General features: G+C 44.6%; 1 protein-coding gene across 3 annotated transcripts; it reads right to left on the reverse strand.

Moving 5' to 3' along the window:
• Positions 1-8,855: 8,855 nt before the first annotated feature.
• On the reverse strand, positions 8,856-74,315 carry LOC122924554 (voltage-gated hydrogen channel 1-like). 3 transcript variants are annotated; one of them, XM_044275775.1, is made up of 7 exons: positions 74,163-74,261; positions 47,958-48,016; positions 29,837-30,087; positions 29,533-29,637; positions 19,425-19,656; positions 14,909-15,021; positions 8,856-9,190 (listed from the first exon to the last, which is right to left on the reverse strand). In XM_044275775.1, exons 3-7 carry the CDS (start codon positions 30,011-30,013, stop codon positions 9,110-9,112), a joined length of 708 nt encoding a protein of 235 aa, XP_044131710.1. In that variant the 5' UTR covers positions 30,014-30,087; positions 47,958-48,016; positions 74,163-74,261; the 3' UTR covers positions 8,856-9,109. The 3 variants fall into 3 exon arrangements, with proteins under 3 accessions (XP_044131710.1, XP_044131708.1, XP_044131709.1); XM_044275773.1 differs by lacking the exon at positions 47,958-48,016 and having other exon boundaries at positions 74,163-74,315; XM_044275774.1 differs by lacking the exon at positions 74,163-74,261 and having other exon boundaries at positions 47,953-48,016.
• Between the last annotated feature and the right edge of the window lie 69,864 nt (positions 74,316-144,179).

A 144,179-nucleotide genomic window follows, 5' to 3' on the forward strand; every position in this document is an offset into this window, starting at 1 on the left:
AATGGCATTAAGGCTCCAAGGGCTAGCCAATTCCATTTCAATGGGTAAGACCGAATAGTCGGAAGTCCCTTGTAACCAATTCAGGCAGTGCCTCATTAAATTGTATTGTCTAATATCTGGAAATCCGATTCCCCCTCTGTTTATGGGCCTAGATAGAGTCATAAGGGATATTCTAGTAGTGGTGGACGAACATCGGCCGGGACGGTTCGCATACACGAAATAAATGTTAGCGAACCGCTAGTTCGCGGTAGGGCCCAATTCACTTTAATGGCAGGAGAACCCGAAAAACGTTCAGCTCATATTTTCAGCAACCAAAAACTTAGTAGAAGTGCACAAATAGTCTCACAACATGGACAGTGACATACTAGAGGGGGATCAATGACAAAAATTACAACAAAAAAATATGTGTCTTAAAGGGAAATTCTCTTAAATGTGCCCTGTTAGAGCCTAGAAATTTTTTATTTTAGGCCACGGGAGTACGGGCCTTAAAAATTAGGCATTCACCTGATTATGTGGCTCGAGGTACATTACGCGGTCAATAGATAAAATTTTTACTGTAGGACACTGGACTACAGACCCCAAACATTAGGCATTCACCGGACAAATAATCAAGTGATTATGTGGCCGGAGGTATATTACACGGTCAATGGATATCAATTTTACTGCAGGCTAGTACAAATACAGGTCAAATACATATGTTTAAAAGAACTAAAAATATTAAATTGGATTAAAAACATGGCTAATGAAATCCCCTCTCTTGAAAAAAAACCCTAATGAGAATAGTTGATATTCGATAACACGTGGTCATCAATGATTTGATTTGACGGTCATTGGATATCAATTTTACAGCAGGCCAGTGGACTACAGGCCACAAAAATTATGCATTCAGCATACAAAAACAAACACGTAAGTATGTTGCTGGAGGTAGATTACACGGTCATTGGATATCAATTTTACAGCAGGCCAGTAGACTACAGACACCATAAATTATGCATTCAGTGTACATAAAAGAACAAGTATGTGGCTGGAGGTAGATTACAGGGTCGTTGGATATCAATTTTACAGCAGGCCAGTGGACCACAGGCCCCAAAAATTATGCATTCAGCATACAAAAACAAACACGCAAGTATGTGGCTGGAGGTAGATTACACGGTCATTGGATATCAATTTTACAGCAGGCCAGTGGACTACAGGCCCTAAACATTATGCATTCAGCGTACATAAAAGAACAAGTATGTGGCTGGAGGTAGATTACACGGTCATTGGATATTAATTTTACAGCAGGCAAGTGAACTACAGGCCCAAAAAATTATGCATTCAGCGGACAGAAAAGAACATTTAAGTATGTGGCTGGAGGTAGATTACTCGGTCATTGGATATCAATTTTATAGCAGGCGAGTGGACTACAGGCCCCAAAAATTATGCATTCAGCGGACAGAAAAGAACAAGTAAGTATGTGGCTGGAGGTAGTTTACTCGGTCATTGGATATCAATTTTACAGCAGGCCAGTGTATTACAGGCCCCAAAAATTATGCATTCACCGTACAGAAAAGATCAAGTGATTATGTGGCTGGAGGTCTATTAGACGGTCAATGGATATCAATTTTACTGAAGGCCAGTACAAATACAGGTCAAATACATACAGTGCTGCCCATAATTATTCATATCCCTGGCAAATTTTGACTTAGTTACTTTTATTTAATCAGAAAGTATTTTTTTGACGGGAAATGACATAGGTGTCTCCCAAAAGAGAAGACGATGTACAAGACAGGTATGAATAATTATGGGCAGCACTGTATGTTTAAAAGAACTAAAAATATAAAATTGGATTAAAAACATGGCTAACGAAATCTCCCCTCTTGAAAAAACTCAGTGCGCTTATCGGTCACTATCTCCCCTGCTGAGCTGAACATCCTTTCGGACAGGACACTGGACGAAGGCAAGCCAAGAGTTCCATGGCAAATTGTGCCAGCTCTAGCCACAGGTCAAGCCTGCACACCAAGTAGTCTAGGGGTTCCTTGCTTCTCAGAGCGTCCACATCGGCCATTGACCCGATGTAGTTGGACCCCTGACTGTCTAGACGTTCCCTAAAGCTGGATCCGGAGGACGGCTGTCGATGGGTTGGCTGCAAGAATGATCTCATATCGGAAGTGACCAACACATCTTCAAACCGCCCTCTTCTTGCATGCACTGTTGGATTCGTACCCGCAACTGTTTCTCTGCGAGTGGAAATTCCTCTGCCAGCGCCCACAAAAGCAGAATGCAGCATTTCTCAAAGCAAGGCCTGTAAGTGCTGCATTCTGACAGCCCTCTGTGATGCTGGTAACATGTCTGCCATTTTGTGTTTGTAACGGGGGTCTAAGTACGTTGCCACCCAGTACTGGTCCTTGCCCTTTATGCTATTAATACGGGGGTCCCTCTTCAAACACTGGAGCGTGAAGGCCCCCATTTGCACTAAACTGGAAGCGGTGGAGTGGCCTGGCTCCTGCTCATCGTCCATGATAATGTCGTACTCTGTCTCCTCCCCCCCCAGCCACGGACAACACCAGGGATCCCAGAAAAGTTTAAAGCATGCTCTTCTTGCTCCTCCTTCGCCGCACACCATCCTCTCCTGACTCCTCTTCAGACTCCTGTTGATTTGTCTCAGAGGGAGTAGCTCCCTCTGGGACTTCATCCAGCATTGCGACTTCCTCATCTTCCTGCTCCTCCACGACTCGATCAATGACCCGACACAATGCATGCTCCATAAAGAAGGCATAAGGTACTATGTCACTGATGGCCCCCTGGGTGCGACTGACCAGTTTGGTGATCTCATCAAATGGCCGCAGAAATCTGCATGCATCATGCATGAGCAGCCACTGGCACAACAGCCGCAGCACAGCATGGCAAAGTCTCACCTGGCATGTCGAATAGGTTCTGGGGAGCTTGGGGGGTGCAGCGGAAGAGGCAGTAGCAGTGGAAAAGGAGGATACGGAGGATGGAGTAGGAGAGGCAGGTATGCATGCAATCCGTGGCGGTAACACCAAGTCCACACGGGTGCCATGGGTTGCATGCTTGACGGCCGTCAGAAGGATCACCCAGTGGGCAGTAAAAATTATGTACCTTCCCTGCCCGTGTTTGCTAGACCATGTGTCTGTGGTCAGATGAATCTTGGCACCAACACTGTGTGCCAGAGATATATTAACTTGCTGCTGAACGTGGCCATATAGCTCCGGCCAAGCCAGCGGTCAGCCGTTGGGCAAGAGGGTTATCCGGCGTCATCATCTTTTTTGGCTCGAACATTTGGGCCACGGAAGCCTGCCTTTTGCCAGATGAACGAGACGACGGCACGGTGGAAGGTGGAGTGGAGGACAAATGGGAGGAGAGAGGGGAAGAGGCAGGACGTGGAGCGCCACGAGTGTGGGTTCTGTCGGTGTTGCTCCCACTGGGCTTGGTGACGGGAGGCCAGGTGCCTTCTTAAGGCGGTCGTCCCTAGGTGAGTGTTGGGCTTACCGTGACTTATGCATTGACAGCACAGGCTGCAGATGGCAACACTATTGTCAGCATTGGACATGTTAAAAAAAAAGCCCACACTGCGCAGCCATGTATCGGCATCCTGGGAGCGCCAGATGTGACCGTGCATGGTGAATGGCTCGTTCCAGATACATTAGCAATCTGCGTTTTGCCTCCTGTGCACTGTAAGTTTTGCCTGCTTCTCCTCCCCATCTGCTGCTCTGTCTCTCCCTCTGAACTCCCCTCTTCCTCTTGTGGGCACCTACGTGATGTCCATTGACACGTCATCATCGCCACCCACATTAGAGATCTTGGAGTAGGCAGCAACAGCGGGGACCACCCTCCTTGGGCTGATCTGGGTACTGTCAGACTGCTGGGTGGCAACCGTTGACACCTCCTCTTCCTGATCCGATGCAAAGAATGGTTGCGCATTGTTAAGTTCTTGAAATGGATGGGAAAATAATTCCTTGAGCAGAGGGGATATGGTGGTGGTGGTGTCTATGGGGGTGCACAGAGAAGAGAGTGAAGAGGGTGCAGATAGAGAGGATGAGGAGGGTGCAGAAGCGAAAGACTGAGTGAGCCACTCAACCAAGTCTGGTGCGTCCTTTGACGTAATCGCACGCACCTTCTGCCACTTCCCTGTAACGAGGGGCAGGCTATGTGTGCTTCCTTCGCAGGAACCTGCGCAAGGAGAGGGGCAGGGACGTAGCCTGCATCCTCGTCTCCATGGCAGCAGGCGAAACGAGCACCGATGATGATAGGTGCTCAGCTGAGTTGGGCTGCTGTGAGTCACGTAACATTGGCCAAGTCATGCGATTCACCAGCCAGGCCTATTTAAAACAGGCAGCCTGCTTGCCACAGGTTGCCTGTGATTAAGGTCCTTATACTCTCTCTTATTCCCGGCATTGGTTTCCTGTATCCTGACCTCGGCTCTGCTCGTTTGACCTTGCCTCTGCTCATCCCCTGTTGCTTGTCGTGATCTCCTGGTACTGATTTCCAGCTTGTGTTTGGACTCGCTCTTGTTGCTTCCTTGTACTGATTTGACTTTCTGGTATTTGACTTCGGCTAGTTTGACTTGCTTTGTGTTCTGTTTGTCCTGTCTTTTGTTTTCCCCTGCACTTACTTAAGTTAGGGACTGCTGTACAGTTGCGTTCCGTTACCTAGATAGGATCGTGCAAGTAGGTAGGGGCAGAGGCATGGGTGGTGCACGCTTCCCTACCCCCATCTGTGAAAGAATCACAGGCCCACTTAAATTATGGACCCGATGAGAGTGCTCACTGATCAGGTCCATAACCTTGCGCAAATTGTACAGGAGTTAGGGGGAAGATTACAGCAACAGGAATCTGCTCCGACCCTACCTATACAGGGTCCTTCCGTACAGCACATGGAACGGTTTTTGGGGGACAGCAGATGTTTCCTTGCATTTAAGGAAAGCTGTAAATTGTACTTAGTTTACGCCCCTATTCTTCTGGATCCGAACAGCAAATAGTGGGGATTGTTATCTCTATGTTACAAGGTGACCCACAAGAATGGGCATACTCCCTGCGCACTGACTACGTGTCTTATGTTTGTTGAAGCATTTTTTCAGGCTCTGGGTATCCTCTATGTGTATGATGAACCGGATAGGGCGACCGTGGCTGAGTCCCAGTTGAAATCCTTCACCCAGGGAAACTGACCAGTAAAAGGAATATTGCACTCAAATTTCCGAAGTGGTGTTTCTCCTCGGGCTGGAATGAGCCCGCTCTGAAATGTCAGTTCAGGGCAGGACTATCCGAAAGTCTTAAACACATGCTAGTTAGCTACCCCTATCCTGACACTTTAGAACAAATTATGACTCTTGCTGTGAGACTGGACAGATGCATTAGGGAACATCAGGGGGAGCATCTGTTCTTTCCACAGGCTACGACCCAATCTGACTCCTTTCCTGTGGGGGTCAAGGTGTAAACTCTTTTGGATGAGCCCATGCAACTTGGCATGATGAGGAGAGACCAATGTCGCCAGCGCGGTACATGTTTCTATTGTGGCAACTTTGGCCATTGGGTACGACATTGCCCCAAGGTCCCTTCTTCCAGATGGTTACCCAAACTGGATTTTTCCAAGGATAAGGTACTTCCAGTGGTGGTAAATAAAAAAAAACCTGTTAGTACCAGTAATGATTTTGGTTCCAGTAAGGGTACTGGGGAGGCCTTTATTAACCTCTAGTTTTGTTAATTATAAAATGTATTCTTTCTATGGGAATATCTATGTTGGCTTTTCCTAACCCCATCCACATTGTTGCCATTGACTCTACTCTTTTGGTGGGTGGGACAGTCAATTTTTGTACTCCTGAGGTTACTATGAATGTGGGGGCTTATAAGAAAATAACAATTTTCGGTGTGATATCAAAGAGCTTACCTGTAGAAGTGGTTTTGGGCATGCCATGGCTCCAACTTCATAACCCTGTCATTAACTGGGCTACTGGTGAAGTTGAGAGTTGGGGTTCTAAATGTTTTTCCCATTTTTTACCGGTTGTCAAGGCTGGAATCGCGATTGAATCTAAAAACCTCCCTCCGCACATTAGTGACTTCATTGATGTTTTTTCCTCATCTGATGTTGGGAAGCTGCCACCCCACAGACCATATGATTGTGCCATTAATCTCGTTGCAGGATCTAAGTTTCCAAAGGGTCACATTTATAATTTATCCGGTCCTGAGCGATTCTCTATGAAGGTGTATCTCAAAGTTTATTAAAAGGTCATATCAGACCCTCTGTTTCACCTATGGGGGCAGGGTTTTTTTTTGTGAAAATAAAAATAAAAAAAAATGGATGGAGGTTTGAGACCCTGCATCGATTATAGGGAATTAAACAAAATCACTATTCAAAATATTTCCTACTATTGATTCCAGACCTGTTCAATCAGGTGCTTGGGGCCTGTTGGTTTTCTAAGCTTGATTTAAAAGGAGCCTACAATTTGATTCGTATTAGGCCTCATGCACACGACAGTATTTTTTTGCGGTCCGCAAAAAGGGGTTCCGTTGTTCCGTGTCCGTTTTTGTTTCAGTGTGTCTTCCTTTATTTTTTGAGGATCTCCAGACATGAAGGAAAGTAAAAAAAAAATCTAAGTCAAGTTTGCCATGCAAATGATAGGAAAAAAAATTGATGCGGACGCTAAACCTCTGGCCGACCTAATCAGGAAGGGGGTGGATCTTGTTAATTAATCATCTGAGGCCATAGAATGCATTCGGAGCCAATCCGTCACGCTCGTGTGAAAGAGGCCTAAGGCCTCTTTCACACGGGCGTCAGTTTTTTTTGCCCGGATAAGAGCCGGGTGCGTTGCGGGAAAATGCGCGATTTTTTCTGCGCAAGTGCAAAACATTGTCATGCGTTGCACTCGCGTGAGAAAAATCGCGCATGTTTGGTACCCAAACCCGAACTTCTTCATAGAAGTTCGGGCTTGTGATTGATGTTCTGAAGATTGTATTATTTTCCCTTATAACATGGTTATAAGGGAAAATAATAGCATTCTGAATACAGAATGCATAGTAAACCAGCGCTAGAGGGGTTAAAAAAAATAAAAAATAATTTAACTCACCTTAGTCCACTTGCTCGCGAAGCTGGCATCTCCTTCTATCCTCTGCGCTGAAGTTGAACAGGACCTGGGGTGAGCTGCTCCATTAAATATCGGTTAAGGACCTTCGATGACGTCACTCCGGTCATCACATGGACTAAGGTGAGTTAAATTATTTTTTATTTTTTTTAACCCCTCTAGCGCTGGTTTACTATGCATTCTGTATTCAGAATGCTATTATTTTCCCTTATATAACCATGTTATAAGGGAAAATAATAATGATCGGGTCTCCATCCCGAGCGTCTCCTAGCAACCGTGCGTGCAAATCGCACGGCATCCGTACTTGCTTGCGGATGCCATCCGATTTTCACACACCCCATTCACTTCTATGGGGCCTGCGTCACGTCAAAATCGGACAATATAGAGCATACTGCGATTTCAACTGAACGCACAAGTGATGCGTTAAAAACATCGCTCATGTGCACAGCCCCATAGAAATGAATGGGTCAGGATTTAGTGCGGGTGCCATACGTTCGCCGCACGGATCACACCCGCACGGAAAACTCGCCCGTGTGAAAGGGGCCTAAGTGTTTGCTATAGGCAACACTTCCATCAATCTAAACTTAATTACCAGAGTGTTTATCCCTCTTTCTTACCAGGCCAGTATTGCAGTTGTACCAATGGGCATTTCTAACTGCAAATAACTAATTTCTGAGATGTAGATTTATTTGATATTTTTCACGGGACACCTCAGACTTTTCTTTTGTGCCATTAGATGATGGATTTAAAATGATTTAAATTTTTTTTAAAATCTTTCTAACTATTACAAAAGGTTTCAAGACAAAAACATTTCTAAAACAATTACTGTACGCTTGTACCCTGAAAATGGACACTATTTATGTAATTTATCTACTGGCTGGGCCAGCCGCAAAACTTAGTCTGGAGCGCATTTTGTACAGCACCAAAACGTTTCAAGCCCCTTCAAAGTGACTTCTTTTTTTTTTTTAAGTTTGTCCCCCTAAGGTATTCATATTGTGGAAATTTCGACACTTTAAAAAGGTTTTGTTTGTTTTTTAATAAAAAAAAAATGCACGTTTGTATATTTTGCGCAAAAAATCTAAATCAATACCTAGATTTTTTAAATTAAAAAAAATTGTGTATGTTTGTATATTTTACACACAAATTCCACTATACCATTACTAAAACTAATAAATAAATATTTATTTTTCATGAATAAAAAAGTGGGAGGGTGTTTGTATGGGAGTGAATGTAGTCTGCTATGCTATTGCTAATACTAGTAACTATTGCTACAACTAAAATTCTGTATTGCTCTTTTTATGAATTTTATTTATAACTTATTTATTTTTAAGTGAATTAACCCCTTCCTGCCACAATCAAGGCAGGAAGAGGTTAATTCACCGCATGCAGGCTGACAGTTAAGTTTACAGCCAGCAGGTGACGCGCTTACATAAGAAAAAACAATCCCTGCCTGATTTTACATTTTATACTGTGATAGTTACTTTCACAGCCAGACCGCTCCAGCTAGTCATGGCACTTCTCCCTGTGACCGCAGCTGTCTAATGACAGCGTGGTCACAGTGATCGAAGATTGCAATGTAACCAGTCGATTTTATATGTCGGGTTCCAGATAGGAGCCTACCACCGTGAAGTTTAAAGTCGTGCGGCAGTAGGCATGTGGCTAACCTAATTTCATTAAATAGGCTTGCTGTAGCGAGTAGCAGTATCAGCATCATATCTGGCCTGGAAGTACAAGACCATAAGTAGCCGAGAGAATCAAGAAAAACCTCTATACCTGGTGGCTGGTCCATTATGCTTTATTTTGGTCCAATATTAAAAAGATTTTATATATATTTTCATACTTTAATAAATGTGATTTTTGTACACATTCAAAACAATGTACATGTTTTATACTGTGAGAGATTAGACATTAACAAATTATACAACATCTTTTAAGTTTCTTTGCACTGCACTCATGTTACACAAACACAACCTCTATAAAAATCTTTTGAAATAGATATTTTCAAGGAAAGTAACAATCCACGTATTAATTTCAAGCAGTGGCTGGGTTGTAAGGCTCGGGGAATATGTTGTTTTGCTGTAATAAAGTCTGGAGTCTTGAAATCTCTTGTTCCTGGAAAATATAAGAATATCTATTTAGAATGAACTCTTAGATGGGATCAAATGACAGAAAATAAGATTCCCATTCCATTACACGGCCCCCGTAACAAATCAGGTCACTACTGTACTTTCATTTGAGCAACATCACAATCATTTTTTTCTGCTAGTTAAAACCAGATAGAATATATAAAAATATGTTTCACCATTTCCTGGACACTTATGGGGGCTGCCATATTGCCCTAGCTTTTAACAGCATTTAGAGAGATGCTTCAGAACAGCGACCATGGGCCATAAACACAATGGTCAGGAGGGGACCTCACTGAATTCTATGAGAGAGTTTTCTGGGCATATTCTGTGACCTGTGCAGAGGTCATTGTAAAAGGAAGTAGTGGATAAGCTTTGACAATCACCTATTATGAATGGTGGATTTGGCGTTTCCTGTGATGATTGACTACTCAAGTGAACCAAGAAGTGGGTTCTATTTGTATGCTTAGAAGCCAGTGCAAAAACAGCAGGATTTTTTGTTAACAAAGTGACATGGAAACCAAACCAATTTTTTTACCTCTTAAGGACACAGGGCGATCATCCCACCTGCTCTCTCATTTCCAGGATGGCAGAGCTGTTAGCAAACAGACACTCTGCTTGAAACGGCTGACATCTGTGCTGTGATGTCAGCCATTTAACCCCTTCCACGCCACGGTCCGTAGGGATCGCTGTATGGAAGGAGTTAACAGGGAGGGAGCTCCCTCGCCTTTTCAGCTGCTCCCTCCCCATCACTCGCTGCTCTGTTGTGGCAGCGAGTGATGGTTACTATGGCAACCGGGCGCCTTCACAGGCTGACACAGAAGGAAGAAGTCTGATCAGACTTTGTAAAGTGAAAATACAGTACATCATTATATACAGTACACTGTATCATACAGACATCAGACCCACTGGCTCTTCAAGACCCAAGTGGGTCTGGGTAAAAACACACACATCACTGATAAAAAATAAAATAAAACAAACTACACAAATTAGGTATCGCTGCATCCATGATAACCTGCTCTATAAAAATATCACATGACCTAACCCCCCCCAAAAAAAGGGTAAAAAAGCAATTTTTTGTCACCTTACATCACAAAAAGTGTAATAGCAAGCGATCAAGAGTCATACGCACCCCAAAATAGCGCCAATCAAAACGGCATCTCATCCTGCAAAAAATCATACCCTACCCAAGATAATCGCCCAAAAAATGAAAAAAACATTGGCTCTCTGAATATGGAGACTCTAAAACATGATTTTTTGGTTCAAAAATGAAATAAAACGTGTAAAAACGTACAAAGAAAAAAAAAAAGGTATCGTTGCGTCCGTAATAACCTGCTCTATAAAAAATAGCACATGATCTAACCTGTCAGATGAATGTTGTAAATAAAAAACAAAACAAACAGTCCAGCAAAATTTGCCTTCCAAAAACCGTATGGCATTCCTTTCCTTCTGCGCCCTGCCGTGTGCCTGTAAAGCAGTTTACGACCACATATGGGGTGTTTCTGTAAACTACAGAATCGGGGCCATAAATATTGAGTTTTGTTTGGCCGTTAACCCTTGCTTTGTAACTGAAAAAAATGGAAAAATTTGCCCAAAAAAAAATTAATAAAAATAAAATCTAAATTCAGAAATGTTATCTCCATTTGCCGTTAACACTTGTGGAACACCTAAAGGGTTAACGATGTTTGTAAAATCAGTTTTGAATACCTTGAGGGGTGTAGTTTCTAGAATCAATTTTGGGTGGTTTCTATTATGTAAGCCTCACAAAGTGACTTCAGACCTGAACTGGTCCCTAAAAATTGGGTTTTTGAAAATTTCAGAAAAATTTCAAAATTTGCTTCTAAACTTCTAAGCCTTGTAACATCCTCAAAAAATAAAATATAATTCCCAAAATGATCCAAACATGAAGTAGACATATGGGGAATGTAAAGTAATAACTATTTTTGGAGGTATTACTATGTATTATATAATTAGAGAAATTGAAACTTGGAAATTAAGTGAAGGGGCAGGCTTAGCTTGACTTAAAGCAAGGAGGCCGCTGCCCCCTTGACTTCAAGCTGACTGAGGATAGCGAAAACACAGATTAAAAACAGCGTAAATATACAACAACCAATGGAGGAATCAAAAACATGATTAGGAACACACTGGGGGCTACTGTAATGTAATGATGTTGGTTTAAAATGTGTTTTGGAGGTGACAGGTTCCCTTTAATCAATAGGTCCTTTTCTGATGACCCATTAAAGTTGTGCTAGTTTTTATTGCTTCTACGGACAGACTATTACTTAGTGATGTTATACCAACAGGAACTTTGCGTGAAGTCTTCCCTGTGTACTAATGGTTTGTAAAAACGTTCACCATAAGAGGTTCTCCAGTAAATATTATTTTGAGCATGCAGGAAATTCATTTAGATAACATAGTATCCAATACTCACCTATTTAACCCATTAAGGACTTGCACCATACATGTATAGCAGATGTCTGCACTTTAAAAATGGCATCCGTTCTGGAATTGCCAGGTTTCCGCTGACACCCGAGGCTAATGTCTGCGATTGCCAATAACACTGATCAGACATTCAACCCTTCAGAAGCTATGGTCAGTTGTTACCATGGCACCTGAAGTGGTTTTCCACAGAAGCACTGTGCTTCTGGGGTGGAAAAGGCTTCCATGCTCCAAGATCGGGGAAGCCGTTTGTTAGGAAGGCTCAAGGCTACCACAGCAATACATTTCATTGGAGTCAGGGCTGTGACAGGAATATATTGAATATTCCACAGACTGTAATGGCAATTCATTGCAAATAATTCTCATCATGTGAGGCACCCTAAGGCTGCATCCACAGGGCCATACGAGGTCTATGTGACGGTCAAATTTCCAGGACAGACCATGGCTCATATGAGCTGCACTCGCTACATCATAGTGATCTATGATGCTTTCGTTTATAGCCTAACCACAGGTCTTATGTCCTGTATTCAAAGCATCATTTTAGTGCGGGACATTAGACCCGCAGATAGGCTGGAACTAACAAGATCATAGATCACTAAAGCAGTGAGTTTGCCTCACATGAGTCAGTCGGTCCAGGAAATGTGGCCTTCATATGACCACATATAACCATGTGAATGCAGCCTAAGGGCTCACACACACACAAACTTCTTTTCTTTTAGTGTCTGTTCCGTTTTTTTGTGGACTGTATGCGGAACCAGTCATTTCAATGGGTTCACAAAAAACAAAAACAGAAGAAATGCACTCTGTGTGCGTTCCATTTTAGTGTGTCCGTATTTTTGTTCCGCAAAAAAAATTAAAATAAAAATTGTCCTATTATTGTCCGCTCTACGGACAAGTATAGTACTGTTCTATTAGGGGCCAGCTGTTCCGTAACATACGGAATGCACACGGACGACATCCGTATTTTTTGCGGACTGCAAAATACATACGGTTGCGTGCATGAGCCCTAACAGTGGATTCACATGCAAGTTTTTAGTGACGTTTTCAGCACTTTTGCATTTTTATAGCTTTTTTTGTATATGTGGTTTTTGGTGCATTTCTTTCTGAAAAAAATGCCAGCTCCAGCTGTTAACTGAAATGCTGTGGGAAATATAAAATTCAGAGTAAACAAACATTTTTTGCTACTAATGTTTTTTTCAGTTTGCCAGAGACTAAAAAAGCCACCATTTAAAAAAAAATGCATATTGAAGCAATGGCCTTTTTCAGTGTGGGGGGAAATAAAAGCTAATGGCTACTATGAAGTTTTTTTTAGTAGTAAGAAAAAACAAAATGCAGATTAAATTCATTTGTGAAGGTGCCCTAAGGCCTCTTTCACATGGGGAGTCACGTTTTGGCTCCGGATGAGTCCCGGGTGCATTGCGGCAAATGTGTTCTGCACGCACGTGATAAAAAACTGAATGTGGTACCCAGACCTGAACTTCTTCACTGAAGTTCAGGTTTGGGTTAAGGTGTTGTGTAGATCAGTGTTTCCCAACCAGTGTGCCTCCAGCTGTTGCAAAACTAAAACTCCCAGCATGCCTGGACAGCCTTTGGCACATTGGAGAGGTGTTCTGTTCACGGATGAGTTCCGGTTTTACACTGTTCAGGGTAGATGGCAGACAGCGTATGTGGCGTTGTGTGTGTGAGCAAGTGGTTTGCTGACGTCAACTTTGTGGATCGAGTGGCCCATGGTGGCGTTGGGGTTATGGTATGGGCAGGCGTATGTTATGGATAACTAACATAGTTGCATTTTATTGATGGCATTTTGAATGCACAGATACCCTGACAAGATCCTGAGGCCCATTGTTGTGCCATTCATCCACAACCATCACCTCATGTTGCAGTATGATAATGTGCGGCCCCATATTGGAAGGATCTGTACACAATTCCTGGAAGCCAAAAACCTCCCAGTTCTTGCATGGCCAGCATACTCACTGGACATGTCACCCATTGAGAACGTTTGGGATGCTCTGGATCTGCGTATACAACAGTGTTCCAGTTCCTGCCAATATTCTGCAACTTCGCACAGCTATTGAAGGAGTGGACCAACATTACACAGTCCACAATCAACAACCTGATCAACTCTATGCACTGCGTTAGGCAAATTGTGGCCACACCAGATACTGATTGGTTTTCTACCCCCCCCCCCTTTCCCAGTAAAGCAAAACTGTGTACATTTCAGATTTGTGAACAATATTTGAGAGTAATGGGTCTTGTGTATGTAGAAAATGTTTCAGATCTTTGAGTTCAACTCATGCAAAATGGGAGCAAAATCAAAAGTGTTGCGTTTAGATTTTTGTTCAGTGTACATTGCAAATGGTGAATCTGAAAACAAGAATCTCATCTACTTAGCTTGTAATATATTATACTGCAGATTTGCAACATGCATATCTGCACGCAATACACAACGTGTGAATGTGGCTTTTAAAGGGATTTTCTGAGATTATTACCAATGACATGTCCTCTGGCTAGGTCATCAGTATTTGATCAGTGAGGGTCTGACACCCAGGACCCCCACCGATCAGCTGTTTGAGAAGGCACTTGCGCTCTTGGGAGCGTCGTGGCCTTCTCATAGTTTTTCCTAGGCAGAGTGATGAAACTTTTACGTGTCACTTGGCCTAGGAGCAACACTGCTCTATTCAAGTGAATGGGGCTGAGCTGCGATACCAAGCACAGCCACTATACAATGTACAGTGCTGTGCTTGGTAAGCTGCGAGAAGGCCGTGCTGCTCACAGGAACACTGGTGCCTTCTCAAATCGCTGACTGGTGGGGTGTCGGATCCCCACTGATCAGATACCGATGACCCATCATGAGAATCTTGGTATTTCGGTTTCATGTGCTTAGTCTCTTGCTTCATATGACTTGCGCATGGAGAGCTCTAAGTTTATGCTGGGATGTTGGTTTGTTGAGACAAACATCCAAAACCTACCAAGTATTGTGCATGGGTCCCACTAATTAGGATGGGGCCCATACACAATATTCCCTAGCCTCAGAACCTTGCTGCTCAGTATTCTGCGAGTCCTGGACAGAAAGAAAAAGCCAGCCATTAAATGAAATGGCCAACCATTAACAGAGTGGACAATTCTCGGTTTCAGATCATAGAGGAGGGAAATGGACAGGGATTTTCTGTACGACACAACCGCTTTAAGGATTTGCCATTTATACAATTTACAAATATTCTTAACAGTTGCTCCAACACCTTCCATTGAATGACAGTGTGAACAGTACCTGCTGGGTGCACTGCTGCTCTAGCTGCGAGACTCTGGCTAATAGGGTCTCCTGTTTCTCCTTTAACTTGTGGATCTTTTCTTCTGCTCTGCTCTTCACAGACAAAATGACACCTGTAAAACAAAGTAATCCATATAAAATGAGTAGTTCCTGGATGAAGTGTAGATGCACAGTTCCACTCCATCAAAATGTGAGAAAATTAAGAAACATGTAACACTTTGTTATCTTGAATCTTAATACGGAGGCATTGTGCTACAGCTACCACTGGAAGATCACTAGCGGCTGCTTTCTGCTGGTGCTCACCTATCATACATATAGTTTATGCCAACTGACCGGATGTAGTCTAGTAGTAAAGTGAAAAAGGCAATGGGCTATTTGGTTAAAGCTATTATCCTTTACTGTTGAGCAAAACAAAATATCCATCGGGTAGTAAAGAATCATCCTTATTTTAGAGGAATAAATCCCGTAAATCAAAACAAAAGCTTTTCAGCCAGAGAACTAGACCACTTGAATCCTCAAAGTGAGCATATATTAACCCCTTAAGGACTCGGCCCTATTTCACCTTACGTACTTAGCAATTTTTCACATTTCGTCACATATTGTACTTCTTGACACTGGTAAAAAATGAAGTAAAAAAAAATTCATTTTTATTAATTAAAAAATAAAAATATAAAAATTCCAAAAATTTGCAAATTTCCAAGTTTCAATTTCTCTACTTCTATAATACATAGTAATAGCTACAAAAATAGGTATTACTTTACATTCCCCATATATCTACTTCATGTTTGGATCATTTTGGGAATGATATTTTATTTTTTGGGGATGTTACAAGGCTTAGAAGCAAATCTTGAAATTTCAGAAATTTGCAAAAACCCAATTTTTAGGGACCAGTTCAGGTCTGAAGTCACTTTGCGAGGCTTAATTAATAGAAACCACCCAAAAATGACCCCATTCTATAAACTACACCCCTCAAGGTATTCAAAACTGATTTTAGAAACTTTGTTAACCCTTTAGGTGTTCCACAAGAATTAATGGAAAAATAGAGATACAATGTCAAAATTTCACTTTTTGGGCAAATTTTCCATTTTAATCCATTTTTCCCAGTAACAAAGCAAGGGTTAACAGCCAAACAAAACTTTATATTTATGGCCCCGATTCTGTAGTTTACAGAAACACCCCATATGTGGTCGTAAACTGCTGTACGGTCACACGGCAGGGCGCAGAAGGAAAGGAATGCCATACGGTTTTTGGAAGGCAGATTTTGCTGGACTGGTTTTTTTGACACCATGTCCCATTTGAAGCCCCCCTGATGCACCCCTAGAGTAGAAACTCCAAAAAATTGGCCCCATTTTAGAAACTACAGGATAGGGTGGCAGTATTGTTGGTACTAGTTTAGGGTACATATCATTTTTGGTTGCTCTATATTACACTTTTTGTGAGGGAAGATAAGAAATAGCCGTTTTGGCACAGTTTTTATTATATAGACCAGGTTGTCACTGATGCGGCGATACCCAATATGTATACTTTTTTTATTTATGCAAGTTTTACTCAATGATTTCTTTTTTGAAGCAAAAAAACCCAAACAAAACATGTTTTAGTGTTTCCATAGTCTGAGAGCCATCTTTTTTTTATGTTTTTGGGCGATTACCTTGGGTTGGTTATAATGTTTTTTCGGGATGAGATGACAGTTTTATTGGCACTATTTTGGGGGGCGTGTGACTTTTTGATTGCTTGCTATTACACTTTTTGTGATGCAAGGTGACCCAAAAAATTGTTTATTTAGCACAGTTTTTATTTTTTACGGTGTTCATCTGAGGTGTTAGGTCATGTGATATTTTTATAGAGCCGGTCGATACGAATGTGGCGATACCAAATATGTATACTTTTTTATTTTATTTATGCAAGTTTTACACAATAACAGCTTTTTTAAAACAAAAAAAGATGTTTTAGTATCTCCATAGTCTGAGCCATAGTTTAGTTTATTTTTTATTTTTTGGGCGATTGTCTCAAGTAGGGGCTCATTTTTTGCGGGATAAGGCGACGGTTAGATTGCCCACCAAAATAGTGCCAAACGCCTTTTAGATAGCTTGCTGTTGTACTTTTTGTGATGTAAGGCGACAAAAAAATGGTTTATTTAGCACAGTTTGTATTTTTTATGGTGTTCATCTGAGGGGTTAGGTCATGTGATATGTTTATAGAGCCGGTCGATACGGACGCGGCGATAGCCAATATGTACTTTATTTGGGGAAAATTAAATTTGTTTATTTTTACTTGAAACTTAATTTTTTGGGGGGGAAAACTTTATTTTTTAAACTTTTTTTTCACTTTATTTTTTGTCCCACTTTGTGCGCTGGCCAATCGTAGCGCACCGCTCATAGCCTGGGAGTCCCAGGCTATGAGCTGTGCGCTGCAATTGGCCAGCGCTGCAGCAAGGGACAACACTAATACATAAACTCCGCCCAGTACAAAAGAAGGAGATGCAGACACTGGAGCCTATACCGGGCAAACGGAGTGGCGCCCAGACATACTAGTAAGTGCAGGGGGACCCCTGGGCGCCGCTCTGCCCACTGATATAGTTAGTGAAAGGTCCTCTTTAAAGTAACTAAACTTTTAATAAACTTTTTGGTAAAACGTCCTATATGCCCTAATAACACTTTGTAATATACTTGAATAATTCTTTATTTTTAATAGACCTTTCCCTGTGCACTCAAAATCCACTTTTCTGTACACCGCTGACTTCTTAGCAGTGTACGGAGTATGGGCTCTACAGTTTATGAATGGGTCCACCGTGCACATTGTAGGGCAGGAGCTCACATTACTGTTCCTGAGTCACAGTTCAGTTTGTATAATATGGAGTCACCTACTCGCTTACAGATGACACAGAGGCATGGTAACATTATGTGGGAGTGACAACATGTGGGACTTTGAAATTAACATACTGTATTCCATTGGCTAATCTGGGACCAGGAACATGTGACTGCATGGATAGTGAATGGTAGTGAAGATTCTGACATTTTTTTTTATTTTATGTAAGGGGTCACCAGCTCCAGCAAGGATGCATCAGACATCTGCAAGTAGTTGTGCAAGTCATCCGGAGTGTTGTCTAGTATCTCAGTCAGTTATGGCATGTGACAAGAGTCACACTTTTGAAGCCATTGCTTTGACCACGTTAGTCTTCGACCTTTGGTTGGATAACCATAGACTTCCATGTCAGCAACATGCACTAAAAGTTCCAAAGCGAAGTCAAGATGGTCCATAACAGACATCTTAATTGCAACCTTAAAAACTACAAGGCAAACTGTTCTGTATAGAGCACACAAAAACACTTAAAATTGATTTTTTCCTCCTTCGATATGGACCACCTATGGTGCTACCTACACATAACCAAGCCTTTATGACAACCTCCTGCATTGTCCCACCTGCCATTCTACCTGAAGCCCACATTGCTAAAACTGCTACAAGAGGACATAATTTTAAATTAGAGGGGCAAAGGTTTAAAAGTAATAATCAGGAAGTATTACATTACTGATAGAGTAGTGGATGCATGGAATAGCCTTCCTGCAGAAGTGGTAGCTGCAAATACAGTGAAGGAGTTTAAGCATGCATGGGATAGGCATAAGGCCATCCTTCATATAAGATAGGGCCAGGGGCTATCCATAGTATTTAGTATATTGGGCAGACTAGATGGGCCAAATGGTTCTTATCTGCCACTTAATATACAGTGATGACTTTGTAGTGAAGTGAAAGTATGAACGAACATCGCTCTATTTAATAAGCAAATTTTTGGTTGTAAACTTTTGATTTATAATCGCTATCTGCAAGACATCTGCTGGTCTAATACAAGCCTTACAGTAAGAAAACTAATATGAGGTCTCCTATCCCTAGGTGTGAAAGGAGCTATTCATATATGGAAATGTCATTGTTCTCTTAAACGTCGTACTCACCTGATCACCACCGCTGGGTTCCGACTCCCACTCTGCAGGTCAAGTTTGATGCTGAGGCACACGACCGCTGCAGTCAATCACTGTATGCAGTGGTGTGGTGTCTCCAGTGCAGTGTTGCATGGGTAACACATCACTGCTGCCGCAATCACATGCCCTGCATTAAATTAAATGTTGACACAAAGATCCAGGACTTGCAAAGCCAATGGAGCAGTGATGAAGTCATACGCCAGCTGGGGCATTTGAGATTTTTTTTAATTTTATTTTTTATCTTGGACAACTGCTTAAGGTTATGATTACACTGACAGCAAGTCGCCAAAAAGTCACACAACACAAAAATATTAGCAATTTGTCAGCAACTTGCTGTCACGCAACTATTTTAGAACTCTGAAAATACAGCCAAGTTACATGTAGAGCGCGACTTCCTTTAAAGTCAAACTGAGGTAAAGCTGCATGCGACTTAAAATCGGACATATCTGGATTTTTACTGACAAACATTACATGATACGCGATTAGCCGTACCCTTAAGATGGCAAATACACGTCAAATATATATTGCAAAAAAGAAATAGTTACCATTGACAATTCTGGCCACTCTCCAAAGTCTGAGTAAGATTAACAGCCCGACTGCGTTGAAGATATCTTCCCGTGTTATATAGACCACGTCGATGATAAATGATATTATAACAATAACTGCATCAAACACTTCAAACTTGTGGTGGAAAAACTCTAGTCGAAAGGCATATAGTTTACCAACAATTTCCAGCAAAAAGAAGGACAATACAGAAAGGCTCAAATAATGGAATATCTGGGGATCAAGCAAAACAAGAAACACATTTGTTTATGCAGAAGCACTTTATGTGTGTATTCTATGCTGAAATAGAACATTGTAAACATACACCGTATATATCTTGCAGCTGCAGGCCCAAATCCTAAGATTGCATTACGAGACATTCTGATTTCTGTTCTACATTATGTATACACACACACACGCACTTTTGCCAATAGAAGCAAATTGTATGTAGCCATTTTTAAAATATATTTTAGAGTATAATAACCACTTCTGTTTACCCCCCTTCCTTACCAGGCCAATTTTTCAGTTTTAACAATGGGCAGATTACTGCAAATAACTTATATTTATTTCTGAGCCAAGTATTTGATATTTTTTCACGGGACACCTTCACCTTTTTGTGCCATTAGATAACAGATATAAATATTTAAAAAAATATATTTAAAAAAGGAGAATACAGGGAGTGCAGAATTATTAGGAAAGTTGTATTTTTGAGGATTCATTTTTTTATTGAACAACAACCATGTTCTCAATGAACCCAAAAACTCATTAATATCAAAGCTGAATATTTTTGGAAGTAGTTTTTAGTTTTAGCTATTTTAGGGGGATATCTGTGTGTGCAGGTGACTATTACTGTGCATAATTATTAGGCAACTTAACAAAAAACAAATATATACCCATTTCAATTATTTATTTTTACCAGTGAAACCAATATAACATCTCAACATTCACAAATATACATTTCTGACTTTTAAAAACAAAACAAAAACAAATCAGTGACCAATATAGCCACCTTTCTTTGCAAGGACACTCAAAAGCCTGCCATCCATGGATTCTGTCAGTGTTTTGATCTCTTCACCATCAACATTGCGTGCAGCAGCAACCACAGCCTCCCAGACACTGTTCAGAGAGGTGTACTGTTTTCCCTCCTTGTAAATCTCACATTTGATGATGGACCACAGGTTTTTAATGGGGTTCAGATCAGGTGAACAAGGAGGCCATGTCATTAGATTTTCTTCTTTTATACCCTTTCTTGCCAGCCACGCTGTGGAGTACTTGGACGCGTGTGATGGAGCATTGTCCTGCATGAAAATCATGTTTTTCTTGAAGGATGCAGACTTCTTCCTGTACCACTGCTTGAAGAAGGTGTCTTCCAGAAACTGGCAGTAGGACTGGGAGTTGAGCTTGACTCCATCCTCAACCCAAAAAGGCCCCACAAGCTCATCTTTGATGATACCAGCCCAAACCAGTACTCCACCTCCACCTTGCTGGCGTCTGAGTCGGACTGGAGCCCTTTACCAATCCAGCCACGGGCCCATCCATCTGGCCCATCAAGACTCACTCTCATTTCATCAGTCCATAAAACCTTAGAAAAATCAGTCTTGAGATATTTCTTGGCCCAGTCTTGACGTTTCAGCTTGTGTGTCTTGTTCAGTGGTGGTCGTCTTTCAGCCTTTCTTACCTTGGCCATGTCTCTGAGTATTGCACACCTTGTGCTTTTGGGCACTCCAGTGATGTTGCAGCTCTGAAATATGGCCAAACTGGTGGCAAGTGGCATCTTGGCAGCTGCACGCTTGACTTTTCTCAGTTCATGGGCAGTTATTTTGCGCCTTTGTTTTTCCACACGCTTCTTGCGACCCTGTTGACTATTTTGAATGAAACGCTTGATTGTTCGATGATCACGCTTCAGAAGCTTTGCAATTTTAAGAGTGCTGCATCCCTCTGCAAGATATCTCACTATTTTTGACTTTTCTGAGCCTGTCAAGTCCTTCTTTTGACCCATTTTGCCAAGGAAGTTGCCTAATAATTATGCACACCTGATATAGGGTGTTGATGTCATTAGACCACACCCCTTCTCATTACAGAGATGCACATCACCTAATATGCTTAATTGGTAGTAGGCTTTCGAGCCTATACAGCTTGGAGTAAGACAACATGCATAAAGAGGATGATGTGGTCAAAATACTCATTTGCCTAATAATTCTGCACTCCATATATATATATATATATATATATATATATATATATATATATATATATATATATATATAAAAAAGAGAGAAACTAAAAAGTCTACACACCTCTGTTAAAATGTCAGGTTTCTGTGATGTAAAAAAAAAAAAAAAATAAAAATAAAAAAGCGGAAGCAGAAATAATTTCAGAATTTTCCACCTTCAATGTTAGAAACTGTGCCACTCAATTTAAAAAAACAAACTGAAATCTTTTAGGTGGAGGGAAGAAAGCAAAAAAAAAAAAAAAAAAAAAAAAAGGAAGAAAATAATGTGGTTGCATAAGTGTGCACCCCCTCTTATAACTGGGGATGTAGGTAGCTGTGTTCAGAATTAAGCAATCACATTCAAAATCATGTTAAATAGGAGTCAGCATACACGCATACACCTGCCATCATGTAAAGTGCCTCTGATTAACCCCAAATAAAGTTCAGCTGCTCTAGTTGGTCTTTCCTGAAATTTTCTTAGTCGCATCCCACAGCAAAAGCCATGGTCCACAGAGAGCTTCCAAAGCATCAGAGGGATCTCATTGTTAAATAGTATCAGTCAGGAGAAGGGTACAAAAGAATTTCCAAGGCATTAGATAAACCATGGAACACAGTGAAGACAGTCATCATCAAGTGGAGAAAATATGGCACAACAGTGACATTACCGAGAACTGGACGTCCCTCAAAAATTGATGAAAAGACAATAAAAAAAAAAAAAAAAATAATGAGAAAGAGGCCTACAGCAACATTAAAGGAGCTGCAGGCAGAGGTTGCGCCACATTTTTTTATGGAAGAGTAAAAATACTCTTACCATTTTTGAGGAGTATTTTTAGCCGATGAGGAGTACGAAAGTTACAGTAATTTAAATAGTTAATACGAAGGCCTACATAAAATTAAGGGGTTGCCATTTATGCAGGGAAACCATTACTAGTACTCTAGAACTGTCTTCCATACATAAATAGCAAATTTAGACAATTTTGCACTGAGGGGGGTCGATACCAGTGAGGTCACTGTTGCACTGAGGGGGGTCGATACCAGTGAGGTCACTGTTGCTCTGAGGGGGGTCGATACCAGTGAGGTCACTGTTGCACTGAGGGGGGGTCGATACCAGTGAGGTCACTGTTGCACTGAGGGGGGGGTCGATACCAGTGAGGTCACTGTTGCACTGAGGGGGGTCGATACCAGTGAGGTCACTGTTGCACTGAGGGGGGGTCGATACCAGTGAGGTCACTGTTGCTCTGAGGGGGGTCGATACCAGTGAGGTCACTGTTGCTCTGAGGGGGGGGGGGGTCGATACCAGTGAGGTCACTGTTGCTCTGAGGGGGGGGGGGGGGGGGGTCGATACCAGTGAGGTCACTGTTGCTCTGAGGGGGGGTCGATACCAGTGAGGTCACTGTTGCACTGAGGGGGGGTCGATACCAGTGAGGTCACTGTTGCACTGAGGGGGGGGTCGATACCAGTGAGGTCACTGTTGCTCTGAGGGGGGGGTCGATACCAGTGAGGTCACTGTTGCTCTGAGGGGGGGGGGGGGGTCGATACCAGTGAGGTCACTGTTGCTCTGAGGGGGGGGGGGGGGGGTCGATACCAGTGAGGTCACTGTTGCTCTGAGGGGGGTCGATACCAGTGAGGTCACTGTTGCACTGAGGGGGGGTCGATACCAGTGAGGTCACTGTTGCACTGAGGGGGGGTCGATACCAGTGAGGTCACTGTTGCACTGAGGGGGGGTCGATACCAGTGAGGTCACTGTTGCACTGAGGGGGGGGTCGATACCAGTGAGGTCACTGTTGCACTGAGGGGGGTCGATACCAGTGAGGTCACTGTTGCACTGAGGGGGGGTCGATACCAGTGAGGTCACTGTTGCTCTGAGGGGGGTCGATACCAGTGAGGTCACTGTTGCTCTGAGGGGGGGGGGGGGTCGATACCAGTGAGGTCACTGTTGCTCTGAGGGGGGGGGGGGGGGGGGTCGATACCAGTGAGGTCACTGTTGCTCTGAGGGGGGGGGGGGGGGTCGCCACCAGTGAAGTCACTGTTGCTCTGAGAGGTCGGCACCACCTCACCTCTCCTGATTTGTCTGTTTCGGAAACTACTTGTACCCCCCCATGTAATAACAATCCTGGAGCATCTATTCTTATAACCTTATGTTGCACCAATCCTCTTATTTCTGCTATTAGTTATGAATGACTTGCTAGCAGTTTGCAGTGAAGGTCCAGATGGGGGTGCCACTGCACAGCCTGATATTATTAAACCAGTGCTGTCAACTGGTAACCCCCCGCTGGACCTTTATTGCAGACTACTAACAATTTGTTCATAAGTTCTAGTAGGAATAATAGAGGAATGGTACAATATAGAGAGTCACAAGAATTGACTCTTCAGAGTTGTTATTGCATGGGAAATGCAAGTTTTTACTAAAACAGACCTGTCCCCTTCAAGTACATGATCGCTGGGGGCCCCACCTTGGTTACCATGTTCTAGTGCTCTCTGGGTTAAGGATGGATAGTGTTGATCTTGGGACAATCCCTTAAATTTTTGCTGCCGTTTCTGTGCCGCTGGTCACTGGGGTTTGCCATCCATCACATGGGCCAGACATGTTACCCCCAGGCAGAACAGTACCAGCCATATTAGGCCCTGAAGGCCCATGGGGCAGCAGCCTCCTTATGTGCAGGCAGCGTGCGTCATGGAGGACAGGAGTACAGTACAGCTGTTACCCATAGCAACCGGAGACAGCCTGCTCTGCAATTAGAGGAAGCAGCCACAGTCTGTTCGGAAGTCATAACCCCATCAGCCACATTACCCCCAGAACAGTGCCAATCTGCCAGACTGTGACTTATGAACAGACTGTGGTTGCTTCCTCTAATTACAGAACAGGCCGTCGCCGGTTGCTATGGGTAACAGCTGCTATGGGCATCGGTACGCCTTAGACTTTTTCCAGGGAGTAAAATGGCCTGAACAGGCGTTTATGACGCTTGTACAGGCATTATTGCGACCTCTGGCTGCAGGAATATCTGGCAAGGACTGTGGGAAAAGGTGTTATGGTCTGACGAAACCAATGTTGAACTTTTTGGCCATAATTACAAAAAATATGTTTGGCGCAAAATTTAAGATTACACTCACCGGTAATCACTTTTCCATGAGCCCATGACAGCACCCTTGAGAGACCACCTCCATCCAAGACAGAAAACAGTAACTTGACCTCTTAAGGAGGGGCATTGCTCCTATACCACATTATATACACTCACCTAAAGAATTATTAGGAACACCTGTTCTATTTCTCATTAATGCGATTATCTAGTCAACCAATCACATGGCAGTTGCTTCAATGCATGTAGGGTTGTGGTCCTGGTCAAGACAATCTCCTGAACTCCAAACTGAATGTCAGAATGGGAAAGAAAGGTGATTTAAGCGATTTTGAGCGTGGCATGGTTGTTGGTGCCAGGCAGACCGGTCTGAGTATTTCACAATCTGCTCAGTTACTGGGATTTTCACGCACAACCATTTCTAGGGTTTACAAAGAATGGTGTGAAAAGGGAAAAACATCCAGTATGCGGCAGTCCTGTGGGCGAAAATGCCTTGTTGATGCTAGAGGTCAGAGGAGAATGGGCCGACTGATTCAAGCTGATAGAAGAGCAACGTTGACTGAAATAACCACTCGTTACAACCGAGGTATGCAGCAAAGCATTTGTGAAGCCACAACACGCACAACCTTGAGGCGGATGGGCTACAACAGCAGAAGACCCCACCGGGTACCAGTCATCTCCACTACAAATAGGAAAAAAAAGCTACAATTTGCACAAGCTCACCAAAATTGGACTGTTGAAGACTGGAAAAATGGTTTCTTGAACATGACAAGGAGTTCACTGTACTAAAATGGCCCCCACAGTCACCAGATCTCAACCCAATAGAGCATCTTTGGGATGTGGTGGAACGGGAGCTTCGTGCCCTGGATGTGCATCCCTCAAATCTCCATCAACTGCAAGATGCTATCCTATCAATATGGGCCAACATTTCTAAAGAATGCTATCAGCACCTTGTTGAATCAATGCCACGTAGAATTAAGGCAGTTCTGAAGGCAAAAGGGGGTCCAACACTGTATTAGTATGGTGTTCCTAATAATTCTTTAGGTGAGTGTGTGTATATATATATATAAATTTTTTGATAGGGCGGGAATAAATCTCGGGTGCAGTCATGGGCTCATGGAAAGTGATTACCTGTGAGGGTAATCTTAAATTTACCTTACGCCCATGACAGCATCCTTGAGAGATCTTATTGGGGGGGAGGGGGGGGGGGGTTTATACGGCCTGGAGGACCTTCCTACCAGAGGCTAGCTGATCTCTGGAGCCTAGATCTAATCTGTAATGGCGAAAAAAGGTACATGGAGACTGTCAGGTGGCTGCTCTACAAATCTGTTCATGGGCGGAGAGGGCTAATGCTTCCCTAGTAGTGGAAACTGATCTGGTGAAATTCAGCAGGAGGAGATTTTCCCGTTGAGGAATAGGCCAACGTAATGCCCCCCCCCCCCCCCCCCCCCGAATGGAACAAAAAGCCTAGAGGTTTTCCTCCATTGACTTGTGACTTTTAGGTAATGAGATACATATTTTCACATCTAAACAATGGAGTTTCTTCTTCTCATTCTTTGGACTCTGGCACAGACAGGGAAGCACAATGTCTTGGGTTCTATGGAGCATGGATACTAATTTTGGAAGAAAAGAGGGATCTAGTCTGTCATCCAAGATGTTAGTATAGGGCGGAGATGTTGAGAAGGCGGAAATTTCCCCCACATGTCTGGCTGAGGTAAATCGCTACCAGGAAGGCAGTTTTAAAAGATAGAAGTTTCATAGATAAGTCCTGTAAAGGTTCAAAAAGGAGGTTCTATCAAACTGGTCAGGACTAGGTTAAGGTCCCAGGGGGGAACCGAGGGTCTGACTACCGGTTTGATTCTACTGATTGCTTTAAGAGAATCTCCTAACCCAGGGGTGGTTTGCGTACTAGAGTTGATCTGGCCAAGGGAGGGAGAAGGCATCTATCCCTGTTGGTGAGTCTTGACTTTAAGGAAAATAATATAGTTTGCATTTCCTGTTCTCCCTGGTTGCAAATACAGTAGGTCCAGTTGAGGACAGTCCCAAAAGGTGAGAGTTATTTGGTTGAAGATTTCTTGATTTAGACACCATTCTCCCTGGTCCAAAATATTTCTGCTTAAAGCGGACCTTTCACCAGAATAAAACTTCTAAACTAACTATACAGGCATGTAGAGCGGCGCCCAGGGACCCCCCTGCACTTACTGTTATACCTGGGCGCCGCTCCGTTCTCCCGTTATTGCCTCCGGTATCTTCATAGTTAGGCTCCACCCAGGGGTACCTGCCGGCGCCTCCTTCTCCCATGCTGCAGCGCTGGCCAATCACAGCGCTCAGCTCATAGCCTGAGAGGCTATAACGGGAGAACGGAGCGGCGCCCAGGTATAACAGTAAGTGCAGGGGGGGGGGGGGGGGGTCCCTGGGCGCCGCTCTACATGCCTTTATAGTTAGTTTAGAAGTTTTATTCTGGTGAAAGGTCCTCTTTAAGTAGTCTGCTAATTTGTTTTCTGTTCCCTTTTGATGTACTGCCTTGATAAATGGAACGCAAGGTATGATTAGGGAATAAATGTCTGCAGCCAAGGACATAAGACCCTCTGATCTGGTCCCTCCTTGTCGGTTTATATAGGATACGATCGTGTCGTTGTCTGTGAAAGATTTTAGACCTTTCCCCGAAATAATGGTAGGAATCGTCTTAGGGCAAAAAAGAACTGCTCTGAGTTCTCTCACGTTTTAAGAGTCTTGACTCTCCACTGTTCTCCATACCCCCTGTCGGAAATCTCCCTGACAATAGGCACACCAGCCGAATGGACTTGTGTCTGTGGTGATGACTACTAACTCCTGCGGATTCCAAGGGAGACCTTGAGACAGATTTAAAGTGTTCAGCCACCAGTGTAAGGAGGGGCGAGTGTGAGTGGTGCATCCAGCAGGGAGAAAGCACCTTGACATTCCTTCAAGATCTGCCATTGAAGGGGTCTGGAGTGAAACTGGCTCCAATTGACTGCAGGTATCGTAGAAGTCAATCTGCCCAAAACAGCCATTCCCTGCCTGATTGTTCGTTTTTTTGCTACCATCAGGTATCGTACCTCTCCTGTTAGTCTGTCCATCACTTTGTCGACACAATGCTGACATAACATTTTTTGACCAGGAAGGGGCAAGCTCCAGCACATTCTTTCCCTCTGGTCTTTGAGGTAGCCTTTCTAGGGCCCTCCTTAATTGTCTAAAAATAGAGACAAGAAAAAAAGACCCCCTTTAAAAACTTAACGAAAGAAAAAGCTAGGAAAGATACTCTTACCCAATCAGGGGTACCGGTCTAACTTTGTGACCCTCCTGTGGGTCGGTGTGCTGACTGCTCTCATCCTCCATGGTAAAAGGCAAGGATAGAGCGTTTTCCATAGTAGATTCAAGTCTTCCTGTAGGCTGGCTGGTCTCCTTCTGACCGCACGCTTAAGGGACCATTTGAATCCCTAGGTCGGGTCCCTGCTGGTGGTCCCGTGCAGCCTTTAGTAGGAGAACTCCTCCCCCACTTCCGGAATGCACTCTGCGTGCGTTCCAAACACCAGAAGTTTTGCCTCTCTCCGCCACGTAATGCACCCAGGCAGGAAAGCCGGAGAGGAGACCCTGGACCTTCTAAACACCACCAGGAAGCTCCGGCGTGGCGGCCACACCTCCTAGTGCCGCTGGGACTGCCCAGGAACACCAGCCCGAAAGAGTTCTAGGATCCAGAAGGCAGAATCCAGACTTACCAGGCAGCTCCTAGAGGAGACTTACGCCGAACCAAGGTAACCCCCATTCAGAGTATTCCGGGGACCTGCAGCCTAATCTTTTGCTCTCCACAAAAGTGTCCCATCTATAGGACAGGATACAGGAACTGGTGGAATAGGAGCAGTGCCCCTCCTGTTTCCTGTCCTGGATGGAGGCGGTCTCTCAAGGGTGCCGTCATGGGCATAAGGGAAAACACTGCACATCACCAAAAGAACACCATACCCACAATGAAGCCTAGTGGTGGCAGTATCATGCTTTGGGGCTGTTTTTCTTCAGCTGGAACTGGGGCCCTAGTTAAGCTAGAGGGAATTATGAACAGTCAATATTGGCACAAAACCCTTCAGGCTTCTGCTAGAAAGCTGAACACGAAGAGGAACTTCATCTTTCAGCATGACAACGATCCAAAGCATACATCTAAAATCAACAAAGGAATGGCTTGACCAGAAGAAAAGTTTTGGAATGGCCCAGCCAGAGCCCAGACCTGAATCCGATTGAAAATATGTGGGGTGATCTAAAGAGGGCTGTGCACAGGAGATGCCCTCGCAATCTGACAGATTTGGTGTGTTTTTGCAAAGAAGAGTGGGCAAATCTTGCCAAGTCAAAATGTGCCATGCTGATAGACTCATACCCCAAAATAAATAAAATAATAAAATCAAAAGGTGCTTCAACAAAGTATTAGTTTAAGGGTGTGCACACTTATGCAACCATATTTTATTTTTATATTTTTTCTTCCCTCTACCTAAAATATTTCAGTTTGTTTTTCAATTGAGTGGTACAGTTTATAGGTCAAATTAAAAAAGGTGGAAAAGTTCTGAAAAGATTTATCTTTGTCTCATTTTTTTACATCACAGAAACCTGACATTTTACCAGGGGCGTGCGTATATATATATATTTTACACACAAAAAAAGTGTGGTGTACATACTCTGCTATACTATTGCTAAAATTATGCATGTAATCTGCATCGTGGTGTGCAGGTAGGTACCCTGAAACTTATGCAATCTTAATGCTGCTTAAGGCTTATACCAAAGTTTTTTTGTCAAACATTTGAAAATAAAGTTCTGTCTTACCTCTGGTACAATGTGGTCAACTTTGTCATGCAATAATTCCAAGTCCAAAAGTACCTCGATAAGAACAAATAAAGCATCCAGAATAACCAGGCACACAATGACAATCTGTAAAAACAACGGTGAAATAGCATGGTGAGATGGTTACCACTACAGTGCAAAAGGGAAAATAAAAGGAAGCAGCCAATAGCTAATGTATAGTATAAGGCTATATTAGCCATAACCTACAATATCAGAACTGCGTATCCAGAAATAGTCTACAAAATAGATTTGTAAGCAGATGGTGACAAGTCTATACAGAAAGTACCTGAAACTTGTGGCTACCAAAAAGCCATTTTAAAGCATCTCTGAAGGAGTATGAAGCGGTAAATGGATGGGGCGTCTTCTGAGGCTCTTCTTCCGGCTGCTTCTCTTCATCCACGTTCCACTGCCTTTGATTTTGTTTGTCACCCACAGAGGTAAAATGCTTCAGGTACTTGGACATGGTTGTCAGCAGCTAAATGTTCATCACTTTGAGCAGCAGGACTGATGTGATGTACGCTTACACCAATCTAAGATCTGGGAGACAAGAATGTCCACATTTACAAAACACACAGGGGAAGATTTAATGTGGCTTACTGTGCTGGTCTCAATATCCCCTGAGCCGCCGAAAAAAAAAAAATGCACCACATTGGTGACAAGGCACGCATCTCGACAAATAAAGCAGAAATCTATGACAGCTCAGATTTCCGGCTTCATTTGCACTGGAAGACTTAGCCACGCCCCCTTACCACGTTCCCTTTTGGGAAAGTAAAGCTGATCGATTGACAATTAAACAAAAAAAAAAACAAAAAAAAACACTGTATATAAAATTTGCAGTTAAAAAGGTTACACCTGCGACATTATAGATCCAATAGTTTTTATAAGACAAAAGTTAAGCAAAAGTAGCGGACACAGCCGCCGGGATGACAATAAACACACCAGATACACAGTCATATGTGACAGATAATGGAAAAAGGTGTACATCGTTTTTCCATTGTAGACGAATTCCAGGACATCCGCTTGGATGTAGCCAACCTGGTATCCTGACCTATTGGCGTTTGTGGCCACTGAGGTGTGACCTGATTAACACTCTATTAGTGGTTGAACACCTAATTGTACAATATGGAAAGCTTGACAATAATCTAGATTGTTTAAACTAATGTTGTACCACTGGTGTATGCAAAACATCCTTAATGTAATAACTAAGGATGGGGGGGGGGGGGGGAACAAACAAGCGACAACCACAACAACAAAATAGATCAGTGAACACTCGGTTTTTGCATTATATCAGTAAGATTCATAAGTATGAGACAATCAGACTGAAGACCAAATAGAACAGTAGACGTTGCCATATGTTGGGGTTGTGAGTTAAATGTGCCACTAGACCACAAATGTAATTTATTCTTAAGATATTTTGTTGACAAGATAGAAGGAGTTAACGCCCTCTCATATTGCCAAGTGGTATTGATAGTGGAAATTACCTCTTCCATTGAAGGAGCCAATGTTTCTTTCCAGTGCCCTGGTAATTACCAATTTGCCCATCACTAGAATCTTGCAAGCCAGTTTTCTACTGCTTGGAGGCAGTTTTTCTAGATTTAAGTATAATGGTCACAGAAGTAAATTACCCTTAAAATATAACATTTATTAAATGCGATAATAAGATAGATATTCCCTCAAACAAGTAATGTATATATATATATATATATATATATATATATATATATATATATATATATATATATATATATATATATATATATATATATATATATATATATACACACAAAGAAAAATCCGCCTGGATAGGTGTGATATAGTGGTCAATCCAAAATACCTATAACAATAATAAACCTATAGTAACAGACGGCTAAAAATGCATAACAGGATTGATAGAACTGTTGGCAGCCATGTGCTAGTTACTCACAGTACCCAGGTGTGATATAGTGGTGATCACAGATGAGAGGATGTTAGTAGTCAATGATTGAAGATTCCTTTTCACCTTGATGCCGGTGACAACTAAATGATGCGGAGGTGGTATAGTTTTAAGCCAGCTGAGTGAGGGTCTGGGTAGGTATAACCCTAAATATCACTAGGGGTCTCCCTACCTAACTGTGGAGCACCCGCCCCAAAAAGGGCGACCCCACTCAATCGACGGCTCACCCTAATGTGCCCTGTATGCCCCTATAAAGACCAAATAAAGGATAATGAAATGGGGAAACGCGTCGGGACGTATTTTATTATCATTTATTTGGTCTTTGTAGGGGCATACAGGGCACATTAGGGTGAGCCATCGATTGAGTGGGGTCGCCCTTTTTTGGGGTAGGTACTCCACAGTTAGGTAGGGACACCCCTACCCAGACCCTCACTCAGCTGGCTTAAAACTATCAATCCTGTTATGCATTTGTAGCAGTCTGTTACTATAGGTTATTATTGTTATAGGTATTTTGGATTGACCACTATATCTCGCCTATCCAGGTGGATTTTTCTTTATATCTGTGTGTATATACAGTACAGACCAAAAGTTTGGACACACCTTCTCATTCAAAGAGTTTTCTTTATTTTCATGACTATGAAAATTGTAGATTCACACTGAAGGCATCAAAACTATGAATTAACACATGTGGAATTATATACATAACAAAAAAGTGTGAAACAACTGAAAATATGTCACATTCTAGGTTCTTCAAAAGTAACCACCTTTTGCTTTGATTACTGCTTTGCACACTCTTGGCATTCTCTTGATGAGCTTCAAGAGGTAGTCACCTGAAATGGTCTTCCAACAGTCTTGAAGGAGTTCCCAGAGATGCTTAGCACTTGTTAGCCCTTTTGCCTTCACTCTGCGGTCCAGCTCACCCCAAACCATCTCGATTGGGTTCAGGTCCGGTGACTGTGGAGGCCAGGTCATCTGGCGCAGCACCCCATCACTCTTCCTTCATGGTCAAATAGCCCTTACACAGCCTGGAGGTGTGTTTGGGGTCATTGTCCTGTTGAAAAATAAATGATGGTCCAACTAAACACAAACCGGATGGAATAGCATGCTGCTGCAAGATGCTGTGGTAGCCATGCTGGTTCAGTATGCCTTCAATTTTGAATAAATCCCCAACAGTGTCACCAGCAAAGCACCCCCACACCATCACACCACCTCCTCCATGCTTCACGGTGGGAACCAGGCATGTAGAGTCCATCCGTTCACCTTTTCTGCGTCGCACAAAGACCAAAGATCGTTGGAACCAAAGATCTCAAATTTGGACTCATCAGACCAAAGCACAGATTTCCACTGGTCTAATGTCCATTCCTTGTGTTCTTTAGCCCAAACAAGTCTCTTCTGCTTGTTGCCTGTCCTTAGCAGTGGTTTCCTAGCAGATATTCTATCATGAAGGCCTGATTCACAGTCTCCCCTTTACAGTTGTCTGCTGCTAGAACTCTGTGTGGCATTGACCTGGTCTCTAATCTGAGCTGCTGTTAACCTGCGATTTCTGAGGCTGGTGACTTGGATGAACTTATCCTCCGCAGCAGAGGCGACTCTTGGTCTTCCTTTTCTAGGGTGGTCCGCATGTGAGCCAGTTTCTTTGTAGCGCTTGATGGTTTTTGTGACTGCACTTGGGGACACTTTCAAAGTTTTCCCAATTTTTCGGACTGACTGACCTTCATTTCTTAAAGTAATGATTGCCACTCGTTTTTCTTTACTTAGCTGCTTTTTTCTTGCCATAATACAAATTCTAACAGTCTATTCAGTAGGACTATCAGCTGTGTATCCACCTGACTTGTCCACAACGCAACTGATGGTCCCAACCCCATTTATAAGGCAAGAAATCCCACTTATTAAACCTGACAGGGAACACCTGTGAAGTGAAAACCATTTCAGGTGACTACCTCTTGAAGCTCATGAAGAGAATGCCAAGAGTGTGCAAAGCAGTAATCAAAGCAAAAGGTGGCTACTTTGAAGAACCTAGAATATGACATATTTTCAGTTGTTTCACACTTTTTTGTTATGTATATAATTCCACATGTGTTAATTCATAGTTTTGATGCCTTCAGTGTGAATCTACAATTTTTTATAGTCATGAAAATTAAGAAAACTCTTTGAATAAGAAGGTGTGTCCAAACTTTTGGTCTGTACTGTATGCATTACTTGTTTCAGGGAATATCTATCTTATTATCGTATTTAACCCCTTAAGGACTCGGCCCCATTTCACCTTAAGGACTTGGCAATTTTTTGCAAATCTGACCAGTGTCACTTTAAGTGCTGATAACTTTAAAACGCTTTGACTTATCCAGGCCATTCTGAGATTGTTTTTTCGTCACATATTGCACTTCATGACACTGGTAAAATGAAGTAAAAAAAATAATAATTTCATTTTATTTATAAAAAAAAAAAATATATACCGTATACCAAATTTACCAAAAATGTGTTAAAAATTGCAAATTTCCAAGTTTCAATTTCTCTACTTCTATAATAGATAGTAATACCTCCAAAAATAGTTATTGCTTTACATTCCCCATATATCTACTTCATGTTTGGATCATTTTGGGAATTATATTTTATTTTTTGGGGATGTTACAAGGCTAAGAAGCAAATCTTGTCATTTTTCAGAAATTAACTGGTCCCAATTTTTTAGGGACCAGTTCAGGTCTGAAGTCACTTTGTGAGGCTTACATAATAGAAACCACACAAAAATGTATTCAAAACTGATTTTACAAACGTCGTTAACCCTTTAGGTGTTCCACAAGAATTAATGGAAAATAGAGATACGATTTCAAAATTTCACTTTTTTGGCAGATTTCCCATTTTAATAAAAAATAATTCCAGTTACAAAAGCAAGGGTTAACAGCCAAACCAAACTCAATATTTATGGCCCCGATTCTGTACTTTACAGGAACACCCCATATGTGGTCGTAAACTACTGTACGGGCACACGGCAGGGCGCAGAAGGAAAGGAATGCCATATGGTTTTTGGAAGGCAGATTTTGCTGGACAGTTTTTTTTACTCCATGTCCCATTTGAAGCCCCCCTAGAGTAGAAACTCCAAAAAAGTGGCCCCATTTTAGAAACTACAGGATAGGGTGGCAGTATTGTTGGTACTAGTTTAGGGTACATATGATTTTTGGTTGCTCTATAATACACTTTTTGTGAGGCAAGATAACAAGAAATGGCTGTTTTGGCACAGGTTTTTATTTTTTGTTATTCACAACATTCATCCGACAGGTTAGATCATGTGATATTTTTATAGACCAGGTTGTCACGGATGCGGCGATACCTAATATGTATACTTTTTTATTTTTTTATTTAAGTTTTACACAATATAATTTTTTAAACAAAAAACAAATCATGTTTTAGTGTCTCCATATTCTGAGAGCCATAGTTTTTTTTTCAGTTTTTGGGCGATTATCTTAGGTAGGGTCTCATTTTCTGCGGGGTGAGATGACGGTTTGATTGGCACTATTTTGGGGTGCATATGACTTTTTGATCGCTTGCTATTATACTTTTTGTGATGTAAGGTGACAAAAAAAATGGTTTATTTAGCACAGTTTTTATTTATGTAAGTTTTACACAATAACAGCTTTAAAATAAATAAATAAATATTATGCTTTAGTGTCTCCATATTCTGAGCCATAGTTTTTTTCTGTTTTTGAATGATTATCTTAGGTAGGGTCTCATTTTTTGCGGGATGAGGTGACGGTTAGATTAGTACTATTTTGGTGGGCAAACTCCCTTTTGATCGCTTGCTGTTGTACTTTTTGTGATGTAAGGTGACAAAAAAAATGGTTTATTTATCACAGTTTTAATTTTTTACGGTGTTCATCCGGTATTAATTTATTTATTTTTTTTTAGCATTTTTAAAATGTCTGCCAATGTGCAGGCTGGAAGACCGGATCCGTTTTGCCGAAACACTTAATGCCGGATCCGGAATTCCGGCAAGTGATCAGTATTTTTGGCCGGAGAGAAAACTGCAGCATGCTGCGGTATTTTGCCTGTTTAAAAAACATAAGAGGGACTGAACTGATGCATCCTGAACGGAATGCTCTCCATTCAGAATGCATTAGGATAAAACTAATCATTTTTTTTTCCGGTATTGAGCCCCGAGGATGGAACTCTATACCGGAAAACAAAAACACTAGTGTAAAAGTACCCCTTAGGCACATTCTCCTGCAGTCCGTGGAATAAAAATAAAAAAAGCAAGTTTAAATGTCCCAATTCACAAAAAGTTATAATTAATTACTGTATTTTTCGCCCTTTAAGACGCACCTAGGTTTTTGAGGAGGAAAATAAGAAAAAAAATATTTTGAACCAAAAGGTGTGCTTTTGAACGAATGGTGGTCTGTGGATGACACTGTTATGGGGGCATCTGTGGGTGGCACTGTTATGGGGGCATCTGTAGGTGGCACATATATAGCATCTTATCTTATGTGTCATCCACAGATTCCCCCATAACAGTGTCCCTTTGTAGTGAATGGGGGCCGGCATTAGTTTCTGTAATGGGAGCGGGGCCCGGTGCCTGCTTCATTCATAAAGTGGGCGGAGAAGGCACGTGACGTAGTGAGCTACGCTACGAGCGCCCGCCCGGCCTCCTGACTGCCAAGAAGTTTTTAAGATGATTGGAATACTTTAACAATACCCACAAGTTAGATATGATTACTGTATACTACAGTGAGCGGGGCCCGGTGTAGTAGAATACAGTGAGTGCACCGGGCCCCGCTGCCATTACAGAAACAGATGCCGGCCCCCAGCTCCTCCTCCCTCTCAGCCTATTCACCGGACGGTCGTAGCATTCGCCCCCCATAAGACGCACTGCTATTTTTCCCCCACTTTTGCGAAAAATACAGTACTTCTCTACTGTAATAAAGGCCAATGCATGCAGTGCGTCAAGTTACCGCAAAACGAACACGTTAAGTGACCATGAAGAAGCATGCTTTTCATATGCTTCACTATATGGCACGCAACGCACAGTTAAGGAGCGGCAATACTTATACTTTCCATTGTGTTGTGTTCCGCTGTTACAGGGAACAAAACACCCATGGTTAACCTAGCCTCTCACTGATTAAGTAAATATGTTTTTTGCAGGACTAGACACTTGTATAAGTGAAGGAAATGGATAGTCAATAGTTCAAGACTGAAGCTGTAAACCATTTGAAAAACTGCTGTCATTCAGCTAAGGCTATAAAAACTTGTATACTCGATTGTTAGCTTAAACTTTAAACATGACTATGGGATTCTACTAGGGAAATCATGTTTTACAATAAATGCCCCTTCTTGGACCCTCCCACTGCCCTATCTTCAGCAGAAGATCAGCACACAAAAGGAGAAGGCAGCAGCTTCCTAGCCAGGAGTTCTGTGGTAATGACATTAGCATATTAAATACAAAGGAGTCGGAAGTACCAAAAACTGAGGAGTCGGACCATTTATCTACCGACTCCACAGCCCTGCCTATAACCACACTGAGGTCCTAGGAATGTGTGGTTAGTTACCAACATTATATGGGTTGTGCAGGAGCATTTCACCATCAGTGGTGATGGTCAGTTCCTAAACGTGTACAAGTGTGGCCACCGTTGCTAGATTACAGGGCGTTTGTTACCAAGGACATGAGCTGTGTAAAACGTGAAAAACCTAAATCAAGCCAGCAAAGGAGACAATATGGGCGATAATAATATATTAGTAAGTGCCTTGTATTAACTTCCTCTACATGATAAATGCTATGTGATGAAATGAGACAACCCTTTTAAGAGCAGAGTTCTTGTTCTAGTCATTTTGCAATCTGTACATAGAAATATCGATGCTCACGGAAATTACCTAGTGGAGTTAGTAATAATAGTTTGAATGGAAAGTTAGACAGACATTTACACAAAATACCCAGGACAAACCAACACGGAAGTTCCTTTGCATGTTTGCCTAACTTTCGTATCCTCCCCTCCCAATCCCTGCCCCCTGCAGTTGGCAGCAGGAACTGCTTGGCACAGGAGGCCAAGCATGACCCTCCTTGCACTTGCTAGGGCCCTAATCGCGCTGTATAGCCCTTTACTGCACTTCCATGTGGGTGCTGAATGCAGCAGGAGCGGTCAGCCACAGGTTGGTGATGCAGTCTGAGACAAACACGAAGATTAGTGAAAGGGGAGCCTCTCACGGATACACCGCCGAGTGCAGGGCACATTGGAGTGAGCTTGAATGAGACGGCACCCCCACCTGGTACCACCCACAAAGTACATTGCTGTACAGCGTTTCAATGTGGGCACTGACTGAGTAGCAGGAACTTCTCGCCGCTGCACTGGGGAGTGGGTGGTATGGTATCTTTCTCCCTCAACCCCCCCCCCCCCCCCCAGCTGCTGAGTTCGGGCCACAGGGTCCCCTACAGTATAAAACAATTAGGTGTCAAGTGCCCCTCTTATGGCCCACATATATATCATATTTTCCATACCAGACTACAAGATGCAGGTTTAGACAAGAAAATTTGAAAAAAAATTATAATATATTTTCTACTTATTAAACCTTCCCTGTTAGTTTAATGAAATGGAGAGGTCAAGGTCAGCATGTTACAAACACACATCTGCTGCATACACACCTTACAAACACAGCTATGCTACACAGCTGACCTATAGATACAGCACTGCTATCCACACCCAACACAGCCCTGCTACATATACATGCAGAAACTGAATCTTGTCCTATAAAACTATATAGGACTCTGCTCAGCTTCTCCTGTTCTATACCATGCTACCTTCAACTCAGACACCATGTTCAATATGGCAGGCACCCCTTAAAGCCTGAACACTATAGTGGATACACAAAATGAACAGAGCAGCAGCTTGACGCTAACCACACTTCTTCCAGTCCCTCTTATTGATGATTAAAAAGATAAACCTCCCATGCAGGCACATTAAAATCACTCCAAATAATTGCATTTTGGCATCTGTTACTATTGCCAGTAAGTGACTTACTTCAAATTCTTTTAATGTGTCTGCATGGGAGTTTCCCTGCTTTCAAATTACTCTATAAAAGGGTAAATGTTCTGTGGGCAGTGTAGAGAGGACCAGGAAACAGCTGTTGTCCTGTCCATTTTGTGTATCCACTATGGTGTCTGGATTTTAGAGCGATGGAATAAAGAATGGTGAGTGTTGCAGACATCTGATCAGCAGGGGTTCAACACATTCTCCACCCCTTCCCCCCGTGGGGCGGAATGGCTATAGACCCAATAGGGAAATTTCATGATGGGCCAATGCCACAGGGGCCCAACAAACCCTGATCATAGCTGCCAGCTAGGTACATAAAGATCTGATGTTCTCAGAATTAAAGAGGTTGCATCATCTGAGACAATAGAGGCATATAGCTAGGATACGCCCCCATTGCCCGATCGGTGGGACCTGCAGCCATCTCCTAAACGGAGCGCCAAAAGTGGTAAAGGGCGCACTGCACATGCGAAGTCGCCCCGCGTTCATTTCTATGGGGCCGCTGAAAATAGCCGAGAGCTGCTCGGCTATTTCAATTGGGCCCATAGAAATTAATGGGTGCGGTGGCCAGTCATGCACAATGCACTGCCATTTACTTCTATGGGGAGAGTGCTTGGTGGTGGCCGGACTGGAGTGCATCATGCCCCTATTGTCTCAGATGAGACAATCCCTTTAACGTAGAAGCTCTTATGCACCTGGCCAGCAGCTGTTGGTGCCCTCCTGAACTCAAATGTATTGTTGGCCTCGGGAAGAGGATACAGTTTCTTACTGTGTAGTGGGCGGCAGTAATTTCTGCTGCACTGTGACATTTGGTTCTGCAGGGGCGGTATTTTGATCTGCACTACAGTATTGCTGGCCCCACCTACTTCTGTTGTCCCTGCGCACTTGTGTTGCACCGTCTTCTGTCGATTTGGACCCACCTGCAGCATGGGGGCCACATTTTTTTTTTTCTATGGCAACTTTAAATTCCCAGTCCGCCCCTGTCTCCCTCATCCCGTTGATCGGCTGTTCTGAAATAGTCTGAGCTGAAACTATACAGCTATGGCCAGTGTGTAGTGAATGGAGCAGATAACTGCATTGTTGCCCCTCTTCATGTTAGGGGGAGCAGTGCTGCAGTAATCACCTCCGTCTAGTACACACTGGTGAGCTGCAGAACCGCTGACCAGTGGGATGTCGGACCCATGCCGATCAGATTCACTTGTAAAAACTTAGACAAACCCTACATGTATATGCAGATTGCTATATATATATATATATACACACACACACACACACACACACACACACACTGTTCCACATTCATAAACATTGCACCAAAGTCTGTTCTTGTTCCACTTCCTTTTTCAACACTTTCTGCAATACATTATAAAGACTGTGGTTGGTCATTTATTTCAAATAAAGAATATTGCCAATACCACAAAAACACCCATCTAAATCCATATGCAGGGAGGTCAGTCATGTGGAGACAGAGTTTGGTTTCGGGCAGCATCAGACTCGTCTCTCTTGCAGAGCTGTTGACCACTGTGGGCTTAGGCAGGTCAGTACTATAAAAGTTCTGAATGCCATGACAGTAATTGAAGAAAAAAATTGCTGCACTCCAATAATATAATACAATTAAAGTGCAATTTATTTCTACAAAGATCGAAGGGCCCCCATGTCCCATACACAGAACCACCCACAACCCATTTATGGCCCCTCCCTTTTCCCACGCTGGCCCCTCCCTAACAAAAACACATACCATGAAGAGGCACAAAATACCTCCCCAGCCCCCCCTTCGAAGTACAATATACCCAGCATTATTGTTCCCGGACAAACCCTCCCCCACCGGCGGCAGCATTGTTTTCATTTAAATGTCTCACCCAGCACGTAACTAGAACCGACTGGGCCCCACAACAAATTTTGAATGGGCCTCCCCCCCTTAAAGTAGACCCCAGACCGGACCAAATTGGGAGTCTTCATTTTTTTGTGCAGCACTATGTCTAGGCACACACTACACTGTGACCTGACGTCGCACAACATCAGCTCCTACGCACACGGCCTGAATCTGCGAGTTGCCAGAAGTTAGTGCAACACAGGTGCTCAGAGAAGATGAGGCAGTGAGTAATACCAGTGCCAGGACTAGGAGCACCATACTCGCCGTTCCCTGGGCCCTGAAAATAAATCCATTTGTCCGCCTCCTGGGCCCTTTCCTAAATTCAGGCCCCGTTGCAGCAGCTTCCCCTGCCTCCAGGGTAGCCATGCTCCTGGTCTCACCTCTGTTTGGGACTTGCAGGGCAGAAGCACAGAGGTTGGAGGGGGAGAGCCATCTGGTACAAGGTAGAATGGAGTGGGTAAAAAGGAGGGGGCGACATCACAGGTCACATGGTAAAACGTATAATAAATGCAGTGTGTACAGATATATAGTATATACAGCAGTGTACTGATATGTGAGGTACAAGGTATAATAGATGCAGGGAGTTTGGTTATATGTGGACAGTTATACAGGATGGTCACTGAGGTACATGAGTAGTTGTAGTAGTCTCCAATACCATTTATATGAGTGAGGTACAAGGTACTTCTCAGTTATAAATGTAGAATGTGGCACTTCTGATGTATGAGAATCAACGAGGCATACATCTTCTGAGCACATGGGGGGGGGGGGGGGGGGAGGCGCACATGGAGAGAAAAGGGAAGGACCTTCTTCTACCCAGTCCACTCTAGTCTCAATGAAGAGCTTTTCTTGCAGTTCTCATCTGCGCCGTCAGGGAGTGAAGGACCTGTGATGAGGGGTCATCACAGGTCCTGGGAGCTGCACCTTCCTAAGGGTACTTTCACACTAGCGGTTTTCTTTTCCGGCAGAGTTCCGTCACAGGGGCTCTATACTGATCAGACATATATCCATGCATTCTGAATGGAGAGTAATCCGTTCAGGATGCATCAGGAGTTCTTCAGTTCTGCGATTTTTACTGATCAGGCAAAAGATAAAACCGTAGCATGCTACGGTTTTATCTCTGGTGAAAAAAAAACCTGAAGACTTGCCTGAATGCCAGATCAGTCCTTCCGGATCCGGTAAAAATGTGAAAAAAGATGCAAGACGGATCAGTCTGTCCGAATGTGAGACCGATCAGCATCCGGATGAGTCTCACAAATGTTTTCAGTCCCATCCAGATTGGTGGATCCGGCAGGCAGTTCCGGCAAGCAGTTTAGTCGTCGGATCACACTGCCGAAAGTGTGAAAACAGCATAACCTGGGAACTACACCATTCTCTGTACAGTTCCTTTACTAGATGGTGCAGGACCTGCGAGAGACGTCATCACCGATCCTTTAGCTTTCTGAGCCTCTGGATCATCAATGCAGTTACTGTTTAATCTTACCAGGCAGCACCCTGACAGCAGGGACTCAGGAATTAAGAAAAATTTGTCAAATGTCATGCAATGCTGATACATTTGTCACATCTTTAAACATGTGAAGAGATGGTTCTTCATTTGTATGCCACCCACCTACAGGCAGTTACACAACAGTTTTGCAATCAGTTACAGTTCACAAATGTCTCTGAATCTTGGCCAAGCAGTAAGCTGCACCCATTTTTCACTTCATTGTTACAAACCGACGTGTACGGCACAAATAGTTGATATAGATATACATATGTCCCACAGCAGATAAGGCTTGTGTCACACTAGTTCTCGTCATCAATGGCAGGCTGTTCTAGCAGGGAGTAGCCTGCCGGACATGTCTGGATGCTACCCAACAACCATCAACCCCATTCACTATAATAGGCAACCCATCAAACATGCTGAGGAGCAGCCGGATGAAAGCCACTGCACACAGCGGTATTTGTCAGGCCACTTACAGTAAATGGGGGTTGGACAGCGATCTGGAATGTTCCCTGCCAGATCTCAAAATGCTAGCATGAAACTAGTCATCAGGGTGGCTCCCCACTGACTTCTCCTGCCTGGCTAGACTGACAGGATCCACCCTACAGTGTATTAATATAGACCTGTCAATTAACCCAAGCCAGACAAGGGGAAATCCAGATTTGCACATTTTACTACAAAGGAAATACCATTACCAACATTGATTCACCATAGTCAGATTTTTGGGAAAAGTTTAAAAATATCCCTGTTGCTAATCGCTCATCTCAGCAGGAAGCCATTGCGAGAAAAAGCTACAAGACCTGCTACAATATCTACCTATTAACCAGCTTAATTTAGCACATTTTCAGAGAGTAGCTGAGAGATTCTTACAGGCCTTCTCCTTCAAAAGGCAACTTACTTCCTTTGAAACTGTTCTATCTACTGGTTTCTTAGCACCAAGGAAAGTGCGAAAACTCTACTCCTTACTCATCACTCCACAAACCTTTTCGAGACCTACTTTCATCTCCTCATAGGAAAGGGAGCCGAACATAACTCTCAAAGATGAAGTACAGGCAATCCTGCACACATCACATGGTTTTTCACAGTGTGTAAAACTGCAAGAAAATAGTTGCATAAAAATGGCTTCACAGGCAAGGATATTGTGGCTACTAAAATTGCACCTCAATCAACAATTTATAGGATCGTCAAGAACTTCAAGGAAAGAGGTTCAATTCTTGTTAAGAAGGCTTCAGGGCGTCCAAGAAAGTCCAGCAAGCGCCAGGATCGTCTCCTAAAGAGGATTCAGCTGCGGGATCGGAGTGCCACCACTGCAGAGCTTGCTCAGGAATGGCAGCAGGCAGGTGTGAGCGCATCTGCATGTACAGTGAGGCGAAGACTTTTGGAAGATGGCCTGGTGTCAAGAAGGGCAGCAAAGAAGCCACTTCTCTCCCAAAAAAAACATCAGGGACAGATAGATCTTCTGCAGAAAATATGCTGAATGGACTGCTGAGGACTGGGGCAAAGTCATATTCTCCGATGAAGACTCTTTCTGATTGTTTGGGGCATCAGGAAAAAGGCTTGTCCGGTGAAAAAAAAAAGGTGAGCGCTACCATCAGTCCTGTGTCATGCCAACAGTAAAGCATCCTGAGACCATTAATGTGTGGGGTTGCTTCTCATCCAAGGGAGTGGGCTCACTCACAATTTGCCCAAAAACACAGCCATGAATAAAGAATGGTACCAAAACACCCTCCAACAGCAACTTCTTCCAACAACAGTTTGGTGAAGAACAACGCATTTTCCAGCACGATTGAGCACTGTGCCATAAGGCAAAAGTGATAACTAAGTGGCTCGGGGACCAAAACGTTGACATTTTGGGTCCATGGCCTGGAAACTCCCCAGATCTTAATCCCATTGAGAACTTGTGGTCAATCCTCAAGAGGCGGGTGGACAAACAAAAACTCACTAATTCTGACAAACTCCAAGAAGTCATTATGAAGGAATGGGTTGCTATCAGTCAGGAATTGGCCCAGAAGTTGATTGAGAGCATGCCCAGTCAAATTGCAGAGGTCCTGAAAAAGAAGGGCCAACACTGCAAATACTGACTCTTTGCATAAATGGCATGTAATTGTCGATAAAAGCCTTTGAAAACGTATGAAGTGCGTGTAATTATATTCCACTACATCACAGAAACAACTGAAACAAAGATCTAAAAGCCGTTTAGCAGCAAACTTTGTGAAAACTAATATTTGTATCATTCTCAAAACTTTTGGCCACGACTGTACAATCAATGTAATTTTGTATTGACAAAATTGTACTTTTGTTACAACAATGTTCTAGATCAGTGATGGCCAACCTTGGCACTCCAGCTGTGGTGAAACTACGACTCCCAGCATTCTCCATTTATTTCTACAGAGTTCTGAGAGCAGCCAAGCAAGGCGGGCATCTTGGGAGTTTTACCACAGCTGGAGTGCCAAGGTTAGCCATCACTGTTCTAGATGGTTATTGTACTTTGCTTTATTCATGAAAAATAAAGAATTTACAAAAAATAAATTGCTGAATTGGGAATTGCTGAAGGACCAATCTATAGATACTAAAGGGGTGGGACACATCCCCATTTTCACACAGGCAACACCCCTGACTTGAGCATCGGAGCAGTTCATGCTCCGATGCTCTCTTTTGCCCTGCGCTAAGTCATGCAGGGCAAAGGCATTTTCTGCCAGTGAGGAAATGGGCTCTCCATAGGGCTGTCAGGCGGAGACTTCTGTAAAACGGCTAGGGCAGAGCTAAAGCCCACCCATCAGAGCTGGTGACATCACCGAATACACTGCTGGGCAGAAACCTTGTGATCCAGAGCAGGGCAAGGGAGAGCATCGGAGCATGAAATGCCCTTATGCTAACATCAGGGGGGCTGCCTGGGTGAAATTATGACTATGTCCGGGTTCAGCTCTGATTGAAAGTTAGTGAGGGAAAAAAAAAAAAAAAAAAAAAATATAATAATAATAATAAATCGGCAGATGTACTCTCATACTACGAGAAGGGAATCATTTAACATGATTATTACTAAATTATTGTTCAGTTAATAGGGTTAGGGTTTTTGAGCGCCAACTTTCTACACGTGGAGAACAATACCTGCGTGAAGTAGTGCAAGTGCTCATTCACACGACCGAATTGCGGATCCGCAAAACAAGGATGTCGGCTGTGTGTGTTCTTCAATTTGCGGAACACAAGGCACAAGATAGAAATTCCTATTCTTGTCTGCAAAATGGACAAGAATAGGACATTTTTTTGCAGGGCCCCAGAACGGAGTGCTGTCCACATCTTTTGCAGCCCTATTGAAGTGAATGGGTCCGCATTCGATACGTGGACCCAAACAACGGTTGTGTGCATGAGCCCTAATCCAGATACCTCTGTTATAGGAGCTTCCATGGGCCTACTAGCATACAGTATATACCTTTAGAATGCCTCATTGTTCCCTCACTGCCCCTATCTGGACCATTGTTTATACTCCTGCAGCATTAAAAGTCATCGATAGGGACACTATACTGTAATGACAGCGGGCCATCACAAACTATCCTATTGTAGGGATGCATGTCCAGCACACAACAACACAAACAGTTGAAGTTGGGGGTGGGGGTATTGGAGGTGGGTTTGGCCAATGAAGACCTATAATATAATCAATATACTGAGAATTTTATCAATGGGACAACCAGCGCTGGTGTTCCGGTGGTCCTCCCGGTCATTATTTACAAGTGACCAGCATGTGGTCACTGCTGGGTTTATTACCAGCACCATGGTGCAGTGCTGAGCAGTGATGCTGTCCAACTACAGCACGTGACCACTACAGCCCCTGACTGGCAGAAGTTGGATATATAGTCCAGGATAGAAGAAATCATTACAGGTAGTGCAAGTAAAATGTAGATAGGGGAACCATAATGCCAGTGTACATTTCAAATGGATATTAGGTGACCTTCAAATGGGGTAATGTTAGCTCCTGAGTCACCGTACTGTGTGGACTAGGAATGGAGTGCAGTACTACAATAAAGTGGAGATGTTTACATATAACATACCTACAATTTCACTTAACCACAGGTCAAACCTTTAGCAAAAGGTTAAAATATTTCCATATATCAAGGCAGTGTATGAGAGGGATGAAGAATGTCTATAAATACACATAGCCTCATAAAACTACCGAAAGTAAAATTAGCTGTATACAAAACATTTTTATTGATTATAATTTAGAATCAATAAAAATGTGTTTTGTATACAGCCAATTTTACTTTTCGGTAGATTATATATATTGTGGGGATTTGCTCTGGTAGACAGATTAGCGGATGCAGTATAGAAGCAAGGAACCAGGCTGTAAATCAAACTTCAGTGTTTTATTCACACTTAGCAAAAATAACAGTCTTGGTGCTTGTTCACACACAGCAAAAACAAAACAATGTTCACCTGGAATCCTAGGTGTCGGTTTACACCTGGCTGAATGCTCAGCCACAGAATAGTTTACTGGCAGGCTTCCATAGAAACATAGAAACATAGAATGTGTCGGCAGATAAGAACCATTTGGCCCATCTAGTCTGCCCAATATATCTGAATCCTATGAATAGCCCCGGCCCTATCTTATATGAAGGATGGCGTTATGCCTATCCCATGCATGCTTAAACTCATTCACTGTATTTGCAGCTACCACTTCTGCAGGAAGGCTATTCCATGCATCCACTACCCTCTCAGTAAAGTAATACTTCCTTATATTACTTTTAAACCTTTGCCCCTCTAATTTAAAACTGTGTCCTCTTGTGGTAGTTTTTCTTCTTTTAAATATGCTCTCCTCCTTTACCGAGTTGATTCCCTTTATGTATTTAAAAGTTTCTATCATATCCCCTCGGTCTCTTCTTTCTTCCAAGCTATACATATTAAGGTCTTTTAACCTTTCCTGGTAAGTTTTATCCTGCAATCCATGGACCAGTTTAGTAGCTCTTCTCTGAACTCTCTCTAGAGTATCTATATCCTTCTGGAGATATGGCCTCCAGTACTGCGCACAATACTCCAAGTGAGGTCTCACCAGTGTTCTGTACAGCGGCATAAGCACTTCACTCTTTCTACTGCTTATACCTCTCCCTATACATGCGGCCTGCACGTCTGATTGCAGTCTTCAGCCTAGAGGACTCCACACTAGGGGTGGGCGATATGGCCTAAAATCTATATTGCGATATAATTTTAAGCATGTGCAATATGCGATATATTGTTTTCTATATTTGGGGGAGGGGTTAAACTTTTTTTTTTTTTTACTTTTTATTTAATAACTATTAGCCCCCTTAAGGGCTAGAACCCTTGTCATATTCACTCTAAAAAATCTCTTTTAGGGTGAATAGGACTTTACACTCTCCCTGCTGCCCTGCACACAGCAGCAGGGAGCTGACCCCCCCATCATTAGTGGCAGTGGGCAGTGCCCCCCCCCCATCATTGGTGGCAGCAGCAGTTCCGATCGAAGTCCCAGCAGTGTAATGCTGGGGCTCCGATCAGTTACCATGGCAGCCAGGAGTCACGCTACTGAAGTCCTGGCTGACATGATATGTCAGTGAGCAGCATTATACTCACATGCGCCGTGGCCGCCGAGAGCTCCTTCTTCTGTCTGTGTGGCGCATTGCTAATGCCTATAGCATTAGCAATGCGCCGCACAGACCTATGAGAAGGAGCGCCCGGCGGCCACGGCGCACGCGAGTATAATGCTGCTCACTAACATATCATGGCAGCCAGGACTTCAGTAGCGTGACTCCTGGCTGCCATGGTAACCGATCGGAGCCCCAGCATTACACTGCTGGGACTCCGATCGGCACTGCTGCTCCGTGATATTGCGGTCTGGCGATATGCACAAAATCCATATCGCCTATACCGCCCACCCCTACTCCACACCACCTGATAGTGCTGACTGCTTTTATAAACCTGCCAAGGCCCGGCCTGGAACATGGGGAGAAGCCGCCCACCCAGCACTTTGGCTACTCCCAGTAAGAGCTGGCCCGGATCAGCATTACAGCCATACTAAACAGCTAAAGTGTCAGACTGCAATCTGCAATAATGACACTTCAGGAAGAAAAAAAAACAAACAAAAAAACAACAACAACGCGCTTACCTCACCGGCTAGGAACAGGAACCTCAGTGACACGTACCGACCATCAATGGCCCCTTGTTCCTTCCTACAATAAATAATAATTACAATTAGGAAGGCGCAAAGGGTCCATCGTTGACGGAAGGTATGTGTCACCAAGGTTCCTGGCATAGGTGAAGGACCAGTATTTAGGTGTCAGCGTTATCTAATGCTGATTGACACTTTTCTATTTTAGTATGGCTATATAGCTGATCCGGGAAGGCTCTTACTGGTAGTAGTCAAACTGATGGGTGGGCAACTACTACCCACATTCCAGGCCGGGTCTTGACTGGCACCTCTCTCCAATCGCTGGTGTGGGAACTGAGCTCTGTGCTGGGCTTAAAAGCGGAGTGTGTGTTGGGTGAGCAGGCCATCTAAGGGCTGTTTCACACGAGCGAGTCCATTGCGGGAATCACTCTCCGTGTGCGAGTGTGATCCTCCGCTCTGGACTTGCAGGAGCGAACGGCATTATCATAATTTATAGTGCTATGTGCCTCTGCATGGCCTTTTTTCCCCACAGAATCATAGTGACATAAAGCTGTCAGTATGATTCTGTAAAAATAAGGTCAAGCAGAGACACATAGCATTATAAATCATGATAATGCCGTGTGCTCCTGCAAGTCCAGAGCGAGATAACAACCCAAGTCCCTCAACAAAATGGAAGCTGTCGTGAAAGCCAACCTGCAACAGCGGGACGCCAATAAGCAACAGCAGGAAACAAACGTAAGGGCTGACTGTCCCCATCGGGGCGAACCCATGGAGACCAACTATGGATATCGCAACTCGTTGTACGCCAGGAAGCTGTGTGCATCAGGTATCCCAGAGATTATAGACAGTAACTACCTGTGCCAGGTAGAAGTGGGAGAAACTGGCAGTGGCTTTGTTGGACTCAGGGAGTCTGGTTTTCCTGGTAAGAACTACCCTGGTGTGGCCTGACAAGTATACTGGTCGAAAATAAATAAATAAATAAATAAATAAAATAAATAGGGGTCTTGTGCATACATGGAGATTTAAAGGACTATCCCACCGCCCTGGTGTCTCTATCCACGGGAGGTGGCAAGTGGACCAACGAGGTGGCCGTTGCCACCACTTTACCTTATGAACTAATAATAGGGAGAGACTTCCCGGGCTTCCCGACACTGTGGCAGTCAGAGTTGTTGATGCCCCTGAGTCAGGTGCAACTTCAGCAGAGTGGCCTGGCTCGGGCAGGAGGCCAGAACCCTGGGACCCTGGGACCCAGAGACCGAAGGGCCAGCTGTAGGGGTGACCGGGGGGAGACAACCCTGCTGAGTGTGCTGGTAGGAGATGTTGAGGACTTGCCGCCGGGTCCTGAATTGGCAAAAATTTCGGAACCGCACAACACCGGGACCCAACCTTATCCCGGGTCTGGGAGAATGGTAATAATTGATGGTGAACCACAAAAACCTGGGGCCAAGTCGATGTTTCCCCGTTTTCTTGTTCACCAGGAAATGCTGTATTTGGTAAACCAACTATGGGGTGAGCATATTGAACAGCTGGTGGTGCCCAAGGTGTATCGCAAGCTCATATTGGAGCTTGCCCACAAAAATGTTCATGGGTGTCACTTGGGGTGGCATAAAATGAAGGACCGGATACTACAGCGGTTTTACTAGCCCAGTGTGATCAGAGAGGTAGAAGTTTTGTAAGTCTTGCCCAACCTGCCAGATAAATAACCCCCAGCTACATTTTCAGAGCCCCCTGGTGCCTCTCCCGATTATCGAGGTCCCATGCGAGCGAATTGCTATGGATCTCATAGGCTCAGTACCAAAGTCCACTAGAGGGCACCAACACATCTTGGTCGTCCTCGACTACGCCACTCGGTTCCCGGAGGCGGTGCCATTGCGACATACATCAGCCAAACTCATAGCTAAGGAGTTACTAGAGATGTTTTCCCGAGTGGGACTACCTAAAGAGTTTCTGACTGACCAAGGGACCCCTTTAATGTTCAAGGTCATGAGGGAAATCTAAGTTGCTCCACATAAAACAGCTATGGACATCCGTGTATCATCCGCAAAGTATGGCCTGGTAGAGAGATTAATCAAACATAAAAAAAAAAAAACATGTAAAAAGAGTGGTGTCTAAGGATGGGAGGGACGGGGGACCTTCTTCTGCCCCATCTCATGTTCGCAGTGCGAGAGGTGCGCCAGGCCTATATAGGGTTGGGCGATATACCGGTGTTGGTGGTATTAGGAAACAGCGATATCGTGACACAGTGAGATGCTGCTGGGCCGATTTACAGCCAGGTGAGGTCAAATACCGTTCCCGGCTTTGGCAGCACCTGGCTGTCCTTAAATAGGCAGCTGGGCTCAAAAGCGAGGTCTCCGTTTGTGTCTGGATGAAGGCTTGCCTCCTGTTTGGCGTGAAAACAGGTTGGTGCTGCTATGGTCAAGGACTCTGAGGCAGAATTGTTGCATGGTGTAAATTAACACCAACACCGCAAGGTGAATTTTTGCTTGATTATGACTGCTTGTTTTCTCACTTGCCTAAAGTGTAAAAAAAAAAAAAAAAAAAAAAAAAAAGGGAACCGTTTAATCCAAAGAACTTGTATACTGCGTTCGCTAATCCTGTGTACCAGAGAAAACCCTCACAATAAGTTAGGATATTTGGCTTCTGGATGAAATTTCAGGATGAACCTAAAATGCACTCCAACTAGAGATGAGCGAATTTCCACTTATGAAATTCGTTCACACTTAGCCACGGACCATAACACAATTCTATGACTGAATGCCTTTAGAGGCATTCAGTTATTCATTCCGTCATAATAGAAGTCTATGGGCTGCAAAACGGATCCGTCCCGTTTCAGTCATGCAGGGCAAACGGGACAGATCCATTTAGCAAAATATGAAATTCGCTCATCTCTAACTCTAACCTTTAGGTTAGGTCTACACAACGACATTGGTGCAACAAAATGTCGCGCGACAATTTTTATAATGGCAGTCTATGGTGTCGCACTGCAACATGCTGCGACTGTCGCAGAAAATCTATTCAAGATGGATTTTTCTGCGACTGTCGCGTCGCAGTCGCATGTTGCAGTGCGACACCATAGACTGCCATTATAAATATTGTCGCGCGACATTGGTGCAACAAAATGTCGCGCGACAACTGTTGCGCCCTATCTGTCACGCGACAAATGTCGTCATGTAGACCTAGCCTTACAACTGAACTTAATGTGACCTTCTCTAAACTTTTGAATGCACAGGCCAACTGTTCAATGTTTTACAACTTTTTGCACAACTTGCTGTTCTCTAACAAGGAGCTTAACAACAAAATTCACAACAGGCGTTTGATCCATGAATCGCCCAATAATTTTTCTGGTTCAATTAGAATTGGTATTTAAACCGTCCTCATCATGCCGATCATAGTCTCTTAGGCTACTTTCACACTTGCGTTCGGGGTTCTGCTTGTGAGTTCCGTTTGAAGGCTCTCACAAGCGGCCCCGAACAGATCCGTACTGCCCTAATGCATTCTGAGTGGATGCGGATCCGCTCAGAATGCATCAGTCTGGCACCGCTTGGCCTCCGTTCCACTCAGCAGGCGGACACCCGAACGCAGATTGCAGCATTTGTGTCCGCCTGGCCGTGCGAAGCTAAACAGATCCATCCAGACTTACAATGCAAGTCAATGAGGACGGATCCGTTTGCCGTTGACACAATATGGTGAAATTTCAAACGGATCCGTCCCCCATTGACTTTCAATGTAAAGTCAGGAGTCCCTATTAATATACCATCAGATCGGAGTTTTCTCCAATCCGATGGTATATTTTAACTTGAAGCGTCCCCATCACCATGGGAACGCCTCTATGTTAGAATATACCATCGGATTTGAGTTAGATCTTGAAACTCAGATCCGACAGTATATTCTAACACAGAGGCGTTCCCATGGTGATGAGGACGCTTCAAGTTAGAATATACTGAGAACTGTGTACATGACTGCCCCCTGCTGCCTGGCAGCACCCGATCTCTTACAGGGGGCTGTGATCCGCACAATTAACCCCTCAGGTGCCACACCTGAGGGGTTAATTGTACGAATCATAGCCCCCTGTAAGAGATCAGGTGCTGCCAGGCAGGAAGGGGCAGACCCCCTCCCTCCCCTGTATTAAATGGGACCAGTGCGGCCCCCCTCCCTCTATATTCATTGGTGGCCAGTGCAGCCCCCCTCCCCTGTATTAAATGTGACCAGTGCTGGCCCCCTCCCTCTATATTCATTGGTGGCCAGTGCGGATTCCCAGTATTAAATGTGACCAGTGTGGCCTCCCCTCTCCCCCCCCCCCCCTAATTAAAAATCACCCCCCGCACTGGTCACAATTATTACTGGGAATCCGCACTGGCCACCAATGAATATCGAGGGAGGGGGGCCGCACTGGTCACATTTAATACTGGGGAGGGGGGGCCGCACTGGTCACTAATGAATATCGAGGGAGGGGGGGGCCGCACTGGTCACATTTAATACAGGGGAGGGAGGGGGTCTGCCCCCTCCTGCCTGGCAGGACCTGATCTCTTACAGGGGGCTATGAGTCCCCATCACCATGGGAACGCCTCTGTGTTAGAATATACTGTCAGATCTGAGTTTTCACGAAGTGAAAAATCAGATCTGTAAAAACCAGTTATGCAGACGGATCCGTTCCAAACGCAAGTGTGAAAGTAGCCTTAATTGCATGTGCTACCAATATTGCTTCCTAAAATGTAACATTTATTTCCCATCATAAAATAGTTTACTCTAACTTAAATGTAATTAAAAAAACTCTTAGCGGTGCCAACAAACTGACTGCTATTTGCCCTATAACCAATGCTGGCACTGTTTATCCACAGTGCATTGAATAGCAAAGAGACTGAAGCGTAGTGTGTCCGTATCTCTTTTGACCAGAACCCTTCTGGACTATGCTATTAGTACAGTGCAGCCAGATCAGAGGTATGCTTGCTGATTAAAAACATTTCACAAGCTGCCCCCCCACCAACATGTTTCGCCAACTCATTGGCATCTTCAGGGGTTTCGGGCAGTCTGCTAGTGAAGGAAGGGGCGGGATCCAAGCTTTAAAAAAAAAAACTTCCCTATTGTGATGTCACTGCCCTAGTAGATAATTAGTGACTACTTTGCTTCAAAGTTAATTCTCCTTTCCTATCAGAGGCCGATCAGAATGCCCACTGTGTGTCTTAACCACTCCTTTCTCACTGTGCGCCAATCATCACTTTGTGTCCATTGCTCAAGCGCTAAAACTTGAATACAGATCGGTTCTTCTATCTTTACTGCGCATGTCATAGAACTTATGTTCACTCCGAGTTTGAACTAGCTATTGCGCTTAAACTTTGAAAGTGAGCACACCGTTATCTAACATTGCGCAGGTCATGGGACTTCACTCATGTTGATCTAGGGCCAAATTTCTGCGCATGCGTCCAGACTTATCCTCCTTTACTGGAGAGATTGTTTCACTGCGCACACTCCAGAACTTAGTCTGAAGTCGGTGAGTTGCTCATGTCTTCTACGCATGCCCTTGTACTTATACTTAACTTTCTACTCAAATCTGTCCTTTGTGTCTTCTGCCCACGCGCTCAGACTTCGACACAGATTGTCCCTAGGACCATCTTTAAATGACGATTGCCAAAGTGTCTCAACATGTGTAAATGGGTCAGCTTTATAAAAGTATAAAAACCATCTGGTGACCCAGGCATTGCTGTCTTTTTGGCCTGGCTCATCCACTTGAGAGGGGAGTGGTCAGTCACCAGGCATAAATTTCTCCCCAACAAATAGTAGCGGAGAGACTCGAGTGCCCACTTGATAGCCAGGCACTCTCCCTCCACTATACGGTACCTGGTTTCGGCTGGGGTGAGCTTGCGGCTTAGGAAGACAACACAGCACCAAGGCCTACTTTGGAGGCATCCGTTTGTACCACAAACTCACTCTTGAAGTCAGGCGTGACCCACACAGGGTCGACTTCAAAGTGGCAAAAGCCTGATCATCCCAGCGAACCATCACCGATTTTCGTTCCTTCAAGAGTCTCAAGGGCGCAGCTAGAGTAGCAAAGTGGGGAAAAAACCTCATGTAATAGCCCACCAATCCCAGGAATGACTATTTGCCTAGTGGTGACAGGTCGGGGCCAATTCCGTATCACCTCTATTTTGTTCACTTAGGGTTTGATAACTCCGTGCCCAATGACATACCCCAGGTACTTAGTCTCTTCTAACTATTGCACTTTGTTGGGGTTAGCGGTTAGGCCAGCTTTCCGAAGGGAGCCCACTACAGCCTGCACTTTGGGTAGATGACTTTCCTAGTCGGTACTGTGGATGAAAATATCGTCCAGGTAAGCTGAAGTGTACCGACGATGTGGACAAAGCACAATGTCCATTAGTCACTGAAAGGTGTTGGGGGCGCCATGCAGACCAAAGGGTAAGACCTTGTATTGATACAGCCCCTCAGGCGTGATAAAAGCAGTTTTCTCTTTGGCAGCCTCCATTAAGTGCACCTGCCAGTACCCTTTTGTGAGGTCCAAAACAGAAAAATACCGGACATGTCCTAACCTCTCGATGAGCTAATCCCGCTGGGGAATGGGGTACGCATCGAATTTGGAAACCTCATTAAGTTTTCAAAAGTAGTTACAAAACTGCAACGTCCCGTACAGCTTGGTTATCAATACTATAGGACTGGCCCACTCAGTTTGACTCCTCAATGACATCTAACTGCACCTCCTCCGATATGGCTTTAATCAGACTTTTGCCTGAGGCTCAGTGACAATGTCATGCTGGATTATGGAAGTGCATTCAGGGAGATCCGAGAACACATCCGTGTTCCGACTAACAAACTCCCTGGCCTCCTGAGTCTGTTTAGAGGAGAGGCTGTCAGCAATTTTTACTGTGGCAGCCACCTCTCTTGCATCAGACAGAGGGACCGGTACCTCTTCTAGAAAACCCGGCCGGTGGGGGGGGGGGGGGGGGGGGGAAATGGTGTCTTCTCTACAGGTTTCCCTATCTTTCCACGGTTTGAGTAAATTGACATGGTAAACCTGCTCCGGCTTTTGCCGCCCTGGATGGTGTACCTTATAGTTTACATCTCCAATTTTCTCGAGTACCTCATAGGGCCCCTGCCGCCTAGCCAGGAACTTCTTGTCCACGGTTGGCACCAGAACCAAAACCAGATTACCCGGGTTAAAGATCCGGACCCGAGCCTGCCAATTATATAGACTCAACTCTGGCTCGCTGAGCTGCCTCCATATGCTCCCTAACAGGAGGCAACACTGTCTCCATCCGTCCTTGCATCTGGGTGACGTACTCAATAACACTTTTATGTGGAGTGGGTTGTTCCCACGCCTCTTTAGCCACGTCCAAGAGACCGCGAGGGTGTCTGCCATAAAGTAGTTCAAAGGGCGAGAACCCAGTAGAGGCCAGGGGTACCTCTCACTGCAAACATGAGATAGGGCAGAAGGTGGTCCCAGCCCTTTCCATCTTTAGACACTATCTTTTTAAACATATTTTTTAAATGTTTAGTTAAACCATTCTACCAGACCGTCCGTTTGTGGATGGTAAACGGATGTCCATAGTTTTATGTGCAGCAACTTAGAGTTCCCTCATGACCTTGAACATTAAAGGGGTCCCTTGCTCAGTCAGAACCTCTTTAGGTAGTCCAACTCGAGAAAACATCTCCATTAACTCCTTAGCTAGGAGTTTGGACAAGGTATGTTGAAGTGGCACCGCCTCAGGGTACTGAGTGGCGGTGGCGTAGTCTAGAATGACTAAGATGTGTTGATGCCCTCTGGCGGACTTCGGTACTGGGCTTATGAGGTCCATAGTCATTCGTCAAACAGTACTTCGATAATCAGGAGAGGTACTAGGGGACTACGGAAATGTGGCTGGGGGCTAGTTATCTGGCAGGTCGGGCAAGACTTGCAAAACTCTTCCACTTCTTTGAATATGCTGGGCCAGTAAAACCACTGTAGAATACGATCCTGGCTTTTCTGCAGCCCCAGGTGACCCCCGAGAACATGTTGGTGGGCTAGATCTAACAAGCTTGCAATAAGTCTTGGGGACCACCAACTGTTATATAGGCTCACCCCGTAGTTGGTTTACCCAATACAAAATATCCTGATGAACTATAAAAACGGGGAAACACTGACTCTTCTCCAGGTTGTTGTGGTTCACCATCTACTATTAACACATTTCCCTAGGCGCGGGATAGGGTTGGGTCCAGACGTTGGGCTGTACCAAAATTATCCCCAGAGACATTAAGGTCTGCCAATTCAGGACCCAGCAGCAAGTCCTCCATGTCTCCCGCCATGATACTTATCGGGGCGTTCACCCCCCTACCGCTAGCCCTTCGTTCTCAGGTTCCCAGGGTTCTGGTCTCCCCCCTGAGCCAGGCCACTCTGCTAGGCTACCCCTGTCTCATGGGCATCAGTCACTCTCATAGCAGGCCACAGTGCAGGGAAGTCTCTCCCCATTATAAGTTCATAGTGTAAATGTGGGGAAACTGCTACTTCGCGAGTCCATCTGCCAGCCCCTGTGGTTAGAGACACCAGGGCAGTGGGATAGTCTTTTAAGTCTCCATGGATGCACATGACCGACTTTCCGGACAGTATATTCCGCTGACTGTACCAGGAGAGCCCTTACTAGGGACACCAGACTCATCGAGTCCAGCAGAGCCTCCGCTGGAGTGTTTCCTCTACCTCCACCTGGCACAGGTGGTTTAGAGTTTTTTGGGGTACCTGCTGCACACAGCCTCCTGGCATATAGCGACTGACGGTAGCCATAGTTAGTATCCATGGGTTCCACCTGATGGGGACAGTCAGCTCTTACATGGCCCGGCTCCTGACACCGCCAGCAGACTATCAGAGGCAGGTCTGTAGAGAGTACACTGCGGGTGGGTTTGGTTGGTACAAGTCGTCAGGTCTAGGATGGAGATTTACAGGGTTTACATTTGACTGCCCCCTCCCAAAAGAACACCCTGTACCAGTCTTAGTAGCCTCGTAGCGCTCCACCAGGTCCACCATTTCCAGGGCGTTGCCAGGAGATACCTGGCGGATCCAGTGCTGGTGAAAGGGTGGCAGAGTTTAACCCCCTAACCCTATGCAATTTTAATTTTAGCGTTTTGTTATATTTTTTGTTGCGTTTTTTTTCTATTTTTTTTTTTTTATGGCACCATATCTTGGATTGATAGGTGAAAAAATATTGTGGGTCTTGTTTTTGCAGCATTCACTGTGTTCTATGAATTACATGACAACCTTATTTTAAAGGTCAGTGCGATTATGGCAATACCAAACTTATATCGTAGTGTTAGCCATGTTATACTACTTTTATCGCCATATTCTGAACCCCACAACTTTTTTTTATATGATCATCTACAGAGCTGTATGATTGTTTCTCCTTTGCAGGGTTAACATTTTGTGGTACATACAACTCTTTATTCAATTTTTTGTGCAGGTATCATAGCTATCAGACATTGGTGGCATATCCTAGTGATATGCCACCAATGTTTGAGATGAGACAACCCCTTTAATTCCTGCTGCAGGCATGGCTTAACAGGCAGTTTGCTATGGCAGCTCTGGGAGCCTTCACTAGTCCTCAGGCTGCCATAGAAACCAATCAGAATCCCACAATTATACTGTAAGGGGTCTGCTCGGAGGAAAAAAAAATAAAAAAAATTGTCTATTCCCTATGCTTACCCGTTCAGAAGCCTTGTTCACCACATGGACCATGGCATCTGAGGGATTAAATGATCAGGACCCGAATTCACATACCAGCCATTGCGTCCAAGTGTCACCTGTGTTACATAGCAGGCACCTGCCACATACTTCATTCTGCCCTCTATAGTGGCAGCTACAGGTAGCCAGAAGGTTGTTTAAAATCTATGACCATCAAAACTTCTGCCCACCGTTCTCTACTACCGCCAGACACTGCCCATACCAATTCCTAAAGCCCATTTTAAAAACTACAAGGTATATTTTCTAAATATCTCTGGGGATGTAAGAGATCTAGACTTCCTTTTAAAAACACAACCTTACATCCCAAGAACGGCAGGCTAGGTATACCAGAACGATATACCTACCACAAAGTGGTAATTTGTCTTAGATGTTTAGAATGATTAGAATGATTAAGAACGTATTTAGGTCGATTAGACCCAATTGCTAAAGAGGACATGTCAAACCTCCCATTACACTCCTTAATCTTCCTAGACCAATTCCCAAAAGGAAATAAACTGCAAACACATAGCGCAATCACTGTATACACATTAGACATGTGGAGAGACTAACTGGACAGCTCATTTATTACCCAACTACCTCACTCTGATACAAGTCCAAGATGTCCTCAGCCACTTCTCTACCCATTTCTGGGAAACCTTATCTGAACGTGCAAAAACTATTTCCACCCCTGTGTTATCCTTGTGTCCAGATAAGGACACCCCTATCTACGGTGACTTGAAAAAGCACCCTATGTTAACTAACCTCTCCACTTTTTATGTAGCCCACTTTATTCAATTTATGAAATCCCACCTGAAAAATCTCTGGTTCAAATGAACAGTCTTTCTTTGAAAAACTAGCTCTCCAAACCAAGGAATCAAAAGGAAAGATCTCCAAATTATACAGCCTTAGGCCTCTTTCACACTACAGTATGTTGAATTCAGTGTTTTGCGTTCCGTTTTTCACGGATCCGTTGTGGTTCCGTTTCCGTTCCGTTTTTCCGTATGGCAAATACAGTATACAGTAATTTCATATAAAAAATTGGGCTGGGCATAACATTTTCAATAGATGGCTCCGCAAAAAACGGAACGGAAACGGAAGACATACGGATGCATTTCCGTATGTGTTCCGTTTTTTTTGCGGACCCATTGACTTGAATGGAGCCACGGACTGTGATTTGCGGCCAAATTTAGGACATGTTATATCTTTTCAACAGAACGGAAAAACGGAAACGGAATGCATACGGAACACATTCCGTTTTTTTGCGGAACCATTGAAATGAATGGTTCCGTATACGGAACGCAAAAAACGGACCGTATACGGAACGCAAAATACTGTAGTGTGAAAGAGGCCTTATAATGACCCCATCACGCCCGGACAAGTACTCCTTTATCTCACAATGAGAATGTGAACTGAACATCGAATTCTCACTAAAATAACTACATAGCGCTCTAATAGTCCCTCACAAGGTGTCCAGATGTGTCAAACTGCAGGAAAACAGTTATAAAGTATTAACCCAATGGTATTATACGCCACAGCGCCTTAATCGTATGTTTCCTGAATGTAGTCCAGTCTGTTGGAGATGTTGCTCCGAAATAGGAACGCAAAGTCATATATGGTGGAAATGCTCTAAAATAACATCCTACTGGCCAAAAGTTTGCAAAATCATATCTGATGTTTGTAGGATCAACATCCCACTCTCACCGAAAGTGTGTCTATGGGGGTGTTCGGAAGTGTCAGATGCCCTATAGATACACAAATTAAAAGGTAGCTATATCAATATATACGCTTTCATGTTCCTTCTTTAGGTCCCTTTCACACGAGCGAGTTTTCCGCGTGACGTGAACGCATAGCACCCTCAGTGAATCCTGACCCATTCATTTTAATGGGTCTGTGTACATGAGCGTTGTTTTTCACGCATCAGTTCTGCGTTGCATGAAAATCGCAGCATGTTCTATATTCTGCGTTTTTCACGCAGCCCCATAGAAGTGAATGGGGCTGCGTGAAAAATGCATTGCATCCGCAAGCAAGTGCGGGTGCGATGCGTTTTTCACTGATGGTTGCTAAGAGATGTTGTTTGTAAACCTTCAGTTTTTTTATCACGCGCGTGAAAAACGCATCTAAACGCATTGCACCCGCGCGGAAAAAAACTGAACAACTAAACGCAATCGCAGACAAAACTGCCTGAACTTGCTTGCAAAATAGTGCGAGTTTCACTGAACGCACTCTGAATGCATCTGGCCCCAATCCGCAACGCTCGTGTGAAACCAGCCTTATAGGTACCAGCAAGAAACAAAGAAATCTCTGCCCCCCCCTGTTATACATAGGTCTTCCTAACCCCCCCTCCCACCCGCTCGTTCTTTCTGGACACATCTTCCACTTCTCTGAAGTAATTCCTCGTTTGGACATAGTACATTTTATATAAACATCACCGATTGTCATTCTTCCTATGTTCTGTAACATTATCAATTGTGGTCCTATGTTGAGAACATGGTATGTTAAGTTTTTAATCATTGTAGCATAATAATAATAATAATAATCATCATCATCAACAACTTCCGTATTTTGCGGAACGGAACAGCTGGCCCCTAATAGAACAGTACTATCCTTGTCCGTAATGCGGACAATAGGGCATGCTCTATTCTTTTGCGGAACAGAAATACGGAAACAAAATGCACATGGAGTACCTCCGCAAAAGGCGTGTATTAGGGGGTGAAGAGGGTCTATAAATATGCCTAGCATAATAAAACTACCAAAAGTAAAATTGGCTGAATAAATTTTGCTAAAATAAACTCTTTATTAGATACTAAAGTAAAAAAATGTGTGGAACTTCACCAACTTCTTATCAAGGGCATCAAGGGCAGGAGGGCAAAATAATTGATCAACAGTACCTCGGCATTGCAAGTCTTCAAGCAGGATGTTCTCAGATGGAAGTGGCCACTGAGCTTAGAGCAGGCATTCTCAAACTGCGGCCCTCCAGCTGTTGTAAAACTACAACTCCCACAATGCCCTGCTGTAGGCTAATACCTGTAGGCTGCTGGGGCATGCTGGGAGTTGTAGTTTTGCAACAGCTGGAGGGCCGCAGTTTGAGGATGCCTGGCTTAGAGTGTCATCAGCAGGTTGCAACAGAGAGACTGGAAGAGTCACAGAAAGGCATAGAAGTGGATGTCCTTTGGCCACATCCCACTGATGACTGCTTCATTGTGAACAATGCCCTGCGGAACCAGATGAATGTAACACAACTCCAGGCACATTTAAAAGGGTTCTCCGGGAATTAAGAAAAATGAAAATACTTAAATATTACTTCATTATAAATATATTACCAAATACCTTTCATTAGTTATAAAGGCTCGTTTTGTCTGGGGCGCAATCATTAGGAAAAATAAAATGGCCGCCATCCTACTAGTCCACACAAAACCTGTCCTAATTACACGGGAAGACAAGTTAAAGTGTAACTGTAATTTTCTATTTTAATTTACTAGTTAGAGCTAGGCATGTATACCCGAGTTAGGCCTCATGCACACGACCGTTGTGTGCATCCGTGGCCATTGTGCCGTTTTCCGTTTTTTTTCGCTGACTTTCAATGGGTCCGTGAAAAAAAAAAAAAAAAAAATAAGGAAAATGCACCGTTTGGCAGCCGCATCCGTGATCCGTGTTTCCTGGCCGTGAAAAAAATATGACCTGTCCTATTTTTTTCACGGCCAACGGTTCACGGACCCATTCAAGTAAATGGGTCCGTGAAAAATCACGGATGCACACAAGATTGTCATCCGTGTCCGTGGTCCGTGATAATTTCAATGGCAAACTTGACTTAGATTTTTTTTTTCATTTTTCATGTCCGTGGATTCTCCAAAAATCAAGGAAGACCCACGGACGAAAAAACGGTCACGGATCACGGACCTACGGACCCAGTTTTTGCTGACCTTAAAAAAAAAACGGTTGTGTGGATGAGGCCTTAGTCTGTCAATGATTGTCAAAAGAGCTGTAATTATCTTATAATAATAGCTTTCATTAAGGTCATCAGTCCCTTACCACTGCTCCCTTAAGACAGTTGCTGAGGAGCCATCATGAGAAGGTCCTCATATTGTAAATGTTTAAACAGCTGTAACTAAGGAAAAAACTCAAAGAAACAGTGGTATGTGAAGAAACTAAAGATTAATTTATGCATAATGCTGCTGCAGCAGTAACATATGCTAAAATTGATTTTGATGAAAACATGACAATTACACTTTAAAGAGCTGTGACATCTTCCTCTCTTACTTGTCAGGGATTATGATCCTGAATACAGTTTAATACGATCTTCAGATGAATCTCTGTAGGAATGGAGTTCATTAGGAGACATGAAGTACAGAGAGGATACTGGGGGAGTAGTTAATGAGCAGCAGCACTTGTATGCAGTCTCCATTACCACAGCCCCACATTACCACAGTCTGTCCGGTCCATCCTCTCTGCACTTCAGGTGTCCTCATGAACTCTATTCCTACAGAGATTCAGCTGAAGACCTTATCAGCTGTATTCAGGATCATAATTCCTGATAAGCAGAGCAGAGAGGAGGATGAGGCAGCTCTTTACCTCAGTGTTGTGAAGTGAATTTCTCCTCCTGTGTGATTAGGACAAGTTTTGTGTGTGCCAATAGGACGGTGGCCATTTTGTTTCTCCTAATGATTGCTCCCTAGACAAAATGAACCATTATAACTAGGGGTGCACCGAAATTTCGGCGGCCGAAAATGCACCTAATCTGTTTCTGCTGATATTTTTACATATCGGCCGGAAATAGCGGGGAGGGACTGGGAGGAGGAGCTGGGGGCCGGTGCGCTCACTGTTCTCCGGCCCCCAGCTCCAGTAGTTATATAATGTGTGCAATTAATAAGCATTCTATTCATGAGGCCCCCTCTGCAGTATTACATTCAATACAGCCACATCCTACTCACAGGGCTGTGCTGGCCGGCCGGGCAGACGAGCGGCAGCGTCACGACTGACGTCACATGCCTGCGCCGCCTCCTTCATTCAGAAAGTAGGCCAGGGCACATGACGTCAGTTGTGACGCTGCCGCTCGTCTGCCCGGCCGGCCAGCATTAAGATGACAGCCCTGTGAGTAGGATGTGGCTGTACTGAATGTAATACTGCAGAGGGGGCCTCATGAATAGATTTCTTATTAATTGTACAACATTTTATAACTACTGGAGCTGGGGGCCGGAGAACAGTGAACGCACCGGCCCCCAGCTCCTCCTCCCAGTCCCTCCCCGCTATTTTCTATTAATTGTACAATGGGGGGGGGGGGGAGGGGGGCTGTGGATGGCACTGTTATGGGGTGGGTGGGGTCTGTGGATGGCACTGTTATGGGGTGGGGGGGGGGGTCTGTGGATGGCACTGTTATGGGGTGGGGGGGGGGTCTTTTAAAAGTATTTGGGCAAAAAGGCAGTTTCGGTTTCGGTCAAGGGGTATCCTGAATTTTCGGTTTCGGACCAGAATTTTCATTTCGGTGCACCCCTAATTATAACTAATAAAATGTATTTCGGAATATATTTATACTAAAGTAATATTTAAGTATTTTCATTTTCTTTGTTCCCAGAGAACCCCTTTAAGGGAGATGAGAGGCACCCAAGTGTCACATCAGACCATTCGAAACCATTTACATCAGCATGTTCTGCGTGCTAGATGACCTGCAAGGGTACCTGACCACAGGCGTCATCGTCTTGCATGAGCCAGGGAGCAGCTACTCTGGACGAGTGGGCCCCAGTGCTGTTCACTGATGAAAGTCGATTCATGCCAAGCAGAAATTATGGCCACCAACAACGTTGGAGACATCAAGGAGAGCACTATGCGTCAGCCACTGTTGTCACCAGACAAGCCTTTGGTGGTGGTGGCGTTAGTGTGGGAAGGAGTGTCTAGTCAATACAGAACTGTCCTACACTTTGTGACTGGTACAGTGACAAGCCCATACTACTTGAATAACATCATTAATCCAGTCATTGTGCCTCTGCATGAACAACACAGGCCTAATTTCATCTTTATGAATCACAATGCGCCAGCTCATCGAGGTTGCATCATTAGGGAACAGCCGATGGAGACTGGTACCTCAAATGAAGTGACCTGCACCTACTCCAGACCTGAATCCCATTGAAAAAAAACCTATGGATCAGCCGAGTCGCTGTGTAGAGGCTCTGTACTCCAGAACTTCAATGACCTGAAGGCTGCCGTTCAAGAAGAGTGGGATGCTATGCCTCAGCAGACAATAAGTCGACTTGTGAACAGCATGACATGTTGTCAAGCTGTAATTGATGCTCAAGGCCACATGACAAGTTATTGAGAAACTGACATTTTTGTGGGGGCATACCCACCACTGGTGTTGGCTTTTGTTTCAATAAATTGTTTGAGATTAAGAAAATCACCATTGCATGTTTCTACTTAAAATGCCCTACTTTCAGGATAGAATATCACTGTAGTGAACTAAATTCCACCCAAATATCCCTAACTTTGTGAGTAGTGTATTTTCTGATCACCCGTGCACAAACTCAGACTATTGTACAGTATATTAAACCTTTGCAGTATGGCCTCCTGCACATTTTTTTTCCCCGTTTACGGGGGGGGGGGGGGGACCACACACATACGGAATGTGCTCCGTATTTCTTCCGTATCCGTTCCGTTTTTGCGAAACCATCTATTGAAAATGTTATGCCCACCCCAATTACTTCTATGTAATTACTGTATATGCCATACGGAAACAAAATACGGAACAACAGATTGCAAAACACTGAAAAAGCCATACGGTCGTGTGCAGGAGGCCTGACTCATATTGACCCTGTGCTGCCCGTCATTTGGCTCGATTATCTGATTGAATGCACCCTACTTGCCCTTACCTCTTCAAGTCCCCGACTACAGTTTTGGCTGGTCCCTTAGGCCCCTTTCACACGGGCGAGAATTCGGTGTGGGTGCAATGCATGAGGTGAACGCATTGCACCGGCACACATTCACTTCAATGGGGCTGTGCAGATGAGCGGTGATTTTAACACATGGCTGCTAGGAGATGATGTTAGTAAATTGATAAAAGTCAAATTTACTGTATTATTTTCCCCTTATAAAAAGGGAAAATAATGGCATTCTTAATACAGAATGCTTAGTACAATGTTGCTTGAGTGGTTAAAAAATAAAACAAATTAACTCGCCTCATCCACTTGATCGCGCAGCCGGCATAGTCTTTTCAGGAGCTGCAAAAGGACTTTCGATGACGTAATTGCGCTCACCACGTGGTGAGCGCATTGACATCATTTAAAGTCCTTTTGCAGGTCCTGAAAGAAGACTATCCCGGCTGCGCGATCAAGTGGATGAGGCGAGTCAATTTGTTTTATTTTTTAACCACTCAAGCAACATTGTACTAAGCATTCTGTATTAAGAATGCCATTATTTTCCCTTTATAATCATTTTATAGGGGAAAATAATAACAGCTACACAACACACAACCCAAACCCGAGCTTCAGTGAGGAAGTCTGGGTACCACATTCAGTTTTTTATCACGCGTGTGCAAAAATGCATTGCGCCCGTGCGATAAAAACTGAACAATGCAACCACAGTCAAAACTGACTGAAATTGTGTGCGCACCCAGGACGCATTTGGAGCAAATCCAGGATGCCTGTCTGAAAGAGGCCTTAGTGTTATGCACCCTGTGGATCAGTCACTTGAACTGGAGGATTTCACACAGGGAGCTCTACTTGGCTGTTTTTTTTCATTCATGTAGGTTAGAGAAGTTTTTTTTTTGTTTTTTTATTGTGTCACTTGTTTTACCCAATAGTTGTCCTCTACTAAACAGACTGTTTCATCACACTGTTTTTGCCATGTTATTTCATTAGAACTGTTGCCCAAAGCAAATCAGGAAGTAAAAGCTCTCTTTCCACATTTACATGATTATACAAGACATTATTGCACATACCTCTCATATGTCCTCATTAGAATGGCTTATTAATCTTCCATAAAAATAAAAAAAAAAAAAAAAAACACACAACACATTAGCTGAGCTATGCCAGCTATAAACTGTGATAATCTGCACTATAAATGATAGCAAACCAGTTGGGCCACAGAAGGACACACCCCTCCCTCAAAAGTGGAGTGGCAGAAAATTGAAAAAGAGTCATTTTGGGCACAATGCCATTTGCACAATAAGGTGTGACTTTTGACCACCAGAAAACTGGTGCAATAGCTTTGATAATCTCTCCCATAGTGTACAATGTAACATTTGAGTACATAACTGTGCCCATTGTGCGCCATGGACAGAGTGCAGGAGAAGACTGATCTGGCAGCGAGCTAATAAGGCTACTTTCACACTTGCCGGATCACTCTGCCGCAAGCAGCTCCGTCGCCGGAACTGCCTGCCGAATCAGGCAATCTGCATGCAAATGGACAGCATTTGTAGACAGATCCATCTCACAAATGCATTGCAAGAACGGATCCGTCTCTCCATTTTTCATACGGAAAAACTGATCCGTTTCAAATTTTTACCGGTCTGCACATTGCAGTATTTTTAATGCCGAATCCGGCACTAATACATTTCAATGTAAATTAATGCCAGATCTGGCATCTGATCTGGAATTTTGGACTGAGATAATACTGCAGCATGCTGCGGTATTTCTTCCGTCCAAGACGCCATTCAGTGACTAAACTGATGACATCCTGAACGGATTTCTCTCCATTCAGAATGCATGGGGATAAAACTGATCAGTTATTTTCCAGTATTGAGCCCATGTGACGGAACTCTGTGCCGGAAAAGAAATCCGCTAGTGTGAAAGTACCCTAAGGCCCCTTTTACACAAGTGAGTTTTCCACGCGGGTGAAATACATTATGTGAACGCATAGCACCCGCACTGAATCCTGACCCATTCATTTCACTGGGTCTGTGTACATGAGCGTTTTTGTTTTAGATTTGAGGACATGGGTTGCTAGATGGCCGCTAGCACATCCGCAATTCCCAGTCCCCATAGCTCTGTGTGCCTTTATTGTGAAAAAAAAAAAAAAAAAACGATTTGATAGATATGCAAATTAGCCTGAGATGAGTCCTGTCCCTGACTCATCTCACATACAGGACTCATCTCAGGGTAATTTGCATATCTATCAAATCGTTTTTTGTTTGTTTGTTTTTTCCACAATAAAAGCACATAGAGCTATGGGGACTGGGTATTGCGGATGTGCTAGCAGCCCTCTACTCTATACCCAAAAGCCCGGTGACAGGTTCCCTTTAAAATGTAGTATAATACAACCATACTGATGATAGGTTCTGTTAAGTTTATGGTAAAAATAAAAGTAGACGAGTTCTGTACAGATGGCGTTTGGTTTCTCAGAACTTCTCAGGGAACCCCACGGACACAGACAGCACAAATGCCATACAAGGATACTAGAGATTGCCATGTAAGCATTCTGACTATTATATCCTGTAAAGTACATGTACACTTCCCACCACTGTATCTACACTAACACTTGTTATATCACAGTAGCGTGAGGCCAACTGGACACGTTGCAGAAGGCGCACGTTTTTTTCCCCCCCATGCGGATTCCAGCGCAGAAAAACCGCAGCGTAGTACAGTACCAGAAGAGTGTATGGGATTACACAAATCTCATGTACACTTTGCGGATTGTTTCCATGTGGAAATTGACCTTCATTGAGAATTTCCAAATCCGCAGAATGTCAATTATGTTAGCGGTTTTACCTGCGGATTTCACCCTTTTCAATGGAAGGGCGAGATCTGCTGCAAAACCGAAATTAGAAATTGTGGATTTTGGTGCGGATATGCTGCAGAAACGCACAGAAAATTGTGCAGATCCTATATGTGCTTACCCGCACCCGTGTGCAGGTAGCCTAATAAGGCCAGTTTCACACTTGGGTTCCTGGATCACCAAATAGATTGGTAGAAATACTTGACTACTACACAAACACTGGGGGCAATTTATGAAGCCAGAATTCTGGTATTAAAGGGGTTATCCAGGAAAAGATATGTACGATTTATCTTCAGGATAGGTCATTAGTATCAGATCCTCGGTGCCGGACCCTCGCCGATCAACTGTTAGAAGAGGCCTTGAGCGCCGCATCCTTTTCCTAGGCCAGTGACATCAATGTACATCAGTCACGTAGCCTAGATGCATGCAGCTGAGCCCCGTTCAAGTCATTGGGGCAGAGCTGCAATACCAAGCACTGCCACTATACTATGTACAGCACTGTCCTTGGAAAGCTGCCGGGAGCCTGCATCTCTCATCATAGCAGCAGCTCCCTGACACAGCTGATCGGCGGGGGTGCTGGGAATTAGACCCCAGCTAATGTGATAATGATGACCTATCCTGAGGATAAGTCATAAATATCTTTTCCAGGATTACTCCATTAGACCTCATGCACACAACCGTTCCGCAAACCGCGGATCCACAAAAAACGGAAGACCCCCATGTGCCTTCTGTAATTATTTAATGAAACAAGCCTAGAAATACTACCTCGGGCTTTTTCTTTTTTTTTCATTTTACCGTAATTATTTAATGAAACAAATTAACATGGGTAACCGTGCCCAATTTCTTACCCCCTTTGGGCAAATAAGCCCAAGAAGTTGCTAACCCTCTATTTTGTAACTTTAAGGCATCATGCACACGACGGAACGGGCGGCCCATTGTAGAAATGCCTATTCTTGTCTGCAAAACGGACAAGAATAGGACAGGTTATATTTTTTTTTGCGGGGCTACGGAACGGAGCAACAGATATGGACAGCACACGGAGTGCTGTCCGCATCTTTTGCGGCCCCATTGAAGTGAATGGGTCTGCATCCGAGCCACAAAAACTGCGGCTCAGATGCGGACCAAAACAACGGTCGTGTGCATGAGGCCTTAAAGTTACAAAATAGAGGGTTAGCAACTTCTTGGGCTTATTTGCCCAAAGGGGGTAAGAAATTGGGCACGGTTACCCATGTTAATTTGTTTCATTAAATAATTATGGTAAAATGAAAAAAAAAGAAAAAGCCCGAGGTAGTATTTCTAGGCTAGGTGTTAGATCAGGGTGCCTTCACACAGCAGATTTTGTTGAAAGTTCAATACCACACATAATGGGGGTCGTTTTGGCAGGAAGCACGTGAATTTCAGTAAGCCTCATCAGATGAGTGAAACAGACTTCTGTGCGGACTGAATCTTACGCTGGGTTCTGAAAGGAGCGCTCTGTATGTGCGATTGTACCGGCGTTTGCAATCGCGCATACAGAGACAAGCGAACGCCGATTGTCGAGCGTTCCCGAAAGTCTATGTACGAGAACGCGCGACAAGACGCCCCAAAGAAGCTCATGTACTTCTTGGGGCGTCGGGCGTTTTACAGCGCGATCGTACGCGCTGTAAAACGCCCAGGTGAGAACCATTGCCATAGGGAATCATTGGTTTCTCCTTGTTGAGCGCTTTACAGCGCGTAGGAACGCGCTGTAAAACGCTCAGGTGTGAACCCAGCCTTACAGATCGTAGACCCATTCAAGTGAATGGATCTGCATCCACAAATTTGCAGCCACACAGCTAAGTAGTGCATTGCGGTCTGCAGCACGGTCACAGGGCACACACATTTGTGTGCATGAACTCTTAGGCCCCCTTCACACGGGCGAGAATTCCACGCGGGTGCAATGCGTGAGGTGACCATATTGCACCCGCACTGAATCCGGACCCATTCACTTCAATGGGGCTGTGCAGATGAGCAGTGATTTTCATGCATCACTTGTGCGTTGCGCTGAAAATCGCAGCATGTTCTATATTCTGCGTTTTTCACGCAACGAAGGCCCCATAGAAATGAATGAAGATAGAAGAAGATTTCTATCTTCATTTAGCAGGACCTTCGCTGACGTCACCGTGCTCACCATGTGGTGAGCGCAATGATGTCACCGAAGGTCCTTTTCCAGCCAGGTCCTGCAAGAAGAAGAAAGACGAGCAGCCCGGCTGCGCGATCAAGTGGATGAGGTGAGTTACAATTTTTTCTTCATTTTTAACCCCACAATGGACCTTTTACTTAGCATTCTGAATTATGCAATTTTTTCCCATTATAACCATGTTATAAATCTACAGAACACCTAACCCAAACCCGAACTTCAGTGAAGAAATCCGGGTTCAGGTCTGGGTACCACAGTCAGTTTTTTTATCACACGTGTGCAAAACGCACCCGTGCGATAAAAACTAAACATCAGAACACAATCGCAGTCAAAACTGACTGCAATTGCATACCTACTCGCACGATTTTACCTGATCACAGACGCAACGCATCCGGATATGCTCGTCTGCAAGGGGCCTTAGGCTACCTACACAAGTTGTGGATTAGGTGCGTTGTTTCCATGCAGATTCTTATGCAGAAAAAATAAAATAAAAAACGTAGTGTAAACCCTCCTGCGCACAACCACAAATCGTCCATGTTCAGGTGCATCCTGCAATCTTCACGGGACCCGCTGTAATAAAGCCTATTCTTGACCGCAAAACAGACAAGGTTCTATAGTTTGTGCTGGGCAGCACACTGAGGACATCCTCGTGTTTTTTTTTTCAGCAGACCCAGAGCAAATCAGACATGGACCAAAAATACGGTCGTGTGCATGTATTCTTAAGCCCCCTTCATACGGGCGTCATAGGTGAGAGCCGGATGCGTACAGGGTGCATTGAGGGAAACCCGTACGAGTAGGCACGCTATTGCAGTCAGTTTTGTCTGAGAGTGCGTTCCAATGTTCCGTCTTTTTCCGCGCGAGTGCAATGCGTTTGCGGGCGCGTGAGAAAAAAACAAATGTGGTACCCAGACTTCTTCACTTAGGTTAAGGTTCGATGTTCTGTAGATTTTATTATTTTCCATTATAACATGATTATAATGGAAAATAATAGCATTCTTTAACCCCTTAGGGACCCATGATGTACCGGTACGGCATGGTTCCCGAGTCCTTAAGGAAGGCATTGCGCTGCCTTCCAGTGACGAGCCTGTGAGATCCAGCCCCCTGGATCTCACAGGCCGGAAGCTGTATGAGTAATACACACAGTATTACTCATACAGCCAATGCATTCCAATACAGAAGTATTGGAATGCATTGTAAAGGATTAGACCCCCAAAAGTTCAAGTCCCAAAGTGGGACAAAAAAATAAAGTTTCCCCAAATAAAATAAAAAAATATAATAATACATATTAGGTATCGCCACGTCCGTATCGACCGGCTCTATAAAAATATCACATGACCTAACCCCTCAGGTGAATACCATAAAAATCTTTAAATAAAAACTGTGCTAAATAAACCATTTTTGTCACCTTACATCACAAAAAGTGCAATAGCAAGCGATCCATATATCACACGCACCCCAAAATAGTGCCAATAAAACAGTCATCTCATCCCGCAAAAAATCATACCCTACCCAAGGTAATCGCCTAAAAACTCAAAAGAATATGGCTCTCAGACTATGGAGACACTAAAACATGATTTTTTGGCTTCAAAAATGAAATCATTGTGCAAAACTTACATAAATAAATTAAGTATACATATTAGGTATTGCCGCATCCGTGACAACCTGATCTATATCACACGATCTAACCTGTCAGATGAATGTTGTAAATAACAAAAAATAAAAACGGTGCCAAGACAGCTATTTCTTGTTATCTTGCTTCACAAAAAGTGTAATATAGAGCAACCAAAAATCATATGTACCCTAAACTAGTACCAACAATACAGCCACCCTATCCCGTAGTTTCTAAAATGGGGCCACTTTTTTGGAGTTTCTACTCTAGGGGTGCATCAGGGGGGCTTCCAGCGGAAAGGAGCCCAGCACCGCGCCGCGTTCTCTGAATCTCCTCCTTGCTGGCGTCACAGAGCTGGAGCGCCGAAATCTCGCGATGCACGAGCTAGCGCATGCGTAGTTTGTTCCCTGTGCTGATGCCAGCACAGGGAATGAACATGCCGACACTGCGCATGCGCTAGCTTGCGAATCGCGAGATTTCGGCGCTCCAGCTCTGTGACGTCAGCCAGCAAGGAGGAGATTCGGAGGACGCGGGGCGGTGCTGGGCTCCTTTCCGCTGGACTCATCTCCGGATACAGGACACATATCAGGTTAATTTGCATATCGATCAAAACGGTTTTCAGCACAATAAAAGCACAGAGAGCTAAGGGGACTGGGTATTGCAGATGTGCTAGCGGCCATCTAGCAGCCCATGTCCCCAGCTCTATGCAAAAAATCCTGGTGACAGGTTTCCTTTAACTTGTGTAACATCTGCGAGCCAAGCTGAATTTGCCTCCACTTGTCAGATGGCAGATGTTACACAGCTTAAGGCAGGGGTGCACAACCCGCATGCGGCTCCTAGAGCCAGGGTAGCAGAGATACATTTAAAAATAAATACAATAAAAAACGCCCATTAATGTGAAACTATACATTTTATATAATAAAAGGATCCAACACAAAATAGGGAAATGATTATAATAATTTGCATATTTAAAGAGTGAGCTATAGTTTGAATAAAAATATATATTTTTTAATTTTTGAACAGTTTCCACCTAATAAAACAAAATAAATATGTTAAAAATCCCTGTGTCATGTAATAAAAAGCTGCAGAACTTATTGAACCACGTGCGCTAAATCACAAAAAAGTGACTGGTCATTAAGGGGTTAACCAATAAGTGCTTTCCCCGCTAGTGAGGCCTCGTAGACACGACCTTACCATGTTTTGCGGTCCGCAAAACACAGACACCAGACGTGTGCTCCGCAGCAACGGATGCTGACAGCACACGGAGCGCTGTCCGCATCTTTTGTGGCCCCATTGAATTGAATGGGTCCGCATCCGAGCCAGAAAAAATGCGGATCGGATGGTACCAAGCCACGGTAGTGGGCATGAGCCCTCAGTATATCTGGGGTGCAGAAGGCGGTAAGAACCAGCGAGCGAACCAGTGGATTTTTTTTAGCCTTTTGATTTGATTGGTTGAGGTTTCTCTGCTTCTATGAAATCCACAAATACTCTCCTAAGGGCCGCTTCACACGAGCGGATGCCGTGCGTGGCATCCGCTCCGTGAAAGAGTGCCAAGACCCGCTGCAGACTGCAGAGGCACGGAGCGGTAACATGACTGTTAATGCTCCGTGCCTCTCTGTGATCTCTTTACTACGAAATCACAGTTGTCACTGTGATTTCGTAGTAAAGAGATCACAGAGAGGCACGGAGCATTAACAGTCATGTTACCGCTCCGTGCCTCTGCAGTCTGCAGCGGGTCTTGGCACTCTTTCACGGAGCGGATGCCACGCACGGCATCCGCTCGTGTGAAGCGGCCCTAAAGCTACCACTAAATTACAAATCTGCACTGACCCTTCTGCCGTGGATGTTAGCCGTATGACCTCATCATCGGTACGGATCCATTAGCGCGGTCACGTCTCCATTATAGACAGAAGCCATGACGTTAGTGATGGGTTTTTATCAGAGAATTAATAATAATATTTATTATTATTATTATTATTATTAACTTCAGCAAAGGACCTTCGCTGACGTCATCGCACTCACCACGTGGATGACGTCAAAGGTCCTTTTGCAGGTCCTGAAATAAGACGATACCAGCTGCGCGAACAAGTGGATGAGGGGAGTTATGTTTTTATTATTCTTTAACCCTCAATTGACATTATACTTAGCATTCTGTATTAAGGAATGCTATTATTTTCCATTATAACCATGTTATAATGGAAAACAATAAAGTCTACAGAACACCAATCCCATACTTCAGTAAATAAGTCCGGGTTCGGGTCTGGGTACCACAATCATTTTTTTCCTCACACGCTCCCAAAAACGCATTGCGCGAAAAAAAAAAAAATAATAATAAAATCAGAACGCAATCGCAGACAAAACTGACTGGAATTGCGTGCCTACTCGCGCGGGTTTCCCGCAATGCACCCTGAACGCATCCGGCCCCTCACCCGCGACGCCCGTGTGAAGGGGGCCTAAGGCTTTTGGAACATTTTTATTTTGGTCCATTGTATTTTTCAAACTGCAGCATGTCCTGGGTCATTGCTTTTAAGTGTTTTTTCTATAGCATGGGTCAGCAAGCTTCAGCACTCCAGCTGTAGGGAAACTACAACTCCCAGCATGTTTCATTCACTTCTATGGGAGCACCTAGCCAACAGCCAAGCAAGTCTGTATGTTGGGAGTTGTAGTTTTACAATAGCTGGTGTGTGGCAGGTTGCTCTGTAGAAAAAAAAAAAATATAAAGAATAAAAAAAAATATATGTGTTACCAGAAAAACACTATATATGAATTTCAGAGTTTTTTTCTTTTCAAGCCCCTAAAAAACACCACGAAAAATCCATACAAAGGCCGTATAATCTGTCTGAGAGGGAAGACAGTCCAGGAAGATGCTGTGCACTGAGCAGGCTGACATGGATGTCACATATAGTTCACACAGTGCGGTTTTCTATCCTGAGACCCTCAGTGATGGCTGTTACCAGGGGAGCAGGAGGTACGCTGTCTGGTAAGGACCGTTCACCACAGACTCGCACCCACAAGATACATACCCCGGCATAACGTGTCCTACTCACCTGTACAAGAGGCGGAGGTAAGTGCCCGCTGCCCGCACTGTCACTTCTCGCTCACTAACTTCACACTTCATTTAAATTGCCGTGGAATGATCCCTTTCTTGCACGTTTCCTTCCGCCGCTGTAATGTGGTCAGGAGACCTATCACAGTGAAAAAGTAGTTCCCGCCCTGACTCCTGAGTCGGCGAAGTTCATTTCCTCAGACATCGCAGCACGTGATGCTTCCTGCTCCGGGGGCTGTTGGCCCTGGGTTCACCGTAGTGGTGCCAGGGGAAAGGCTGCTTCTTTCCAATTAGGGAATTTCGTTGGAAAAAATACACTTTTTGTAAGGGTTTAGGCTTTTGGCAACATCTCTGAAATATGACTATACACTAAAGCCATGTTCATTGAAGAACAATGGGAAAAACTCAGTGTGAACGGGACCTGCTTTATATGCTTTTTCTGTAGTGTGGAGTTTTGTCTGACATTTTTTGAAAAAAAAATAAAAATTGGGGAATCTTTTTTTTATACAGTCATGCATTTTTTCTGTATAGAGAAGCCTATGGGAAAAAAAAAAACCTTAAAGGCTCATGCACAAGACCGTATGTATTTTGTGGTCTGCAAAATACAGATCCGCAAAAAATAGAGATGACATCCGTGGCGCATTCCATATTTTGCAGAATGGAACAGCTGGCCGCTAATAGAGCAGTGCTATCCTTGTCCTTAAGGCCTCTTGCGCACGACTGTATGTATTTTGTGCAAAAAATGGATCCGCAAATAATACGGATGACATCCGTGTGCATTCCGTATTTTGTGGAACGGAACAGCCGGCTCCTAATAGAACAGTACTATCCTTGTCCATAATGCGGGCGATAATAGGACATATTCTATTTTTTTTTTTTGCGGAAATGGTCATACAGAAACGGAGTGCACACAGAGTAACCAGTTTTTTTGTAGACCCATTCAAATGAATACGTTAGTGTGCATGAGCCCTAAAAAAAATTGGGGGTCATTTACAAAGACCGGAGTCTTTGATTCACCCCCTCCACTACTGGAGGATGTGTAAACAGGGGCGTAGCTATAGGGTGCAGAGGTAGCAGTCGCTACCGGGCCCAGGAGCCTGAGGGGCCCATAGACTCTTGTGCCTCACAAGAAGACACCAGTATTATAGAAAGTGCATGCAGGTCAAGTTACACCTCTGGCTGGAGGGAAGGGGTTAGGTCAAGAATTCGGCATGGGGGGGTGCCGTTTCAATTTTTGCCTCAAGTAGCACGAAGGCTATGGGCTTCCCTGGCCCTGCAAACAAATCACTGAGGAAAGGGGGGCCCCAAGCTGAACTCTTGCACCAGGGCCCATGAGCCTTTAGCTACGCCCCTGTGTGTAAAAGTTATGACGAGGGGTAAGCTTCGTCATAAATTAGATGCATCCAATGTAGTACATGCACCTGAGTAAAAAAAAATACTTCACCCCCGAGTGGGTTTTCACTGTTTACACCTATTTCCAGGCGTAAATGTTAGCAAATTTATGGGGACTAATGTTCCGTTCCCCGCCATTCCCAAGAGGCAAGGATGTTTAAAAAGTCGCAAAAAAGAGTCTAGCACCTTTTTTTTACGCCAAAACTGGCATAGAGATCTTAGTAAATGACCCCCAGTGTGTTGCCTTAACGCTAACTAGCTAAAGAAGATGTTTTTCAGAAAAAAACATATACAAGGGTATTTATGAAGTCTTCTACGTCAGTTCTCTATCTTGGCAACTTTTTGTAATTTTACGATGCTCTTGACACTTTTGAAAAGTGGATGAGAAAGTGGTCGTGATTAGCTAGGGGGGTAGGTTTTAAACCAGATTTAAAGGGGTTATCCAACACTAACCCTTTTTTAACTGACCTCTTCAGAGTGGCTGGACCCACGGTGGGGTTAATACTTACCTGGTCCCCCGATGCTGGATTCTGGCTGCATCGTCAGGTCCTGGATCTCTGGGAATCAACATCTTGCTGACCGGCGTCATGTTACCGCTGCAGCCAACCACAGGCCGCAGTGGTGACCTGTGATCCATTCGGTACATCATAGGGACACGTGCCACACGGATGACGGGTCACCGCTGTGGCCAGTGATTGGCTGCAGTGGTCATGTGACACCCGTCAACAGGATGTTGATTCGTAGAGACCTGGGAGCCGACGATGCAGCCGTGGAGCGATGCAGCCAGAATCCAGTGAAAGTATGAACCCCACTGCGGGTCCAGACACTCTGAAGCGGTCAGTTAGAAATGTTCAGTGTTGGATAACCCCTTTAAGACCCGGCATTTTCAAAAAGTTGTAACAGATGTGACAATTTCACTCCGTGTCAGCACACATCAGTGAAAAACAGAAATGTGGACAAGGCCTCGGTCAGTGTTTGGTCAGTGATTTCCATCAGTGACTGTGAGCCAAAACCAGGAGTGGAGCCTACACAGACATAAGGTATAAGGGAATAATCTGCACCTGTTCTGTGTTTAGAGCCGCACCTGGTTTTGGCTCAAAATCGCTGATGGAAATCACTGACCAAACACTGACGTGTGAATGTTAGAGCTTATTCACACACCCTTGTGTGTTCTGCAATTTGTGGAATGGAACAGGCGGCCCATTAAAAAAAATGCCTATTCTTGTCCGCAAAACGGACAAGAATAGGACATGTTCCATATTTTTTGTGGGGCCATGGAACGGAGCAATGTATGCGGACGGCACACAGTGTGCTGTCCATGGGCCAGATTTATCATTACTCTGACAGCTCACTCCACTTTCACATATGGCTAAAGTCAGATTTATGATCGGCCCTTTAAGGCCTCATGCACACGACCGTTGTTTCATTCCGTGTCCGTTGTTCCGTTTTTCGTGATTTTCTGCGGACCCATTGACTTTCAATGGGTCCGTTGAAAACTCGGCTAATGCACCGTTTGTCATCCGCGTCCGTGATCCGTGGTTCCAGTCCGATTTTTTTCACGGAAACACGGTTCGCCGACCTATTCAAGTCAATGGGTCAGTGAAAAAACGCGGAAGCACACAAGATTGTCATCCGCGTGTCCACGTCCTTTTTTTTTTCCTATCATTTGCATGGCAAACTTGACTTAGACTTTTTTTTTACTTTTCTTTATGTCTGGTGATCCTCCAAAAATAAAGGAAGACACACGGAAACAAAAACAGATAACGGAACCCCTTTTTGCGGACCGCTAAAAAATACTGTCGTGTGCATGAGGCCTCAGACTGTAATAAATGTGGTTTGACGGTAGCAGTTTATCCGTCAGTAAGCGGCTTTACAACAGTTGCACGTCTTTGCGAAAAAGTCACATGTTCTTTTAAAAAGTCGCATAAGATAAGCATGGTCCTCACTGGAGTGATTTTACGCATTTTTTTGCGACTTTTTAAATTGTCGCAATAGTAAATCTGTCTAGAGATTCATTTACATAAGAAAAAACGCCCACTTTCAGAAAACTGGAGAGCATAATGCAAAGCCAATAAAAGTCGCACATTTTTGCGAAGTTTAAGCGATTGCGCAAAGATTTGCGACTTTTTCACTCCATTATTCTGACTTGAGCTAATGATAAATGTGGCCCCATATCTTTTTCAGCCCCATTGAAATGAATGGGTCCGCACCCGTTCCGCAAAATTGCGGAACGGATGCAGACCCATTCATATGGTCGTGTGAATAAGCCCTAAGACATTACAAAGCGGTCTCCTAGAGGGGTGACGGAATAACATCTCCAGATATATTTAACAGTTCAAGACCAGACTATTTTCCCCCTTTTTTTTTTTTAGTACATGCAGCTTCAAAACCCATAACTTTTATCATTTGGTTATGTAAGATTAGGAGATGTCATCTCGCTATTTTTTTACTGATTCTCTGCTATGTTCTCCCACTGTGCACCCTGTTCTGTTTTGGCGCCATGTATGCTAATGAATAGCATCAGTACAGGGAGGAGGACACTGCCCTGTTTCTCAATGGGCATCTCCTTCTCCCTGGCTGTAGCGCTGTCCAATCACAGTGGAGAGCGTCACAGCCAGCGAGAAGATGAGCTGTTTTTTTCTCTCTGGCTGTGACACTAATGTAACGCCCCAGAGGTGCATTACCACCTTTTACATCGTCCCACTATCTTCTATGGTTGATTTTATGTCATCATGTGTATTTATTGCCAGGGCCTGCAAAATGTTTATTCCCATTTCCCTGTAACGTTATGTTCAATTGTAATGTGCCTGATTCACCAGCAGATGGCGTCATCAAGGGAAGAGCTATTTTGCCTGGAATGGAACCTTCTTTCCATTCTAGCCCTTTCTAGAGAGGGAGGAGTTTAGTTAGTGAAGGTCAGTATAGCCTACCCCTTCATGGGGAGAGGTCGAGTCTAGCTTACCCCCTGTATGGGGAAAGCTGTGTGCCAGCTAGCAGAGCACCCCTATTCTCTGCTGGACATGGAGGCTAAAGCTACAAATCTTACAACAAGGAGTAAAGTTCCCTGGATAAAGACAAAGACAGACCACAAAAAGTAAAGCACAGCAGAAAGGAAAAGATTCCTGTTTAAACCTGTTAGCACAATAGAGCTAAAGAGTTTCAGAGCTTAGTGTGTTTTCCTGCCAGAATTTATGCCAAAGCCTGTCAAGATAAAGTTGGAAGATTGTTCTCTGATGCAAGTTTATTCAAGTAAAGCGATGCAGAGAGCACACTATGTGCTCTCCTCATCCGCAATTCCTGGAGAGCTCCCCCCGATCTTCCAGTCCGCAAAAAGAAATAAAAAAATAGAACATGTCCTATTCTTGTCCGCAATTGCGGACCAGAATAGGCATTTCTATGAGGGTGCCGGCCGGATGTATTGCGGATCTGCAATACACTACGGACGTGTGAATGGACCCTAAAGGGACATTATAGGCTACCTTTACACCATTCTGGCATTCCTACACCTGAGTACCATCATCTCTATCTACTTTGAAATTCAACTGGCGTCACGATAAAACTCTTATAACACCACTAAAAAGACCCCAGTACCGTAGTTGGTAGTGCTGCATGTGGCGTCACGAACAGGATCCGAATGGGTTAACTCTGTGTGCCTATGAACTGTAGAGCCTATTGGATTTCCAAAGCCACCATTTTTACATGCGATGGCGCAGTTTCTTCTTGCTCCGCCAGAGCGGGAAAATCCAGGACCGCCCCTCTTTAAAGCGATAATCTCTAGCCCCGCCTACAGGCAGCGATACTACAGTGTGCAAAGAGGAAGTGGAAGCTCCTCCCTTCAAGCCCCTCCTTCTTCCCCCGTGATTTCAGAGAGAGACAAGATGGCGAACGAGCAGCCAAGCAGGAAGGCGCTCCTGAAACCCAACTGGGGAGCCATGGTCTGTGGCGATGACCTCCTGGAACTGAAAGAAGCAGTGGAGGAGATAGAATTGTCGCAGCTTGTCCAAGGATCTGGGACAGAGAAGCCCGCATTGCCCGCTCCGGCTGGTGCGGTGGAGGCGGCCAAAGATCACACTCCACCGCCCAGAAGAAGCTAGCCACCCAGGAAAACCGAGGACAGTGATGTCCACAACCCAATGGTGCCGCTGAGAGTGACAGCCCACACCACCAATGCCTGGGATTACAGGAAGGCCGTTGAGGACTGGGTCCTCCGAATACTGGGTCGTCCACTTGCCCACGACCTGATGCTGGAGCGGAGGACTGCCATCGTTGTGTGGTTCAAGGTAGAAAGAGGTACGAGGTTCCTGCAAGATGATCGAACGGGGACAGAACTTTTTGTAAACAGGTGGTGGCCCTATCTCCCATAGGTCGGGCATAGCTTATACAAGGGGGAGCAGATGGAGTACACCCCCATGCGGTCCACTAAAGGCCTCTTCGCCATGGGAGTGAGCTTGTTGTCTAAGCCGCTGGTTCCTGTGCCCACTTCGGAGCACTGGCAGGAGGATCCAGCTGCCCGGGGACGTATTGGCCGCCTACAGGATACGGAAGGTACCGAGTGAAGCCGGAACCAGAGCCGGAGCCCCTCATACCTGGACTGCCCGAAACCTCCAACCATTGAACAGCAGATGGGAAGTGTGGCCCAGACAGCCCTAGTCTATAGCCCGACTATAGTGACGTACCAGCTGCCTTGGAAAACCCAGCCACAATCCGTGAAGAGAAGCCAGCCGGAGATGTCCCTCAGGCCCTACAAAGAGGAGACCTATCTACCGACCCCCTACAGCCAGAAGTTCTGGATTCCCTCGGCATAGCAGGAGCATCCGCTCCAATCAAACACAAGGTCACGGCGGCTATGAAGAGCACCACTACCAGGACCTTACATAGAAGCGACAGTAGGTGTCGCCAAAACACCACTGTTGAAGCAAGGATGAAATACCAGAGGCAGGGCAGGCCTCTCATCCAGCTTAACTGCAGCTCCAGCAGCAAAGAGGATTTGAAATCCCTCCTCTAAAGAGCTGCTCTTTCTAAATATGTCCGGTTAAAGGGATTCTGTCACCTGGATTTTGCCTATAGAGCTACGTACATGCTCTGCTAGATCGCCGTTAGCATGTCTGCAATTTACATTCCCCATAGCTCCGTGTGCTTTTTTTGTGTCAAAAAAACGATTTTATATATATATGTAAATGAGGCAAGTAAGGCTACTTTCACACCTGCGTTAGGTGTGGCTCTGTCTGGAATCTGCACAGACGGATCCGCACCTATAATGCAAACGCTTGTATCCATTCAGAACGGATCCGTTTGCATTACCATGATAATGCAAACGGATCCATTTTGACTTACACTGAAAGTCAATGGGGGACGGATCCGTTTTCAATTGCACCATATTGTGTCAGTGAAAACGGATCCGTCCCCATTGACTGACATTGTAAGTCAGGATGGATCCGTTTGGTTCCGCATCGCTAGGCGGACATCAAAACGCTGCAAGCAGCGTTTTGGTGTCCGCCTCCAGAGCGGAATGGAGGCTGAACGGACGCAAACTGATGCATTCTTAATCATTAAGAATGCATGAGGGCTAAACTGATCCATTTTGGACCACTTGTGAGAGCCCTGAAACGGATCTCACAAGCGGACCCAGAAACGCCAGTGTGAAAGTAGCCTAAGTTGCCCAAGGGGCTGTTACTAACGTTTTTGGTGCCCAGCCATGCCCACTGTGAAGGAGTCCAGCACCGGCGCTCGCATCCTCCAAATCTCCTTCTTGCTCCCCGACATCACAAAGTTAGAGCGCCGTAATCTCGCACATGCGTGAGTATGCCGCATGTCAGTGCCGGCATAGTGTTTCTTCCCTGTGCTGGCATCAGCCTCAGGGAATAAACTGCTGATGCGCTAGCTGTCTGCAAAAAATACGGATGACGTCCTTGTGCATTCCGTTTTTTTTGCGGAACGGAACAGCTGCCCCCTGATAGAACAGTACTATCTTTGTCCGTTATGCAGACAATAATAGGACATGTTCTATATTTGAACGGAAAAACAGAAACACAGAAACGGAAGGCATACGGAGTACCTTCCAGTTTTTTTGCGGATCCATTGAAATTAATGGTCCCGTATACGGCCCATATACGGAACACAAAAAACAGAACGGAAACGGGATGTGGGTTACGAAAATGTGGGTTACAAATGACATTGTTGCCTTATGTGGATTACAAATGACTTTACTACCTCATTTGGATTACCAATAATGACATTACTGTTCCCTTGGATCACAAAGGACTTTTATTGCACTTAAAGTTCCAGTTTGGTGCACTTTATCTCTAAGCACTGAAGAAAGAGACTCTAATGTGACTTTATTATTGCACTACCTGATTGCATTAAAAATGGGCCCTATGTATTTGCATTAAAGGGGTTGTCCAAGTTATATTTATTGATGACATATCCCAGGGGTGTAGCTAAAGGCTCATGGGCCCTGGTGCAAGAGTTCAGCTTGGGCACCCATTCCCTTAGGCCTCTTTCACACGGGCGTTGCGGGAAAATGTGCGGGTGCGTTGCGGGAACACGCGCAATGTTTCTGCGCGAGTGCAAAACATTGTAATGCGTTTTGCACTGACGTAAGAAAAATCGCGCATGTTTGGTACCCAAACCCGAACTTCTTCACAGAAGTTCGGGTTTGGGATCGGTGTTCTGTAGATTGTATTATTTTCCCTTATAACATGGTTATAAGGGAAAATAATAGCATTCTGAATACAGAATGCATAGTAAAATAGCGCTGGAGGGGTTAAAAAATAAAAATTTAACTCGCCTTAGTCCACTTGATCGCGAAGCCGGCATCTCCTTCTGTCTTCACCTTAGCTGTGTGGAGGAACAGGACCTGTGGTGACATCACTCCGGTCATCACATGATCCATCACATGATCTTTTACCATGGTGATGGATCATGTGATGACCGGAGTGACGTCACCACAGGTCCTGTTCCTCCACACAGCACAGAAGAGATGCCAGGCTGCGTGATCAAGTGGATTAAGGTGAGTTAAATTTTTATTTTATTTTTTAACCCCTCCAGAGCTATTGTACTATGCATTCTGTATTCAAAATGCTATTATTTTCCCTTCTAACCATGTTATAAGGGAAAATAATAATGATCGGGTCTCTATCCCGATCGTCTCCTAGCAACCGTGCGTGAAAATCGCACCGCATCCGCACTTGCTTGCGGATGCTTGCGATTTTCATGCAACCCTATTCATTTCTATGGGGCCTGCGTTACGTGAAAAACGCACAAAATAGAGCATGCTGCGATTTTAACGCAACGCATAAGTGATGCGTGAAAATCACCGCTCATGTGAACAGCCCCATAGAAATGAATGGGTCGGGATTTAGTGCTGGTGCAATGCGTTCAACTCACGCATCGCATCCACGCGGAATACTCGCCCGTGTGAAAGGGGCCTTAGTGTTTTGTGACCAAGGGCAGGGAAGCATATAGCCTTCATATTGCCTGAGGCAAAAATTGAAACAGCATCCCCCCTCCCCTCCATTTTGACTTAACCCCTTCCCTCCAGCCAGAGGTGTAACTTGACCAGCATGTACTGTCTATAATACCGGTGTCTTCTAATGAAGCACAAGGGTCTTTGGGCCCCCTCAGGCTCCTGCACCCCCTATAGCTACGCCCCTGACCTATCCTCAGGATAGGTCATCAATATCAGATCAGCTGGGGTCTGACACCCCCGCCGATCAGCGATCAGCTGTTTGAAGAGAAGGCGTGCGCCATGTCAGCGCTGCCTCCTCTTCACTGTTTACCTTCTAGCCGTTGCATCTGCAGCAGTGAGCAGGTGTAATTACACCCAAGCCGCCCCATTTATTTCAATGGTACGGATTGCTTCCCTACACTTGTAGCGATCCGTACCATTGAAATGAATGGGACGGCTTGGGTGTAATTACACCTGCTCACCACTGCAGATGCAACGGCTAGAAGGTAAACAGTGAAGAGGAGGCAGCGCTGGCATGGCGCGCGCCTTCTCTTCAAACAGCTGATCAGAGGGGGTGCCGGGTGTCGGACCCCAGCCGATCTGATATTAATGACCTGTCCTGAGGATAGGTCATCAATAAATATAACTTGGACAACCCCTTTAAATATTTGCACTAATCTTTTCTGTTTTAGCAACATTCAAGCACTGTTGCCCATTGTGTGTATTCTTTTGCAGGTGCCACAATGTGATTATATGCATTTTGTACAGACTTTGGTGTAATTATACAGTTAACCAGATAGTAAGCACTTGCTTAGCTTTTATGGACTGCCTTTGAGGATGTCAGTGTACGTCACAAGCAGATCTAACATCACTGTTGCTCATTATGGACTGCCTCTGAGAAGGTAAAATACTAATGGTTGTTATGTACCTTGTGTTAGTTTAGCCTATTGATACACCAAGTGGTAAAAGTCACAAGCAGGTCTAAGATCGTGAAGGGAATACGCTGCCTATTATATGTGTCTATGGAGAGAGAACCGGCTCTTCCTCCTTGTTTAGTGTGTCCTAGGGCAAGGGGTCCTGCATTAGGCCTCCTGCTCACGAACGTTGCCGTATTGCGGACCGCATTTGCGAATCCGCAATACACGGGTGCCGTTCTGTGGGCATTCCGCATCACGGATGCGGACCCATTCACTTCAATGGGTTCGCAAATCCAGAGATTGGAGCGGGACGGAAGCACGCAACGGAACCCTACGGAAGCACTATGGAGTGCTTCCGTCGGGTTTCGTCCCGTACATCCGTTCTGCAAAAAGATAGGACATGTTCTATCTTTTTGCGGACGGCCGGATCGCGGACCCATTAAAGTGAATGGGTCCGCAATCCGCTGCGGCTGCCCAACGGACGGTGTCCGTGCATTGCGGCCTGCATTTTGCGGGCTGCAGCACGACCATGGGGCGCACATGTTCGTGTGCAGGAAGCCTTAGGGAAAATGTGTTTAGGTACTAGTTTAGTCATCAAGGTAACCGTACGAGAAGCTATTTATAGACCTTGGTGTTTGGAAGGGATTACAGGATGAAGCCACCCTTCTGTTTGCGGGCGTCTCAAAGAATATGGAGGGATTACAGTACATGACACCCCGACGCTCCCTAGATGACTATGGCCAGGTTATCATGGAGTGTTGAGCGCCTAGTGCAGTATAAGTTAAGTGGTACTTAAAGGATAACTCTCACATTTAGACCCTAATTTCAATTTTCATATATGTAGTTACTAATAACATGATATTCCAGAATCAGTTACTATTAGACTGACTTACCCCATATTTAATAAGATTCAGCCCTTAGCAACCAGTCTGCATAAAACTGCAATTTCACTATTCAGTTAAGATGGCCGCCACTGCCCTCACCCTGAGGCTAATCCTGCCTGCCCTCACTACCCACAATGCATTGAGCTCCTCACATGCACTAGCCAGTAACAATAGCCCCCCAAAAGTGTCAGTAACCAGAGCTCTCCCCCCTAAAGGGTTAATCTCCTGAAGCACAAAGGGGTCCTCTTACCACATGTTGCTTTCATTTATACACTCAGCAGATGGCAGATCTCCCTTCCCTGTTGTGCGCTGCTTCAACCCTGCATTATCCAGCTCTGCTGAGTGAGGGAGCGTCTGCCAAGCGCAGGGACAGGGAGAAGTGCACACAGCCCAGGCACCGTTATCAGCTGCTGGGGAGGACCTGGCTTTAATCATTTACTTACAGTCCCTGGCTGTCAGTAATCTGACCTTGCATGCAGCCTGCTTCTGCGTCCTCCGTCCTTCAACAGAGAGACGGACCATGCCTAGCAACCCTATTTTAAGCACAGGTAAAAGTAGGCAGTACAGGGAACAAAAATGGGGAATTAAGGGGTAATTGAATACACAGTGAAAAGTTGAAATAGGGCCACCAAGGAGATATTAATCAGTACAATCCAATACTCAAAAAAAAAGTATACTACAGTTATCCTTTAATAGGCGTCCGGACGCCAGTGCTCTCAGGTCTCAGTGACGCCTATTGGCGTCATCTTGTGAGACCTGAGATTTCCTGTGAACGCGCGCTCACAGGAGCGCTCGTTCACGGGATTGCGCAGTTCACAAGTTTAACTACAGCCTGCCAGCGCTGATCATTGGCTGGCAGGCTGTAGATTTTTAAAATAACCAATCAAATAGGTATATCAGACGCTATTTTGTAAATAGCGTCTGATATACCTGCTACCTGCTCCTCTGGTGGTCCCTTTTGCTTGGATCGACCACCAGAGGACACAGGCAGCTCTGTAAGTAGCACCAAACACCACACACACATTACACCCCCCCCGTCACTTATTAACCCCTTATTAACCCCTGATCACCCCATATAGACTCCCTGATCACCCCCCTGTCATTGATCACCCCCCTGTAAGGGTCCCTCATCACCGCCAGGTAGTTAGCGCCCAGCCCACCGCACCTCAGTCACTGATTAGTCGCTGATTAGCATCATCGCTGTCGCTAATCAGCACTAGTACTATATAGTATCAGTATCACTATAAGTGATCAAGACTGATCGCAATCAGATCTATATCAGTACATTAGGGTCACCTTAGGCTCTACAAAAAACACAGTGTTCGCCCGATCAGGCCTGATCTTGTGCCCACACTTGCTTTCAGTCCGCCCCACCGCAGTGACAGAATATATTTTTTTTTCTGATCACTGGAAAAACACAGTAAAATCGCTGCAGCGCTATAAAGATCACTTTTGAGCTTTCTGGATCTTTATTAGCGATCGCAGCTTTACTTCGCAAGCACTCCTTTTTACTAGGTAGGTTTGCTCTTTTTCCTGGGTAGTCTCAGAGGCATACCCCCTAAATTTAGTTAGCCTAAAATGTCAAAAAAGGGGTATTCCGCTGAAGAGGCCTACTGTCACAACCAGACAGCTGAGAAGCTCTGACAGAGGCCTTTCAGAACCTCCTCCTTGAGTTTCTGTGTTGTGGTATTCAGCTCCTCCTCTCGTTAGCCTCTCTCAGCTGTCATGTGTTGGACTAATTGCTTCCCTTTAAATTCTTCCCCAGAAGGCTTTTCTGGGCGGCTTATACTACTTCCTAGAGTGTGTGTGCTCGCTGACTCTGTCCTCCTGTTTGCTTCAAAGCTAAGTATTGTACCTTTATCTGTTATTTTCTGTTTGCTGGATCCCAGGTGACCCTGACTCCCTCCGTATCTTGTGTAGGGAGCTGGTGGTCGTGTCCCCTCACTATTGTAGGGTGCTCAGGGCTTTATAGTCAAGGTTCGTGGATATGCAAACCTCCACCATTCGGATCTTTGCATAGGCTGAGCAGCCAGGGAAAGTGCCAGGTCTTCTGCAGGGGTCTCCCTTGGTTCCTTAGTTTTGGGATCCAGCGAGTCGTTTATACATGTTGCTTTGCCTTGTTTCCTGTACACCGTCCGTGACACCTACAGGATTCTGGCCCTGATGGATGAAAGCGATGGCCTCACCCGCTGAATCCAGTGGTTCAGAATATGAACCTGTAGACAGCAGTGGCACTCTAACCGCTAGTGAAGATGACGAGGTTGAGGTCCCTGGTATGGTCAGGCGTACCCGACCCCATGTCAGTGTTCTGCATACCCCGCGTGATGAGCCTGAGTGGTGCTAGCGCTGATCTTTTTTATGGTGCGGCATACACCAGCAGCGCAGCACATCCTGGACCTTGTACCAGCACTGCCGTATTCCCTGGTGAAGTGGCGAGCACCAGAAGAGCAGTTCAAGCTGGTACGGTGGCACGTGCAGTAACTCCCCCGTCGCAGCCACCACGTTCACAGGCCCGTAGAGCCCTTAGTCTCCCAGAGGTGCTGGCAAACCCAAATTGGCAATCCCCTGCTTCCGCCGCACCCGTATTGCCCCCCTTTCACCGCCCAGTCTGGAGTTCGCGTGGAGACAGCTCATTTAGGATCAGCCCTTGAGTTTTTTTAGCTGTTCTTCACCGCGGATCTCTATGACTTTGTTGTGGCAGAAACCAACCGCTACGCCACACAGTATATAACCGCCAATCCGGAAAGCTTCTATGCACAGCCTTTCCGGTGGAAATCAGTCACAGTTTCCGAATTTAAAATATTTTTGGGCCTTATCCTCAGCATGGGTCTAACTAAAAAAAAATTATTGCGGTCCTATTGGTCTAAAGATCCAATACATTACATGCCCATGTTCTCTGCTGCAATGTCCAGGGCACGTTTTGAGGTCATCATGCGCTTTATGCATTTCACTGACAATAAAACCTGTCATCCAAGAGGCCACCCTGCTTATGACCGGCTCCACAAAATTCGTCCCTTCCTAGACCATTTGTCATCCAGGTTTGCAGATGTGTATACCCCCAATCAGAACATCTGCATAGACGAGTCCCTTGTACATTTTACCGGGCGCCTTGGCATCAAACAGTACATCCCCAGCAAGCTCGCCCGGTATGGGGTCAAACTGTATAAGATCTGTGAAAGGGCCACAGGCTATACATATAGTTTTAGGGTCTATGAGGGAAAAGACTCAAAACTGGAGCCCGTCGGATGCCCTGACTACCTGGGGAGCAGTGGCAAGATCGTCTGGGACTTGGTGTCACCCTTACTCCACAAGGGGTACCACTTATACATGGACAATTTTTACACAAGCGTGGCCCTCTTTCTGCACTTACATTTAGTCGGAATTCAATGCTGTGGCACCGTGCGACCTAGTCGCCGGGGCTTCCCCCAACGGCTCGTTAATACCCGACTTGCACGGGGGAGAGGGCTGCCTTGTGTGACCAAGAACTGCTTGCGGTGAAGTGGAGGGACAAGAGGGACGTTTACCTTCTGTCCACCATTCACGCAGACACGACTGTACAAATTGAAAGGGCAACTGGAGTCATTGAGAAACCCCTCTTTGTCCACGACTATAACCTTCAAATGGGAGGGGTGGACTTCAATGACTAGATGTTGGCTCCCTATTTAGTGTCCCGCCGCACCAGACGCTGGTATAAGAAGGTGTCTGTTTATTTAATTCAATTGGCTCTGTATAATAGCTTTGTTCTCCACAGTAAGGCTGGGAGAACGGGATCCTTCCTAAAATTCCAGGAAGAGATCATTTCGGAACGCCTGTATCCAGGAGGGTCCGTGCCCCAAGTCCCTGATGTAGTTAGCTGGCTACATGACAGACACTTCCCGAGTGTCTATCCTGGTACCCCAACTCAGCGTTCCCCAAGAAAAAGATGTTGTGTCTGTAGCAGGGCTGGAATAAGGCGTGACACCACCATTTTTTGCATAGGGGAGTGTTTCTGCAAGTACCACACACAGGTACACTATTAGTGTAGGGATCGCGTGGCACAGGACAGGCACACAGGGGTCTTAGGGCCCTTTCACACAGAGCTGCTATAAACCTCTCCTTTCACCTGGGACAAAGTGCATAATGTACTTCGCCACATCCCTGGGCGATCTGCGCTTTGCACATTGTCCCATGGGGAAGGAGAGGTTTCTCCTCTAAAGGTAAAAAATAAAAATAAAAAATAATAAAAATCACAGCTAAGCAAAAGAGTTAATGTTCTGTTTCAAATGTTATATAAAGTTTATAAATGTTGATGTTAATAAATTTATTGCGTTGCGGCCTGTTTTTTTTTTTTTTTTTACCTTCTAGGTGGACCGAGCGATCAATCAGCTGCAGCACTGATGTGCATTCTGACAGAAGCATTGCGCTGCTGTCAGATTACACAAAGTCGGTGTATGCGGTGCTGCAAGACGAGATTTCTCCTCTGCATTAAAAAAGATACATTTGCCGAGGCTTATGAGCTGAGGGGCGGTGTTCATATGCTTTGGCAAACACTTTGTAAAAAAAAATAAAAAATTCTGGCAATGATTTATTCATCCACATCGATTGATGTGAATGGAGAAATCGGGTTTGCCAGGGCATACGAGCTGAAGTGGGTTTGGATGTTGGGCGGAGCGTCCTGGCAGACGCCATTGATCGATGTGAATGAAGAAATCTGTGCCGTCGTTCATTTTTTCTTTCAGCCCAGAGGCTGAACGGAAAAAAAAAATCTCATTACCTGTATGCTCAATATAAGGAGAATAGCAGAAACTCCTAATGCTGGCCATACATGTAATGATTGTGGAGACCCTCAAATGCCAGGGCAGTACAAACACCCCACAAATGACCCCATTTTGGAAAGAAGACACCCCAAGGTATTCGCTGAAGGGCATATTGAGTCCATGAAAGATTGAACTTTTTGTCACAAGTTAGCGGAAAGGGAGACTGTGAGAAAAAAAATATATAAAAAATTCTGCTCACTTGTGCCAAAAAAATAATCTTATGAACTCGCCATGCCCCTCACGGAATACCTTGGGGTGTCTTCTTTCCAAAATGGGGTCACATGTGGGGTATTTATACTGCCCTGGCATTTTAGGGGCCCTAAAGCGTGAGAAGAAGTCTGGAATTCAAATGTCTAAAAATGCCCTCCTAAAAGGTACTCATTGGAATTTGGGCCCGTTTGCGCACCTAGGCTGCAATAAAAGTGTCACACATGTGGTATCGCCGTACTCAGGAGAAGTAGGGCAATGTGTTTTGGGGTGTCTTTTCACACATACCCATCCTGTGTGTGAGAAATATCTCTGTAAATGACAACTTTTTCCATTTTTTTTTATACAAAGTTGTCAATTTACAGAGATATTTCTCTCACCCAGCATGGGTATATGTAAAATTACACCCCAAAACACATTGCCCTACTTCTCCTGAGTACAGCGATACCACATGAGTGACACTTTTTTGCAGCCAAGATGCGCAAATGGGCCCAAATTCCAATGAGTACTTTTAGGATTTCACAGGGCATTTTTGCGCATTTGGATTGCAAACTACTTCTCACGCTTTAGGGCCCCTAAAATGCCAGGGCAGTATAAATACCCCACAAGTGACCCTATTTTGGAAAGAAGACACCCCAAGGTATTCCGTGAGGGGCATGGCGAGTTCATGTAAAATTTTATTTTTGTCACAAGTTAGTGGAATATGAGACTTTGTAAGGAAAAAAATAAAAAATAATCAATTTCTGCTAACTTGTGCCCAAAAAAAATATCTTCTATGAACTCGCCATGCCCCTCACGGAATACCTTGGGGTGTCTTCTTTCCAAAATGGAGTCACTTGTGGGGTATTTATACTGCCCTGGCATTTTAGGGGCCCTAAAGCATGAGAAGTAGTTTGGAATCCAAATGTCTAAAAATGCCCTGTGAAATCCTAAGGTACTCATTGAAATTTGGGCCCCTTTGTGCACCTAGGCTGCAAAAAAGTGTCACAGATGTGGTATCGCCGTACTCAGAAGAAGTAGGGCAATGTGTTTTGGGGTGTATTTTTATATATACCCATACTGTGTGTGAGAAATATCTCTGTAAATGACAACTTAAAAAAAAAAATTATACAAAGTTGTCAATTTACAGAGATATTTCTCTTACCCAGCATGGGTTTATGTAAAAATACACCCCAAAACACATTGCCCTACTTCTTCTGAGTACGGCGATACCACATGTGTGACACTTTTTTGCAGCCTAGGTGCGTAAAGGGTCCGAAAGTCCAACGAGTACCTTTAGGCTTTACAGGGTTGCTCATAATTTAGCCCCGCCCAAAATGCCAGAACAGTAAACACACCCCACAAATTACCCCATTTCGGAAAGTAGACATCCCAAGGTATTCACTGAGGGGCACAGTGAGTCCGTGGGAGATTTATTTATTTTTTGCCAGAAGTTAGCAGAAATGGAAACTTTAGTATTTTTTTTTTTCCTCAGAAAGTGTCATTTTCCGCTAACTTGTGAAAAAAAATTAAATCATACATGAACTCACCATGCCCCTCCGCGAATACTTTGGGGTGTCTTCTTTCTCATCAAATACCACCAAACGAAAACTGTATTTGTGAGAAGAAAAGGAGGTGAAATTCATTTGGGTGCCAAGTTGCATGACCGAGCAATAACGGTTTTAAAGTTGTGAAGTGCCGATTTGTAAAAAAGGGCCTGGTCACTGGGGGGTATAAACCTGTGGTCCTTAAGTGGTTAATGAAGTGAAGTACATTTATTTAGTGGTAGCCGTCTTATATGTTAGTATGTCAGTGTATTTTTATGCAGCACTTGGTATTTTTCCAGGTACCCTGAGAGCAAATATAGGTATTTATGTATACCCTAAGCACAAGCCGAGGGCAGCTTAATTCTTAAGTTCCCCAGAGGTGCATTACCACCTTTTACACCTTCCCACTATCTTCTATGGTTGATTTTATGTCATCATGTGTATTTATTGCCAGGGCCTGCAAAATGTGTTTTCCCATTTCCCTGTAACGTTACGTTCAAATGTAAGGTGCCTGGTTCACCAGCAGATGGTGGCATCAATGGCAGAGCTATTTTGCCTGGAATGGAACCTTCTTTCCATTCTAGTCCTCTCTAGAGAGGGAGGAGTTTAGTTAGTGAAGGTCAGTCTAGCCTACCCCTTCTTGGGGAGAGGTCGAGTCTAGCTTACACCCTGTATGGGGAAAGCTGTGTGCCAGCCAGCAGAGCACCCCTATTCTCTGCTGGACATGGATGCCAAAGCTGCAAATCTCACAACCAGGAGTAAAGTTCCCTGGATAAAGACAAAGACAGACCGCAGAAAGTAAAGTACAGCAGAAAGAGAAGATTCCTATTTATACCTGTTAGCACAGCAGAGGTAAAGAGTTTCAGATGTAGCAGAGCCGAGTGTGTTTGCCTGCCAGAATGCCAAAGCCTGCTGGTGACAAAGATAAAGTTGGAAGATTGTTCTCCGGTGCAAGTTTATTCAAGTAAAGATGTTTTTCAACTTTAATACAAGTCTGCACTCAAGTCATTCCTTTATCCCCTTCATCAACCATCCTTTGCACTGCTTCGGACGACTGCGCCTGGGGTTCCAGGATATCCAGGTAGGAGCACCGTGACACATGCACAGCCACACCTAAAGGAACCTTATACGCTACCTTTACACCACTCTGGCATTCCTACTCATGTGTACCACCATCTACATCTACTTAAGGGGACTCTGTCCCTCGTTGCTGAAATGCAACTGGCGTCATGAGGAAACTCTTATAACACCAAAAAAAGGACCCCAGTACCGTCGTCTGTAGCGCTGCACTTTCCGCTGAGATTGGACAGCTCACAGCCAGGGAGAAGGGGACTGCCTCTGAAAAACGCGGGCGTCTCCTCCTCCCTGTACGGATGGTATTGAAATCATTAGTATACAGGGTTCCAAAACAGAACAGGGGTCATAGCGGAGAAACGTAGCAGCGTATCAGTAAAAAAAATAGGGCGATGACAATGTTGATTTTAGAATGTATAAACTAATCAAAGGTCTTCTTTAACCCTTTTAAGGCCCTGGGATTTTCCGTTTCTGCATTTTTTTTTTCTCCCTGCCCATAGCCATAGCTTTTTTATTTTTTCATTCACATAAAGCCTTGTTTGTTGCAGGACAAGTTACACGTTCTAATGTCACCATTTAATATTGCATATCATGTAGTGGGAAGCTGGAAAAAGATTCCAAATTTGGTGAAATTGGGAAAAAATTCAAAATGTTTTTATGATGTTCCCTATGAGGTAAAACTGACCTCTTTCCTTCATTCTCTAGAGGAGTACTATTACAGGGACACCATTATTTATTTATTTTTACTTATATTAAGCCCCCTTAGGGGACATGAACATTGTCTCGTACACCGGAATGAGCCTATGGCCACTTTCACACGACTGTATGGAAATCCATGAGTATTCTGCCTCCGGAGTACGCATGGATTCCAGATGATATATCATCCAGACTGTCCTCAGTATTTCATGCAGTTTTACATGCCTATTCCTTCCTTCCTCCATTTTTTATGCACTCCCATAGACTATAATGGGTGTATTTGGAAGCAAATACGCACAAAACTAGGACATGCTGCCAATTTCAAATACTGATGAAAATTATACGCCCGTATAAATAGCCCTATTTATTAACATTAGGAGTCGATACAGTACATTAAAACTGAGCCATATATACAGCTTGCAAATATGCTGGTGTGAAAGCGACCTATGGGACATCCAGTATGTTCCTATGGGTTCCTGCCTCATAGCTAAATATTTATCAAACAAAATATGATATTTGATCAATTCGGCACAAATTAGGGCAACAAGACTCAAACAAAAATTACTTTAAAACTCCCCCTTTGTGTGAAATTTGTAGAAAAGCCTTAATATTTAAATGCAGATTTAGGGCTCGTTTCGACGACCATATGAATGGGTCCACATCCATTCCGCAATTTTGTGGAACGAGTGAGGCCCCTTTCATTTTAATGGGGCCACATTGTCCGCATAAGTAGTTCCGTTTCGCTGCCCCCGCAAAAAGATGTCCTATTCTTGTCCACAATAGCGGATATCGTATTTGTGGACCGCAAAACACTTATGACTGTCTGAATGAGCCTTAAATGTCACATATTTTGCTGTGAATTTCTCCCTATGCTTTGCCAAAGTTTGAAATCTGTTGGGAAAATCAGCATACCGAATTGACATGCTGCAGATAAAATCCGCTCCACATACCAATTTACTTTGCTGATACTATAATACGCTGTGGCTTTTCCACCTAGAAATCCAAGTGGAAAATCTACAGCATACCTGCTATGTGTGAACATAGCCTTATATAGGTCTAATTTCCTAGCAAGGCTACCTGCACACTTAGCGGATTCCGAGTGGTTTTTCTGCCTGGATTTTTATTCAGAAAACCTGCAGCATAGTACCATACCAGCAAAGTGCATAAGATTAGACAAATCTCATGTACACTTTGCTTTTTTTCTTAGGTGTGGAAATCTACCTGCTGTTCGGATTTTGAAATCTGTAGCATGTTAATTTTCACAGCGTTTTTCTTGTGCAGATTTCACCCTTTTCAATGGAAGGTTGAGATCTTCAGAAAATCCACATCAAATCTGCATGCAAAACCACATAAAAATCATACAAAAAACACACCAAAGACATGACAGATAGTGTGGATTAATGTGCTTTTTTTGTGCAGTTTTGTTGCCACTGAGCAAAGTTGGGGATAGTTCTGAAGTTATCATAGAACCCATGTACGGTGAACCGCCTCCGAGGTGTCTCTGCCCTCCGCCACCACGATCTCCATACACTCCAACAAGTCCCACTCCTGAATTGATGACCAATCAGTACTTAGTTCTGTGGTTAAAGCCAAGGTCTTATCTAAAATTGTGCAGTCTTTGATCGCCACTGCAGATTTTGTGGACTGTAAAACATGTGGATTTCGCTGCAACAGGTATTATTCCATTCGTCTTCCATTAAAGGGGTTATCTCACTTCCTTTCTTCAGCACGGCAGGCCCAGACTTCTGGTGTTCTAAGGGGGTTGTGCCTGCTAACGTGAGTGGCAGCACAGGCAAGCAGCGCTGGGAAGCTGTAATGCGCAGGCATGGAAGACTATCCGCGCTCGCTCCCGTTATCACGGCCACCAGAAATAGCAATATGGCCTCTTGTAGGTTAAATCAAGTCCACTATAATTATGATATTTTTATATAATGTTATATACCTAAGGTACCGCTTTAAACACAGAACAGGTGCAGATCTTTCCCTTATATCTTATCTCTGTGGAGGCTCCACTGCTGGTTTTGGCTCAAAATCACTGATGGAAATCACTGACCGAACACTGACATGTGAATGAGGCTTTATGGTGGATACTGTCGATATCTTTTAGACGACACACACAAACATAAAATTAAATAGATTAAATATACCCCTGCAAAGCCGGGTCTTTCTGCTAGTACATCATAAATGTCACTTCATATGATGAGACAACCTCTTTAAGTCTACTGCGACGGATTGTGCAATATGACACTGATGCACCTTGATCTTTGAGTTCACCTCTAATCTCTTTGGAAGTTGTTCTGGGCTCTTTGGTTACCATTCTTATTATCTAAACTCTCTCTCTCTCTCTCTATATATATATATATATATATATATATATATATATGTATATATAAATTCGCCACACAATAGATAATTACATTTTTATTAATCCAAAATGACAACATAGAAACATAGAATGTGTCGGCAGATAAAACCATTTGGCCCATCTAGTCTGCCCAATATATCTGAATACTATGAATAGTCCCTGGCCCTATCTTATATGAAGGATAGCCTTATGCCTATCCCATGCATGCTTAAACTCCTTCACTGTATTTGCCGCTACCACTTCTGCAGGAAGGCTATTCCATGCATCCACTACTCTCTCAGTAAAGTAATACTTCCTTATATTACTTTTAAACCTTTGCCCCTCTAATTTAAAACTGTGTCCTCTTGTGGTAGTTTTTCTTCTTTTAAATATGCTCTCCTCCTTTACCGAGTTGATTCCCTTTATGTATTTAAAAGTTTCTATCATATCCCCTCGGTCTCTTCTTTCTTCCAAGCTATACATATTAAGGTCTTTTAACCTTTCCTGGTAAGTTTTATCCTGCAATCCATGGATCAGTTTAGTAGCTCTTCTCTGAACTCTCTCTAGAGTATCTATATCCTTCTGGAGATATGGCCTCCAGTACTGCGCACAATACTCCAAGTGAGGTCTCACCAGTGATCTGTACAGCGGCATAAGCACTTCACTCTTTCTACTGCTTATACCTCTCCCTATACATCCAAGCATTCTGCTGGCATTTCGTGCTGCTTTATTACATTGTCTTCCCACCTTTAAGTCTTCTGAAATAATTACTCCTAAATCCCTTTCCTCAGATACTGAGGTCAGGACTGTGTCAAATATTCTATATTCTGCCCTTGGGTTTTTACGCCCCAGGTGCATTATCTTGCACTTATCCACATTAAATTTCAGTTGCCAGAGTTCTGACCATTCTTCTAGTTTTCCTAAATCCTTTTCCATTTGGCGTTTCCCTCCAGGAACATCAACCCTGTTACATATCTTTGTGTCATCAGCAAAAAGACAAACCTTACCATCGAGGCCTTTTGCAATATCACTTATGAAGATATTAAACAAAATTGGTCCCAGTACAGATCCCTGTGGAATCCCACTGGTAACATGACCTTGTTTTGAATGTTCTCCATTGACTACAACCCTCTGTTGTCTGTCACTCAGCCACTGCCTAATCCACTCAACAATATGGGAGTCCATGCTCAATGACTGCAGTTTATTGATAAGTCTTCTATGTGGGACAGTGTCAAAAGCCTTACTAAAATCTAGATATGCGATGTCTACTGCACCTCCACCGTCTATTATTTTAGTCACCCAGTCAAAAAAATCTATAAGATTTGTTTGACATGATCTCCCTGAAGTAAACCCATGCTCTTTTTCATCTTGCAATCCATGGGATTTTAGATGTTCCACAATCCTATCCTTTAATAGGGTTTCCATTAATTTGCCTACTATTGATGTCAGACTCACTGGTCTATAGTTGCTCGATTCCTCCTTACTACCTTTCTTGTGAATGGGCACGGCATTTGCCAATTTCCAATCTTCCGGGACGACTCCTGTTACTAATGATTGGTTAAATAAATCTGTTAACGGTTTTGCCAGCTCACCACTAAGCTCTTTTAATAATTTTGGGTGTATCTCATCAGGCCCCTGTGACTTATTTGTCTTCACTTTAGACAGCAAACTTAGAACATCTTCCTCTGTAAAGACACATGCATCAAACGATTTAATAGTCATCCTTTCTAGTGGAGGTCCTTCTCCTTTTTTTTTCTTTTGTAAAAACTGAACAGAAGTATTCATTAAGGCAGTCCGCTAGCCCTTTATTCTCTTCTACATACCTTCCGTCCTTTATTTTTAATTTAGTTATTCCTTGTTTTAATTTCCTTTTTTCATTTATATATCTGAAGAATGTCTTATCCCCTTTTTTCATAGACTGAGCTAGTTTTTCTTCTGCCTGAGCTTTAGAAGTTCTTATAACTTGCTTGGCCTCTTTCTGCCTAATCTTGTAGATTTCCTTATCTTCATTGCTCTGGGTTTTTTTATAATTACAAAATGCTAGCTTTTTATTTTTAATGATTTGGGCCACTTCTGCTGAGTACCACAGTGGTCTCTTCCTTTTTTTGCTTTTACTGACAAGTCTAATGCAATTTTCTGTTGCCTTCAATAATGCACCTTTTAAGTAGTCCCATTTCTCCTGGACTCCATGTAATCCGTTCCAGTCTGATAAGGACTCATTTATGACTAATTTCATTTTTGAAAAGTCTGTTTTTCTAAAATCTAAAACTTTTGTTTTTGTGTGGTGGGACTCTTTCACAGTTCTTATATTAAACCACACTGACTGGTGATCACTAGATCCCAAGGTTTCGCCAACAATGACATCATATACCGAATCCCCATTTGTGAATATCAAATCCAAAATGGCCTCCCTCCGGGTTGGCTCCTCAACCATTTGTTGTAGGGATAACCCCAGTAGGGAATTTAGAATATCTGTACTCCTGGTAGAACTTGCTATTTTGGTTATCATTTTGCTATAATGATAACTTCTCCTTTCATTGTCATTTTAGCTATTTCTTCAACTAGTAGATCATCTAGTTCTTTAACTTGATCAGGTGGTCTATATATCACACCTACACGAGTTACTGCATGATTAGCAAACTGCAACGTAACCCAAACTGACTCTATGCTGGCCTCACCAACTTGTATTAGGTTAGATTTAATGCTATCTTTCACATACAGGGCCACTCCTCCTTTCTTGCCTTCTCTGTCTCTTCTGTATAAAGAGTACCCTGGTATGGTTATGTCCCAGTCATTTCTTTCATTAAACCATGTCTCCGTAACAGCCACTAAATCTACATTCTCAGATGCCATTATTGACCCAAGTTCATAGATTTTTTTTTTTTTTAAACAAACTTTTATTGTTGTCATGTCATTACAGTACAACAGTGAAGTGCAAATAAGGCATATAAAAGAGCAATCGGTTGACAATTCCACTCTTCCATACATGAGATGATAACATGACAAACCCAGGTTTTCTATTTTCTCCCCCCCTCCCCTCCTGTACCCCCCCTCCCCTCCTGTACCCCCCCCCCCTCCCCCACTCTGGATGACCCGGCTACTTCTGAGGAACATTCAAACTTTCACATTTCCTAATCGGTCTCTCAGGTCCTCTTGTAGATACCACTCTGTATATTTAAAAGGCCCCATTACTGAGGAGTATTCAGCATGCGGAATGTAATGTAGGATAAACTTTTTCCAAGTTTTATATAATTTCTTTCCTAAGATCTCCTTTTTTTCAATGGCGTTCTGCCATTCCAACCGAAATATACGTCTTATCTGGGTTATCAGTAGATCCAAACTAGGGACCTCTGCAGTCAACCACTTCGTCAGCAGGCACCTTTTCGCTTCTAGCACTACTCTATGAGCTAACAACGTCAGTTTCTTTTCCGCACTGTTCCCATTGACTTCAGAAGTCTCTATTTCGTCTGCTTGGAGCACCACCAGTGAGGGCGTTAAACCTGATTGGCTATACCCAATGCGCTCCAATAGTTGTGCTACTTGGGACCAAAAAATATCTAGCTTGGGGCACTTCCAAAGTCCATGGAACAGATCAGATTTTGGGACCCCACACTTGGGACAGGCCGTGAGTCTGTCAGGTTTAGCTGCTGACACCGGAAATTCGAAACCATATATGGCATGGTGCAAGATTTTAAATTGGGTTTCCCTCATTTTTTCATTCGAGACTGCCCTGTCCACAGCTTGAAGTCCTGAGAGAGCCACCTGTCCAACATCCGTTATGCCCAGCTGATTGCCCCATTTTTTGAATAAAGACCCTCGTATGGATTCCTCCCAAGAATCTCTAAGAGCGTTATAAAGCATGGAAATGGAAGCCTTGCTTTTATTGCTTATTAGGGCGTCAAATTTGTTTTTTTGCCATTCCTTAGAAAGGTCTTTTAACAATCCTCTCACATAGCTTCTAACCTGCATATAAGGGAACGAATTTGACCCTCTGAGAGTCCATCTTTCCTCCACTTCCTTTAACGTCGCCCATCTGGCCTCCTTCTCATGAAAGAGATCCCCCATCTTATTCACCCCCTTATTAGCCCATGTTTGAAAAGACTTGTCCGTGTTCCCTGATACAAAAGCCGGGTTGCCCCTAATAGGTAGATGTTTAGAGAACTGGAATGATAGGCCAAACAATTTCCTAATGCATTTCCATGCAATAATGGTGTCCCTCAAAATCAAAGACTTTCTCGCCACATCTGGAAGTCGAGATACCTTTGTATGCACTAAAGCCATCAAATTCCAAGGGGTCGCAAGCTGGCGTTCTACATGTAAGTTAGAGTAATATGCTGTTGCGTTGGCCCAATCTATAATGTGCCTGCTGAGACATGTCAAATTATAGCCCCGCAGGTCAGGGAAGTTAAGACCCCCATGACATCTCCTGAGCTTTAGTTTTTTTAAAGAAATCCTCGCCCGTCCCCCTCCCCAAAGAAATTTGATAAACCTACTTTCTATGTCAGCTACATCTGCATGACGCAGAAGGACTGGAATCGTCTGGAGAGGGTACATCAACTTCGCCACTCCCATCATTTTAACCAGATGACTTCTCCCTACTAACGAGAGAGGCAAGTTTTGCCATCTATCCAGATCAGATTTGATTTTGGAGAATAATGGGGGAAAGTTCAATTGATATATTGAATGCGGGGACTTCCCGATCCTGATCCCTAGATACGTAATTTGTTTCGCTACTTTTATGATGCCCAAACCCGAGAATCCCATATAGGCCTCAACATCCCCTTGCGCTAAGGGTAGCAGTTCGCATTTGGACATATTAATCGCATACCCCGAATACCTACCAAAATCTTTTAGTAATTCCATTACCTTTTCTAAATGATTTTTCGGGTTTGCCATAAAAAGTATGACGTCGTCCGCAAATAATGCTGCTCTCACCTGGGCCCCTCCTACTTTAATTCCTTCAAACACTCTTGAGCTACACAGTTCCCTTGCAAGGGGCTCTAATGCTATATTGAATAAGAGGGGTGATAGGGGACAACCCTGTCGAGTGCCTTTTTGCAGCATAAATGGTGCCGACAAGAACCCCTGGGTATATATCCTGGCTCTAGGGTGATGATACATTTGAGAGAGAAACTCTCTGAAAGCTCCGGAAAACCCCATTTTATCTAGAACTGCACCCAGCCATGCCCACCGTACATTGTCAAACGCTTTTTCAGCATCTAAGGTGAGCATGGCTGGGTGCTCCCCCTGCACTGGCATATTATGAACCCTGTCCAGAACCGTCAAGACCGTCCTTATATTTTTTACCGCCGATCTCCCCTGGACGAAACCCACCTGCTCTGGGCCTATCAGACTAGGTAACAGGTTGGCTAAGCGGTCCGCTACAATTTTGGCCATTAGCTTTGCGTCTACATTGATCAATGATATCGGTCTGTACGACCCGGGCAATAAGGGATCCTTTCCTGGTTTAGACAATAGTTTGACGTACGACATATTATCCCTATCTAAGGGCATGCGACCCTGAAAGACTCCATTAAAGACATCTAATAGGACTGGTGAAATCTGAGATATTAATGCTTTAAAGTACTCCCCGGTAAACCCGTCTGGGCCTGGTGCTTTCGAATTCCCCAGTTGTTTGATGGCTCCCTGTACCTCTTGTTCCGAAATTTCTGCGTTCAACATTTGGAGTTGTTCAACCGTCAGCTTAGGTAAGTCAACCTTGTCCAAAAGAGTTTCCGTCAGGTCACATTGTCCCTCATCCCTATATAGGGCCTCATAGTATTTTCCTACAATCTTATTAATTTCCGCGGGGTCGTGTACAACCACAGCCTCCGAGTTTTTCAAGCATGCAATATATTGAGGAGGTCTCATTCCCTTAGCTAAATTCGCCAAGAGTTTCCCTGATTTATTTCCATGCCTGAAAAACTTAGCTTCCATCTCTGAACGTCTCAAGGACTCTAGATCACCCACGCATTTCTCAAACGTTCCCCTTTCTGTAACCCATCTCCTTTTGTTGTCTTCAGAGGGGTCAGTCGTGAAGGTAAGGTAAGCCTCCCTTACTTTTTGACTCGCTAAATTAAATGACTGACGGGCCTTTTTTTTTATCCCATTAACATACCCCATGATTTTCCCTCGCATGACCACCTTTGACGCGTTCCAAAACAAGCCAGGATCCGTGACATGCACCTCATTGTCCGACTTGTATTCTTCCCACCAAATTCCCAGTTTCTCTACAAACTCTTCTCTCGCACACAAGTTGGAGGGGAAACGCCAAATATAATCTGGCCCTCTTGGGTAGGAGTCTAGTAGCGACAGGGATACTGTTGCGTGGTCAGAAATAACAATGTCCCCAATCTCGGCGCCCTCCACCTTGTGCATTAAAGAATGAGATAGAAATATGTAATCGATACGGGACCAAGAAGACTGTGAATTTGAATAAAAAGTGTAACTTCTATCATCGGGATATAGCTTGCGCCAAGGGTCATCTAGTCCCGCTCCGCTTAGTAAAGGCTGTAATACTCTGTCCTGTGGTCCGTCCGTCCCTACTCTATCACCCGCCCTTCTCCTGTCCTCCAGCCCTCTAACTACCGAGTTAAAGTCACCACCTACGATTTTGTTCGGACATAAGTCCCCTAGGAGTGTCACCTCTAAATCTCGGAAAAAGGCTCTGTTATTCGAGTTTGGGCCATATATGTTATATATACTATATTGGGAATCCTGGACCTGTAACAACACTTGTGCCCATCTACCCCTGGGATCTGCTGATTGTTGAACAACTGAGCCATTCAAGTTCTTACTGATCAGAATTAACACACCTGCCTTTCTATCCTGTGACTGAGATCCTATCACTGTCCCTACCCACAGTTTCTTCATTCTATCAAAATCTTCTTCCCTCAGGTGGGTCTCCTGCAAAAGAACAACGTCTGGTTTCATCTTTTTAAGGTGCCTGAGGACCATCCATCTTTTTTGCGGCGCTCTCAGACCCTTAATGTTCCAGGAAATAATTTTCATATTGAATTGTCGTCAGAATACTATCCGTAGCCTAATCCCCTCAGGACCTCCAGAGTATTAAAATACAAAATATCAGTAGCAGTAGTATCCCCAACTATCCCTTTAAGTGTAATCCCGCCCTTCCCCTTTCCCAACGTGTTGCCTCTTCAGTTAGAGCAGCAACTAACTGAATCAACTTAGGTTAATAGAACTTCCTTTTTTCTGGGTTGCGGCCTCGTCTCGCCCCACTGATCGCCCTTATTAGGCCCCAATTCCTCCGCAAGTAACAAGAAACATATAGAAAGTATTATCTCCCTGCAAGAACCAGTAACATAGAACTTCCCCCCGAACTGGAAACATTAATCATTGCCTACAGCAGATCCCGTAGTATGTCAGGGTAGCCATAACTGCCATGAATATAGTCTCGCTACTTTCACGCTGTAGCACACCCCTTCACATAACAAAAGGATATTAGAGTCCTCTCAAGGCACCTCCTGGTTACCACGCAGTCACTGCCCCAAGTTCATCGGACCCCTCTTCCGGGTGACCGCTGCCGACCACGACTTCGACCCCTAACTTCACCCTCTTGGCTGGATTCCATTCTGCGCCGCTCCCCTTCTGACCGTCCACGACGCGGCGAGTCTCCTCTCCTTCTCTGTTCCGCTTCCCTCTCACTGTGACGCCTCTGCAGAGAGTCCATCATTTCCTCCGCCGCTGACGGTTCATGGAATATAATAGTGGATCCATCCGCATGCGTAACCCGAAGTTTTGCCGGGTACATGAGTTGAAACTTTATTTGCCTTTTATAGAGCATTGAACACACTTGGCTGAATTCTCTCCTCTTTTCAGCCACAGCCGTCGAATAATCTGCAAATATAAGAACCGCGTGACCCCTGATTTTAAGTGGGCTCTTCCTGGTCCTGAATGCTCTCAATATGGCCTCTTTGTCACAGTAGTCCAGGAATTTCATAATCACCTGACGAGGTCTCAGCGGTGCAGTATTCGGGCGTTGAGATCCGTCCGGGCGTTGTTCTGGCTGGGGCCAAATCCTATGTGCCCTTTCCACTTTATGGCAGCCCTCCAGTCCCAGTGCCCTAGGAAGATCAATTTCACAGAGGCCCTTCAAAGCTTGTGGTTTAATGATTTCAGGCAGTCCCAAAAGACGCAAGTTATTACGTCTGGACCGGTTCTCTAGATCTTCTACCCGGTCCAATAGCACCACATTCTGTTTGGTTAGATCATTTATAGCATGAGCAGACTTTGCATTATCTGCTTCTAGGGCCAAGGTTCTCTGCTCCAACTCCTCCAGCTTGGTATCATGTTGTGCTATAGCTTCATGTAACTGCTGAAGAGACACTGATAAAGTCTTTGCAAGCGTGTCCCTAATATCTGGGGCAAGGTGAGTGGCCACCTCTATTGCCAGGGCTTTATAATCCAGTGCCTTGTAATCCACAGGGAAGGGTGCTGCTGTATTAGTAGCCAGCAGAGGCGACTCACCCCCTTCCTGCGTCTCCGGCACCTCCACTGGTGAAGAAGGGCGCGCATCCGCCATGTTGTGCTGCGCACCTCCCGCGCTGACTACAGTCAGTGTCTTCTGCCCGCAGCTTCTCAGGAGGTACCGCTCCATGTACCGATCCCCGCTTCACACAGGAGTTCTGGGCGCCGATCAAATGGCCTCCCCCGTCAGCATGGAGGGAAGGAGGCGATACTGTAGGCGAGCGATGGCCGGAGCTTCCTCACTCCGCTGCTCGCATCCCAGCGCCGGAACCGGAAGCCCCATAGATTTTTTTACCTAAACTGCGAGCATTTGTAGAGAGGACTCGGAGCTTTTCATTTCTTACCCTCTGTGCTTCTGACCTGTTCTGGCATTGTTTCGGGGGGCAATTGGACTCTTTTATTTTCACTCTTTTGCCCCCCCTTCCTAGTTTAAATACTCTTTCGCAAATTCTTGGAGTTGTTCACTAAGTACATTTGTTCCTTTGAGAGAAAGATGCAAACCATCTTTTTTGTACAGTTCCTTTCTATTCCAAGTAGAGCTATTATGAGAAACAAAGCCAAATCCTTGCTCTTGACACCATTTACCAAGCCATATGTTGAACTCCTTTATGTGCCTCTGCCTATCATTCTGAACATTATGCACAGGCAGAACTTCAGAAAATGAAATGGTGGATGCAAAATCCTGTACGTCATTACCAAGTGTGATAAAAGATTTTTTCACCTCTGACACTTCATTGCAAGCCAGGTCATTTGTCCCTAGATGGACAAGAACATCCACGTCCCCTTCCTGCTTTGCTTGCTTAACAATATTAATAATACGTCTTCTATCTCTTCTAGCAGTAGCCCCAGGGAGACATCTCACAAAACCATTTTCTTTAAGCTCCACACTTCTTATGATTGAATCACCCAGCAACAGCTGCTTCCTTTGAGACTTCACTTTATCTTTTTTGTCCTTGGCTGCAGTCTTGCATACATTAGACATAGGAGTCGATGGTTTCTCATCCTCTGTGCTTGAGTCCATATCCATGTTGTCCTTACATTCTGAGAGTGCTGCAAATGAATTTTGGAGAATCACCGACTGTGGGACATGTCTTCTATCCACCACTCTAAGTCTTCCAGAACCTACAGTAACCCATCTGCCATTTCTGGGGGTCCTCTGTGGCAGTGGCATTGCAGCAGTCCTAGCTGGAGTTTGTTTAACAGATAATTTAAATATCTCAGATTTCAAAAATGCAATTTCCTGCTGCAGTAAGGAGAACTGTCTACAGATCTGACAGCATCCGACTCTCCAAAGAGTGGAACATGAAATAAATGCACAACAATTCCTGCACTGAACCAAGTCTGCCATTTTAAAGAGTAGAAAAAAAAAAAAAGAAATAAAAATGTGTCAATTTAAATCAAACAAATCTTACCTTTTTTTTGTATTGTTTCCACCTTCCAGCCTACCTCCTGCAATATCTCTTCACTGTACTTAATGTAGTACTTGAAGGTAGAACTTGCAGCTAATGAATTAGGCCAGCTAATGAGTCTGTCTCTATATATACACACACTCCTTCACAAGCTCCTCCCCCAGCAACAAATGTAACACCTCAATGAGCTAGGCTCATTAGCAAACGCACAATAGCAAACACCTGAATAAATTCCTTACCTCTTCTCAAGCAATGGTTAGCAAAAGAACACACAGATGAGCCAGTTGCAAACTCCAAGCCAATCTCTTGCAGTATCTCTTCAGTCTCCTGCAATATCTCTTCACTGTACTTAATGTAGTACTTGAAGGTAGAACTTGCAGCTAATGAATTAGGCCAGCTAATGAGTCTGTCTCTATATACAGACGTGGACAAAATTGTTGGTACCCTTTGGTCAATGAAAGAAAAAGTCACAATGGTCACAGAAATAACTTTAATCTGACAAAAGTAATAATAAATTAAAATTCTATAAATGTTAACCAATGAAAGTCAGACATTGTTTTTCAACCATGCTTCAACAGAATTATGTAAAAAAATAAACTCATGAAACAGGCATGGACAAAAATGATGGTACCCCTAACTTAATATTTTGTTGCGCAACCTTTTGAGGCAATCACTGCAATCAAACGCTTCCTGTAACTGTCAATGAGACATCTGCACCTCTCAGCAGGTATTTTGGCCCACTCCTCATGAGCAAACTGCTCCAGTTGTGTCCGGTTTGAAGGGTGCCTTTTCCAGACTGCATGTTTCAGCTCCTTCCAAAGATGCTCAATAGGATTGAGGTCAGGGCTCATAGAAGGCCACTTTAGAATAGTCCAATTTTTTCCTCTTAGCCATTCTTGGGTGTTTTTAGCGGTGTGTTTTGGGTCATTGTCCTGTTGCAAGACCCATGACCTGCGACTGAGACCAAGCTTTCTGACACTGGCTAGTACATTTCTCTCTAGAATTCCTTGATAGTCTTGAGATTTCATTGTACCCTGCACAGATTCAAGACACCCTGTGCCAGACGCAGCAAAGCAGCCCCAGAACATAACAGAGCCTCCTCCATGTTTCACAGTAGGGACAGTGTTCTTTTCTTGATATGCTTCATTTTTTCGTCTGTGAACATACAGCTGATGTGCCTTGGCAAAAACTTCGATTTTTGTCTCATCTGTCCACAGGACATTCTCCCAGAAGCTTTGTGGCTTGTCAACATGTAGTTTGGCATATTCCAGTCTTGCTTTTTTATGATTCGTTTTCAACAATGGTGTCCTCCTTGGTCGTCTCCCATGTAGTCCACTTTGGCTCAAACAACGACGGATGGTGCGATCTGACACTGATGTTCCTTGAGCATGAAGTTCACCTTGAATCTCTTTAGAAGTCTTTCTAGGCTCTTTTGTTACCATTCGGATTATCCGTCTCTTAGATTTGTCATCAATTTTCCTCCTGCGGCCACGTCCAGGGAGGTTGGCTACAGTCCCATGGATCTTAAACTTATGAATAATATGTGCAACTGTACTCACAGGAACATCTAGTTGCTTGGAGATGGTCTTATAGCCTTTACCTTTAACATGCTTGTCTATAATTTTCTTTCTGATCTCTTGAGACAGCTCTTTCCTTTGCTTCCTCTGGTCCATGTCGAGTGTGGTACACACCATATCACCAAACAACACAGTGATTACCTGGAGCCATATATATAGGCCCAATGGCTGATTACAAGGTTGTAGACACCTGTGATGCTAATTAGTGGACACACCTTGAATTAACATGTCCCTTTGGTCACATTATGTTCTGTGTTTTCTAGGGGTACCATCATTTTTGTCCATGCCTGTTTCATGAGTTTATTTTTTTACATAATTCTGTTGAAGCATGGTTGAAAAACAATGTCTGACTTTCATTGGTTAACATTTATAGAATTTTAATTTATTATTACTTTTGTCAGATTAAAGTTATTTCTGTGACCATTGTGACTTTTTCTTTCATTGACCAAAGGGTACCAACAATTTTGTCCACGTCTGTATACACACACTCCTTCACAAGCTCCTCCCCCAGCAACAAATGTAACACCTCAATGAGCTAGGCTCATTAGCAAACGCACAATAGCAAACACCTGAATAAATTCCTTACCTCTTCTCAAGCAATGGTTAGCAAAAGAACACACAGATGAGCCAGTTGCAAACTCCAAGCCAATCTCTTGCAGTATGTTGTACATGCACTCGTGGCCAAAAGTTTTCAGAATGACACAAATATTAGTTTTCACAAAGTTTGCTGCTAAACTGCTTTTAGATCTTTGTTTCAGTTGTTTCTGTGATGTAGTGAAATATAATCACACGCACTTCATAAGTTTCAAAGGCTTTTATCGACAATTGCATGACATTTATGCAAAGAGTCAGTATTTGCAGTGTTGGCCCTTCTTTTTCAGGACCTCTGCAATTTGACTGGGCATGCTCTCAATCAACTTCTGGGCCAATTCCTGACTGATAGCAACCCATTCTTTCATAATCACTTCTTGGAGTTTGTCAGAATTAGTGGGTTTTTGTTTGTCCACCCACCTCTTGAGGATTGACCACAAGTTCTCAATGGGATTAAGATCTGGGGAGTTTCCAGGCCATGGACCCAAAATTTCAACGTTTTGGTCCCCAAGCCACTTAGTTATCACTTTTGCCTTATGGCACGGTGCTCCATCGTGCTGAAAAATGCATTGTTCTTCACCAAACTGTTGTTGGATTGTTGGAAGAAGTTGCTGTTGGAGGGTGTTTTGGTACCATTCTTTATTCATGGCTGTGTTTTTTTGCCCACTCCCTTGGATGAGAAGCAACCCCACACATGAATGGTCTCATGATGCTTTACTCTTGGCATGACACAGGACTGATGATAGCGCTCACCTTTTCTTCTCCGGACAAGCCTTTTTCCTGATGCCCCAAACAATCGGAAAGAGGCTTCATCGGAGAATATGACTATGCCCCAGTCTTTAGCAGTCCATTCACCATATTTGCTGCAGAAGATCAATCTGTCCCTGATGTTTTTTTTGCAGAGAAGTGGATTCTTTGCTGCCCTTCTTGACACCAGGGCATCTTCCAAAAGTCTTCGCCTCACTGTGCGTGCAGATGCGCTCACACCTGCCTGCTGCCATTCCTGAGCAAGCTCTGCACTGGTGGCACTCAGATCCCGCAGCTGAATCCTCTTTAGGAGACGATCCTGGCGCTTGCTGGACTTTCCTGGACGCCCTGAAGCCTTCTTAACAAGAATTGAACCTCTTTCCTTGGAGTTCTTGATGATCCTATAAATTGTTGATTGAGGTGCAATCTTAGTAGCCACAATATCCTTGCCTGTGAAGCCATTTTTATGCAACGCAATGATGGCTGCACACGTTTCTTTGCAGGTCACCATGGTTAACAATGGAAGGACAATGATTTCAAGCATCACGCTCCTTTTAACAGGTCAGGTCTGCCATTTTAACCCAATCAGCCTTGTGCTCGTCAACATTCTCACCTGAGTTAACGAGACGATTACTGAAATGATCTCAGCAGGTCCTTTAATGACAGTGTAAGATCCTCACCTGCTTTGCACTCCAGGGGAACCAAGAGGGGTCCTCGTGGAGTTGCGGGACAGGTTATGCGTGTCTCTGATGCACCAGCGCTGACCCCTTTGCGAGCCAGTGCGGAGATGCGTTCGCGTGAACATCGGAGGGGAGGACCGTCGGAGTCCCGGGGACAGAGTGGCCAGGCGAGTGACAAGACACCGCGGCCAGGGTTGTCTCCGGTGTCTCCTGCGACTTCCGTTTCCGCATCTGGGTCCACGCGCTCGCATACTCGCGCTGAGTCATTCATGCGTCCGTGCGTACGCACGAGGGCAGGGTCGCAAAGGGATACACGGTCGCGAGTACGCGCTTCTTATGCACTTCGTCGACCAGTGGCGCATATTATACTGACTCACAAGAGCAAAGTGGATTAGGGAGCCAGCCATGGGTTAATCAACTTGTGATTGCCTTAGGCCTTGTACTCAGGTGCAGGGCAATTTGTTCACCTATGGTAGTGGACACTTGGCACCCTGGGATTGGTCAGCAGGCATTTAAAAGGAGGTCTCTCAGGGTGATCAGTGCCCACTGTTATTTTCCCTCAACCAGGTATAGGTCACAACTCCTAGTGACTGAAGACTGCCAGGAACTTTGTCCTTACAGCGGACCCAAGATCTGGAGTGACTCGACTGCCAAGTGCACAGCATCATTCAGCACTGGTTGGGACTATTCCTGGAATCTCCTTGCCTGGTTTTTTGTTATTATTCCTTGTTACCAGCAAGTGTCCTGGACGTTTATGTTTCTGGTGAATAAACACCTTTTTGCTTTCATCACTGGTCTGTTTGTTGGTGCCTTGCATTACAGAACAGTGGGCCCAAACTAACAGTTGCCATGGACAAGATCCAGCAGCAGCTGAATGAATTAACGGGAGCCGTTAACCTGCTGTTCCAACGACGCCCAAATATACCAGCAGCCGCTGCAGCGCAAATCCAAGAGCAACTGACAACTGTGATGGAGGAGGTTCAGCAGCTTATCCAGGGAGCCTCAGCACTACCCGTCACTATCGCAAGGCATCAAACAGAACCTAAGATCCCTCTGCCTGACCCCTTCACAGGTGAGCGACAGGAGTTCTTAAACTTCAGGGACTCCTGTCTCCTTTATTTCCAGTTACGACCGATGGCTTCTGGCACTCTCAGGCAGAGAATTGGGATTGTAATGTCACTGCTACGTGGAGACCCCCAACGTTGGGCATTTAACTTGCCTCAAGACCATACAGCTTTTTCGTCAGTGGATGCCTTCTTCGAGGCTATGGCTGTGATTTATGATGACCCGGATCGTACTCGCACCGCAGAGACCAATCTTGAGCATATTCAACAAGGCCGCCGCCCAGCTGAAGAATACGCTGCAGAATTCAGGCAATGGGCAGCTTTCACCACCTGGGGCGACGCAGCCCTACGCCATCGCTTCCGTTTGGGACTTTCGGATGCGGTCCGGGATCTTCTTTTGGCCTTGCCTACCCCCTTCTCGTTGGAAATGGCTATCTCTCAGGCAATCGATGCCGACAGGCGAATCCGTGAGAGGCGAGTGGAACGGTCGTCTCGGTTTTCATCCTCTCGACCACATCCAGGGCCTCTAAAATCAGCCGAAGAGCCAATGGAGGTTGGATCCACCCATCTCACACAGGCAGAACGAGCTCGTCGCCAACAGAAAGGCCTGTGCCTATTTTGCGGGAAGTCTGGACACCTCGTTAAAACCTGTCCCCTCCTGCCGGCGGGAAACGAATAAACCTAGGGGGCATAGAGGAGAACCCCCTAGGTGCTATTATCCCTCCTGCAAGCCGGGTGATGGTATCCATATCCTTACGGTGGCAAGACAAGGTCCATGAGTTGTCAGCACTAATCGATTCTGGGGCCGCTGGGAATTTTGTGGACTCAACCTTGGTTCGTCGACTAGGCATCCCGTTGATCCAGCCGAAAACCACCATGTCAGTGACCGCGATTGATGGTTCCCCTCTTCAAGATGGTCGTGCAGTGTGGATGACTCCGGGAATACAGGTAACGGTGGGGGCTGATCATCGGGAGACCTTAAGCCTTTTTGTCCTTGACATGCCATCCACTTCCCCTGCTGGAGCTGGATTCTTCTTTGTGGAGAAGAAGGATGGGGGCTTGAGACCTTGCATCGATTATCGTGCCCTTAATCGGATTACGGTGAAGAATCGGTATCCACTGCCTCTGATTGATGATCTGTTTTCTCAGGTGGCAGGGGCCCGAGTCTTCACCAAACTCGATTTAAGGGGTGCTTATAATTTAGTTCGCATTAGAGAGGGTGACGAATGGAAGACCGCATTTAATACCAGAGACGGGCATTACGAGTATCTCGTGATGCCTTTCGGTCTCTGTAATGCTCCCGCGGTCTTCCAGGAGTTCATCAACGATGTTCTCAGAGATTTCTTGGATAGATGTGTTGTTGTCTATCTAGATGACATACTAATCTACTCCTCGGATCTGGTCTCTCATCGGAGACACGTGTGTCAGGTTTTCCGGAAGCTGAGGGAGAACCGCCTCTATGCCAAACTTGAGAAGTGTCTGTTTGAGGTGAAGGAGTTGCCTTTCCTGGGGTACATTATCTCAGAAAAGGGATTGGCTATGGACCCATCCAAACTTTCTGCTGTCTTGGATTGGCCTCAACCTAAGGATCTTAAGGGGTTGCAGCGTTTCTTAGGCTTTGCCAACTTCTACCGCAAGTTTATTAAGAATTTTTCTGCGATAGTAGTACCTCTCACCAACCTCACTAAGAAGGGAGCTAATCCTTCTAAGTGGACGAGAGAGGCAGTCAGAGCCTTTGAGACGCTGAAACAGGCCTTTTGCACGGCACCAATTCTTACTCATCCAGACACCTCCAGACCTTTTGTTCTCGAGGTCGATGCCTCAGAGGTCGGTGTAGGGGCAGTTCTCTCACAGTATTCCGGGGACCCCGAGAGGTTACATCCCTGTGCCTTCTTCTCTCGGAAGCTCTCTCCAGCCGAGTGTAATTATGATATCGGCAATAGAGAGCTTCTGGGAGTAAGATTGGCTTTTGAAGAGTGGAGACATTGGCTAGAGGGTGCAGAACATCCCATCACGGTTTACACTGACCACAAAAATTTGGAGTATCTAGAGAGTGCCAAAAGACTCAACTCCCGACAAGCCAGGTGGGCATTGTTTTTCACCCGCTTCAATTTCCGCCTCACTTATAAACCAGGTTCCAAAAACGTGAAGGCAGATGCCCTGTCCCGCTGCTTCCCTGAGGCTGCTTCCGTCCTGGACTCTGAGCCAGAAACCATTCTTCCAACTAAATGTTTTCTTGCTGCCCTGGGGGCCGCAGAAGTAATGGAGGACTTGTCCTCTCTTCTTGAGCCCTCACAGGCAGAGAGTCCACCTGACAAACCCGAGGGTCGATGGTTCGTACCCATTAACCTTCGATTGGAGGTCATCCGACAGCTTCATGACTCAAAGTCTGCCGGGCATTTGGGTGTTAAAAAAACACTTGCCCTTGTTAAACGTCACGTGTGGTGGCCCAACATGTCCGTGGATGTTAAGGCCTATATCCAGGCATGTACTGTTTGCGCCAGATGTAAACCGTCTCGGTCTGCCCCTTCTGGGACTTTACTCCCACTGCCTATTCCCTAGGCTCCATGGACTCACATTTCCATGGATTTCATCACAGATTTGCCAAGGTCCTCTGGAAGTACGGTAATCTGGGTAGTGGTGGACCGTTTTAGTAAAATGGCCCATTTTATCCCACTCCCTGGATTGCCCTCGGCCAGAGAATTGGCAGATCTGTTCTTGAATCATGTCTTTCGATTACACGGAGCGCCGGATGACATTGTTTCAGACAGAGGAGTGCAATTCATCTCCCGCTTCTGGCGTTCTTTCTGCTCCCGATTGGGTATTAATTTGTCTTTTTCTTCTGGTTTTCACCCAGAGACCAACGGTCAGACGGAAAGGACTAACCAGACCCTGGAGCAATATCTCCGGTGCTTCGTGTCAGACTGCCAGGAGGAATGGGCAGCGTATCTACCCTTTGCGGAGGTGGCTTATAATAACTCTGAGCATGCTTCCACTAAGATGTCTCCGTTCAGGTGCGTGGGGGGCAGGGATCCAAGACTCTCTTCTTTGGCCGGACCCTCCACTGACTCACCGGTGGTGGATCAGTGGTTCAAGGATAGGCGTCCCATTTGGTCGTCAGCCCAGCGGAATCTCCGCAGTGCGGTGGCGCAACAGAAGAAATTTGCTGATCGTCATCGCACCGTAGAGCAAAAGTTTAAGGTGGGAGATCAGGTGTGGGTCTCCACCCGGAACATTCCGCTGCGTCAGCCATCTTCCAAGTTGGGTCCTCGATTCATTGGCCCATACCCAGTGACACAAAAGATCAACCGAGTTACGTACAAGGTTGCTCTTCCACCGTCGATCCGAGGAGTGAACACCTTTCATGTTTCACTTCTCAAATCGGCAGCCGACTCCGCTCCCTTCATTCAGACCCCATCCCCGCTGGAGGTCCAAGGGGTACCGGAGTTCGAAGTGAACAGAATTTTGGACTCTCGTTTTGTCCAAAGGTCTCTTCAATACTTGGTGGACTGGAAGGGTTTTGGTCCAGAGGAGAGATGTTGGATACCTGCTCGCCAGGTGCATGCGGATGATTTGGTGGCAGCCTTTCACCGGGATAATCCGGGGAAAGCTTGCTTGGAGTCTTCAGAGCCGCCTCCTCGAGGGGGGGGGGGTAATGTAAGATCCTCACCTGCTTTGCACTCCAGGGGAACCAAGAGGGGTCCTCGTGGAGTTGCGGGACAGGTTATGCGTGTCTCTGATGCACCAGCGCTGACCCCTTTTGCGAGCCAGTGCGGAGATGCGTTCGCGTGGACATCGGAGGGGAGGACCGTCGGAGTCCCGGGGACAGAGTGGCCAGGCGAGTGACAAGACACCGCGGCCAGGGTTGTCTCCGGTGTCTCCTGCGACTTCCGTTTCCGCATCTGGGTCCACACGCTCGCATACTCGCGCTGAGTCATTCATGCATCCGTGCGTACGCACGAGGGCAGGGTCGCAAAGGGATACACGGTCGCGAGTACGCGCTTCTTATGCACTTCGTCGACCAGTGGCGCATATTATACTGACTCACAAGAGCAAAGTGGATTAGGGAGCCAGCCATGGGTTAATCAACTTGTGATTGCCTTAGGCCTTGTACTCAGGTGCAGGGCAATTTGTTCACCTATGGTAGTGGACACTTGGCACCCTGGGATTGGTCAGCAGGCATTTAAAAGGAGGTCTCTCAGGGTGATCAGTGCCCACTGTTATTTTCCCTCAACCAGGTATAGGTCACAACTCCTAGTGACTGAAGACTGCCAGGAACTTTGTCCTTACAGCGGACCCAAGATCTGGAGTGACTCGACTGCCAAGTGCACAGCATCATTCAGCACTGGTTGGGACTATTCCTGGAATCTCCTTGCCTGGTTTTTTGTTATTATTCCTTGTTACCAGCAAGTGTCCTGGACGTTTATGTTTCTGGTGAATAAACACCTTTTTGCTTTCATCACTGGTCTGTTTGTTGGTGCCTTGCATTACAGACAGCAATGAAATGCAGTGGAAAGTTTTTTTAGGGATTAGGTAAATTTTTATGGCAAAGAAGGACTATGCAATTCATCTGATCACTCTTCATAACATTCTGGAGTATATGCAAATTGCTATTATAAAAACTTAAGCAGCCACTTTTCACATTTCCAATATTTATGTAATTCTCAAAACTTTTGGCCACGACTTTTGGCCACGACATAAAAAATTACATTTATTGTAGGGAGGCAGGATAATGGAAAAATAGAGAATCCCTCCAGTAGTGGGAGTAAAGTGCAATAATATCGTTCTACAGTCACTGTGCAAAATAACATGACCCACTTGATACCTATAATATGGTGCCACCGGCCTCCTAAAGGTTAAACAAGTGGGAAAGTAGTAGTGTGGCCATGTAATAAAGCAGCCATATCCCTAAATTATGGACTGAGAACAATCATACAAGAATAGTATCAACGAACCTGGAGGGAACGGCCCAATGTCCGTTTCGGAGTTGCTTCTTCAAAGGGCACACCCACTCATCGGCTCAACCCCCCTTATATATCGGCATATCAGTATTAATTGGCTGATCAGGTGCACATCTAATCATTTAAGCACTCTCCTGGACATATACTGCTGCTGTGGTATCGCGATACCCCGTAGACCCGCCCCACTGCACTCCAAAGTCTTGCGGTACTAACCGAACCCCAAAGGAGGCTGGTGGCACCATATTATAGGTATGAAGTGGGTCATGTTATTTTGCACAGTGACTGTAGAACTATATTATTGCACTTTACTCCCACTACTGGAGGGATTCTCTTTCCCCATTATCCTGCCTCCCTACAATAAATGTAATTTATAATGTTTGTACGACATGTATGTTATCATTTTTGGATTAATAAAAATTTCATTATTATCTTATAGAAACAGAATGTGTCGGCAGATAAGAACCATTTGGCCCATCTAGTCTGCCTAATATACTGAATACTATGAATAGCCCCTGGCCCTATCTTATATGAAGGATGGCCTTATGCCTATCCCATGCATGCTTAAACTCCTTCACTGTATTTGCAGCTACCACTTCTGCAGGAAGGCTATCCCATGCATCCACTACTCTCAGTAAAGTAATTGTTCCTGATATTACTTTAAACCTTTGCCCTCCTAATTTAAGACTATGTCCTCGTGTAGCAGTTTTTCTTCTTTTAAATATTCTCTCCTCTTTTACCTTGTTGATTCCCTTTATATATTTAAAAGTTTCTATCATATCCCCTCTGCCTCGTCTTTCTTCCAAGCTATACATGTTAAGGTCCTTTAATCTTTTCTGGCAAGTTGTATATTGCAATCCATGTACTAGTTTAGTAGCTCTTCTCTGAACTCTCTCCAAAGTATCAATATCCTTCTGGAGATATGGTCTCCAGTACTGCGCACAATACTCCAAATGAGGTCTCACTAGTGCTCTGTAGAGCGGCATGAGCACCTCCCTCTTTCTACTGGTAATGCCTCTCCCTATACACCCAAGCATTCTGCTAGCATTTCCTGCTGCTCTATGACATTGTCTTCCTAGCTTTAAGTCTTCTGAAATAATGATCCCTAAATCCCTTTCCTCAGATACTGAGGTTAGGACTGTATCACTGATTTTATATTCTGCTCTTGGGTTTTTACGCATTATCTTGCACATGGAGCCAGTGTAGAAAAGAAAAAAAAGACAGCGGCACTCACCCGTATGCTGAAATAGCAGTTGCTTTTAGGCAGGGTGCGGATGAATCTGAAGCACGCATTGAACAGCGGCGTCCGTTTCGCGCTACATGCGCTTCCTCAGGCTGTGCGCCAATGCGTGCTTGCGCATCGCTCCTTTTAACTTGAGGTGCAGGCCGTTGTCAAGGAGATTAACAAGCCGGTCTGCGTCTACATAGAAAAATTGACTCAGAAACATAAAAACATGATACAAGTGAACATCATGGACCATAAGTAATGTGCACAGAACATACATGTATTAATGAGTCTGTTACTAAAGGAAGGGGCTAAGATCGTTTCTTATCATTCAATCCGTGTGCCACTAGGGCACTGATGGCGAACCTATGGCACAGGTGCCAGAGGCGGCACTCAGAGCCCTCTCTGTGGGCACCTGCACCCTGGAAAAAGTCTATGGTGTACTAATATGCCTTAGACTTTTCCTGCCATTCATCAGTACAGGGCGCACTATGAACAGCACAGGCAGTGCATTGTATGTAGGCAGGCTATTATAGCTAAATGATAAAGTGCATGGACGATATTCTATATTGGTATTTAGGTTAAATTGCTGTGCTGGCACTTTGCGATCAATAAGTGGGTTTTGGGTTACAGTTTGGGTACTCTGTCTCTAAAAGGTTCGCCATCACTGCCCTAGGGCTTGTGTACGTAGGATCCATCTAGCTTCCCTCTGCAGGAGGAGGCGGTGTCTACCCCCCCTGCAGAAGAGTAGATACGATCTCTAAACCAGAGAAGGAGATACAGTTAATATCACCATCATGGGCTTTTCTAACATGATCTATCTGGGCAACCCTTTCCTGTCTTAATAGAGTTAAAATGCTCCCTCACTCGTTCAAAGAGACACCTAATGGTCTTCCCAATATAAAATCGCCCGCAGGTGCACAGCAGTAAATATACCACATAAGTGTCTGTGAAGGTTCTCATTTATCCAGGTCATGGTATATATCTGTAAAGAATAAATCAAGGCAACTGGACGTACTGTAGATTTCTTGAAAACGTTTCACTCGTTCTTCCAGCGAGCTTTCTCAATTCTGAGTTTTTGTACAACGTTTTCAAGAAATCTACAGTACGTCCAGTTGCCTTGATTTATTCTTTACAGATATATACCACATAAGTGCTCCGGCAGTTGATGAAGGTGTTAACTTTATGCTGGATCCCAGCAAATGCAATAATTTTTTTCTGGGAATTATAGGTGCATAGTGAACAACTACCACACCTATAGTTGCCCTTGCTTATGGTCCATGATGTTCACTTGTATCTTGTTTTTATGTTTGAGTCAATTTTTCTATGTAGACGCAGACCGGCTTGTTAACCACTTCCCATCTGGGCCATTTGCCCCCTTCCTGACCAGGCCTAATTTTGCAAAACTGACATATCTCACTTCATGTGGTAATAACTTTGGAACGCCTTTATTTATCCAAGTCATTCAGAGATTGTTTTCTTGTGACACATTGTACTTCATGATAGTCATAAATTTGAGTCAAAATATTTCACCTTTATTTATGAAAACATCCCAAATTTACCCAAAAATTTGAAAAATTCGCAATTTTCTAAATTTCAATTTCTCTGCTTTTAAAACAGAAAGTGATACCTCATAAAATATTTATTACTTAACATTCCCCATATGTCTACTTTATGTTGGCATCATTTTGGAAATGTCATTTTATTTTTTTAGGACGTTAGAAGGCTTAGAAGTTTAGAAGAAATTCTTCAAATTTTTAAGAAAATTGCCAAAACCCACTTTATAAGGACCAGTTCAGGTCTGAAGTCACTTTGTGGGGCCTACATAGTGGATACCCCCATAAATGACCCCATTGTAGAAACTACACCCCTCAAGTTACTCAAAACTGATTTTACAAACTTTGTTAACCCTTTATGCGTTCCACAAGAATTAAAGGAAAATGGAGATCAAATTTTAAAATTTCACTTTTTGGGCAGATTTTCCATTTTAATCCAATTTTTTCTTTAACACATCGATGGTTAACAGCCAAACAAAACTGAATATTTATTACCCAGATTCTGCGATTTACAGAAACACCCCACATGTGGTCATAAACTGCTGTATGGGCACACGGCAGGGCGCAGAAGAAAAGGAACTCCACATGGTTTTTAGATGCCATGTCCCATTTGAAGCCCCCTGATGCACCCTTACAGTAGAAACTCCCAAGAAGTGACCCCATTTTGGAAATTAGGGGATAAGGTGCCAGTTTTATTAGTACTATTTTTGGGTACATATGATTTTTTGATCATTCATTATAACACTTTATGGGGCAAGGTGACCAAAAAATTGGTTGTTTTAGCACAGTTTCTATTTATTTATTTTTACAGCGTTCACCTGAGGGGTTCAGTCAAGTGACATTTTTATAGAGCAGATTGTTATGGACGTGGCGATACCTAATATGTATACTTTTTCTCATTTATTAAAGTTTTACACAATAATAGCATTTTTGAAACAAAAAAATTATGTTTTAATGTGTCCATGTTCTGATAGCTATAGTTTTTTTTATTTTTTGAGAGATTTTCTTATGTAGGGGCTCATTTTTTGCGGGATGAGGTGACTGTTTTATTGGTACCATTTTGTGGGACATACGCATTTTTGATCACTTGGTGTTGCATATTTTGTGATGCAAGGTGACAAAAATTGCTTGTTTTGACACAGTTTTTTTGTTTGTTTTTTACAGTGTTCACCCGAGGGGTTAGCTCATGTGATATTTTTATAGAGCTGGTTTTTACGGACGTGGCAATACCAAATATGTCTATTTTATTTTATATTTTTCTATTTTTAATTTTTTTTTTATTCCTTACTTGGGGACCTTTTTATTTTTACATGTGAAACATTTTTTTATTTTATTTTTTTCAACCCTTTATTTTTTTTATTTTTTTTTACACTTTTCGTCCCCCATAAGGTCATACAAGACCTCTGGGGGACATTTGCTTCACTTTTTCTTTTTTTTTCCACTATTGATTTCTCCTGTAACTGGGGCTGACATAGTAGCCCCAGTTACAGAAGAAATGCACCCCCCAGAGAGGCTGTACAGCGTGATTCTGCGCTGTACAGGCTCAGAGCAGGGCTGATCGAGGTCTGTGAGAGACCTCACACAGCTCCTGCAGCTCCGGTCCCGGCGGTCACATGACCGCCGGGCCGGAACAGGAAGCGCACAGCGCTTCCTGCTCTGCAGACACAGCGCTCGGTGAGCGCTGTGTCTGCAGCGATCCGGAAGGCAGGGACACCTGGGAACTGTCCCTGCCTTATCTCTGGGTTGCCCTGCTGTCACTGACAGCGGGCAACCCGATCAGCAGCTGCACGATTAGCGTGCAGCTGCTGTTTCTGAAAGGACGTTCAGAAACGTCCGTTCAGAAATAGAGGTCCACCCATAGGACGTTTATATCCTATGGGCGGACGCAGGGGCGTTGCTAGGGTCTCAAAAGATCCGGGGCACAAGCCCCAATAAATATGCCCCCCCCCCCGCACTATGCTGTACTTGCTATACAGCGGCACTTACCTGTCACATCCAGGGCCTCCAGGTGACGTCTCCTCTCTGTCATCATCTTCTCGGTCTGGACAACTTCTCTCAGCCGCCTCGTCTCTGCAGAGTGTGACACACAGACATCTTAGCTTCCTCACTTTCTATTATTATCCCCCAACTGGAGTCCCCACAGTGTTATCCTGCTGCTTTCTATGCCAAAACCTCAACCCCCCCCCCATACCCCCAAATACTATCCTAAAGAAACATTACTGCCCCCCATAGTAATAGTGCTCCTCATAGTCCCACCAATAGTAATTCCCTTCTAGAATGCCCTTATTAGTAACACTGCCCCAACCGTGATAATGCTCCTCAACAATGCCCTCCCATATTAATAATACCCTCACAGAGTCCCTAGTAGAAATAAGGCCCCCTATTGTTCCCCCAGTGGCAACAAAGCTCCCTACAGACCCCACAGTAGTAATAAGGCCCCCATAGTGCGCTTAGTAGAAATAAGGCAGATCTACAAGACCCTCCTATAGAGCCCCCAGTAGTAATAAGAACGCCTATAATGTCCCCTGGATTTGCAGTGCCCCCTGCAGTTATAATCCTCCCTCCACCATACAGTCCCATGTAAATAACATCACCTCCTCCCTAGCCGCCTCCAACGCACAATCCCATGTAAACATCACCCCCTAAGGCTACTTTCACACTTGCGTTCATGTACTTGTACAGGACGGATCCGCACCGATATAATACAAACTAATGCATCCGTTCAGGACCAATTTGTTTGTATTAGATTTTAATTTCTAAGTCCCAATACGGATCCGTCCTGACTTACATTGAAAGTCAATGGGGGACGGAACCGTTTACAATTGCACCATTTTGTGTCAATGCAAAGGGATCCGTCCCCATTGACTTACATTGTCAGGACAGATGCGTTTGGCTCCGCAAGGCCATGCGGACACAAAAAACGCTGCTTGCAGCATTTTGAGGTCCGCCTCCAAAATGGAACGGGGGACCGCACGGAGCCGAACGAATGCATTCTGAATGGATCTGCATCCATTCAGAATGCATTGGGGTTAAACTGATGCATTTGGGGCTGCTTGTGAGAGACCTGAAACGGATCTCACAAGCGGATCACCAAACGCAAGTGTGAACGGACCCTAAACATTAAGTCCCATGTACATAAACATCATTCCCCCCCCACCATCCACTTTCAACATTAAGTCCCATGTAAATAACATCCCTCCCTCCCCCAGCCACCTCAAGCACACAGTTCCATGTCAATAACATCCCTCCCTTCAGCCCTAAAATACATCCCAGTTAAATAACTACAACTCCCAGCATTTCTCTGCCTCTCCCTTCACTTACCTCGCCTGTACAGACATCACTATTAGGCTCCTTCTCCTCTTGACTCCGGTCCAATCCTGAACTGGGAAGAGGCGAAAGACCTTTGGTGACATCACAGGCCATGTGATCAGCAAAACAGGCTGTGATAGGATGACCTGGATGGTGACATCATCCAGGTCATCCTATCACAGCCTGTTTTGCTGATCACATGACCTGTGATGTCACCAAAGGTCCTTCGCCTGTTCCCAGTATAAGATTCAATTGTATTTGCCGTTCTGTGTACGGCAATACAGTTGCATCTAGCAGGCAGGCAGGACATTCGGGGCATGGGACAAAACATCCGGGGCCCAGGCCCCGAATGTTTTAACCTAGCGACGCCCCTGGGCGGACGTAAAGCGGTTAATCTCCTTGACAACGGCCTGCGCCACTAGTCAAAAGGAGCGATGCGCAAGCACGCATTTACGCACAGCCTGAGGAAGCGCATGTAGCGCGAAACGGCCGCCGCTGTTCAATGCGTGCTTCAGATTCGTCCGCCCCCTGCCTACGCTATTTTGGAAATAAAGCAACTACTATTTCAGCATACGGGTGAGTGCCGCTGTCTTTTTTCTTTTCTACACTGGCTCATATGCACCTTACCTGCTATGTCCAGCTGAGCACCACAGATTGTGTGCGTCCTCTTCAGCCGTATATACTGCATCGATTGCTATTGCTGACTGCTTGTGTGGTTGTGCCGCCCCCCTACCTCACTTACTTGCATTATCTTGCACTTATCAACATTAAATTTTAGTTGCCAGATTTTTGACCATTCCTCTAGTTTTCCTAAATCCTTTTCCATTTGGTGTATCCCTCCAGGAACATCAACCCTGTTACAAATCTTTGTGTCATCAGCAAAAAGACACACCTTACCATCGAGGCCTTCTGCAATTTCGCTGATAAAGATATTAAACAATATGGGTCCCAAAACAGATCCCTGAGGTACCCCACTGGTAACAAGACCATGGTCTGACTATACTCCATTGACTACAACTCTCTGTTGTCTGTCCCTCAGCCACTGCTTAATCCATTCAACAATATGGGAGTCCAAGCACAAAGACTGCAATTTATTGATAAGCCTTCTATGTGGGACAGTATCAAAAGCCTTACTAAAGTCTAGATAAGCGATGTCTACTGCACCTCCGCCATCTTTTATTTTAGTCACCCAACCAAAAAAATCAATAGGATTAGTTTGACATGATCTCCATGAAGTAAACCCATGCTTTTTTTCACCTTTCAATCCATGGAATTTTAGATGTTCCACAATCCTCTCCTTAAGTATGGTTTCCATTAATTTTCCCACTATTGATGTCAGGCATACTGGCCTATAGTTGCCCGATTCCTGCCTACTACGTTTCTTGTGAATAGGCACAACATTTGCTAATTTCCAATCTTTTGGGACGACTCCTGTTACCAGTGATTCGTTAAATAAATCTGTTAATGGTTTTGCTAGTTCACCGCTAAACTCTTTTAATAGCTTTGGGTGTATCCCATAAGGCCCCTGTGACTTATTTGTATTAATTTAAGACAGCTGACCTAGAACCTGTTCCTCTGTAAAGACACATGCATCAAAAGAATCATTAGTCTTCCTTCCTAACTGAGGTCCTTTTCCTTCATTTTCCTTTTGTAAAAACTGAACAGAAGTATTCATTGAGGCAGTCAGCTAGTTCTTTAGCTTCTTCCATAAACCTTCCTTCTTTTGTTTTTAATTTGGCAATTCCTTGTTTTAGTTTCCTTTTTTCATTTATGTATCTGAAGAATGTCTTATCGCCTTTTCTCACTGACTGAGCTAATTTCTCTTCTGCCTGTGCTTTAGAAGCTCTTATAACTTGCTTGGCCTCTCTGCCTAATCTTGTAAATTTGCCTGCCCGTCGTTTTTTTTTTTTTTTATAATTACTAAATGCTATCGTTTTGTTTTTAATGATTTTGGCCACAGTGGTCTCTTCCTTTTTTTGCTTTTACTGACAAGCCTAATGCAATTATCTGTTGCCTTCAATAGTGCCACTTTTAAGTAGTCCCATTTCTCCTGGACTCCATTGAAACTGTTCCAATCTGATAGGGACTCGTATACCACTAATCTAATTTTAGAAAAGTCTGTTTTTCTAAAATCTAAAACTTTTGTTTTTGTGTGGTGTGACTCAGTCACTGTACTTATAGTAAACCAAACTGACTGGTGATCACTAGATCCCAAGCTTTCCCCTACAGTAATATCAGATACCAAATTCCCATTTGTGAATACTAAATCTAAAATGGCCTCCTTCCGGGTTGGCTCCTCCACTACTTGCTGTAGACATAATCCCAGTAGGGAATTTAGAATATCTGTACTCCTGGCAGAACTAGCTATTTTAGTTTTCCAGTTTACATCAGGAAGATTAAAGTCTCCCATAATGATAATTTCCCCTTTCAATGTCATTTTAGATATTTCCTCAACTAGTAGATCATCTAATTCTTTGACTTGGCTAGGTGGTCTATATATCACACCTACACGAGTTACCTTATGATTACCAAGCAGCAACGTAACCCAAACTGACTCTAAATAGGTCTTGTTAACTTGTATTAAATTAGATTTTATGCTATCTTTCACATACAGGGCCACCCCTCCCCCTTTCGTGCCTTCTCTGTCTTTCTTATATAGAAAGAACCCTGCTATTGTTATATTCCAGTCATTACTCTCATTGAACCATGTCTCAGTAACAGACACTAAATTCTCAGATGCCATTATAGACTCAAGTTAATTGATCTTATTCCCTAAACTGCGAACATTTGTAGACAAGACTCTGAGCTTGTCATTTCTTAACCTATGTGCTCTTGGCATCTTCTGGCATTGTTCCGGGGTGCAGTAGGACTGCTGGATTATCACTCTTTTGCCCTTTCCTAGTTTAAATGCTCCTTAGCAAATACTTTGAACTGTTCATTGAGGACATTCGTTCCCTTGAGAGAAAGATGCAAACCATCTTTCTTGTACAGTTCTTTTCCATTCCAACGAGAGCTAACATGAGACACAAAGCCAAACCCTTGGTTCAAACACCATTCACCAACCCATAGATTTAATTCCTTAATGCGTATCTTCCTGTCATGCTGAATGTTATGCACAGGCAAAACTGCAGAGAGTGAAACAGTCGATGCAACCTCTCGTATATCATTACCAAGTGTGTGAAAAGCTTCCTTCACCTTTGAAACCTCATTGCAAACCAGATAATTTGTCCCAAGATGGACAATAACATCCACCTCCCTTTCCTGCTTTGCTTGCCTAACAATATTAAGGATACGTGAGCTGTACCTGCTAGCGGTAGCACCAGGGAGACATCTCACAAAACCATTTTCCTCAAACTTCACACCTCTTATGATAGAATCGCCCACCAACAGCTGCTTACTATCAGTCCTCACCTTATCCTTTTAGTCTTTGGGCAATCTGGGGCTCGGACACAGCAGCGCGGTGCCAGACGTGCTGTCATGCCATGCCCCTTGGTGACTCTCCATTTAGGCCATGCCCCTCTCGTAACGTTTGGGCCATGCCCCCTTTTGAGCTCCCATTTTGGTCACGCCCCTTTAGGTCACACCTGAGCTACGCCCCCCGGTGATGTCAGCGCTCAGGTGATTATCTCCCTATTTAAGGCTGCAACTGGCCAAATCACTTTTGCCAGTTATAGGCTTTCTTTGCTATGCTCTGCTACCTGTGTGTATTGAACTGTTGCTTTTGGATTTGACTTCGGCTATACCTTGACCTCTCTCTCTGCTTAGCGATTCTGTACCTTCTCCCTGTCCGGTATTGACCCTTGGCTTGTTATTGCTCCCTCCTTCCGCTTTGTGATTCTGTTTCGTATTGATCTCCTGGTTTGACTGTTTCTGACTCGACTTTCCTTGGTGTTTTTTTGTGCAGAGGGTTTATCAGCAGGAGTCTCAGTCCCCTACCCTTTCTGCTCCTAGGTCAGTTGATCCTAAGATTCAGCTTCCTGATAGGTTCTCTCGGAATCATAAAAATTTTGTTACATTCCGGGAGAGTTGTAAACTGTACTTTCATCTTAGGCCTCACTCCTCTGGGTGGGAAGTTCAGAGGGTGGGCATTATTATGTCCTTGTTACAGGGAGATCTTCAAGAGAGGGCATTTTCCCTGGCACCTAACTCCTCTGAATTGTGTTTGGTTGATGAGCCGGATAGGATGGCTTATGCTGAGAGTCAGCTTCTGTCCCTTACTCAAGGCAAGCGACCTGTGTAAGAGTACTGTGCGGAGTTCCGCAAATGGTGTACTGCTTCCGGGTGGAACAATCCAGCCCTGAGGTCTCAGTTCAGGCTGGGTCTGTCTGACAAACTAAAAGATCTGTTAGTTAATTATCCCACCCCAGGTTCCCTTGAAGATGCAATGTCTTTGGCTATTCGCCTTGATAGGCGTATAAGAGAACGCAAGCATGAGAGGTCTGTCAGTGTCTATCCCTGTTTTTCTTTCTCTGTCAGTAATACTAGAACGCCTGAAGAATCCAAGGTTCCTATGCAGATTGGCGCTGCGGCGTCTCAGCAGCGGACAGAGCATTGCCTAAAGAACAGTCTGTGCTTCTACTGTGGCAGCCCTGCACATCAGATACGATACTGTCCTAAAAAAAACGAAGGTGGAAAACTTCAGCGTCTGAGTGAAGTTCGGGGAGTTCACTCAGACGCACAGGTATTTCCCGACAAGTGTGGTAGATTACTACTGCCTGTAAGGGCTGTTTCACACGAGCGAGTCCATTGCGTGAATCACGCTCCGTGTGTGAGTGTGATCCCCTGCTCTGGACTTCCAGGAGCACACAGCATTTTCATGATTTATAATGCTATGTGTCTCTGCATAGCCATTTTTCCACAGAATCATAGTGACATAAAGCTGTCAGTATGATTCTGTAGAAATAAGGTCAAGCAGAGGCACACAGCATCATAAATCATGATAATGCTGTGCACTCCTGCAAGTCCAGAGCAGAGCGATCACACTCACACATGGAGCGTTATTTCCGCAATGGACTCGCTCGTGTGAAACAGCCCTAAGTTTATCCTCACAGGGAAGGGTTGTTACTGGTCATGTGTTTGTTGATTCAGGGTCCGCTGCGAATCTTGTTAATTATGAATTTATTTCTGCTCTGGGTCCCATAGTACGTAAATTATCTGAACCCATTCTGGTATCTGGAATTGACTCCACACCATTGGCCGAGGGTACATTGGTTTACAGACTATTGAATTTGTTATGACAGTGGGTGCTATTCATTCTGAGAAAAGTGAATTTCTTATTTTGCATAATTTATCTGCTGATGTTGTTTTGGGGTTACCCTGGTTAAAGAACCATTCCCCAAATTTTGATTGGGGTACTAGAGAATTGATTAAATGGGGCTCCCAGTGCTATTAGTCACTGTCTGTCTATTCAGCTTGCTGGAGGAAGGTTCCATTCCAGGGTTTATTAAAGACCATCAGGATGTTTTCTCTGAGGAGGCTTCTGAGGCCTTGCCGCCACATAGAGAATATGACTGTGCCATCGATTTACTCCCTGGAGATAAACTTCCTAAGGGTTGGATGTTTAATCTCTCTAGGCCTGAGAGATTGCCCATGAGGGAGTACATTCAAGATAGCCTTAAGAAGGGGCATATTCACCCATCTGTTTCTCCCGTAGGGGCTGGTTTCTTTTTTGTTGGGAAAAAGGATGATAGTCTTCGCCCTTGTATTGACTACAGGAAGCTCAACAAAATTTCCATCCGGAATCAGTATCCTCTTCCTCTGATTCCGGATCTGTTTAATCAGATTGTGGGAGCTCAATGGTTCTCAAAAATTGACCTAAGGGCCTACAATTTGATTAGAATCAGGGAAGATGATGAATGGAAAATAGCATGTAACACTCCTAACGGGCAAACTGAGAGGGTCAACCAGGTACTGGAGCAATTCTTGAGATGCTTTGTGTCGAATCACCAAAATGATTGGAAAAAGTTCTTATCTTTTGCAGAGTTCTCTAGTAACAATCATGTGAGTTCCTCTAAAGGCATGTCACCATTCTATTGTAACTATGGTTTTAATCCCCGGTTTTCATCAGTCTGTGGTTCTAGTTCTGTAACTCCTGCAGTGGATGCTATTGTAGAACATCTGTGCATAGTATGGGCCTAGGCTCGCAAGAGCCTGGAAAAAGCCCAAAGCATCCAATCTAGACAGGCCAATAAAATTTTGTGTTGGGTGAACAAGTTTGGTTGTCTACCAAAAATTTACGTCTCAAGGTGCCTTCGGGTAAACTGGTGCCTAAGTTTATTGGTCAGTACAAGATCATTTCTGTTATAAATCAAGTGTCATTTTGTCTGCAGTTACCTGACCAGAATTCATGATGTCTTTCACATTTCTTTGCTTAAAAAATTTGTTCCACAGGCAATTCCTCCTCCTAGGCCTAATGACCCTATTATTATTCTCGATGAACTTGAGGTGGAGAGAATCCTTTATTCCCGGATGGTTCAAGGTTCTCTTCAATATCTGGTACATTGGAAAGGGTATGGTCCTGAGGAGAGGATATGGGTCCATGCTCCTCGTCTCATTAAGAAATTTCATTCTAAATTTCTGTCTAAGCAGGCGCCCCGTATTGAGGGTCTGGTAGCCCCTCATAAAAGGGGGGGGGGGGGTAATGTTGCCAACTTGCCTGTTCGAGCTCCCACGCTGCAGTCTGGGACTCGGACACGGCAGCGTGGTTCCAGACGTGCTGTCAGACGTGCTGTCATGCCATGCCCCTTAGTGACTCAGGGTTTAGGCCACGCCCCTCTCATGGCGTTTATAGGCCACATCCCTCTTGAGTGCCCACTTTGGTCACACCCCCTTAGGTCACACCTGAGCTACGTCCCCCGGTGATGTCAAGGCTCAGGTGATTAGCTCCCTATTTAAGGCTGTAACTGGCAATCACCTTTGCCAGTTATAGGGTTTCTTTGCTGTGCTCTGCTACCTGTACCTGTGTGTATTGAACTTTTGCTTTTGGATTTGACTTCGGCTATACCTTGACCTCTCTCTATGCTTAGCGATTCTGTACCTTTTCCCTGTCCGGTATTGACCCTTGGCTTGTCATTGCTCCCTCCTTCCGCTTTGTGATTCTGTTGGTATCGATCTCCTGGTTTGACTCTTTTTCTCGACTTCCCTTCGCGTTTGTTTGTGTGTCCTGTGTGTGAACAGGTACCCGCAGTCCCGCGGGCACTTGGATTGTATCTCTGCACTTACCAGTATAGGGAATGTCGACCAATTGTGGACTTGTCGCCTAGGACTTGTTCTGCAAGTAGGCAGGGTCAGTGGGCTGGGTTCACGCTAGGGCTCACTGTGTGTGTGCGCGCGTGTCCCTGCTGTAACGGTCGCGTACACACACACACACACACACAGGGGGAGGGAAGTGACCACTGCACTCCACCCTTACCCCTGGCCCTGCCTACATGCCTCGCGAGTCCTAATGACAGGGGACAACTGGACGGCAATCCCTAGCTTGAAATAAGTGCAGGGATGACAGAGAGACAAACAACAGAACGTGAACGGACCGAGTCAATACCAGGAAGCTACAAAGTACAAATGGAGCAAGCAGAGAATTGTCAGGAGTAGCCAGGGTCATAAATACCAGGAGAGTAGTAAATTACCAAGGAGTCAGCAGAGGATCGTCAGGAGGAGGCTGGGGTCAGAATACCAGGAGAGCAGCAAAGTACACAAGGAGCAAGCAGAGGATCGTCAGGAATTCAGCAGGAGGTAAGTACGCCAGGAAAGAAAAAATCACAGGAGGAACCTAAATTAACAGGCAACCTGTGGCCAGCAGGCTGCCTGTATTTATAGTGGAGAGTGAGGGTCATGTGACGTGGCCAGCGTCACATGACCGACAGACCAACCAGTCGAGCACTGAGTGATCAGCTCGGCGCTTAAGGCAGACATAGGAGCAGGGAACCTCCCAGCTAGCAGAGCCGCCCTGGGAACGAGGTCAAACACAGATCCTCTCTCCCGAAGCTAAGCAGCAGGTCTGCGGCTAATGGGAGACCGAGGTCACCTTCAGAACCCCGTTACAGTACCCCCCTTTTACGAGGGGCCACCGGACCCAAGACTTCAGGTGATGGCCTTTCAGGGTGTTCTAAATGAAATTTTCGAACAAGTCTAGGAGCATGAACCTCCCTGGCAGGTACCCAAGATCTCTCTTCAGGTCCATACCCCTTCCAGTGAATCAGGTACTGCAAGGAATTACGCACCTTCCTGACATCCACTATTTTAGACACCACATACTCGACAGCATCATTAACAAGAACCGGCGGAGGCGAGGCTTTCGATGGTACTACCGGTTCAAAATATTTTTTAAGTAGGGATTTATGGAACACATTATGAATGTGGAATGACTCAGGCAGCTCCAACCTAAATGATACCGGGTTAATCACCTCCGTGATCTTATATGGCCAATAGAATGAGGAGCAAACTTTTTAGAGTCTACCTTAAGAGAGATTCTTGGAGGACAACCATACCTTATCCCCAATCTGAAAATTCACCCCCCTTGAACGTCTCCTATCAGCCTTGAGTTTCTGAGAACTTTGAGCCTTTTCTAAGTTCGATTGAACCCGGGCCCAAACTGTGCACAGTTCAGAGGAGAGCCTATCCGCCTCAGGGTTAGAGGAGGAGGCTGATGACCCAGAATGAAAACGGGGATGGAAACCATGGTTACAAAAGAAAGGTGAAACCCCAGCAGAAGAATTGACACGGTTATTCAAAGCAAATTCAGCCAATGGAAGAAATTTCACCCATAATTGCTGGTCATCAGCAACATACGACCTCAAGAATTGTTCCACAGACTGATTAAGGCGTTCAGTCTGCCCATTACTCTCAGAGTGGTAGGCAGAAGAAAAAGACTATGAAATTTGAGATTTTTGACAGAAGGCCCTACAGAATTTGGACACAAACTGCACACCCCTGTCAGAAACAATATTTTCTGGGATACCATGCAATCGAACAATTTCTTTTACAAAAATAGACGCCAGGGTTTTGGCATTCGGGAGTTTAGCCAGGGGAATGAAATGGACCATCTTGCTAAACCTATCGACAACTACCCAAACTACAGTCTTACCCTCCGCCGGCGGTAGGTCAGTTATAAAGTCCATCGAGATATGGGACCAGGGTCTACTGGGAATGGGTAGGGGTCGTAGGTTACCAGCAGGGCGAGCCCTAGGTGTCTTGGACCTGGCACAAATCTCACAGGCAGACACGTAGGACTTGACATCCCTAGTTAGAGTGGGCCACCAAAAAGATCTAGAAAACAGATCCTTAGTGCCCTTAACACCCGAATGTCCACAAAAGGCAGAATCGTGACACTCACCCAACAGCTGGAGACGAAATTGTACGGGAACAAACAACTTATCTGTTGGGGTGGATACGGGTGCCAGATGCTGTTCAGACCTAATGCGAGCCAAGATATCCTGGGTTAGAGCTGCTATGAAGATTTTTGCTGGTAGGATGGATTCAGGTGGTACCTCAATAGGTTGAAAAGCATGGAAGCTCCGAGATAATGCGTCCGCCTTCACATTTTTACTTCTGGCCTGAACGTAATGGAAAAATCAAAACGAGTAAAAAACAGAGCCCATCTGGCTTGACGGGGATTCAACCTCTTAGCAGACTCGAGAAACAAAAGGTTTTTATGGTCAGTGACAACAGTTACACAATGCCTTGCCCCCTCCAGAAAATGCCTCCACTCCTCAAATGCCCATTTAATGGCCAGCAGCTCCCTATTCCCTATGTCGTCGTTTCTCTCCGTAGGAGAGAATTTCCTGGAGAAGAAGGCACATGGTCTCAGGTTAGTGAGGCTAGCAGGACCTTGTGAAAGGACTGCTCCTGCGCCGTCCTCGGACGCACCCACCTCCACAATAAAAGGTCTCTCCTGATCAGGCTGGATCAGAATGGGAGCGCTACTGAATGCCTTTTTTACTTTTTCAAATGAAGAAATGGCCTCAGTAGACCAATTCTCCAAATCCGCCCCTTTCTTAGTAAGGTCGGTCAATGGTTTAGCAATTACTGAAAAATTCATAATAAATTTGCGATAGTAATTGGCAAAACCTAAGAATCGTTGTAAGGCCTTTAAGGATGAAGGTCTTACCCATTCCTTAATTGCTAGTACCTTACCAGGATCCATCTTGAAGGCGTGAGGAGTCAGAACATGCCCTAGAAACAGAATTTCCTGTACACCAAAGACACATTTCTCTTGCTTAGCGGATAGCTGATTCTCCCTCAACACCTCTAATACTTGTTTAACATGAGACACATGGGATTCGAAGTCAGGAGAGAATATCAAAATGTCGTCAAGATAGACAATAACAAATTTACCTAAGAACTCCCTAAGAATGTCATTCAGGAAGTTTTGAAACACAGCTGGGGCATTGCTGAGTCCAAAAGGCATCACCTGATATTCAAAGTGTCCTACCGGAGTATTGAACGCCGTCTTCCATTCGTCTCCCTCCTTGATTCGGATTAGATTGTATGCTCCTTTCAGGTCAATTTTGGAAAAGGTTGCCCCCAGAACCTGGTTAAATAAATCCAGAATCAGTGGGAGGGAGTATCTATTCTGGACAGTGATTTTATTTAATCTCCGGTAATCGATACATGGCCTAAGACCACCATCTTTTTTCTTAACGAAGAAAAAACCCGCCCCCATGGGAGAGACCACCAATAAGAGGAGTAGTATCAATAGCCATGACATGGATAGGAGTTGGTAAAGCAAACATTGGAATACCCAATCTTACAGCATACTCAAAGTCAATAAAGCTGGCCGCTGAGCCGAATCAATAAAGGCCTTACCCAGCCATTTATCTACTCCTAGAGAAATCGTAAGTGGTACCAAAAGCTTACATTTAGAAAAATCAGGGTGTACCTGGTCTTTAGGTTGCCTTGCCTTAGGAGACTTTACAGAGAGGACCTTCTTAGGACACTGGTTGATCCAATGGTCAGGATCTCCACAGTAAAAGCATTCTCCCCGTCTGCGGTGAAGATTCCCTCGGGTCATGCCAACCTGCATGGGTTCCTCAGTGGAGACCTCAGCATTGTCTCTGAGATAGGCCTCTGGCTAGACCACCATCTGGGAAGAAAACTGTTGTTCCTGTCGTCTCTCTCTAACCCGTCGGTCAAGTCGGACAACAAGGGTCATCATCTCCTCTAAGGTCTCTGGAGGTTGATAACTGACCAGAAGATCCTTTAAATTATCAGACAGACCTGACCTGAACTGACTCTTCAGGGCTGGTTCGTTCCATCCTGAGGGGACACACCACCTTCTGAATTGGGTGCAATAATCCTCCGCAGGTAGATTGCCCTGAACCAGTGCCTTTAAAGCCCTGTCTGGTTCATCATAGAGGGTACCCAGGGCCTGAAAAAACCCCTCCACAGAAGATAAACAACTGGCGCCAGCAGGTAAAGAGAACGCCCAGTCCTGGGGATCACCCTGTAGTCGGGAAATGATAATGCCCACACGTTGACTCTCGGGACCAGAGGACACAGGGTGCAAACGGAAGTAAAGTTTGCAACTCTCCTTAAAAGAGAGAAACTTCTTCCGGTCTCCAGAAAAGGGTTCTGGGAGCTTAATCTGGGGCTCAAAATGCGGAGTGGAGGCCTGAGGAGTGGAAGAACTTTGCCCTAACTCAAAAGAACTGAGTCTTTCCCCTAACTCCTGCACCATCTGCGTCAGATTAGAGACATGGTCAGTCAGGGTCATCAGAGGATTCATTATACAGTGGTTATTGGGCCTGTTAATCTGTAACAGTTGCGTACACACACACACACAGGGGGAGGGAAGTGACCACTGCGCTCCACCCTTACCCCTGGCCCTGCCTACTTGCCTCACGAGTCCTAATGACAGGGGACAACTGGATGGCAATCCCTAGCTTGAAATAAGTGCAGGGATGACAAACAGACAAACAACAGAACGTGAGCGGACCGAGTCAATGCCAGGAAGCTACAAAGTACAAATGGAGCAAGCAGAGAATTGTCAGGAGTAGCCAGGGTCATAAATACCAGGAGAGTAGTGAATTACCAAGGAGTCAGCAGAGGATCGTCAGGAGGAGGCTGGGGTCAGAATACCAGGAGAGCAGCAAAGTACACAAGGAGCAAGCAGAGGATCGTCAGGAATTCAGCAGGAGGTAAGTACGCCAGGAAAGACAAAATCGCAGGAGGAACCTAAATTAACAGGCAACCTGTGGCCAGCAGGCTGCCTGTATTTATAGTGGGGAGTGAGGGTCATGTGACGTGACCGACAGACCAACCAGTTGAGCACCGAGTGATCAGCTCGGCGCTCAAGGCAGACTTAGGAGCAGGGAACCTCCCAGCTAGCAAAGCCGCCCTGGGAACGAGGTCAAAAACAGATCCTTGCTCCCGAAGCTAAGCAGCAGGTCTGCGGCTAATGGGAGACCGAGTGCACCTTCGGAACCCCATTACACCTGCCCATGGTCGTGACACACTCATTAAAGCTCAATCCTTATCTTACTGATAAGAATGTGGCTTAGGCTACTTTCACACTTGTGTTTGGGGTTCCGCTTGTGAGATCCATTTGAGGGCTCTCACAAGCGGCCCTGAACGGATCCGTTCATCCCCAATGCATTCTGAATGGATAAGGATCCGTTCAGAATGCATCAGTTTGGCTCCATTCCGCTCTGGAGGCAGACACCAAAACGCTGCTTGCAGCGTTTTGGTGTCTGCCTGGTCGTGCGGAGCCAAACTGATCCGTCCTGACTTACAATGCAAGTCAATGGGGACGGATCCGTTTGACGTTGACACAATATGGTGCAATTGCAAACGGATCCATCCCCCATTGACTTTCAATGTAAAGTCAGGAGTCCCTATTAATATACCATCGGATCGAAATTTTCTCCAATCCGATGGTATATTTTAACTTGAAGTGTCCCTATCACCATGGGAACACCTCTATGTTAGAATATACCATCGGATTTGAGTTAGATCGTGAAAACTCAGATCCGACAGTATATTCTAACACAGAGGCGTTCCCATAGTGATGGGGACGCTTCAAGTTAGAATATATTGAGAACTGTGGACATAAATGTCCCCTGCTGCCTGGCACCACCCGGTCTCTTACAGGGGGCTGTGATCCGCACAATTAACCCCTCAGGTGCCACACCTGAGGGGTTAATTGTGCGGATCTCAGCCCCCTGATTGGGTGCTGCCAGGCAGCAGGGGCCAGACCCCCCTCCCTCTGCAGTATTAAAAGCATTGGTGGCCAGTGCGGCCCCCCCTCCCTCCCTCCCTCCCCAGTATTAAAAGCATTGGTGGCCAGTGCGGCCCCCCCCTCCCTCCCCAGTATTAAAAGCATTAGTGGCCAGTGCGGCCCACCCCCTCCCTCCCCAGTATTAAAAGCATTGGTGGCCAGTGCCCCCCCCCTTCTCCCTCCCTCCTCAGTATTAAAAGCATTGGTGACAGTGGCCACAGGCTAACAACCCCCCTCCCCCCCCATTATTGGTGGCAGCGGAGCGGCATTTCCGATCAGAGTCCCAGTTTAATCGCTGGGGCTCCGATGGGTTACCATGGCAGCTAGGATGCTACTGCAGTCCTGGCTGCCATGGTTACTTAGCTTATACTTACCTGCGCTGTCTGTGGCTGGCCGGCGCTCCTCCTACTGGTAAGTGACAGGTCTGTGCGGCGCATTGCACAGACCTGTCACTTACCAGTAGTTGGAGCGCCGGCCGGCCACAGACAGTGCAGGTAAGTATAAGCTAAGTAACCATGGCAGCCAGGACTGCAGTAGCGTCCTGGCTGCCATGGTAACCGATCGGAGCCCCAGCAATTAAACTGGGACTCTGATCGGAAATACCGCTCCGCTGCCACCAATGCTTTTAATACTGGGGAGGGAGGGAGGGAGGGGGGGCTGCACTGGCCACCAATGCTTTTAATACTGGGGAAGGAGGGGGGTCTGGCCCCTGCTGCCTGGCAGCACCCGATCAGGGGGCTAAGATCCGCACAATTAACCCCTCAGGTGCGGATCACAGCCCCCTGTAAGAGATCGGGTGGTGCCAGGCATCAGGGGGCAGTTATGTACACAGTTCTTAGCACCATGGGAACGCCTCTGTGTTAGAATATACTGTCGGATCTGAGTTTTCACGATCGTGAAAACTCAAATCTGAAAAAGCTGTTATGCAGACGGATCCGCACTGAATGGATACCATCATTTGCATTTATAGGTGCGGATCCGTCTGTGCAGATACCAGACGGATCCGCACCTAGCACAAGTGTGAAAGTAGCCTAAAATAAGTATTAATGACATCTTAGTAGTTTAGAGATAAGGCTTATTAGATGACCGGCACAAAGTGAAAGTGAAAGTACCAGTCACACTGTTGGAAAAACAGTTAATCCTTTGTGACTGAATAGCTCAATATTTTAAAAAAAGGGCAATTGAAAATATGATTTTTAGCCAAAAATAAGCTAAATGCAATCATAAAAAAAAAATTTACTCCAAAGATGTACAGGGAGTGCAGAATTATTAGGCAAATGAGTATTTTGACCACATCATCCTCTTTATGCATGTTGTCTTACTCCAAGCTGTATAGGCTCGAAAGCCTACTACCAATTAAGCATATTAGGTGATGTGCATCTCTGTAATGAGAAGGGGTGTGGTCTAATGACATCAACACCCTATATCAGGTGTGCATAATTATCAGGCAACTTCCTTTCCTTTGGCAAAATGGGTCAAAAGAAGGACTTGACAGGCTCAGAAAAGTCAAAAATAGTGAGATATCTTGCAGAGGGATGCAGCACTCTTAAAATTGCAAAGCTTCTGAAGCGTGATCATCGAACAATCAAGCGTTTCATTCAAAATAGTCAACAGGGTCGCAAGAAGCGTGTGGAAAAACCAAGGCGCAAAATAACTGCCCATGAACTGAGAAAAGTCAAGCGTGCAGCTGCCAAGATGCCACTTGCCACCAGTTTGGCCATATTTCAGAGCTGCAACATCACTGGAGTGCCCAAAAGCACAAGGTGTGCAATACTCAGAGACATGGCCAAGGTAAGAAAGGCTGAAAGACGACCACCACTGAACAAGACACACAAGCTGAAACGTCAAGGCTGGGCCAAGAAATATCTCAAGACTGATTTTTCTAAGGTTTTATGGACTGCTGAAATGAGAGTGAGTCTTGATGGGCCAGATGGATGGGTTGGTAAAGGGCAGAGAGCTCCAGTCCGACTCAGACGCCAGCAAGGTGGAGGTGGAGTACTGGTTTGGGCTGGTATCATCAAAGATGAGCTTGTGGGGCCTTTTCGGGTTGAGGATGGAGTCAAGCTCAACTCCCAGTCCTACTGCCAGTTTTGGAAGACACCTTCTTCAAGCAGTGGTACAGGAAGAAGTCTGCATCCTTCAAGAAAAACATGATTTTCATGCAGGACAATGCTCCATCACACGCGTCCAAGTACTCCACAGCGTGGCTGGCAAGAAAGGGTATAAAAGAAGAAAAACTAATGACATGGCCTCCTTGTTCACCTGATCTGAACCCCATTGAGAACCTGTGGTCCATCATCAAATGTGAGATTTACAAGGAGGGAAAACAGTACACCTCTCTGAACAGTGTCTGGGAGGCTGTGGTTGCTGCTGCACGCAATGTTGATGGTGAAGAGATCAAAACACTGACAGAATCCATGGATGGCAGGCTTTTGAGTGTCCTTGCAAAGAAAGGTGGCTATATTGGTCACTGATTTGTTTTTGTTTTGTTTTTGAATGTCAGAAATGTATATTTGTGAATGTTGAGATGTTAAATTGGTTTCACTGGTAAAAATAAATAATTGAAATGGGTATATATTTGTTTTTTGTTAAGTTGCCTAATAATTATGCACAGTAATAGTCACCTGCACACACAGATATCCCCCTAAAATAGCTAAAACTAAAAACAAACTAAAAACTACTTCCAAAAATATTCAGCTTTGATATTAATTCGTTTTTTGGGTTCATTGAGAACACGGTTATTGTTCAATAATAAAATTAATCCTCAAAAATACAACTTGCCTAATAATTCTGCACTCCCTGTACATAGCCTTCAACCCTTTCAGGCCCGGGCCATTTTTCATTTTCTGTTTCACTCCCCACCTTCCCATAGTCCTAACTTTTTTATTTTTCCGTTTACATAGCCTTGGCACCATTTACGGTTGCATACCATGTAATGGGAAGCAAAAAAAAAAAATCTAAATGGGGTAGAATTGGGAAAAAACGCAATTCTGATATAGGTTTTTTTTTTTTTATTACACTGTACACTATGTGGTAAAATTGACCTGTTATCTTCATTCTCCAGGTCAGTATGGTTCCCAAGATATCGCACTTGTATGATATTGAAACTGTTAAGGAAAAAAAATAATATTTTATAACCATATGTAAAGGGCTGTGTGAGGGCTAATTTTTTCTGGGATGATCTGTTCTTTTCAGTGATACCACTTTGAAGTGTGTGCGACTTTTTGAGTCAAAAAATTATTGGGTAGTTGAAGTGACAAAAAATAGCGAATTTTTCAAATTTTTCAATTTTTTTTCCGTTACACCATTTTTGGCATAAGTCCTTAATATTGTTATATTTTAATAGTATGGGCATTTTCGCACCTTGGTGATGCCCATGATGTTTATTTTTTTTTATTGGTTAAGTATTTTTATTTTTAGGAAAGGGGGTAATTTGAACTTTTATGTTTTTTTATTTTTTTATATTTGGGTGACCATTGTGTTCATTGATGGCTATATAGCCATCATTGAAGACTTCATTTGCACTATACCAATACAATGCTGCCACCTAGTGGCCTGTATTGGTATTAGGGTTGTTGCGGGTATCGAAATATCAATACCCAATCAATACTTTTGTCCCGATATCTGTTTGGTGCCGGGATTTGCCTTTTATCGATACTAGGCTTCATTAGGCTCCATTCATTTTGCGGAACGGAATTGCGGACCCATTCATTTCTATGGGGCCGCACATCGGGTCCGCATTTTCGTTCCCGGAAAAAAATAGAACATGTCCTATTCTTGTCCGCAATTGCGGACAAGAATAGGCATATTTTATTAGTGCCAGCAATGTGCGGTCCGCAAAATGCAGAACGCACATTGCCAGTGTCCGTGTTTTGCGGATCCGCACCGCACCGTCGTGCACCGCCGTAGCTCAGCCCCCGTCCCCATTATAGTCAATAGGGACAGAGGGGCGGTCCGGTGAAACAGCGGAAGGACGGATCCGACAGGGAGACCAGCCTGCCGGATCCGTCCTGCCGCAAGTGTAAAAGTACCCTTACATGTGAGCTTGGCAGCTGAAGGCATCAGTGTTGGTCCCATGTACATATGTGCCCGCATTGCTGAGAAGAATGAGGCTTTAATATATGCAAATGAGACTCTAGGAAAAATGGGCTCAGCTCTGTCTATAAGGCTAGGTCTACACAACGACATTTGTCGCGCAACATTTTGTTGCACTAATGTCGCGCGACAATTTTTATAATGGCAGTCTATAGTTCGAGATGGATTTTTCTGCGACTGTCGCGTCGCAGTCGCAGCATGTCGCATGTTGCAGTGCGACACCATAGACTGCCATTATAAAAATTGTTGCGCGACATTAGTGCAACAAAATGTTGCGCGACAAATGTTGCTCCCTATCTGTCGCGCGACTTTTTGTCGCGCAACAAATGTCGTTTGTGTAGACCTAGCCTAATGGCAACACCCTTATTGCTCCTAGAGGATAATTTGCATATATTAAAGCATCATTTTTATCAGCAATGCGGGCACATATGTACATGGGACCAACACAGATGCCTTCAGCTGCCAAGCACAAATGTAACAGTTCAGACAGTGTCATAGGTACAAATCTGCTGACAGCTGTCCTTTAACATGTTTGTCTATAATGTTCTTTTTAATCTCCTGAGACACATCTCTCCTTAGCTTTATTTGGTCCCTGCTCAGTGTCGCACAGCACTGTGATTAAGGTCTCATGCACACGACAGTTTTTTTTCACGGTCCGCAAAAACGGGGTCCGTGGGTCCGTGATCCGTGACCGTTTTTTCGTCCGTGGGTCTTCCTTGATTTTTGTAGGATCCACGGACATGAAAAAAAAGTCGTTTTGGTGTCCGCCTGGCCGTGCGGAGCCAAACGGATCCGTCCTGAATTACAATGCAAGTCAATGGTGACGGATCTGTTTGACGTTGACACAATATGGTGCAATTGCAAACGGATCCGTCCCCATTGACTTTCAATGTAAAGTCAGGAGTCCCTTTACTTTCACACTTGCGTTCATATAATGCAGACGGTGGCTCCGTTCAGAGCGGATCCGTCTGCATTATATTGTTAAAACATTTCTAAGTGTGAAAGTAGCCTCAGACGGATCCGTCCAGACTTTACATTGAAAGTCAATGGGGGACGGATCCGTTTGAAAATTGAGCCACAGTGTGTCATCTTCAAACGGATCCGTCCCCATTGACTTACATTGTAAGTCTGGACGGATCCGGTTGCCTCCGCACGGCCAGGCGGACACCCGAACATAACTTGAAGCGTCCCCATCACCATGGGAACTTCTCTATGTTAGAATATACTGTCGGATATGAGCTACATTGTGAAACTCAGATCCGACAGTATATTCTAACACAGAGGCGTTCCCATGGTGATGGGGACGCTTCAGGTTAGAATATACTGAAAAACTGTGTACATGACTGCCCCCTGCTGCCTGGCAGCATCCGATCTCTTACAGGGGGCCGTGATCAGCACAATTAACTCCTCAGGTGCCGCACCTGAAGGGGTTAATTGTACTATCATATCCCCCTGTAAGAGATCAGGGCTGCCAGGCAGCAGGGGGCAGACCCCCCCAGTTTGAATATCATTGGTGGCCAGTGCGGCCCCCCCCCCCTATTGTAATAAATCGTTGGTGGCACAGTGTCCTATTTTTTTGACGGACAGGATACACGGATCACGGCCTCGGCTGCAAAACGGTGCATTTTCCGATTTTTCCACGGACCCAATGAAAGTCAATGGGTCCGCGAAAAAAAACGGAAAACGGCACAACGGCCACGGATGCACACAACGGTCGTGTGCATGAGGCCTAATACTAATACAGCTCAGTGATAATGCAAGGACTATTGATATTGTTCAAGAATGTCAGTGATCAAAATATGTCATTATATTTTTGGAAATGTTTGCAAGCGTGTCCAGTATGACTAGGAAAAGACAGGGATTGTCAGCTCACCACACGCCCAAAGTATCGGGTATAGATGCACAGCCATGAGAGGATACTGTGTTAAAGGCAGAGGAGGCAGGGCAGTGGGGGTCAGAAAATCCATTTAAAGGGAACCTGTCATGTGGATATTTGATTATAATCTAACTAATTATATACAATCATTAACTACTAAAAAGTACCTTAGATGTATTCACTTAGTGGTGTGACGGATGGTTACCTCATAATATACACACAAAGATGCTGCATGCTAATGAGCTGATTTGAATCCAGCGTGATGTCATTGAGTCCAGCGTATATTTAATTCAGATCTATAGCCACTCCCCTGCCCACCTGCTGCTGATTCATATGGAAAAAACTGTCATTCAGCAGCAGTTTGGCGGGGAGAGTCAGGTGCTCATGAATATTCATGACTCATCATTATCAGCTGGAGCTTTTCAATACAAGATGTTGGCAGATTGACTGGGTCAATTAAAGAAAGTGACCCAGCATTTTGCTAAGCGAATCAGTCACTTATTTATGTTGCCCTTAGTTAGGACACCATAAAACTGGTGACAGGTTCCCTTTAAGGCTGAGTTCACACGGGCGTCACGGTTTTGTTCAGGATGCGTCCCGCGTGTACTGCGGCAAACCCGGCAGTTTTTATCACGCGGGTGCAATGCATTTTGCACGTGCGTGATAAAAAACTGACTGTGGTACCCAGACCCGAACTTCTTCACTGAAGTTCTGGTTTGGGTTCGGTGTTGTGTAGATGTTATTATTTTCCCTTATAACATGGTTATAAGGGAAAATAATAGCATTCTTAAATACAGAATGCTTAGTAGGTGGTCAATTGAGGGTTAAAAAATTAATAATAATTAACTCACCTTCTCCTCTTGATCGCGTAGCTGCCGTTCTCTTCAAGAGGAGAAGGTGAGTTAATAATTTTTTATTTTTTAACCCTCAATTGACCACCTACTAAGCATTCTGTATTAAAGAATGCTATTATTTCCCCTTATACCCATGTTATAAGGGAAAATAATACAGTGAATAGACTGTCATCTTAGCAACCATGCGTGAAAATCGCACCGCATCCGCACTTGATTGCGGATGCTTGCGAGTTTCACTCAGCCCTATTCACTTTTATGGGGCCTGCGTTGCGTGATAAACGCACAATATAGAGCTTTCTGCGATTTTCACGCAACGCATAAGTGATGCATGAAAATCACCGCTCATGTGCACAGCCCCATAGAAGTGAATGGGTCCGGATTCAGTGTGGGTGCAATGCGTTCACCTCACACATTGCACCCGCGCGGAAATATCGCCCGTGTGAACTCAGCCTAAGGCTACATGCACACGAACGTTGTTTGTTTCCGTGTCCGTTCCGTTTTTGTTTGCGGATAGGATGCGGACCCATTCATTTCACTGGGTCTGAAAAAAATGCGGACAGCACACCGTGTGCTGCCCGCATCAGTATGACCATTCCGTAGCCCCACAAAAAAAATAGAACATGTCCTATTCCTGTCCGTTTTAGGCATTGTGACAATGGATCCGCAAACAAAAATGGATGGCATATGGATGGCATATAGATGTTTAGTGGACCGCAAAACACAGACGGTCGTGGGCATGTAGCCTAAAGCTCTCAGCAGGATCAATCCTACTGAACCAGGCATACTGATCTTTCTGATTAGTTCTCATACACATGGCCATATGTTTGGTCCACATCCTATCCACATTTTTTGTGGATCAGATGCGGACCTATTCATTTCAATGGGGCCGCAAAAGATGTGGACATTCCACAGCCCTGCAAAACAGATAGAACATGTCCTATTCTTGTATGTTTTGTGGGCAGGGATAGGTCATTTCTATTGAAGTGAAAAAGAAAATGGCAGCATGCACATGGCTAGGATCTGTGCTTTGCATATCCACAATTTGCAGATCACAAAACACATGAGGCATAACAATGATACCTGTTTTGTGTAAGGCCTTGTGCATTTCAGCCTTCCAGTGCTGGCCATGACCCTTATTATTGTGCCAAAGCCCTCATTGGCATAAACAGTTAAATTATTTTTTTCTTAGGAACCAGGGGTACACCTAGCCCTTCTGACGCTTAAGGCGAAAATTTAAACAGCACCCCTCCTCCCAAATCCCAAATTCTCAACCTAACCTCCTCCCTCCTAACATTACATACAGTCATGGACAGCTAAGGTTGTGTGTAGAAAATGCCAAGACACCATGTCGAATGCCTTTTCGGCATCCAAGCCCAGAAGAAGCACCTGGGGCTGTATGGGATTTTGGACTGCAATCGTAGCTGCCACCACTCGGCGTACGTTGTTAACCGCATGTCTTCCCTGTGTAAAACCCATTTGAGTGGGGTGGATCAAGGTTGGGAGGAACGTTTTCATTCTATTAGCAATGATTTTAGCTAGGAATTTATAGTCCTGATTCATTAAAGTAATGGGCCTATAGGATTGCGGTAGGTCATGATTTTTGTTTGGCTTAGGGAGCACAATCACCCTTGACTCCGTGAACCGGTCTACTTCCGCGCCCTCCCTTTGTATCTGGGTGTACAGAGTTGCCAAGGTAGATATGATGTCTGGTAATAGTATTTTATAATAATCTGCCGTTAGGCCATCAGGACCTGGCGTTTTACGGTTATGTGATTCAGAAATAGCTTGTTTCACCTCCTCCTCTGTGACATCCGTGTCTGAGTACGCTCTCTGTTCCTCAGATAGGGAGGGCATGTGTAAAGAATGCAGAAAAGACCGTATCTTCTCCTGATTTGTAGGGGAGACCCTATTTAAAGAAGACCTCAGTTATTTTATCAGTCGTATGGTGTAGATGGCCTGTTTCCGGGCATTTAATACGGGTTATTTTATTGCTTCTAAAAGGATTAGTAAGAGAAGCAAGTAATGTTCCTGCCTTATTTTCCCAGTGGAAGTATTTGTTCTGTGTACACCGGGTGAACCAATGAGCCTGTCCCTGTACAAATGTGTCTAATAATGACTTTGCATCTAAAAACGCTTGTCTTGTTTGAGGGGTTGGGGTCTCTGAGTGGGCTCTCTGGGCTGACAAAAGACACACCTCTTACATTTAGTGACATCTCCTCTGATGTAGATATTCTCTTTCCCCATCTTCTCCTTTCAGACCAGACCGCCATGATGATTTCTTCCAGAAATCTCTTCTTTCTGCAGAGTTTGACAAACAGATATCTTAGTTTCTTACTTTTCCATCATCCTGCCACCATCAATACTGTGCCCGCTGTGCTGCCCAATACTATACTGCTGAAACAGTCCCACTGAATATACAGTCGTGGCCAAATGTTTTGAGAATGACACAAATATTTGTTTTCACAAAGTTTGCTGCTAAACTGCTTTTACATATTTGTTTCAGTTGTTTCTGTGATGTAGTGAAATATAATTACACGCACTTCATACGTTTCAAAGGCTTTTATCGACAATTACATGACATTTATGCAAAGAGTCAGTATTTGCAGTGTTGGCCCTTCTTTTTCAGGACCTCTGCAATTTGACTGGGCATGCTCTCAATCAACTTCTGGGCCAATTCCTGACTGATAGCAACCCATTCTTTCATAATCACTTCTTGGAGTTTGTCAGAATTAGTGGGTTTTTGTTTGTCCACCCGCCTCTTGAGGATTTACCACAAGTTCTCAATTGGATTAAGATCTGGGGATTTTCCAGGCCATGGACCCAAAATGTCAACGTTTTGGTCCCCAAGCCACTTAGTTATCACTTTTGCCTTATGGCACGGCGCTCCATCGTGCTGGAAAATGCATTGTTCTTCACCAAACTGTTGTTGGATTGTTGAAAGAAGTTGCTGTTGGAGGGTGTTTTGGTACCATTCTTTATTCATGGCTGTGTTTTTGGGCATAATTGTGAGTGAGCCCACTCCCTTGGATGAGAAGCAACCCCACACATGAATGGTCTCATGATGCTTTACTCTTGGCATGACACAGGACTGATG

The sequence above is a fragment of the Bufo gargarizans genome, chromosome 1 (assembly GCF_014858855.1).
Source record: "Bufo gargarizans isolate SCDJY-AF-19 chromosome 1, ASM1485885v1, whole genome shotgun sequence".
NCBI classification, from domain to species: Eukaryota; Metazoa; Chordata; class Amphibia; order Anura; family Bufonidae; genus Bufo; species Bufo gargarizans.

Excerpts from the sequence above, each read along its gene's own strand:
- LOC122924554 (XM_044275773.1), bottom strand. The coding sequence starts at position 30,013 with ATGTCCAAGTACCTGAAGCATTTTACCTCTGTGGGTGACAAACAAAAT. Across the intron at positions 15,022-19,424 it reads AGTGGCCAGAATTGTCAATG|GTGTCATTTTGTCTGTGAAG; the intron begins GTAACTATTTCT and ends TTTGTTTTACAG. Across the intron at positions 9,191-14,908 it reads AGCAGCAGTGCACCCAGCAG|GAACAAGAGATTTCAAGACT; the intron begins GTACTGTTCACA and ends TATATTTTCCAG.